Source organism: Onychostoma macrolepis, chromosome 03, assembly GCF_012432095.1.
Source record: "Onychostoma macrolepis isolate SWU-2019 chromosome 03, ASM1243209v1, whole genome shotgun sequence".
NCBI classification, from domain to species: domain Eukaryota; kingdom Metazoa; phylum Chordata; class Actinopteri; order Cypriniformes; family Cyprinidae; genus Onychostoma; species Onychostoma macrolepis.
Window position 1 is genome coordinate 9,290,878 of NC_081157.1, and position 144,179 is coordinate 9,435,056.

General features: G+C 38.8%; 2 protein-coding genes, 2 long non-coding RNA genes and 1 pseudogene across 4 annotated transcripts; all 5 read left to right on the top strand.

Moving 5' to 3' along the window:
• Positions 1 to 9,962: 9,962 nt before the first annotated feature.
• On the top strand, positions 9,963 to 21,013 carry LOC131534317 (uncharacterized; annotated as a pseudogene).
• A 35,122-nt stretch (positions 21,014 to 56,135) lies between these two features.
• LOC131537610 (fucolectin-1-like) lies at positions 56,136 to 57,523 on the top strand. The gene is made up of 3 exons (XM_058771192.1): positions 56,136 to 56,168; positions 56,692 to 56,944; positions 57,032 to 57,523. The coding sequence occupies exons 1-3, from the start codon at positions 56,150 to 56,152 to the stop codon at positions 57,192 to 57,194; spliced, it is 435 nt and encodes a 144-aa protein (XP_058627175.1). The 5' UTR covers positions 56,136 to 56,149; the 3' UTR covers positions 57,195 to 57,523.
• An 818-nt stretch (positions 57,524 to 58,341) lies between these two features.
• Positions 58,342 to 108,117, top strand: LOC131534346 (uncharacterized; the record flags this gene model as incomplete). Its single annotated transcript, XM_058767181.1, has 9 exons — positions 58,342 to 58,637; positions 58,746 to 58,891; positions 59,153 to 59,426; positions 59,536 to 59,672; positions 97,220 to 97,481; positions 97,569 to 97,714; positions 104,554 to 104,833; positions 107,220 to 107,359; positions 107,544 to 108,117. Coding segments are annotated over 9 exons (1,791 nt in total), but the record flags the coding sequence as incomplete, so codon positions are not given.
• LOC131537626 (uncharacterized) lies at positions 63,626 to 65,654 on the top strand. The gene is made up of 5 exons (XR_009270349.1): positions 63,626 to 64,116; positions 64,201 to 64,343; positions 64,440 to 64,568; positions 64,666 to 65,107; positions 65,212 to 65,654. It is a non-coding gene; the product is annotated as an uncharacterized LOC131537626 (long non-coding RNA).
• Positions 65,658 to 67,068, top strand: LOC131537622 (uncharacterized). The gene is made up of 4 exons (XR_009270344.1): positions 65,658 to 65,829; positions 66,090 to 66,261; positions 66,487 to 66,594; positions 66,820 to 67,068. It is a non-coding gene; the product is annotated as an uncharacterized LOC131537622 (long non-coding RNA).
• Positions 108,118 to 144,179: the final 36,062 nt, after the last annotated feature.

Here is a 144,179-nt window from a genome sequence, read left to right on the forward strand (position 1 = left end):
TAAAAAATTTGCATCAAAAATGAGCTTTCTTAATACGAGGTGACATTTGACTCAAAGTGATTTACAGGGGCATTTTCTTTTTACCTTTGTAAATGCATTTTTCTAATTTTATTAAATGTATGCAGTTCCGTGTAGGATTTTTTCCAGCTGTGGTGGCAGGACTATTTCCCATGGAACACACCCCCTCCCCACTCAAGAATGACCTGCACTCAGAATTGAATTTATTTTAGCTAAATAAGACAAGTAAATAATAATAAAATAAGAACAAATAAATTAATGACAATCAATAGTACAAACAAAAACAATAAGATATAAATTAAATTATCAGTACTTAATATTTTTTCAGTTAGGTATAACTATAATCTATTCAACTGTAAAATAACACTGAATAGTCTTCACTGTATAATGAAAGACAGCAGCAGGTTTATTTAGGCTGCTGTCTCTTTAAGACCTCATGCACAGATCTAATGTTACACATGGCTCTACGCTTACTTTTCTTTTTAGGAGCGCTTGTCCTCCTAATTAAAAACATTTAGGAGCACCTTCTGATCAATAATCAAAAATTAGCCTTCCTAATACGAGGTGACATTTGACTCCTTAAAGTGACTTACAAGGCTATTTTCTTTTTACCCTTGCAATGGCATCATTTTCATCTGTCAAATTCATGTTTATAAGCTTTTAAAAATTTCTATTTAAAACAATATAAGTAGTAAAATAAGACAAATAAGTTATCATTCATATGAAATTAGTATTAATAAAAAATTAATTCGTACTACAGAGGTGGCACAGAAGAACACAAAAGTGGCTTGTAGGTACATTTTCAGACATTTAATGAGGCTCAGAGGTGGCATGAGTACAATTAAATTCATAGATTCATGTGGAGATTAATGTTTTAAATATAAAATTTTGAATACAGAAATATTAAATCATTTAAATAACTGAAATTATACGCTAAAAGTGAAACTGAAACCGCCAGCAGGTGGCGGCAAGTCAATGATTTCTTCACTGAATCATTCAGTCAATTGATTCGTTCGAATTCTGCGCTGTTCTCTGATAATAACCCGACTGTGAATGATGCGAGCGGCGTTACTGTTATCAGTGAGAAGCTGCAGCCGTGGCGGGGATGATTTTTGGTGTGCCAGCAGAACAACAACAACATTGCGCTACATGTTTCTTTTCCCCTCATTTTTCCCCTGTTATCCCTAATAACTAAAGGAGTGAACACGGAGCAGTTTTTCCGTGAGCGGGAACAGAAAACCCGCAGTGGATGCACAGCGGAGTGAATACAGGTGCTGGTCATATAATTAGAAAAGTTGATTTATTTATTTAAAAGTTGATTTATTTCACTAATTCCATTCAAAAAGTGAAACTTGTATATTATATTCATTCATTACACACAGACTGATATATTTCAAATGTTTATTTCTTTTAATTTTGATGATTAGAGCTTACAGCTCATGAAAGTCAAAAATCAGTATCTCAAAATATTAGAATATTTACATTTGAGTTTCAATAAATGACCATCCCTACAGTATAAATTCTGGGTACCTCTTGTTCTTTGAAACCACAATAATGGAGAAGACTGCTGCCTTGGCAATGATCCAGAAGACGAACATTGACGCCCTCCACAAAGAGGGTAAGTCACAGAGGGTCATTACTGAAAGGTGTGGCTGTTTACAGAGTGCTGTATCAAAGCATATTAAATGCAAAGTTGACTGGAAGGAAGAATTTGGGTAGGAAAAGGTGCACAAGCAACAGGGATGACCGCAAGCTTGAGAATACAGTCAAGCAAAGCCGATTCGAACACTTGTGAGAGCTTCACAAGGAGAGAACTTAAGCTGGATTCAGTGCATCAAGAGTCACCACGCTCAGACGTCTTCAGGAAAAGGGCTACCAAGCCACTTCTGAAGCAGAGACAACGTCAGAAGCGACTTACCTGGGCTGTGGAGAAAAAGAACTGGGCTGTTGCTCAGTGGTCCAAAGTCCTCTTTTCAGATGAAAGTAAATTTTACTGTAGTAATTGAAAGTAATTTATTTTACACTGCCAAAGGTACCAAAAGTTGGTTCAATGACCATAGTGTCACTGTGCTTGATTGGCCAGCAAACTCGCCTGACCTGAACCCCATAGAGAATCTGATGACTGTTCACCTTTCAGGTATGTGTATTTAAGAGCTCGTTGTATTGGGGTAGTATGTTTGTTTATGTGGGGTAACATTTTGTTGTATGCTAAATAGGCATGATTTCCTGTATCCCATTGTGCTATCGGTGGACATGACTGATTTAAACTGGTGCCTGTAGAGTGTTCTAGCTACGTGATATCCTAACGTTAAGTGTTTTAAACGTAATTATAATAGGTTGTTTGCACATGACGTCACTGATGACGCGCGAAATGCAGCTGGAGGGCAGGAAGTAATTTTTCTCCATAGGAATCAGTAGCAGAAACTTAAAATTCCTGTGTTTTGCATTGTTTATGGATGCTCAAATCGGCCAAACCGAGAAACCAAAAGGAGCTTTTATTGTGTACGACAATTTGTTGTTCATAAGAGGGGGAAAGTCAAGAAACTTACTGAAAAACACGAAAAAGTGGCTTGTAAAGCTGCGTCTGCGGTCGGGAGGAGCAAGTCGGATAATGCTCGTGTGTGCAAATGGTTAATATAATATAAGATATAATAATATATCAAAATATTAATAAAGATATAAACAGATTGGACCGCCAGATTGGACACATTCAGCGTGAGACAGTCAGAATTCACTCAATGCTAAACGGCCACGTCCGGCGCGCTGTGCACTTCAGTGTCGGGCCGATTCCAGCTCGCTAACAGCCGCCACATCTGGCCAGAGTGCGGCATACAGAGTCAGGCCGAGGGGTAGGATAAGTCTCCAGCAGGTGAAAATCTGACCGGAGCTGGCCCGGGTGTATTTTGCTATCTGGGATGTGGCTGTTGGTCCTATTAGCAGCACTTAAAACAACTTATTTAAATTCTGAATCGATCGTAGCCTAGAAAGCGAGCAAATAGCGCTTTCATAACGTTAATCACTAAAAAGCTGTCACTCACTTCAATTTATCGCAGTCTCACGATGTTCCGTGATATGAAGCTCTTACAACTGCAAATGATATCTTATTTACATCGTGTCTGCATGTGACGTTTAGAGTGAATTCTGACCATCTCACACTGAATGCACGAGAGGTGACAGCCCAATCTATTAATATCTTTATTAATATTTTAATATATTATTATATCTTATTATATTAACCATTTGCACACACGAGCATTATCCGACTCGCTCCTCCCGACCGCAGACGCAGCTTTACAAGCCACTTTTTCGTGTTTTTCAGTCAATTTCTTGACTTTTCCCCCTTACAAATACCACATTTTCATACACGATAAAAGCTCCTTGTGTTTTCTCGGTTTGGCCGATTTAAGCATCCTTAAACAACGCAAAACACAGGTATTTTGAGTTTTTGCTACTGATTCCTATGGAGAAAAATCACTTCCTGCCCTCCAGCTGCATTTCGCGCGTTATCAGAATCACGTGATTGCAAACAACCTATTGGGAGCGGGGGACAACATGATGATTAGTAATGTCTCCTTTTGTATTCGCTGCAGAATTCTCCCTCTCATTCTGTGCCGTGATTGTTTGCTTTTGTCTTCGCGCTGCTAAAGTACTGCTGTTTATACTGCCGCGCAGACGCTGTTGTCGACATTATTTAATGCAGAGTTCACACTGCACAATTTTCAAAGTCGTCGGATTACCGTTGTTTTTACACTGCACGACTTAGCACAGTTGCGTTTCGAGGGGGGTCCCCCGGTAAAAATCGCATTCGGGGGTAAAATACACGTGTTTTGGAGGGGTTCTCCTGGTACAATTCAAGAAGGTATAACTGCAGACCAGAGATCTCCAAAATGGGGCGTGAACTCCAAAAGTGGGCAGAACCTCCAAAATGGGGCGGGGTCTCTTCGCGCAAAGACTTTCACCATTGGCTCTGGCTTCAGCCAATTGTTATTGACTTACATTTCAAAATAACACTTCATAAATTAAACATTGTTTCTAGTTTTATCTAAAATAAAATATTATATGTAAATCAATATTCTCCGTGAGAGCAGAGCCCAAAGCTCTTGGCCAGTGGTGTTCGGACCAGAGTTTGAACCTCTGTTTTATGATATAAACGAGAATCACCCACGAGCTCTCCCACGAGCCGTCCCAGCGCAGCGCAGGGGAAAGATTTTATTCTATCGCTTTGTTTTAAGCAACGGGGGGCATCCTGGGGCTTGAAATTCACAGGGTAGGATGGGCTAGTGAAGCTGGGTGTAACTAAAAAGGTGCCATTGTCCGGTGAGGTCCGGTTGGGGAGTTATGAACGGCCCGGCTTGGAGATCTCATATCGCATAATCATATTAACTGCTTATCTTTTGAACTGCAACTTTCTTTTCAGCGCCAATACCACCGTGCAGCCAATTTCACTGGTTAAGGTTAGGGTCAGGTGTGGGGTAGGTTTAAGGGTTAGCATTTTTTGTAGCATAGTGTAGGAAATTAAATTAACACTGTGATTGACACAACCAATAAAATCTTTAGAATCAGCTGTGGGGCGGAGTCTGCGCTGAAGTTGATTGGGAGAAAAAATTGCGCATGTGTGTCATGTGCCTGTCTGTAAATGGGAGGAAGCCACGCCCTATTTTGGAGCTCCCACCCCGTTTTGTTCCCGCCCCCATTTGGAGATCTCCAGGCTGCAGTTATACCCTTCTCGTACAATTTGCATTGGGGTCTGTAGAACCTTGTCGAAAAGGACACACAAATATAATCTCAACTCAGCACATTCCGAGGAGTTTCCCCCTCCAACATCTGCAAGTCATAAAATTAATAAATGATCAGCACCGCGCCTAAGTGTCCGACCAGCTTCCTGCCATGCTCTCCTTATCATTTCAGGAGACTCATAAACAATGATAGGTTTGAGAAAAAAAAGACTGCTTTACATCTGCACGGATTTAAGAACAAAGAACTGCTTATTTGGAGAGGTTCCAGAAACAGAGCACTCGCGATACTGCGACCCCGTTTACCATAAACTACGCATCTGATAATAAACACAAATGATTGACTTATAGCTCCGTCTGAGCTAAGAAAATCACCAGATCTACACAACGTGACACTCTCCTGACCCCCTCGGACATCTCCCCTTTCTTTACTGCATTCCAAAGGAAACGTGTCTTGTCTCTTCTAAGTGCAGACCAAGAACACACAAACTTTTAGTGACTCGGCCAAAGACCATCAAGAGACAATATATATTAATGTTGTATTTTAAGTCTTTTATAAGCTTGCTGTGGTTATTAGGATTTAGGATATTTTAATCTATGCCTTAACCCATTTAGTAGATCAAATTAGTATATGTACCTTTTTGCATGCCAAATACTCGATGTCTGATGTTGAACAAAAGCTAATTTTGGTAGCAAGAATTTGGTGTGGATAAAAAGTTTACCTTTAGCATCATATGCAGAAATCTGCTAGGATATTCTCTTCATGTGACAGATTTACTAGCATCTAATATATGCACGGACAAGGAATCATATGGGGCGTGGCTCCGCCTGCCAGCAACAAGCCGATTGGGACAATCGCTCCAGGGGCGGACTTAGTAGTCCCACTTAAAACTCAATGTCCGGCTTTTGCTTGCTGCTCGCTGCTTGAAAACTTTGGCTTCGCGCTGCGAAGCACTCGCAGACTTAACATCAAGCTGATCATCCAAACTCAACCACTTCGTGGAAACTTCTTACTGAAGAAACTATCAGAAGCAACCGAAGCCGTAAGAACTCTAAAGAACTTCAAAGCGTCGCCACTAGTAAACAAACAAACAAACAATCTCCATGTCTTGCTGAGCTGATTTGAATTAATCTTTAAAAGGTAAAGACAGTAAAGTTCTCTGTTTGTGACTTCCTCAGGTCAAATTTACAGAACTCTTGGAAAAGAGCATTAGAACCTTAAACTTTCTTCAAATTGCAAACCTCTTGCCAGAACGTGTGTATGTGTGTGTGTATGTGTTTTGTTAGTATTGTCTCTAATGGGAAAGATTATGACATGAGGCCCTTATATAAGAAAGTTAATACACTTTTTGAAGACGTTGGCCTGATCGATATATGGAGAGATTTCTTTCCTAATAGAAGAGATTATACTCATTATTCTGTCCCCCATTCTTTATATACCTGAATAGACTATTTCATAACATTTGGAAAAGATAAAGATAAAATACACACTTGTGGAATCGGAACAATAGATATAAGTGACCATGTACCTATATACAGGTGCATCTCAATAAATTAGAATGTCGTGGAAAAGTTCATTTATTTCAGTAATTGTGAAATTTTCTCAAATTGTGAAATAAATAAATTCAATGCACACAGATTGAAGTAGTTTAAGTCTTTGTTTTTTTTTAATTGTGATGATTTTGGCTCACATTTAACAGAAACCCACGAATTCACTATCTCAACGAATTAGAATACTTCATAAGACCAATAAAAATGAATTGTTGGCCTTCTGGAAAGTATGTTCATTTACTGTATATGTACTCAATACTTGGTAGCGGCTCTTTTGCTTTAATTACTGCCTCAATTCGGCGTGGCATGGAGGTGATCAGTTTGTGGCACTGCTGAGGTGGTATGGAAGCCCAGGTTTCTTTGACAGTGGCCTTCAGCTCATCTGCATTTTTTTGGTCTCTTGTTTCTCATTTTCCTCTTGACAATACCCCATAAATTCTCTATGGGGTTCAGGTCTGGTGAGTTTGCTGGCCAGTCAAGCACACCAACACCATGATCATTTAACCAACTTTTGGTGCTTTTGGCAGTGTGGGCAGGTGCCAAATCTTGCTGGAAAATGAAATCAGCATCTTTAAAAAGCTGGTCAGCAGAAGGAAGCATGAAGTGCTCCAAAATTTCTTGGTAAACGGGTGCAGTGGAAAAACACAATGGACCAACACCAGCAGATGACATTGCACCCCAAATCATCACAGACTGTGGAAACTTAACACTGGACTTCAAGCAACTTGGGCTATGAGCTTCTCCACCCTTCCTCCAGACTCTAGGACCTTGGTTTCCAAATGAAATACAAAACTTGCTCTCATCTGAAAAGAGGACTTTGGACCACTGGGCAACAGTCCAGTTCTTCTTCTCCTTAGCCCAGGTAAGACGCCTCTGACATTGTCTGTGGTTCAGGAGTGGCTTAACAAGAGGAATACGACAACTGTAGCCAAATTCCTTGACACGTCTGTGTGTGGTGGCTCTTGATGCCTTGACCCCAGCCTCAGTCCATTCCTTGTGAAGTTCACCCAAATTCTTGAATTGATTTTGCTTGACAATTCTCATAAGGCTGTGGTTCTCTCGGTTGGTTGTGCATCTTTTTCTTCCACTCAACTTTCTGTTAACATGCTTGGATACAGCACTCTGTGAACAGCCAGCTTCTTTGTGCAATGAATGTTTGTGGCTTACCCTCCTTGTGAAGGGTGTCAATGATTGTCTTCTGGACAACTGTCAGATCAGCAGTCTTCCCCATGATTGTGTAGCCTAGTGAACCAAACTCAGAGACCATTTTAAAGGCTCAGGAAAACTTTGCAGGTGTTTTGAATTGATTAGCTGATTGGCATGTCACCATATTCTAATTTGTTGAGATAGTGAATTTGTGGGTTTTTGTTAAATGTGAGCCAAAATCATCACAATTAAAAGAACCAAAGACTTAAACTACTTCAGTCTGTGTGCATTGAATTTATTTAATACACAACTTTCACAATTTGAGTTGAATTACTGAAATAAATGAACTTTTCCACGACATTCTAATTTATTGAGATGCACCTGTATCTATCCATTGATTTTGAACTGCAACCAAAGAACACTACATGGAAATTAAACTCAAGTTTATTTAATGATCCTGGTTTCAAGGAACAAATTAAAGAAGAAATCAGTGCCTATTTAGAATTTAACGATAATGGTGAGGTCTCACCTCCTATCGTATGGGATACTCTTAAGGCTGTCTTGAGAGGTAAAATTATAGCAATATCTTCATACAAGAAAAAAATTAGAAATAAAACATTAGATGACTTGCATATCAAGCCAAGGGAATTAGAAAAGAATCATAAATCGAGGTTAGTACAAGATACATTAAATGAAATTAAGAAAGTTAGGGACAGAATTAATGACTTGACTACGCAAGAAGTAAAGAAAAATTTTATGTTCTTAAAAGGTATTATGAAGGTGGATCTAATGCTGTGAAAATATTGGCATGGAAATTGAGGAAGAAAACTGCAGAAAATACAATTCACAGAGTTAAAAAATTACAAAAAATAAGCAAAATGAAATTCAGGAAGCTTTTGAAGTGTTCTATAAAACTTTATATTCTAGAGTTCCAGGGGGCGATGTGACTCAAATTGACACTTAAATTCTTTAGAATTACCCACTTTAAATGAAGAGCAAAATAAAAGGATGACCACAGATATAACTGAAGAGGAATTAAAAACTGCAATTAGTAGACTCAAATTAGGTAAGTCACCTGGATCAGATGGTTATACAGCAAATTCCTGTCATACTCCCTACATTGAATTGGGTTTTATGTTGGAAGGAGGCGATAATATCAGCTATACCAAAAGAAGGCAAGGATAAAATGGAATGTGGATCCTTTAGACCAATATCTGTTCTTAACGTGGACTATAGATTATTTACTTCTATTATGGCAAAACAAATGGAAGAAATAATGCCTATACTGATACATAATGATCAGACAGGTTTTTATAAGACAACGTCGAACACAAGATAACATACGAAGGACATTACACATCATGAATCATATACAAAAAAACAACATTGAAGCTATTTTGATAAGCATAGATGCTGAAAAAGCATTTGATTCGGTTAATTGGTTATTTCTTTACAGAGTTTTACACAGATTTGGTTTAAATGATACAATTATAAAAACTATCAATGGATACTTATCAAATTGCTTTACTCTAGAAAGGGGTTCACGACAGGGTTGTGCATGGTCACCATTACTTTTCGCACTATATTTGGAACCATTAGCTCAATATATCAGACAGAATGAGGATATTAGGGGAGTTAATTTTAAAGGAACAGAACACAAATTGGCTTGCTATGCAGATGATATTATCATATACCTGGGGCAACCAACATACTCCTTACCGAAATTGATGCAGTCGCTTGAAATATTTGGCCAGATATCAGGATATAAGACTAATATAGGTAAAACTCAGCTACTTTCGTATAATTACAAAATACCAAGAGAAATTAAAAACAGATACCCTTTGGTATGGCAAACAGAATCTTTCAAATACCTTGGCATTAACATGCCAAAAGATCTTACAAAATTATTTGAATGAAACTATTTGCCTGTCTATAAAAAAAATTAAGGAAGATATAGGAAGATGGAATTTAATTCCTTTCTTTTGTCTTAGTTCACGTATTGCATCTATCAAAATGAACATTGTGCCTAGACTATTATACTTATTTCAGACCCTACCTATAATGATTAATCAAAATCAGTTTAACGAGTGGGACAAGATGTTATCAAGATATATGTGACCCTGGACCACAAAACCAGTCTTAAGTCGCTGGGGTATATTTGTAGCAATAGCCAAAAACACATTGTATGGGTCAAAAGTATCCATTTTTATTTTATGCCAAAAATCATTATTATATTAAGTAAAGATCATGTTCCATGAAGATATTTTGTGAATTTCCTACCGTAAATATATCAAAACTTAATTTTTGATCAGTAATATGCATTGCTAAGAACTTCATTTAGACAACTTTAAAGGTGATTTTCTCAGTATTTTGATTTCTTTGCACCCTCAGATTCCAGATTTTCGAATAGTCGTATCTCCGCCAAATATTGTCCGATCCTAACAAACCATACATCAATGGAAAGCTTATTTATTCAGCTTTCAGATGGTGTAGGGTCAAAATCGTCCAGGGTCACATATATGGCAAGGTAAAAAAAAACTAGAGTTCGCTTTAAAACATTACTGCTAGCTAAAGAAAAGGGGGGGTGGGGATTACCTTCCCTTAGAGATAATTACTTTGCAGCACAGATAGGAGTCATAATATGCTGGTGTAATCCATTTTACGAGGCTCAGTGGAAAAACATGGAGCAGAAAATATCATTGATCCCCATACAGGCAACCCTGGCCGATAGTAATATACAAGAATACATTAAGACTATTGATAACCCATGGGTAAATTGCACTCTAACTGTATGGCAATCTATTATAACAGAATATAAACTAAAAGAAGAAATTGTGCCTCTTAAATGGTGTGCATACGACTCCGAGTTTACACCAAACAGACTAGACACTCGATTTAAGGATTGGATAGATAAGGGGATAACAGTTTTATGTAATATAATAAAAGATAATATACTAGCCTGCTTTGAAGTACTTAAAGAGAAACCTTCATTAGAAACACAAGATTTTTAATAGATACTTGCAGATGCAATATTTTGTTAATATAAAGATGAAGAATGTGGCTGAGACAAGGACAGGCTTAATAGAATTGTTTAGAAAAGCATATAAATCAGATTTTCATAGTAAAATTGTTTCATGCATATACAAATGTTTGCTAAACCTTAAAACACACTCAACTTCTTTTATTAAAACAAAATGGGAGAAGGAAGGAGGGAAATGTTGGAAATGTTCTAAGGCACAAAAATGGAGGGAGTTTGGTTGGAAAAGCTTGATAAGATATTTTATTACGCCTGCTCAGAAATCACACCATGATAATAATCTGTCGATATGTTGGAGAAAATGTGGAAAGCAAAACGCGAATCATTACCATATTTTCTGGGTGTCACAAATTCAGCCTCTGTGGCTCCCTCCAATCACCACCAGAGGGAACTATCACCAGAGTATTAACCGGTTCATTAAGACTTCATTTCCCACGTACCCCGTGCCAGAGACTGATCACCTGCACAGGTGTTCCTCATTGCTTGGTCTATTTAAACTGTGCCGCCCTTGCTCTCCTTGCGAAGTCTTGTTTCGCTATGCAGTCATTTCTGAGCATTTTCCCTGTGTATGCTTACCTGTTGATGACCTGGATTGTTTACCCGTTTCCGAAGGATTGCTGCCTGCCTCTTCTGACTCTGCCTGCCTTGCTGAGTATCTCTATTGTCTGTTTGCCGCCTGCCCTGACCCTCAGCCCGAACTCTGTTTCTGATTCTGCCCTGCCTCTGCTATATCTGACACCAGTTACTGATTTATGCCTGTCTGACTTCTCTTGTGTTTCAATAAAACTGCACATGGATCCTGACGCCACTGCCTCCTCATTACACTGGGACTGCTCTATTGGAGAGGAATACATACTGCCTTGCAAGATGTCTTTAAATGCAGAGGTGTAAAAAGTACTCAAAAATTTTACTCAAGTGAAAGTACAGATACTTTGTGAAAATTTTACTCAATTAAAAGTACAAATATCTGGCCAAAAACATACTTGAGTAAAAGTAGAAAAGTACAATGTTAAATTGTAACATGATTTTGATGTACCATTTCCATGGTAATGAAATGTCTGATTTTAAAATGGGTTTCAAAGGATAAATTTTGAGATTTTAAGTTTTCAACTGATATATAATTTCTTACGATTTCTAAAGCGTGATAGAGAAAAAGGCAACTAAGAAGACTTTCTGTGACAAAGGTCAGAACTCCTGTTATGATGTAGATTTTTCAGGTCCACTCTTGTCATAAATTAATCTATTACTTTTCCTACATCATTTTTTAACAAAGAAAGTGGTAAAATACCTATTTAGGAGTCTTAGACCTTTCCAACAATATATAGTTTGATTAGTATAATTTGATCGAATAGTTTCATGATTAGATTAGGATTTAATTGTAAAATAGTGAAGTAAACATAGGCGTCCCACAGAGGGGACGGTGACAGTTAAGAGGTTAAATGAAGCAAGTCTTATCAAAAACAAACATTCTGTGATGAAGTAATCCGTATGAAACCAACACGATGTTCAGTCTTTCTCGTCTGACTCATTATCTCTAATGAAATCCTGCCCCCTCACGGCTCGCACCGTTCATATGTAAATATCCACATGGGACGTGCGCACGTGCAAACGCCCAACACAAACAAAGAGTGAGGAGATCATTCATTGCAGCTACTGTTCGTTTCTGGAAGAAGACTCGCTGAGTAAAGGCAGGATTTCCCTCAAAAAAGAAGAATAAGATTTCATCCAGAAAAGGAGATCAATCTGATGAGTAATTAATGTTTCTTTTTTGCATTAGTTACCGTGTTATTGTGACATAAACTTGAACAGATTTACTAACAGTTAGTTGTGTTTTTCCCAAACTACAACATGATGAATGCTACGTGTCTAAGAATGTTTAGACCATGTTTATTATTAATACTCTATTCACAAATATATTTTAATAGTGTACTAAACAATAACGATTAGTTTCTCAGATATAAAATATCATTTTTTTTATAGTACAAAGTAGGCTACATCCTTTTATAGTGCAAAACATGCATGAGTCTATGGCTGCAGAATCATATCATAGGCTACTATAAAATCATACATACTAGGCTATCATAGTTGGGTTTTTCCCAAACTATAATTCCTGACTACAGTGTTTGAAATCGTGTAAAACATTTTCATGCTCTATATAAAACAATAAAAGTAATATGAGTGTACACTGTAAGATGATGAATGCTACAAGTCTAAGTATGTTTAGAACATGTTTATTGTTAATAGCCTACTCTGTTCAAAAATAGATTCTAATAACGTGCTAAACAATAATGATTAGTTTCTCAGATATAAAATGTATTTTCTTTATATTATATATATATATATATATATATACATACATATATACATACACACATATATATATATATATATATATACAGATGCTCCTGATATTAACATGCTCTCAAATGTTTTTTTGGGGGGTTGTTTGTATTTTATTGATACCTGCACCACAGATGAATCCTGATGACTTTCTTCAAACTGTTGAACTCTGAGAGTGCTGCACCAACATCAGATGTTCAACTACGCTGATATTCTATGGTAAAACAAACTCCTTGACTAATGATTATGTTTTTTTCTTCTTGAATCCATGGAAAGAAGCAGAAACACTTAAATAAAACACGTAAATATCAGGTATGATTTACTTGTTTCACTTATTGGACGGCATCTGTTGCAGGAATGACACACTACCAGTCCAAACTTTTTGAACAGTAAGATGTTTAATGTTTTTGTAAAGAATTATCTTCTGTTCACCAAGCCTTTATGTCCAAAATACATAAAGTTGTATTGTGAAATATTTTTACTATTTAAAATAACTGCTTTCTATTTGAATATATTTTAAAATGTAATTTATTCCTGTGATCAAAGCTACGTTTTCAGCATCATTACTCCAGTCTTACTCCAAGTGTAACAATATACACTATAACATTCAAAAGCTTGGAGTCAGTATATATAGAAATTAAAACTTTTATTTAGCACACAAGGGATGATAAAGACATTTATCATGTTACAAATTATGCTGTTCTTCTGAACTTTCTATTCATCCAAAAAACCTGCAAAACCTCAGCTCTTTTCAAAATAATAATAATTATATTAGCAAATCAGAATATTAAAATGATTTCTGAAGGATCATGTGACTGTGTCACGAATCCTTTCCCTGCACTTCCGTTCATTCACCACCAGAGGTCACTCGCTCACCACATTGACTCTCACACCATACTTCACACTGGACAGCATTTCCCATCATTCATTGCACTGATTGCACACATGGCTGATTGCACTAATCACACGCACACCTGATCCTACGCACACACTGATTACATGCCTTATTTAAACTCTGGACTTTCGTTCCCTCACTGCCGAGTATTGTATGTGCTTATCGCTCCCCTAGCCTTAGCTACTCTACAGAGCCCCTGATAGTTTTCCTAGTCTTTCCCTGCATGTTTTGGATTGTGTTTTCCCCTGCCTGGACTTTTGCTTCGTTTTCAGATTACCTCTCTCATCAAGCCCCTTTGGATACTGTTCACTGTCGACCGACCCAGGCCCATTTTGGATGTCTCTTTGCCTTGCCTATGATATACCTGTTTGCCACTGTTCGACCCTGCCTGTTATGACCACGTCTCTTCTTAACCCTCTGGGGTCTGAGGGTGTTTTGGGGCCCCAGAGAAGTTTTGACATGCCCTGACATTTGTGCTTTTTTCAGTTGCTTATAAACATTTTAATGGCTAAAGTCCAAAAACACTGTATTCAGCACAAACTGGGCTACAATAATATGTGAGCAGCATGTACGTACATGATTGTGTTTTTGAGAAAACAACGTTTATGCGTGGTTTGAAAAAAACTAAAATTATTTAAAGTAACTAAAATAAGGCCATAAAACACACACAGAACATTTGTTCACAAGACTTTTGAGAACTGGATCTTGTAGCCTAGAATATTTGCTTCTCACTCATTCAGAGAAAACAATATATTGATTTAAATTTTCTAAGTCACTTTTTGAGTGGAAAGGCTCTATGCGAGAGGGTGTGACTCACACCTGAGAAGACAAAGGCCCGCATAATGAGCTGCATAATGAGCCATTCAGTCAGGTGTGTGACTGAGAGAGAAGAGTTACAAGAAAGAATGTGAGGAAAAAAGAAATGTGTATACGTATAACTATCACATAAAATAACTTGAGATTCACTTGCGAGTGCAGTTAAACAGTTTATTAGAAACAAACAAACAAATAAACAACAAAAGAGTCAAGACATCGTGGGTGCAATATCCAAAATATCCAAAACAGTGGCAGGAAACTGGAACCCAGGAAAACAGGAGACAGCAGAAACTGCATGAGAAAACCCAAAACAGACGTGAGCAACACAATGAATGGACAAAGACAAAGCAAACATGGTGACAATACATACACTACCAGTAAAATTATTTAAACAGTAAGATTTGTAATGTTTTTTTTTTAAGAAGTGTCTTCAGCTCATTTATTTGATCCAAAGTACAGCAAAAACAGTACATTATATTTATTATAATATATAGGCCTACATATTACTATTCAAAATAAATAAAGCACCCCCCCCCCCCCCTAAAATGAATAAATAAATTAGTGAGCATGTTGATAGTCTTATCAGGAGCAACTATATTATTACATTAGCAATCACCAACATTGCCCACGTGATTTTATAACATAGATGCACACATGCTTTGCATGTATTATCATACAATACAAAAACAACATTGTATAACTGAGAAACTAAATTATTATTAAGCTTATTATAAACATGTTTGAGCAGGTATTTGCAAACAGAGTAGGCTACTTCACAGTAAAGATTGGTCTAAACTTTCTTAGATATTACTTTTATATCATTGTTTATAGAACATATAACTATCCTCACGTCGTGCAACATTTAAATGCAATGAAAGGTTGCCTATCATATTTCAAAATTTTACACTCGATTTCACACATTTTATTCTGGAGTTATAAATGCTTTCAACTTTGTCACAACAACACATTATCGAATGCCAATAAGAAACATTACTTACTCGGTATAAAGTATCTCCTCCTCCGCCGGCTCCAGCCGCGCTCGTGTTCTGTTTGTGAGGTTAACAAAGCTTTTTCCTCTCAGCGCGTCTTCTGAGGTAAATATAACTCTTTTTCCTCAGCGTGTTCTTCCAAAACTGAAAAGTATCCGAGATGAACGCATTGCTGCTTTGTTTACGGTGGTGTGGGCGTTTACACGCCGCGTGGCGGTTTGTAATAACAATAGCGTGAGCAGCGTGTGGGCGTGACCTAATTAAAGATAATGAGACCAGACGGAAAAACTGGACATGTCCTTGGTTTCATACGGATTACTTTATCACAGAATATTTGTTTTCGGTAAGACTTACTTCATTTGAGAGTAGACATGTCAAGCTTTCTATAGATATATTTCTCATGTCTCTATGTGAAGTATTTGCTGAGTTACAGTTCATTTTAGTGATGTGTTTCAAAAAGCAGTTCGCGGAGACGGAGAAGAAAGAGAGCGCACCCTGTTTGTTTTCTTTATTATTCAAAAGCACAAAGTTTAGTTGTTATTATGAGTGTATACAAATAAAAGTAGACCCCTTACAGATTCGAATGGTGTATTGCTTTTATCTGTACGATCAAAAATGGCAGAGTAATTCAAGCTCATTTCGGCCTTATCAGGAAAATCTGCCTCAAAACGCATATACGCGTTTGTCGACCCCAGAGGGTTAATAAAACCTTGCAAATGGATCCGCACGCCTCTCATCTCGTTGGTCCCGTTACAGACTGGAGTAATGCTAAAATGATGCTAAAAAGTCAGCTTTGATTGTTCCTAATAAACTGTTTAACTGCACTTGCAAGTGAATCTCAAGTTATTTTATGTGATAGCTAAATATATTCTTAATAAACTACTAACAAAAAAATATATAAATTTATTTTGTCCTCATATTCTTTCTTGTAACTCTTTCCTCGCAGTCACAAACCTGACGGAATGGCTCATTATGCGGGCCTTTGTCTTCTCAGGTGTGAATGTGAAGGTTGACGCCTTCTCGCATGGACCCTTTTTACTCAAAAAGTGACTTAGAAACTTTAAATCAATATATTTTTCTGTGAGCAAGCAAACAAGATGATTTTCATATCATTTTGAAGCAAAAACTCTAAGCTATATGATCCAAAAGTCTTGTGAACAAATGTTTTGTATGTGTTTTATGGCCTTATTTCAGTGACTTCAAAATTTTAGTTTTTCACTAACCACGCATAAACATTTCTTTCTCAAAAACAGATATTTATCTGATGAAAGTCACAACTGAAGTAGAAATGTGTGTGCTTGATGCGTGAAAACAATGATCATTGATTGGTTCTCACGCACACACATTTGAACTTCTGTTTACCATATGTATTGTGCATGAGATAAAATAAAAATGTAATGTACTTTTTAAGATGAAATAAAATTGTAAGGAGTAAAAAGTACTGTTTTTTTCTCCAGAAATGTAATCAAGTAAAAGTACAAGTAACCAGTTTAAACTGTACTTGAATAAAGTACAAATCCCCCAAAATAATACTTAAGTAAACTAATCAAGTAAAATCACTTAAGTATTTTACACCTCTGTTTAAATGTGCGATTAACAGTGAAACCTTATTTTTTGGATATATACCCCTGAATGGTTAAAAAGAGAGAAATATCTAATTAATATATTGTTGGTGGCTGTTAAAAAGTGTTTCACGAAAAAATGGTTGTCACAGGAGAGTCCTACCCTAAATGCATAGATGAAAATCACAATGGACATTTATAAAGTGGAGCAAATAACAGCATTTGTAAATCACAAAATGAAACAATGTGCTTCGCACTGGGAAAAATGGATTGAATATGCAACATCTCATGTTGCATATTCTAATATGCATAACTGCATAACTAATAAGGAATTATTGAAGAACTAACAGGTAATTATTCATTAACACTTGAATAATAACTCACTACTGTTAACTACTAAGGAAGATGTGTTAACTGATCAGTATGTAATACAATTTTATGACTGTGTAACAGTTAGCTAACCAATAACTAATGTATTCTGTCATACCTCCTGAAGAACTATTAATTATCTACTACTTAAGGTTCAAGAAAAATAACTACAACTGAACAGTTATACGCAAATAGTCACTTTAATAATCAGGCTGTGGCCCTCAAATCAAGTACTTGAGTAAAAGTACAGATACCCCAATAAAATATTACTCCAGTAAAATTATAAGTAGGCCTATTCATTTTCAAAATTGCTTGAGAAAAAGGACAAGTACAAAGTACTACTACAGTAGCAACTCTGTTACAGTCCACTACTTCTATTATTAGCCTATAATGGAAATTAAATATGCATTTTGTTTGCTGCACACCTAAAATAACTCATTACTATAATTGTACATAAGTTTCTGCCTGTATGATAAATAATTGCTTTGTGCGCATGTTCTGTAGGAAATCTGCTTCGGAAAGGAACCCCAACTCCACTGTCTTGTCTTGACTATGCAGAATTATTTGATAATTATGGATTAATTACTAATGGGTTCCTTATATTTTCACTTTAGAATAGGCCTACTGTTTCAGATTCGAAATAAGTCCTGCAGAATTATTCGATAATTCTTTATTAATTACTAATTGGTTACTAGGGGTGGCACGGTACATGTATTCGTACCGAACCGTCACGGTACAGGCGTCTTGGTTCGGTGCATGAGGCCTTACGACGAATACAGGCAATTCACCCCCAATCCAGAAGGGGGCGCTCACAGTAATGCAGCACTGTTTGATAACCGCCAGCGGAAGAACAGCGAGTACCATGAGTTGCGCACTTGAAAACAAAGCCCCCAGACAGTGACCATGTGCTGATTCTGAACGGTCTCTCATATAGACTGACAAGGGAGTATACTTTAAAGGCTTGCGCACTCAACTGTTTGCGAAATGGAGCTTTGTGCTGGTGTATCCTACCTCTCTCATTCAGCACAAATCCAAATATTCCATAATATTTCCATATTTGCAATGTAACATATCTGAATGCGAAACTATTATTTATTATGCAAATGACAGACTTTGTACTTTAGTCGCGTTCCAACGGTGACAGAGGCGCATGCTGATGTTTGGCTCACTGTATTTTATTTTGATAAAGTACCAACTGTGCTGTCAAGTTAGCAATGCTGGAATTGATGTGTGCGTGCGTGTGTGTGTGCGCGTTCCGGCGCGATCACTTGAACTGTCTCCTTATACCAGCAGAATCAACTTTAAACACTTATTTTCTTATTAACCCTTTCGCACGTGAGTTTAAAATATTCTAGCTGAGCCCCAGGCGTGAGTTTTTTTAGGCAACCGTTATTTTAGAACTTATAGCCTTATTGTTTCCATGGCGACGCGTCATGCTTGTCATGTGACACACCGCAGCCGTAATAGCGCTGTATGACACATGAATTGCTTTTATTTCGTTTTTCCTTTTTTTATTATTAATATTCACAAACATACTCGCTATATTATTAAATATCTGATATTCCGATTCTGAAATATGTGCAAGTAAATGTGTTTGGTTGTTTAAACACGTTTATAATGATCGTGTTAGTTGATCTATACCGGGTGATGGGCGCCGCCATGTTTGCTCGCGCTGAATCCAGCTGTGGGATTTACAACACGTAAATTCATCCTCTCCTCCCGAAACACGTTAAAATAAGTCTCCAGTAAACTGGGAGAAGAGCAGAGTAAACTTTATTGTTACCTACACTGTGTATATGATATCAATAAAACATGTCGTCAGATTATATTTGTAAGGATCATTATTGCTGCTTCCATAGACATCAGCGCATATTTTACAAACTATAAATGTATGGCTTTGCTAGTACTTATGTGTATTTAAATGTCTGAAATCTTAAATAAGCATTATATGGTTGAAAACACTGAATAAGTGATAATATTACAAGCGATCGCGCGTCTGATCTGGCTCCGCGCCAGAAAGCAGATTTGAATTTCAGCAGTTGATGACGTGACTCACTGAAAGTTCTAATCACACCAGTGTGATCGTACGCTCCAGGGACCAGCCAAGACTGATCACACCGGTGTGATCGTATGCGTTAAAGGGTTAATAATGCATCACTGTATAAAGGTCTGCTTTTATTTGTGAACACTCACAATGAAAACAAAACAAATTATATATATATATATATATATGTAATAATATTTAGTATTTTCACATCTAAATGGAAAAAATTGTAATTTGCACTACTGTTTGTTCAAAATAAATGAAAAGAAACTGAGCATAGTAGATAGCATAGCATAGTTCCTATCGGAAGCTGATTTCTTACAAAACACACTCACAAAACAATTCACTACACAGGCAAAACCTCTATAAAATGTATTGCATTTATTAATATTGCATTTTCATACTACTACTACTGCTAATAACATTTATATGAAAGGGTCACAACTCAATGTAATTGTGTATGACTCTTCATTAGTAGTTATTTTTCTTGAACCTTAACTAGTAATTAATAGTAGTTCTTCAGGAGGTATGACAGAATACATTGGTTATTGATTAGCTAACTGTTACTTAATACAATCATAAAATTGTATTACATAATGATTAGTTAACACATCTGTCAGAGAGTCACCGTCAACGTCATCACAAGCAATCACGAGATCACAGTCACCTGAGTTTTGATCACCTGCACCTGCTCACCCTCACCCTCATCAGCACTGCCATAAAGCACCCACACTCTCTGACATTCATCGTCCGGTCTACGGTTCACATACGGAACGGTAACCTGGCTCCTTTCTACTAACTTCTCCCATTGTTACTCCTCAGATTCTCTCCAGCGATACTCCACCGAATGCTCCCACGATCTCCTGTGATTACCCTCATTGCTCTCCGGACTCACACCATCCAGTACTCTGCGATCTCCCCCTCAGAAAGACTCACTTCCACGTGCATGAACTCTCATCTCACTATTATTGAATAAAGTCACATTCACCTCTAACCCTTGGCTCTTGGCTCTGTTGTGTGACAGAAGACCGGAACAACACCGACACCGTCACCAGCATGGATCCCCGGCCATCATCACCATCGGAGATCTTGGAGGAGCTGGTGAACACTCTGCGGGCCTCGCTGCTTCCTCCTCCAGCTCCTCCATCTGCCTCGGCCAGTCCCATGGCGCTGCCTGCCACCTATGCGGGTGATTCGGCTGAGTGTGGCGGCTTTTTGCTACAACTATCCCTCTATTTGGAGATGCAACCGCAGAAATTCCCTACCGAGCGCTCCAAGGTAGCTTTTTTGATTTCCCTCCTTACCGGAAGGGGCGTTGAATTGGGCTAAGGCCATTTGGGATGCCAATACTGCCATAATCAATTCCTAGGAGGCTTTTACTCGTCATTTCAAGGAAGTATTTGGAACAGCTACAGGAGCACTCTCGGTATCGGATTCACTCCTAACTTACGTCAAGGCACTTCTTCCACCCAAGAGTACACGTTACAATTCCGCACTCTGGCGGCTGGAATGAAGCGGCGTTTCTTAGCGCCTATCGTCAGGGGTTGGAGCCTTCGATCCGCCGGCAAATGGTAATATACGATGATACATTGGGATTGGAAGGATTCATGCAGCGAGCCAACAGAATCTCCCAGCGTCTCACTGCATGTGACCTCTCAGAAGCCGCTCACCAGCCCGTTTCACCCGCTGCCACCCCTCCAGTACCAGAGCCTATGCTCATAGACACGGCCCGTCTCACTAACCGTGAGCGTACCAGACGATTAACATCTGGCCTGTGTCTTTATTGTGCCTCCACGGAGCACTACATCAAGGCTTGCCCCATCAAACCCCCACGTCCTGCGGTGAGTACACTTCAAATGAATCCTCTGATCTCGAAACTGTCAGTCATTTCCGTACAACTCCTCACCCCCTTTCAATCTGTTCCAGCCACTGCCCTAGTCGACTCGGGCTCCTCGGGAAATTTTATCTCCCAGGACTTCGCCAAGCGTCTCCACCTGTCTCTCCAAAGACGTTCCCAGGAGCTCCGAGTCGAAACAATCAATGGAAAGCCGCTAGGACATGGGCGCGTCCTGTACGAGGTTCCTACTATGCCACTCAAAATTGGAATTCTGCATGAGCAATAAAATTTCTGGTACTGGAGGGCTCCACCGTGGACATCATCCTGGGACGCCCCTGGCTCATCCTCCACTCACCGGTAATCAGATGGGAAACGAGTGAGATTCTTCGCCGGAGTGAGGAGTGTTATCAACGGTGTCTCAAGGGAATTCCACAACCTTTGCACAAACCCCCACAACTCCAAGTGGCCTCCACGAAGATCGAGAACCCTGATTCCGACAAAGTCCTTGAAATCCCATCTGATTACAGGGCGTTCCTGGATGTTTTTTGTAAGCAGGCAGCCACACAACTACCACCACATCGGCCATGGGACTGTGCCATAGATCTGCTGCCTGGGTACAAACTCCCCAAGGGTAGAGTATACCCACTGTCCATCCCGGAGCGCAGGGCTATGGAGGCTCTCAAACAGGGGTATATCCGGCCATCCAATTCTCCAGCGGCTTCAAGCTTCTTCTTCGTGGGTAAGAAGGACGGGGGCTTACGACCGTGCATCGACTACAGAACCCTCAACTCCCAAACTGTCAAGCCCCCCTATCCACTTCCCCTGGTCCCGGCCGCCTGGACCTGCGCAGCGCTTATAACCTCGTTCGGATCAGGAAGGGGGACGAGTGGAAGACTGCCTTCATTACCCCATCAGGCCACTACGAATACTTGGTTATGCCCTATGGACTTGCCAACGCCCCTTCCGTGTTCCAAGGTTTCATGAACGAGGTGTTCCGGGAGTTCCTCCATCGATTCGTTGTGGTCTACATAGATGACATCTTGATCTACTCCCGGAACCTGGCCGACCATCGCCAACACGTTGCGCAGGTCCTAGAGAGACTTCGACAACACCAACTCTATCTAAAACTGGAGAAATGCGATTTCCATCGCCCCACGGTACAGTTCCTCGGATACATAATAGGCAAGGAGGGAATACTAATGGACCAGGGGAAAGTCACTGCTGTCTCCACCTGGCCTGTTCCACAAACTATCAAAGAACTCCAAAGATTCCTAGGATTTGCTAATTTCTACCGTCGTTTCATAAAGAACTTCAGTATGATCACCGCTCCACTCACCACCATTCTCCGGGGAAAGCCCAAGTCCCTGTCCTTCGACCCCAGTGCCCACGAAGCCTTCGATGCTTTGAAGAATGCTTTCAGTACGGCCCCTATCCTCCGTCATCCCAACCCAGATCAACCCTTCATCGTCGAGGTGGACGCCTCCACCACCGGCGTCGGGGCCGTACTGTCCCAGCATTATGGCGAGCCTCCCAGCCTTCAACCCTGCGCCTATTACTCGAAGAAACTGACCCCCGCGGAGCAGAATTATGACATCGGTAACAGGGAACTCCTAGCTATTAAACTGGCCCTTGAGGAGTGGCGGCATTGGCTGGAGGGAGCCAAACACCCATTCACAGTAATCACCGATCACAAGAACCTCCAATACCTCCGTGAAGCCCGAAGACTCAACCCTCGCCAAGCCCGCTGTCCCTGTTCTTCACCCGTTTTCAATTCACCATCACCTACCGTCCCGGAAACCGTAACGGTAAAGCAGATGCCTTTTCTCGCCTTCATTCCCCAGAAGTTCCCTCGGATCCTGAACCCATTCTCCCTCCAGCCCTCATCGTAACCCCTATCATCTGGAACATCGACGACGACATCCGAGCCGCCACCCTCACTGAACCTGCTCCGCCGGGAGGCCCAGAAGGGAAGATTTACATTCCCACGGATCTTCGACTACCCCTTCTGGGCTCAGTTCATTCCGTACCGGGCTCTGGACACCCAGGCAGACAACGGACCTTCTCGCTCTTCCAAGCTCGGTACTGGTGGCCCAGTATGTCCCGTGATGTCATCAGGTTCGTCCAGAGCTGCTCAGTCTGCGCCATGTCATCCACTCCCCGACAGTTACCGGTGGGCAAGCTCATTCCACTCCCTGTACCTCGCAGACCATGGTCTCATATAGGGATCGATTTTGTGATGGACTTGCCTAACTCAGATGGGAACACCTGTGTACTGGTGATAGTGGACCGCTTCTCCAAAGGGTGCAAACTGGTTTCTCTCCCCGGCTTGCCCACCGCACTGGACACTGCAGAACACCTCTTCCACAACATCTTTAGGCATTATGGTATCCCCGAAGATATAGTGTCCGACCGCGGACCTCAATTTATTTCCCACGTCTGGAAAGCCTTCTTCCGCCTCTTGGGGGTCACCGTGAGCTTATCTTCGGGGTACCATCCTCAGACTAACGGCCAGACTGAGCGGAAGATCCAGGAGCTCGGACGATACCTCCGGGCATACTGTCATCAAGATCAGCACAGCTGGAGCCGTTTCCTCCCGTGGGCCGAGTATGCCCAGAATTCCCTCCGGCAAGACACCACAGGCCTTACTCCATTTCAATGCATACTTGGCTACCAACCACCGCTCTTCCCGTGGACGGGAGAGCCTTCGGAGGTTCCAGCTGTGGACCACTGGTTCCGGGTGAGCGAGAGAGTGTGGGACTCAGCGCACGTCTACCTGCAACGGGCAGTGCGGAGACATAAAGCCTTCGCTGATGTCTGCCGAAAGCCCACTCCCCTTTACCATCCAGGAGATCGAGTGTGGCTTTCTACCAGAGACCTGCGACTCCGCCTGCCTTGTAAGAAACTGAGTCCCCGCTACATCGGTCCGTTTCATATCTTGAGGCAGATCAATGAGGTCTCCTATCAGCTCCAACTTCCTCCCAGGTACCGTATCCCCCCCACTTTCCACGTGTCCCTACTGAAACCTTGTTCCTCTCTCACCCCAGATTCACCAGAACCTGACGAGCCTCCTCCAGAAATCCTGGACCAACCCTCCATCTACCAAGTCCACGAGATTCTGGATTCACGGCGGCGGGGAGGTCGACTGGAATACCTGGTCGACTGGGAAGGCTATGGGCCGGAAGAGAGATCCTGGGTGGCCCGGGACGACATCCTTGACCCACTATTACTCCTGGAGTTCCACCGTAACCATCCAAACCGTCCCGCACCCAGAGGCCGAGGTCGCCCCCGCCGCCATGTAAGGGCGTCTGGAGCCGCCCCTGGAGGGGGGGGTAGTGTCAGAGAGTCAACGTCATCACAAGCAATCACGAGATCACAGTCACCTGAGTTTTGATCACCTGCACCTGCTCACCCTCATCAGCACTGCCATAAAGCACCCACACTCTCTGACATTCATCGTCGCTCACCACATTGACTCTTGCACTACACTACTGTTGCACGTCACCCATGGACTACAATACCCATCGTTCATTGTACTGACGACACACACACACACACACACACACAGCTGATTGCACTGATCACACAGCTTACTTAAGCCATGGACTTCCTTAGACAGATCGCCAAGTATTGTTCTGCGTTTTTCACTCCCCTAGTGTTAGCTGCGATACGGAACCTGTTTCTTGTTTTCTAGTCTGTGTTCCCTGTATTTACCCCTGTCTCACCGTTCGGACTCTGTTTATGCCTCACCTGGACTATTGCTCTTGTACCTGGATTATCTCTCTGCCTTACCCTGTTGGATACTGTTTGCAGATCATCGACCCACGCTTGCCCCCTAGGATTGCTCTGTGTCTTGCCCATGCCATACCTGTTTGCCGTTGTTTGACCCTGCCTGTGTTTTGACCACGTCACTGTATAATAAAAGCTTTGCACATGGAACCGCACGTCTCATTGGCTCCGTTACAGAGCTTTACATAAATTTACAGAAGCTTTAGTCTGGATCCAACCCTTAAATGATCTGAGATAATAAAAATAATAATAATAAGCACAATAAACACAAGGAAATTATATAAAAATTGATTTAAAATGAAATTAAAACAGTTAAGAATAGAAAATGATTATACATAAAATACAGTGCAATGAGTTCAGACGTAGCACAGTGCTCATTTAACAAATGCACAGCTAAACAGATGAGTTTTGAGTCTGGATTTAAATGTGGCTAATGTTTTAGCACATCTGATCTCTTCTGGAAGCTGGTTCCAACTGCGGGCGGCATACTAGCTAAAAGCGTACTCCCCTTGTTTTGTGTGAACCCTTGGTATTTCTAACTGACTCGATCCTAATGATCTGAGTGGTCTGTTAGGTTTATATTCGGTGAGCATATCTGCAATGTATTTAGGTCCTAGGCCACTGAGTGATTTATAAACGAGTAAAAGTACTTTAAAATCAATCCTAAATGTAACTGGAAGCCAGTGTAAGGACCTGAGGACTGGTGTGATATGCTCAGATTTTCTGGTTCTAGTCAGAATCCTGGAAGCAGCGTTCTGGAAGAGCTGCAGCTGTCTAATGGTCTTCTTTGGAAGGCCGGTGAGGAGACCATTGCAATATTCCACCCTGCTGGTGATAAAGGCATGAACAAGTTTCTCCAAGTCTTGACTGGAAACAAAACATCTAATTCTTGCAATGTTTTTGAGATGATAGTATGCTGATTTAGTTACTGCTTTGACATGACTACTAAAACTAAGGTCTGTCTCCAGAAGATTTTTGACTTGATTTTTAGTTGTTTGACCCCTAGAGTCAAGGTATGCATTCACCTTGAGAACTTCATCTTTGTTTCCAAATGCAATGACTTCAGTTTAACTGAAGAAAGTTCTGGCACATCCAACTGTTAATTTCATCAATGCATTGGCAGAGGGAGACAATGGGGCTATAGTCATTTGGAGATAAGGCTAGGTAAATCTGGGTATCATCAGCATAGCTGTGATAGGCAATTTGGTTCTTTCTCATTATTTGACTTAGCATACCTAAGCATATACAGGCTAAACAAGAGCAGTGCAAGAATTGAGCCTTGTGGGACTCCGCATGTCGTGGATGTCCACTTAGACTTATGCTCTCCTATACTCGCATAATAACCTCTCCCTTCTAAGTATGACCTGAACCATTTGAGTACCATCCCAGAAAGCCAGACCCAGTTTACCAGTCTCTCTAGAAGTATGTTATGATCGACAGTGTCAAACGCAGCACTAAGATCTGGTAGTACCAGACCTGATGTTTTGCCAGAATCAGAATTAAAGCGAATATCATTTATTATTTTAATGGGTGCTGTGATGCGCTCGGAAACCAGATTGAAAATCCAAGGTATCCAAGTAGTTGTTCAGCTGATTAAAAACTACCTTTTCAATAATCTTACCTATGAAAGGAAGATTTGATATTGATCTATAGTTGCTCAACATGGTGTTATCAAGATTGCTTTTTTTCAGAAGGGGCTAAAATTAATGAGCGACGAGCGAATCAAATAATAGGATAAAAACGGGCTGATAAGGTCAGAGCAGTGTGATGGCTAGCTTGTACCTAGACACGGTTCTAATAACTTTTACCTGAGAAGATATTGCTGCTTTATTTTAGAAGATTAACTTTTCCCTTCTTTATTCTTCATAAACTGACATCGTGTCTACACCGGAGGCAAGCGGCACGACAAAATACTATAGAACCCATTATAATCAGTGATGCTGTCTACACTGGATGCGGTGCGGTGCGATACGACAAATCCCCGACAGTAAACTGATGCCTCGTTCTGTTTATGACATACTGACACAAAGTTAAAATGATTTTTAATGGTCGCTTTGGCACATCCAGTGTAGACAGACTTTAGCTGTTGCGGTACGACATGACAACTGTCGCGTCTGGAGTAAACACGGTGTAAGAATGTGGCGACACATACCTGGGGTTATGTCGGAACAGAACGGAAACATGAAAAGCAAACATCAGAACGTCATGACGGTTCTAGGTGTTTTAGCGAGAGATGGTGTTTCAGTGACGATGGATCAAAGAGAGACTGGCTTGTATTTGATACTGTGACTAACACGATGGCCTGATCCGTTTGCCAAAAACATGCAAAGGACAAAAATCTCAACAATTCCTTTTTTCTAGGGACTAAATAAAAAAAACTCGAAAATGTTCGAAAACATTGATTAATAAATCAATAGATCTGTTTGTTGTTGTTTTTTCTTGAAAGTAAAGTAAAGGACAAATTAAAAACATTGTTTAGTCATAGTAGTAGTAATAACTGCCTGTTTTTGCAAAAAGAGTTTCATGGCCGGTAAAAAAATGTTTTGCCTGGTAAATTTTCTAACGTCACAGGCCATTGGCAGGTGTGGCAAAAAATTAGTTTTAGGCCCTGGAACTAACGATTGGAGGGGCGTGGTTAAGCATATTCTGCCCAACTCGTCAAACTGAGGTAATCAGAGAAAGAATGCCCTTCCAGAGCAGAAGCAACTGTTCAGATTTTGATTAAAGATTACCAAGACTAACTATTTTTTTTTTTAAGTGGATTAACTTGCACTGATTAATTTTTCACCTTAAGACCGGCAATGTACGCTAACAAAATAAATATTGTAAATTATGATTTCATGCGGACTTCATGCAGTGTTTTCAAACATAATTAAATACATAATTACTAAGTAATATTTTGTATTTGGTTATAATTGGCAAACCTAATTGTATAATTCAAATTCACTAATTTAGTTCATTTTATTTCAGGTGTTGAAGGCCACTTCTTTCTCACACATATCATTTTTATGGAGATCTGCAACTACACAACATTTTCCCAGGCAATACTGGGGACCCTCCACAGAAACAATCTGGACCTCAGTGATGTGTGGGCACTAGTCACAGATAATGCATCATATTTCCTTAAAGGGTTACTCCACCCCAAAATGAAAATTTTGTCATTAATTACTCACCCTCATGTCGTTCCAAACCCGTAAGACCTTCGTTCATCTTCGGAACACAAATTAGGATATTGTTAATGCATTCTGAGAGCTCTCTGACCCTCCCATAGACAGCAATGTAATTAACACGATCAACATCCAGAAACGTAGCAAGGAGATCGGTAAAATAATCCACGTGACATCAGGTGTTCAACCGTAATTTGACAAAGCTTCGAGAATATTTTTGTACGAAAAGAAAACAAAAATAACAACTTTATTCAACAATTTGTCTCTTCCTTGTCACCGTAGCGCCATTTTGGAGAGTATCCACTGAACGCAAAGAGCGTATGCATTTTCTATGTTTATTTACACTTTGATTTGAATGAAAACAATGTATCCGTGTGGTGCAGCTGACACAGAACAGCATTTGAATTGCATTCACAAATATATATATTATATATATATATATATATATATATATATACATACTGTATATACCAGTGGCGTTCTGTCCATATAAGCTGCGAATGCGCCGCATACCCAGGCCGTCTGAGAGAATGAGTTCACGGGCTAATGAATATAAACATGATTATAAGATGATCTCTTGTCATTTGAGATGTGACTTAAAGCTTAATAAAGTGTTGGGAATAAATATGTAAAATTATTTATTTGAAAAAAAAATTAATTTTCTGTAAATCTATGTCAGTGAGACAGTGACGGAAGCTTCCGGGTAAGCAGATTCTCCGCAGCTTTGGCGCCTCCGCTCTGTGGCTATGACTCGTCAGGATTGTAGCGCGTTCTCAGTGTTTAGCTGGTAGACGACTGATTTCCTGACCGGGGTAAGCTGTCCGCGAAGCGCTCGCCCAGGTGAAAAAATGCACTTTTGCTGCCAGATCTCGATTGCCGAAAATTACATTGTGTTTGATGCAAAACTAACCCAACGAAATCATATGAAAAAAATAAAAAAAATAAAAATCATAACTGTATATTTTCATGCTTTCTCAAGCAAAGCAAATTTTGAAAGTCCACTAAAAACATATCTGGTCATAGACAATGTTGATGGCGTTATTGTCAACATGCCTAAGTAGTAAATAAACAAAAAAAAGTTTATAAAAATGTATACAAAATTTGAAATAATAACAAACATCATTTCCGTATACTTGTGTCGCTTACAGTTAAAGTCCTTCTGTGATTTTATTGTTGTTTGCAATGTTACTTGGCAATATTTTAAAGATATTATTATTATTATTTATTTTTATTTTTTGTATTTTGCATGGTCTATTATTGTCATCCGGGTGGGAGTTTTAACTCCTATTCACTGGGAATAAAAAAATTAATGGGGAAAAAAAAAAAGATTCATTCAGTTGATGCAGAGACGTAGACCGGGGAAATCCCCCATCTCCCCACGCTCTGAATATTACGTATCATAACATAACTACGTACTCAGCTGTTTTCTAGCATTCCAATAACTATGGATAAACCTGAAATGATAGAAGAAGGATTGGAGATGAATTTCATTTACAAATAACCTAAGGAAGGAATGTGCATACTTTTAAATCGACACCTGCCACGGTGTTTTCCTCTTTGAGTGTGTCCTAAAAGCGATTGGGGGTTCCTCAATCTTAGCACTCAGCATACCCGGTTAAAAAAGTGACCGCTCGCCGTATATACGTACATATACAGTCACAATAAATATATATATACAGTCATGGCCAAAAATATCGGCACCCTTGGTAAATATGATCAAAGAAGGCTGTCAAAATTAATCTGCATTGTTAATCCTTTTGATCTTTTATTTAAAATATTCACAAAAATCTAACCTTTCATTGGATAATAAGAATTTAAAATGGGGGAAAATATCATTATGAAATAAATGTTTTTCTCAGATGTCGCTCCCCGTATTAATTACAACGTAGTAGGACGTGCACTCTAATGTAAACATTCACTATCATTAGCAAATAGGCCTAATAAATGAAAAACTGACCATGAAACCCGTATTTTACAGTCAAGGTGGTAAACAGATTATCTTTTTACCAAGATCAATGGGATACCCATTGTTTGGAAATCTGTATTTTAAATCGCCATCACACCACTGCTCACAAACAACGGGGACGCCAGAGTTGCACTTGCCTCAAATTTCAAAGGTAAAATGCAGTCAACAAAACCTTTTTGCCAAATGCATGACAGAAATGTTTGCACTCAACTGTTGAATGTTCTTAGTGTTTCCGCGGGTCTTCAGTTTAATTGTTTAAATTTAAGGCCATGAAAACTCTTGGTACAAAAAGTGTTAATTATAAGAGGTCTTAAAATTCTGCAGATACCCAGTTATTTTATGGTATCATTTGGAATAACTTTTTTTTAATAAGCCCTTTTTACCTGTCCTCTTAGGTTGTTTTGAGAATGTTCTGTAGGCCACTAAAATAGGACCTCTGTACATTTGTTTGTTGCAAATTTACAGACAATGCAAATGAGATGTTTACATTGGTTTGTTGAGGTAATATTGCTGTCAACTGACATATATACGTGTGTGTGTGTGTGTGTGTGTAACCCTGAACCACAAAAGTCTTAAGTCGCTGGGGGATATTTGTAGCAATAGCCCAAAATACACTGTATGGGTCAAAATTATAGATTTTACTTTTATGCCTTCATGTTCCATTAAGATATTTTGTAAATTTTCTACCATAAATATATCAAAACTTAATTTCCGATTGGTAATATGCATTGCTAATAACATCATTTGGACAACTTTAAAGGTTTCTCAATATTTAGATTATTTTTTGTGCACCCTCAGATTCCAGATTACATCTCGGGCAAATATTGTCCTATCATAACAAACCATACATCAATGGAAAGCTTTCAGATGATGTATAAATATCAATTTTGAAAAACTGACACTTAAAACTGGTTTTGTGGTCCAGGGTTATATATACTGTATATATATACATATATTTACATTTACATTTAGTCATTTAGCAGACGCTTTTATCCAAAGTGACTTGCAAATGAGGACAATAGAAGCAATCAAAATCAACAAAAGAGCAATGATATGCAAGTGCTATAACAAGTCTCGGTTAACTTAACGCAGTACATGTAGCAAGTTTTTTTTTTAAATTATATAATAAATAAACAGAAAACAGAGAAAAGAAAAAGAATAGAGCAAGCTAGTGTTAGAGGCCTTTTTTTGCTTTTGTGAATTGTATAATAATTTTTTTTTTTTAAATAGAATACAAAAATATTAGAAAAGCTAGTGTAATATTTATTTATTTTTAAGAAAACAAGCAGTAAATGAATAGAGTGCAAGTCTAAAGGGAAAAAGTTTTTACACGTATTTTATACAGTACGTATATATTGAAATTCAGTGTTTTGTTTTTGATGGAATTCTGTATTGAAGCAGTTTAAAACAATACCAAAATGTATTTTTCAATGTACACTTTTAGTAAATTGCTGTTTATTTGTATAAGCTTTATGATTTCAATTGATTAGGCATGCTTTTTGATTATTAAAATTTAATTTCAACCATTAAAATGGAATTCAGAAAAATTAATGTATAAAACGCCAGCTGATTTAGATTATTTAGGTTTGTTTGGCCAGAATATTTAACACTTTAAATCCACATTAGAGGACAAGATGAGTGTTGGCATCTCTGAACAAAGAAAAACATTACAGAAAACTCAACGTTAATATCAGTGTAAAATAGCAGATACATGAATGTTGTACGTTACCCAGTAAGATCCACAGACACTTGTAGAGCTTCTTCATGGCTGATTAAAGGATGAAGTCTTTCTTTAGGATGAAGAGTATGAGTGATATGTTTTATGGAGGATGATCTGTTTATATGTGCATCACATGACCGACCTGGTCTCTCCTCCCTTCAGTCACACTCGCATGTCTCTCAGGTTTCAAACAAACACACTGTATTTGTTTACCCTGTCCTAATGTCTATTGGATCAATGTGTATTTTGTGCACAGTTATTATTGTTTACATCTTTATTGTCATGTATACTGTGCAAGAACCTGCAAGAATTGCAGAACTGCGCAAAACATATTATGTTCAGCACAGATTTTCAGGGAGTTTGTGCTGAAACTCCATCAGTTTACACAGGCCTGCCAAATCAGGTGCAAACACGCAGACAAACAGATGTCAGTAACAACCCAAGTAATCCATACATACAAAGAAAAAATACAAATAAGTTCTGTGTAATAAAATGGAATGACCCAGGGAAAAAGTATTGAACACGTTTACTGAAATTTATTTAATACTTCGTACAAAAGCCTTTGTTGGTAATGACAGCTTCAAGACGCCTCCTGTATGGAGAAACTAGGCATGCATTGCTCAGGTGTGATTTTGGCCCATTCTTCCACACAAACAGTCTTCAAACCTTGAAGGTTCCATGGGCCTCTTCTATGAACTCTGATCTTTAGTTCTTTCCATAGATTTTCTATTGGATTCAAGTCAGGTGATTGGCTGGCCATTCTAGCAGCTTTACTTTCTTTCTCTGAAACCAATTGAGAGTTTCCTTGGCTGTGTGTTTGGGATCATTGTCTCACTGAAATGTCCACCCTCATTTCATCTTCATCATCCGCACATCATCAGAATGTCTCGGTACATTTTTCCATTCATCCTTCCTTCAACTATATGAATTTTGCCAGCGCTACACCATGATCTTTTTGGGGTGATGTGCAGTGTTTGACCTCCAAACATGGTGTGTATTATGGCATCCAAAGACTACAGTTTTTGTCTCATCTGACCAGACTATATTCTGCCAGTATTTCACAGGCTTGTCTAAATGCTTTTTCTTTAGCAGTAGAGCCTTGCGTGGTGAGCGTGCATACAGGCCACGGCGGTTGAGTGTATTACTTATTGTTTTCTTTGAAACAATTCTACATGCTAATTCCAGGTCTTTCTGAAGCTCTCCACAAGTGATCCTTGGCTCTTGGACAATTCTTCTGATCATTTTTTTCGCTCTTCTGTCAAAAATCATGCGAGAAGCACCTGGTCGTGGCCGGTTTATGGTGAAATTATGTTCTTTACACTTCCAGATTATGGCCCCAAAAGTGCTCACTAGAAAATTCAGAAGTATAGAAATCCTTCTGTAACCAATGCCATCAGTATGTTTTGCAACAATAAGGTTGCAAAGGTCTTGAGAAAGCTCTTTGCTTTTACCCATCATGAAATGTTTCTTGTGTGACATGTTGGTCATGAGACACCTAAGTGTAATAGGCCATCAGTTGGGACTGAACCAGCTAATATTAATTTTTCACTGACAAGGGGGAGGGTTGCTTTCTAATTACTGATAGATTTCAGCTGGTGTCTTGGCTTTCCATGCCTTTTTGCACCTCCCTTTCTTCAAGTTTTCAATACTTCTTCCCTGTTTCATTCCATTTTATTACACAGAACATAATTTCTGAACTTATTTGTTTTGTTTTCTTTGTATGTATGGATTACTTGGATTGTTACCAACATCTGGTAAAAAATTTCATGTCGACAGCATCTTTAGAAATATACAGTATTTACTGAGAAAAATGGTGACGTATTCAATACTTATTTTACCCGCTGTATGAAACACATTAGTGAAAGAAAACATCCTAATTCCTAACATCTATACATGTCACAAGCCAGGCCTCTGTGGCTCTCTCCGATCACCACCGGAGGGCACCCTCACCCGAGTACTAACACGCGTATGGACTCCATTTCCCACACACCCCGTACCTAGGACTAATCACCGCCAGGTGTTCTCCATCAATCCCATTATATAAGGCACACTCACACTCTCCACCAACGCGAAGTCTTGTTTAGCCTGTCTGACATTTCTGAGCGTTTTACTTTGACTGTTCTTCCGTGTTTGATCCTGTACTGCTTTGACCTTTGGAATTCTCTGCCGCCTGCCCCTTTGATTGTTTGCTCGGACTCTGACCTGATTCTTGCCTGCCGCCTGCCCCGACCCAAGCCTGGTAAACGTTTATGATCCTGGTTCACTGTGTTATCCTAGACGCTGTTGATTGACCTCTGTCTGCTTGTTATACTGATCTTAAATAAACACTGCAAATGGATCCGATTGCCTCTGACTCCGTGTTACAGAAGACTTCGCCACACCAGGACCCAGCAGTGTTAGATCAGCTCTCCACTGAGGTATCAGCCCAAGCCTCGATGCTAGCCGCACATCATCAACAGCTGCAGAAGCTCACCTCACTCACAGAGGAGTTAGTGAGGACACTGCAAACCCCCCATGTGGCGAGTCCGCCACTGAACACTACTCCGCCCGCACCAGCTAGACACTCCTCACAACCCGCGACTTTCGCTTCCCGACAAATACAACGGGTCCCCGGAGAAATGTAAGGGCTTTCTTATGCAATGTTACCTCTACATCAACCAACAACCCCTCACTTTCTCCACAGATGACAGCCAAGTCTCATTTATTTGCTCGCTGCTTACTGGCAGAGCATTGGAGTGGGCCACTGCGACGTGGGAGGGAAACTGCATGTCTTTTCCCTCTTATAACAACTTCCTTCGTCAGTTCCGGGAGGTTTTTGAACACTCTGCTAGTGGAAAGGAGGTGGGTGAGGAGCTGCTCGCTTTACGCCAGGGCAGCATTTTCCAGGCAAATGGACCAGTTTTTCTCCCCGTGGGCACTCCGATCTGGCACACTCAACCCGTTGGCACAGCACCTGACCCCGTTCACACATGCAGAACTCACAACCCGTGCCATTCCACATATCACCATGGTAACGGACAATGCTCTCATAGAGGCAGCTGCCTTTTGACGAGACACAATCTTCACAGCACTGCGGCAGATTACACCCTCGCTTTCCGTACACTCGCTGCTCAGACTGGTTGGGAGGATGGTCCCCTTAAACTGCTCTACCGAAAAGGACTTAAGGAGGAGCTTCAGTCTGAACTGGCCTGCCGTGACGAGGGGAGAACCATAGAACAATTCATGGAGCTGACCATCCGCATTGATAATTTGATGCGCTCACGACGCACTCGTCGTCCAGCCCTACCTCAGCCCAGCACACAGAGACTTCCAGAACCAGAACCCATGCAGATTGGTGTCACCCGCCTCCGCCGAGGAGCGGGAGAGACGATCCGTCAACATCTGTGTCTGTACTGCGGGAGTCGGGGCATCTGAGGGCTGCCTGTCCCGCTCGCCCATCCCGGCGAGATTCAACTACGGTGAGTGCTGATCACGATCACCGCACTTCTTTTGGAATCCCCATCACTATTAACAGGGAGGAGGGGGGAATCGAGACCCTAGCCATGATCGATTCGGGGGCAGCGGGGAATTTCATTGATATTTCATTTGCCAAGTCTCATAACCTCCCTCTCATTTCATGTGAATCCCGGGTAGCAGTGGCAGCACTAGACGGACGGCCGCTGGGCTCTGGGAGGATCAAATACCTGACCCCCGAATTACAACTTCAAACCGGAGCCCTGCACACCGAATCCATTAGGCTATTCGCCATTGAATCTCCTCAGAATCCTGTCATCCTGGGCTTGCCATGGCTGGAGAAACACAATCCCCGCATCTCCTGGTCGACACAGCAAATTCTTCAATGGTCAGAGTTCTGTCAACACCACTGTCTGACTTCAAGCCCCAAATCAACTGCTCTTCCCATTAAGGAGAGGCTCAAAGATCTCCTCGAATTACCCATCGAATACCAGGACCTGTCAGAGGCCTTCAGTAAGGCCAAAGCCTCCAAACTCCCTCCGCATCGACCTAGTGACTAGTGGGCATCGACCCTGGGATAAGGTCTATGGCACAGAGGCAGAATTTTCCCTCTCTCACAACCCGAGTCAGAGACTATGAAGCAGTATATAGAAGAGGAGTTGTCAAAGGGGTTTATTGTACCGTCCAAATCTCCAGCTTCAGCGGGGTTTTTCTTCGTCAAGAAGAAGGACGGAGGCCTCCGACCCTGCATTGATTATCGAGCACTCAACGACATCACCATCAAGTTTCGCTATCCATTACCCCTGGTCCCTGCCGCCCTCGAGCAGCTCCGCACCGCCACATACTTCACTAAACTAGATCTGCGCAGTGCATACAACCTGATTCGAATTAGAGAGGGAGACGAGTGGAAGACAGCTTTCGACCACATCCGGGCACTATGAATATCGGGTTATGCCGTTCGGGCTTGCCAACAGTCCTTCTGTGTTCCAGGCATTCATCAATGAGGTCTTCCGGGACATGCTGAACCAATTCGTCATCGTCTACATTGACGATATTCTGATATACTCTAACTCCCTTGAAACCCATGTCAAACACGTCAGGGCAGTGCTCCAGCGGCTCATCAAACACCAACTGTATGCCAAGGTACAGAAATGTGAGTTCCACCAGACACAGATCTCGTTCTTGGGCTATATCATCAACTCTGAGGGGGTCACCATGGACGACAGTAAGGTGCACGCAGTGCTCAATTGGCCTAAGCCCACAACAATAAAGGAACTTCAGCGTTTTCTGGGATTTGCAAATTTCTATCGACGCTTCATCAGGAACTTCAGTGTGGTCGCGGCTCCCCTCACATCTTTACTTCAAGGGGGTAAACAACGTCTAAATTGGACACTTACCAGCGAACAATCCTTCCAGCAGCTAAAGGAACGGTTTACTTCAGCTCCCATCTTACATCATCCCAATCCTAACCTGGAATTCACCGTGAGGTGGATGCCTCGAACACTGGAATCGGGGCAGTTCTTTCCCAGCGTCATGGTAATCCACCCAAACTATTCCCATGTGCGTTCTACTCCCGCAAACTCAACTCAGCAGAGAGGAATTATGATGTGGGTGATCGAGAATTATTGGCCATGAAGGCTGCCTTTGAGGAGTGGCGGCATTGGTTAGAGGGGGCAAAAGTACCATTCCTCGTGTTAACAGATCATCGTAACCTCGAGTACATCAGGTCCGCCAAACGACTCAACCCCAGACAGGCAAGATGGTCCCTGTTCTTCTCCCGTTTTGACTTTAAAGTAACTTATCGACCTGGATCTAAGAATGGCAAGGCAGACGCCCTATCAAGACAGTTCGACCATCTTCCCACATCCAACACGGCAGAACCCATTCTGCCTTCCACAATCATTCTAGCACCTGTACAGTGGGACATTATGACTGAGATTTCCGAAGCACTCATTAATGATCCAACTCCGGCCGAATGCCCACCTGATCGAACCTATGTTCCCTCCGCTCTACGTCTTCGAGTCATGCAGTGGGTCCACGAACTCCCCAGTGCAGGTCATCCGGGTATCAATGCCACCATTCAACTAGTCTCTAATCACTTCTGGTGGGCAACCCTACAAACAGATATAACACTGTTCGTGCAGAAATGTGACACGTGCAACATCTCCAAGTCATCCCATCATCGACCAGCAGGTCTTCTCCATCCCCTTCCTATTCCTCAACGACCTTGGTCCCATATTGCCATCGACTTTGTGACAGATCTACCCAACTCCAATCACTTCACCACCATACTCACCGTGATCGACCGTTTCTCAAAAGCCTGCCGTCTAATTCCCCTCACCAAACTACCCACAGCATTCGAGACAGCTGAAGCTTTAATGCAACAAGTATTCAGGTTTTATGGCCTCCCAGAGGACATCGTGTCCGATCGGGGCCCGCAGTTCACATCACGGGTCTGGAGAGCTTTCTGCCAACAACTAAATATCAATGTCAGTCTCAGCTCAGGATACCACCCTGAATCCAATGGCCAGGTCGAGACTTAATCAGGAACTCACCCGCTTCCTTCGCTCCTACTGTCACAACAACCAGAATGATTGGAGCCGATATCTGATCTGGGCAGAGTACGCACAAAACTCAGTCAGGAAACCAGCTACTGGACTTACCCCCTTTCAATGCATTCTCGGATTCCAACCCCCATTATTCCCCTGGTCAGGAGAACCCTCGGAGCTCCCCGCTGTCAATGACTGGCTAAGAAGGAGTGAGGAGACATGGAACGCAGCCCACGTACACCTACAACGGGCAGTTCGGAGAGTAAAGGAACAAGCTGACCGTCGCCGCAGAGCAGGACCAAACCTTACTCCTGGCCAGTGGGTGTGGCTCTCCACCAGAGACCTGCGGCTCCAGAGTCCCTGTAAGAAACTCAACCCTAGGTACGTGGGACCATTCAAAATCCTTAGACAGATTACCCCAGTTTCATATCGTTTGGCATTACCTGCAGATTACCGTATCTCACCCAACTTTCATATTTCTCTGCTCAAGCCCGCCGGTGGTCCGAGAGGAGAGAGGGACCAGGAGGAGGCCACCAGGGAGAGCACCCCTCCCATTGTCGTGGACGGCGAGGAGGCCTATCAAGTGCGAGAGATCCTGGACTCACGACGCCGAGGCAGGGTCCTCCAGTACCTCATAGACTGGGAGGGGTATGGTCCCGAGGAGCGTTCCTGGGTAAACTCCCAGGACATCTTGGATCCCAACCTTACAACCGAGTTTCATCGGGATCACCCTGACAGACCAGCACCAAGACCCGTGGAAGACCTCGGCGTCCAGATCGTTCTCGCTCAGGAGCCGCCGCAGGGGGCTCTGTCACAAGCCAGGCCTCTGTGGCTCTCTCCGATCACCACCGGAGGGCACCCTCACCCAGTACTAACACGCGTATGGACTCCATTTCCCACACACCCGTACCTAGGACTAATCACCGCCAGGTGTTCTCCATCAATCCCATTATATAAGGCACACTCACACTCTCCACCAACGCGAAGTCTTGTTTAGCCTGTCTGACATTTCTGAGCGTTTTACTTTGACTGTTCTTCCGTGTTTGATCCTGTACTGCTTTGACCTTTGGAATTCTCTGCCGCCTGCCCTTTGATTGTTTGCTCGGACTCTGACCTGATTCTTGCCTGCCGCCTGCCCGACCCAAGCCTGGTAGCGTTTATGATCCTGGTTCACTGTGTTATCCTAGACGCTGTTGATTGACCTCTGTCTGCTTGTTATACTGATCTTAAATAAACACTGCAAATGGATCCGATTGCCTCTGACTCCGTGTTACAATACAGCAGAGGAGCCAAAGGCATTAGTGGGAATCCATCTATACTGCATTTACATCCATTTTTATGCAAACTTTGCATTAACTTCAACATTGGCATAAAGGCTTAATTCACTATAGGCTGAGGTGGATTTTTGAGTCAACAGATTTTCATTGCAAAAGAAATGCTATTCGTAACAAGCATTTATTATTATTATTATTATTACTGTTTTTATTTTTCAGTAAAAAAAAATTAATCTAGATATCTAGAAGATATTAAGACTATTTTTTTAGAGTCTATATCTGTCAGTCAAGTCTTCCTGTGTCTTGTGTTTCCCCTCCTCTCGTGCCCATATTTGGTTTGTTCCTGTCCTTGTTTAGGTTCATTAGTTCATTAGTTCCAGGTGTGTGTCATTCATTATGTAGTTTACTCCTCTGTTTATAAGCCCTGTGTTCCCTGTGTCTAGTGTCAGCTGTTATTCGTCATTTCTGTGTCTCCTGTGTTCTAGCGTTTGGTTGAATAAAAGTCTATGTTTTGGAAAGATTCCCTTGTCTCCTTGTTCCCTTGCTCCAGAGGATCGTGACAGAACAGCTGACCACACAACAGTTGCCTCTGCGCCGTTTTCCCCCATTTTGGTAAGTGTTTTTTTTTTTTTGTTGATCCTGTTTTTGTCCCCGTGGCGATGGAAGTCGCCGCTTGCTTCATTGCCCTTTCCCGGACTGGTATCTTGGACTGGTCGACCTTTGGAGAGATTTTTTTTTTTCCCCCAAAAGGAGGGGATTATACTCCTTACTCCCACCTACATTCAAAATACTCAAGAATAGACTATTATATTAAAGATAGACATAAGGTAATTAAATGTAATGACATGGAGAAGTATCCCTGTCTGTACTGTACTAAAGCTGTCTTGAGAGGAAAAATAATTGCGGAAACCACACTAGCTAAAAAACTAAGACAGGAGAAATTTATGAATTACAAACAAAGTTAAAAGAGTTGGAAATGAAACGTAAAAACATAACAGTACAAAGACGTGGCTTAATACAGGAAATTGGAAAAATAAAAAAATTAATCAACGAGCTGCATAATGTGGAAATAGAGAATAATCTCATATTTCTAAAACAACGCTATTATGAAGCTGGGAGTAGGTCATTAAAACTCCTGTCATTTAATTAGAGAACTAGAATGAGCTTTATTGTCAAGTATGTTTACACATACAAGGAATTTGTTATAGTGACAGAAGCTCCACAGTGCAACAGAATGACAGTGACAGGACAGGACACAGAAAATAAAAAATAATATACAAATGTACAAAATAGCAAAAACACAATATATAATAGACAATTATGTATGTACAGGTATGATATGTGCAGGGGTGCACAAGTTTTTCAGCCTGGTTCTCATATGAGAACCTGGAGATTTGGTTTGGTCCTCACACGGGCTATGGCATGTAGTGTGACCCATAAAATATAACTATAAAATATTTTATTAATAATAGTGATAATAATATTGTTATTTAAATAAAATAACTAAAAATCAAACTAAATAATCAAGCATGATAATACTATTTTATTTTAAAATAAAAAGGGAGTATTACATACAAATGCAATTATTTTATAGTAAACTTAAACATAAAATGCTAATATTTTTATTATTATCATTATTTTAATTTTCATCATTTTCAAACGTAAAATCAGCAAGCCTTTATTTTGGCGGGTTGCCGGTAAGTAAGTATTATGCGCTTCCGGGTTTAGCGCTGCTGATGGAAGAGTGTCAGTGAATGAAATGTCACAGTTTTGCTTTGAAGCGGGTAGCACTAGATTATGCTTTCAGTTTGAATAGAAATCTTATACAATACAGTTTGTCGATCTAAAATGGTAATTGTGCATTAACAGCTGTCAACCATGTCGGTACGCAAATGCGCTGTCAGAACTTATTTACACAGCCCATTTTTAATTTTGGTCACGCATGCAGACCTGCGGACCACTTATGTGCACCCCTGGATATGTGCAAATTTGAAATGTAAATAAGTATGTTTGTTCAATAAATAAGTGTATAAATAGTGTTTGTGTGTTCAACGTTTATTGTAAAGTGTTCATGAGATTGTGTAGTGTGTGTGGGACTCGCATCACCTAAGACGTTGTGATTTTGGGTCACACGTCATTTAAGGTGCAGTTATGAGTATATCAGATGACCAATTCCCACCTCATTTAGTTTAGTGCACCAGTCAAAGACTGTGTGCAATTCAAATTATTGAACAGCTTGTGGGAAACATGCCCGCATTGCCAAATTACCATTGGAGGGAGATGGTCAACTGATTTATCTGAAAGATTGGTGATTTAGCTAGCTAGTAGAGCCTTGGATCATCAACACAAAGAAGACACAATTGTATTAAGATAAATGAAAGGTCACACTTTATATTAGGTGGCCTTAACTACTACGTATGTACTTGCATCAAAAAATAAGTACAATGTACTTATTGTGGTCATATTGTATTGCAAAACACTTTTGCTGCGTTGAGGTGGGATGCGGGTAAGGTTAGGGACAAGTTTGGTGGTATGGGTAGGTTTAAGGGTGAGTTAAGGTGTAAGGGATGGGTCAACAGTGTAATTATAAATGTAATTACAGAAATTAATTACAGATGTAACTACATATAGTTATTTTTTAAAATATAAGTAGAATGTAAAAACATGTATGTACACAATAATTGCATTGTACCAAATGATTAATTTAAATGTAAGTACACAGTAGTTAAGGCCACCTAATATAAAATGGGACCAAATGAAATTTACTAACAATAGATATGCAAGAGTAAATACAACAACTAGTGATGATACCAATAAGTGAATATGCACTGCTAATAGAGAATAATAGACAACTAAATATGAAGGAAGATACTGAGTAAATCGCAGAAACAAATAAATGGAATGAACACAGAACGGCTGAATGCAATGCTGTTGAGCTGAATGTAGCAATGGAAGAGATTTCTATGGAAATGTTGCTTATGGGAACCACTTAATGGCTCTGGTGGAATTAACGATAAATAACTGCTTATTTATCTCCGAACAAATAACATGGCTATTATTCGTAATGCTGACCCCAAGTAAATGTTATCTAAACAGGTTAGAGAAATATAGGCTGCAGGTATAAACTAAGCCAAGGTCTTTAGGAAAAAGGTTTGGTAAGTTTATAATTACGTTCCACAGGCGGGTGATCAGTCCGGCGGTAGAGACGTCTTCCACTGGTGATGCAGACTGCGTGCGGTGGGGAGGGCACAGAGTTGCGTTCCGGTAGCTGTCAATGCGCTGACCTGGAGGATGCTGAACTTCTGTTGTGCCACAAAGTGTCCTTAGAGCATGGACCGGGCAGCTGGGTCAGATGGGTCTTCACGGGGTCCTTTGCAGCCTGGCTGCGTCGTTGAGGAGCCGTGCGTTTCAGGCAGTGTCTGCCACTGCAGAGGTCCCTTGCGGACTGGGCTGTGCTGCTTTCGGAGCGGCAAGAGTCAGACTGGGTCCGTCACTGCTGGGTCCTTTGCAACTGAAGGGCAGCCAAATGCGATAAAGAAGGTTTGCTCAGGAGCTGAGTTAAACCTTAGCTGTCTTAAAATCTCTTTCCTCGTCAGGCCAGAGACTCAGAACGTCGTATCTGCTACTGTCTCTCTGGATGTATCAGAGACTCAGAACTTTGTTGTTTCTGTTAGTGTCTCTCTAGATGAAAGACTCAGAAACGGGGAGTGTTCCTGTTGCTGCTTTCCTGGTAACAGGACTCGGACTCAGAACAAGGAGTGTCTTTTGGGAAGGTACCTTTATCTCTTTTTGATGAGGAGGAGATTGGAATCTGGCGCCTCTCCGTTCCAGGAATGTGATTGGCCACTTGTGTCCAAGGTGGTCATGATGTTGCCCGCCCTAGTGTGGAACTCATTTGCATACAGTGGAGTACAAAGTTAAACAGCGTCTTTAACATTTCACCCATGCAATATTTCTTTACCAAACCTCTTTCAAACTATTATCAGCATCATGAGGAGCAAAAAGAGTCCAAACATGATAGGAAACTGTTGAACTATCACTTATTCATACCATAATATGTTAATAGGCCTGCTTCCGTGAACTGTTGTGTTAACAGTCAATGGCCATCAACATAAACTGTACTTCATCTGAGGATGAAGTGAATCCCTTGCAGTATCCAAACATGGGTATGAATGGAATTGGATAGATCTGTGTGGCCTTTCTTTGTTTCGGCCACTGCTGTTCCATCCAGAGATCTGGAGTCATTTTTATGGCAGTCATTTCCTAAACCTTAGGATTGGGTGTGATGGTGAGGGTCAACCCGTAGTCCAATGAGAAGTCCTCTCTTAGGTGGTCGTGGATGCTGAAGGTCTCCCTTTCTGTCCTGTTAGAGGTGTCTGGCAGTTATCTTGGCACCTTATTTGATGGTTCTGAACATCTTTTTATGTTCCTCCACCAAGATCCAATCACAGTGTGGCACATCTCCCTCCACACCAGCAGTTAGAGAGGGGCCCTGCCATAAACTGGTCCTTGGAATGCCAGTTTGATTGTTCACTACAATTGTCTGAGGGAAGAAACTATTTCTGTGCCTGGCCATTCTGGTGCACAGAGCTCTGTAGCGTCGACCAGACGGCAGCAGTTCAAAGAGGGAGTGTGCTGGATGTGAGGGGTCCAGAGTGATTTTGCCAGCCCTTTTGTTCACTCTGGATAAGTACAGTTCTTGGAGAGTAGGAAGGGTTGTACCAATGATTCGCTCAGCAGTCCTGACTACCCTCCGTAGTCTTCTGAGATCAGATTTGGTAACTTTCCTCCTGAAGTCCACGATCATCTCCACCGTTTTGAGCGTGTTAAGCTCCAGGATGTTAAGACTGCACCAGACAGCCAGCTCTTTAACCTCCTGTCTGTAAGCAGACTCGTCACCGTCCTGAATGAGGCCAATGAGTGTGGTGTCATCTGCAAACTTCAGGAGTTTGACAGAGGGGTCTATAGATGTGCAGTCGTTGGTGTAGAGCAGGGGTGCCCAACCCTGTTTCTGGAGATCTACCTTTCTGCAGAGTTCAGTTCCAACCCTGATCAAAGTTTCTCCTGTAAGAAGTTATCAGAAGCAACCGAAGCCATAAGAACTCTAAAGAACTTCAAAGCGTCGCCACTCTTGCATCACCAGGAAGCCAACCACTCACAGGAGGGCTTCCCCAGAACACGTCACACAAGCACCGCATCAGCAGCCAATCAGCAGGCTTGGGGTTCCCTCAAGCAACCATCCAGGGAACGAGCCAGTCTTCAACTTAACTTTAAGCAAGTAAACAAACAAACAATCTCCATGTCTTGCTGAGCTGATTTGAATTAATCTTTAAAAGATAAAGATAGTAAAGTTCTCTGTTTGTGACCTTCCTAAGGTCGAATTTAAAGAACTCTTGAAAAACAGCATTAGAACCTTAAACTTTCTTCAAATTGTAATCCTCTTGCAAGAACGTGTGTATGTGTCTTGTTTAGTATTGTATCATAGAATAGCAAATAAACTCTCGTTTCATTTATAAAGAATGGTCTGGTGCTGTGATTTTCAGGTTTGAAACTATTTGCCAAAGATCGTGTTACCTGTTGCTCAAAATTTTGTATAATTTCTGGCAATTCTGCCACATTATAATGAATGACAAACCTCAAAATAGTGTTATAAAAACAAGAGTTGCACTAAGGATTTAATAGCTATCATTTACCTTTACTGAATATATTTATCTACAACAAAATGTATTTGCAAGTCTCTAACCATGCTTACAGTGTATTAAGTATTATTCTGCAACACGTTCATTTCTGTACGTGTGTGTGTGTGTGTTTGTCTTGTAAGCATATTTTCCATCATAAAGTCATTATGATGTCAGTCCTGCATATTCAGTCAGCCTAGAATCCAACAACATATACATCTTAAAAATCAAACACAAAAAGTGCAAAAAACTATAAATAAATAAAAACTCAAAAAAAGGAAAAGAAAAAACTAATTCATTAGTAATGTCATTTCCTAAATATATTTCTATTACCTTTTTCCTTTATGTAGTATTTTCAATATTTATTTTTACATTTTTTATTCTTTTTAACTTCAGTGTATGTATTTAATTCATTTTCTGTTTTTATTTTATATAATATACTCTATTTTTTTATTCTATATAAATGCATCATTCATTCATTTTATTTTTTAGCCACAGTCAACCTACTCAAGGAAGTAGTCGAGCAACCTATTCGAGGAAGTAGTCATGTGGTTTTCAGGCGAATTAAGCTTCAGACATTATAGATTATGTGCTTTTGGCAAAACGAATCAAGCTACGATATAGTGCATCAATGTGAAATGTTGTTTTTTAATACAAGCTTTGGAGCTTACGTTTTGAATGTAACATCACTACTTTTTCAGTTCTTTGTCAGTTGTTGATTTAGCCTGTTGCTGATCTCTTGGTGTTCAGTGTTCCTAGTCCTTTGTTTTATTTTGTTTGGTATTAAATGGATTTGCATATGGATCCTTGCCTCTCCTGTCATCTTTATCTTTTTAAAGTTCTACTTTACCAAACAAATCTTATGTTAAATATTTGCTCGCTGGTGTATGTAAATGGTTTGATGGTCTTGATGACTGTGTTTGTCCAGAAAGTCTGGTAGTGATTCACCGGAACGTGTCCTTGTCCCACTTTAGACTTCAGTCTTCTGCTTGATAAATCTGTATTATTAATGTGCCTCTGGTTTCATCCAACATGGTCATTACACAGATCCGTGTTTTATGTTTCCAAGCTTATACAGGTGACCAAGCTTTTTCAGTGGCGGCACCTAATTTATCCAAATTTATCCTAAAGTATCCACACTTCTCCTCTCCAGCCTTCCTACAACATGTCCACTAGACCCAATCCCCTCACACCTTCTCCAAGCAATCTCCCCTACACTCTTACCAGCACTCACACACATCATCAACACATCCCTCCTGTAGTACCTCAACAAGCGGACACACAAAATTGTTGCGAAAACAGCACAGTCCTTAAAAGGAGTCCTCTTCCAGCCATCTGCGTTTATGAGACTAGTTAATGAGTAATCTCAGGCCACGGTTTGACCCATTTCCTGTCAGCATTTTCTCGTCCACTCAGTAGGGATGATAATGACTAACTTAATCAGGAAAAACAAAGCTCCTTTGTATCAAAGAACTGCAAGAGTCTTTCTTGCAGCCCGTGGAGGAACCTCGTGATCTAATCAAAATATATGGATCCATACATTCAAACAGGAAAAGGACCATTAAAGTAACTTACTGCCCTTAGGCCCCAAAACCACGAGATCTGTAACATGACCGTCTGATGACTCCTGCGTGCTCCTCTCAGTCTTCAACTTTTCTCTTGCAACAAAAGAAACACTAACTTGCATAAATGATCTCTAAAGACAATCATTTATTTCCATTGCCATTAAAGTGTATCAACAAATAACATGTTTGATGTCTTACATATATGCTTGGTGTTTTATATTATGCGTGGTGTGCTTTATTTTGATCTTTACCTTATAACTTTCGTTTGAATAGATAGCCGTGTGTAGTATTGTGTTAAAGCATATTTCAAATGCAAGAAGTTGAAGTTAATTTTATGTCGATGTTCAGTCTCGTATGAACGATGAATACTTTTATATAAAGTTATTAGAAATATTCCTCACATGATGGATGAAGCATTAAGATAATATATGCACGAAAAGAAGCTGTGCAGGGCGGGGCTCCGCCCTACAGAGACAATGTGATTGGATCAAACAGTGAATGGGATGGACTCAAATCAATCCGATAAAAACAGACACCCAGTTTGAAAACTTGCGCTCGCTGCTAAAACTTTGGTCTCGCCTCACTGATCGCGCTGTGAAGCGCCTACAGACTTAACATCAGGCTGGTCATCCAAGACTTCAACACTCTGTCAACTTCTGACCAAAGAAACTTGCAAAGCCTGAAACAGCGTAAGAACTTCAAAGCCTTGCCATTCGCGCACTGCCAGGAAGCCACCCAATCCAGAAGGGATTCCCCAAGTGACGTAATGCGACAAAGACACAGCAGCCGCAAAATCAGCTCCGGGATTCCCTCAAGCAACCATCCAGAGAGCAAGCCAGCCTTCAAGTCAACTTAAAGCAAGTAAACAAACAAACAATCTCTATTTGCTGAGCTGATTTGAATGAATCTTTAAAAGGTAACGATAGTCAAGTCTTCTGTTTGTGACTTCCTCGGGCCGAACTTACTCTCAGAAAAAAGTATTAGAACTTAAAACTTTCTTCAAATTGCTTTTACCTTGCCAGAACGTGTGTATGTGTGTGTATGTGTTTTGTTAGTATTGTATCAGAATAGCAAATAAACTCTCGTTTCATTTGTAAAAAGTGGGCTGGTGCTGTGTTTTTCAAGTTTGAAACTATTTGACAAAGATCTTGTTACCTGTTGCTCAGAATTTCCCAACGAATTCTGTATTATTATCGTGGCCACGAAATAAACAGAATTGCTAAAATATACTGGTTTAATGCTCGCTGGACGAGGAGTGCCCATTCAACTGGGACTGCGCTACTCTCAGTCACTGAAGCCTTGCGGATTGCAAAAGCCGATTCCAAATCATCAGTTCTCATTCTGCTGGATCTATCTGCTGCTTTTAGTCTACTTGACTTGACATTGTGACATTTTTACTGTATTGTTCTTGTGTGTGAGGTTTTCCGGACATTGTTAAGCACTTTGGTCAACCATGGTTGTTTTTAAATGTGCTATATAAATAAAATTGAACTGAATTATCATTCAGATGATGATCTGTTAGTGACAAAATCAAAGTAAATTAAATTAAAAATACAAATCCGAATGTGATTCAACAAAACCTAGTTCTGATACTTAAATCTCGTTTCCAAAGAGTTGTCAATGATTGAGCAAATGGCAAATGGACAAGAAGGTAAGAAACAGTCATTTTAATTAAACCTTTGGTCTGTTTTGTCTGAACTGACTAATATAAAAGTACTTAATGTACACTGAACAAAATTATAAACGCAACACTTTTGTTTTTGCCCCCATTTTTTATGAGCTGAACTCAAAGATCACACAAAAGGCCTATTTCTATCAAATATTGTTCACAAATCTGTCTAAATCTGTGTTAGTGGGCACTTCTCCTTTGCCGAGATAATCCATCCACCTCACGGGTGTGGCATATCAAAATGCTGGTTAGACAGCATGATTATTTCACAGGTGTGCCTCAGGCTGGCCACAATAAAAGGCCACTCTAAAATGTGCAGTTTTACTGTATTGGGGGGGGGGGGGTCAGTATCTGATGTGACTACCATTTGCCTCACGCAGTGCAACACATCTCCTTCGCATAGAGTTGATCAGGTTGTTGATTGTGGCCTGTGAATGTTGGTCCACTCCTCTTCAATGGCTGTGCGAAGTTGCTGGATATTGCCAGGAACTGGAACACGCTGTCATATAAGCCGATCCAGAGCATCCCAAACATGCTCAATGGGTGACATGTCCGGTGAGTATGCTGGCCATGCAAGAACTGGGATGTTTTCAGCTTCCAGGAATTGTGTACAGATCCTTGCAACATGGGGCCGTGCATTATCATGCTGCAACATGAGGTGATGGTCGTGGATGAATGGCACAACAATGGGCCTCAGGATCTCGTCACGGTATCTCTGTGCATTCAAAATGCCATCACTAAAATGCACCTGCCCATACCATAACCCCACCGCCACCATGGGCCACTAGATCCACAACGTTGACATCAGCAAACCGCTCACCCACACGATGCCATATATGCTGTCTGCCATCTGCCCTGTACAGTGAAAACCGGGATTCATCCGTGAAGAGAACACCTCTTCAAAGTGCCAGACGCCATCGAATGTGAGCATTTGCCCACTCAAGTCAGTTACGACGACGAACTGCAGTCAGGTCGAGACCCCAATGAGGACGACAAGCATGCAGATGAGCTTCCCTGAGACGGTTTCTGACAGTTTGTACAGAAATTGTGTGTTTCAGAAAATTTGACAGTACATCCAACCGGCCTCACAACCGCAGACCACGTGTAACCACACCAGCCCAGGACCTCCACATCCAGCATCTTCACCTCCAAGATCGTCTTAAACCAGCCACCCAGACAGCTGCTGCAACAATTGATTTGCATAACCAAAGAATTTCTGCACAAACTGTCAGAAACCGTCTCAGGGAAGCTCATCTGCATGCTCGTCGTCCTCATCGGGGTCTCAACCTGACTGCAGTTTGTCATCCTGGGTGTCAATGCCCACAGAAACAAGGAGGGAGAAACAAAACGCTAGAGAAATAAAACAGTTTGTCACATGAAAGTCAAGTTGCATTAATAAATGATTGACCATATGCAAATAAAACTGCAAACAAAAAACAAATTAACAAAAGGAATAAAGGGAAAAAACTAATCAACCAAACAAACTTTACTTCTGCAGAAGGCAAAAGAAAAGAAAAAGGAGAGAGCACAGTTTTTATCTCTTATAAAGATGAAAAGAGATGGTCATATCTCCCATAACAGGGCACAAATGTGAAGCGGGGCACTAAGACGGCATGACAAGACAAAAACTTGTATTTTACCCCCTGAATGCGATTTTTACCGGGGGACCCCCCTCGAAACGCGATTGTGCTATTTTTGAGTAGCAATTGGGCGGGTTTTGTTGCGAAAACCGAGTAGCCCCAGAGTGCACCCTGGACAATGGGGCGGGGCGACACGTGTCGCTCCGCCCACCCCCAATTTCATTGGTTTATAATACAGCAGATCTTATTGGTGTAGACGTTTGCGCATGAGCATTCTTTTATATACGTTTTTATGAATGATCTACGCTGTTTGTCTGTACTACAGAAATATTAAGTGCTAACAACAGCGATTTTAGTTAGAATCAATTAAAAATAATAACAGTAATAATAATAATAAAAATGCTTGTTACGAATAGCATTTCTTTTGCACTGAAAATCTGTTGACTCAAAAATCCATCTCAGCCTATAGTAAATTAAGCCTTTATTAAGGCATTGTTAAGTTGACAATGCAAAATTTGCTTTAAAATAGATGTAAATGCAGTATGGATGGATTCTCACTAATGCCTCGGACTCGTCTGGTGTATAAATGGACTAATTAGGATGTTTTCTTTCACTGTGTTTCATAGCATTTATTTGTTCATTTATCATTCATTCATTCATGCCTGCTAAGACTTTTAAACTACAATGAGGTTAGAGAACACAAATAAAACTTTACAAAGCCTTTAAAAACCATAAGAGATAGAGAAGCTCTGATGTCCAAAGGTAAGTTGTTCAGCAACGGAAAAAGCACGATCACCTTAAAGCGTCACATGTGTCGTTGGTAGAGTTTACAGCTGCTTATTTGTTTATCTGTGTTTTTGTTTATGTGCGTGTTTGCAGCTGATTTGGCAGGCCTGTGTAAACTGACGGAAGTTTCAGCACAAACTCCCTGAAAATCTGTGCTGAACATAATATGTTTTGCGCAGTTCTGCAATTGTTGCAGGTTCTTGCACAGTATACATGACAATAAAGATGTACACAATAACAACTGTGCACAAAATACACATTGATCCAATAGACATTAGGACAAGGTAAACAAATACAGTGTGTTTGTTTGAAACCTGAGAGACGGGCGAGTGTGACTGAAGGGAGGAGAGACCAGGTTGGTCATGTGATGCACATTTAAACAGATCATCCTCCATAAAACGTACATCAGTCACACTCTTCATCCTAAAGAAAGACAGACACCTTTAATCAGCCATGAAGAAGCTCTACAAGTGTCTGTGGATCTTACTGGGTAACGTACAACATTCATGTATCTGCTATTTTACACTGATATTAACGCTGAGTTTTCTGTAATGTTCTTTGTTCAGAGATGCCAACACTCATCTCGTCCTCTAATGTGGATTTACAGCATATTAAAGTGTTAAATATTCTGGCCAAACAAACCTAAATAATCTAGATCAGATGGTGTTAATTTTTCTGAATTCCATTTTAATGGTTGAATTTCAATTTTAGTGATCAAAAAGCATGCCTAATCAATTGAAATCATAAAGCTTATACAATTAAGCAGCTAAAAGTGTACATTGAAAAATACATTTTGGTATTGTTTTAAACTGCTTCAATACAGAATTCCATCAAAAACAAAACACTGAATTTCAAAATATACATATATACTGTATAAAATATGTGTAAAAACGTTTCCCTTTTAGACTTGCACTCTATTCATTTACTGCTTATTTTCTTAAAAAAATAAATAACACTAGCTTTTCTAATCTTTGTATTTTATCTATTTGTTTTCTTTTTATTTATTATACAATTAACAAAATAAAAAAAGGCCTCTAAAACTAGCTTGCTCTATTCTTTTTCAATTCTATCTGTTTTCTTTTTATTTATTATATAATTTAAAAAAATAAACTTGCTACGTGTACTGCGTTAAGCAAACTGAGACTTGTTATAGCACTTGCATAACTTTGGATAAAAGTGTCTGCTAAATGACTAAATGTAAATGTAAATATATACATACACACACACACACACATATATATATATATATATATATATATATACACACACACACACACACATGACCCTGGACCACAAAACCAGTCTTAACTGTCAATTTTTCGAAATTGATATTTATACATCATTGATGTATGGTTTGTTATGATAGGACAATATTTGCCCGAGATACAACTATTTGAAAATCTGGAATCTGAGGGTGCAAAAAAAAAAAAAAAAAATACTGTAAATACTGAGGAAATCACCTTTAAAGTTGTCCAAATGAAGTTCTTAGCAATGCATATTTTTATAAGTTTAGATATATTTATGGTAGGAAATGTACAAAATATCTTCATGGAACACGATCTTTACTTAATATCCCAATGATTTTTGGCATAAAAGAAAAATCTATAAGTTTGACCCATACAGTGTATTTTTGGCTATTACTACAAGTACAGCTTAAGACTGGTTTTGTGCTCCAGGGTCACACACATATAAATACATACACACACACACACACACACACATACACACACACATATATATATATATATATATATATATATATATATATATATATATATATATTAGGGCTGTTAAGCGATTAAAATGTTTAATTTTTATGGTGATTAATTAATCTAATTCAGGGATGGGCAACTTTGATAGTGACGAGGGCCAGCATTTTTTCTATTTTATACCAAGGGGCCAGATTACTAATCCACATCCACACACCTTTTACACCGTCTTACTCAATTTCCTTTTTATTGAAGGAAATAATTAATGTAATTTGTTTTTAAAGATTTTAAACTGTAAAACTTGTGCAGTTAAGCTAATTCAGAAGGAAAACTTTGTTGTCAGTTGACAGCAATATTACCTCAACAACATCTCATTTGCATCGTCTGTAAATTTGCAACAAACAAATGTACAGAGATCCTATTTTTTTTTTTATTAATGGCCTACAGATCATTCTCAAAACAGAGGACAGTTAAAAAGGGTTTATTAAAAATAGTTATCCCAAATGGTACCATAAAATAACTGGGTATCTGCAGGATTTTTAAAATCAAATTTAAGACCTTTTTAAGATCTGCACTTCACATTTCAGCCTTTAAACACGAGTCAAAAGTATCAATTATTATATTAATTTAAACAATTATTAGCAATCAGTTATTATATTAAATAACATATAAATATATCTTAGTGTCTTAATTGTTTAGGTTTTTATAATGCATCAGTTTTTTGTCGATCCACTGGTTCCCATTTAAAAATATGTAGAAAAAATAGCAGATGGGCTTATTGAAAATGGAAATTTGTTCTTTGCAAATTCGTTCGAAAGGTTTCAAGAAATATAGCGCTTTCCCCGGTAACGACAACAGTGACTTTGAAACGTGCAGACCTCAAGTTTATTCAGCGAAATTGTAGCTTTTTGAGTTTAATCGTCATATTAATCTATATTGCAATTCTTGTCTCTCCGCCCAAATTTAAGACCTCTTATAATTATGACTTTTTGTATCATTTAAGGTCCCATGAAATCAACATTGAAGTTTTTTGGGTGTTAGTATCAATATGTTAGTCTTAAGGTTATCTATATGCCAGTATGCTCCAAAACAGAGAAATAATTTGCATTTAGAAGATATAAGCATTCGAAGCTTCTGCCGAAATAATTTTTTTGGCCCCTACACTATAAATAGATGCTGAAGCCGCGGCTGAAATAGGTCACTTGTTCACAGAATTAGTATTTTCTGTACGGTAAATGGCACATAGTGCACTATATAGGGGACAGGGAACAGGGAATGATTCAGACAGTGTTAATATGAAAAAAAGAAGTTGTTTCGCGCTGTGTCATGCTAACCACTGCACAGCACACACGCTCTGCTCCGGTCCAGAGACACGATAGATGTCGTGATGTTTGTGAGCAGTGGTGTGATGGCGATTTAAAATACAAATTTCCAAACATATGTGACCATGGACCACAAAACCAGTCTTAAGTGTCAATTTTTCGAAACTGAGATTTATACATCATCTGAAAGCTGAAATAAATAAATAAGCTTTCCATTGATGTATGGTTTGTTAGGATCGGACAACATTGAGATACAACTATTTGAAAATCTGGAATATGAGGGTGCAAAAAATTCAAAATACTGAGAAAATCACCGTTTAAAGTTGTCCAAATGAAGTTCTTAGCAATGCACATTATGAAGTTTTTATACATTTACAGTAAGAAATTTACAAAATATCTTCATGGAACATGATCTTTACTTAATATCCTAATGATTTCTGGCATAAAAGAAAAATCAATCATTTTGACCCATACAATGTATTTTTGGCTATTGCTACAAATATAGAAATTGTAATTGCGATTATTAATTACGATTAAAACAACTTACATTGAATGATGTTTATACCATAGTTTGAAGCAACTGCATGTCATATTTTTATATGAAAATAAACAGGCTGAAAACATTTAAACAGAAAAACTTTTATTGCTTTTCTAAAGTATTAAGCCTCAAAAGTCAACTATTCATTGGATTGGTTTCTTCTTTAAATTATGAAATAAAATATGCATGGTATTATAAAGTTAAATTAAAACTATAATTAAAACAATGGAAGAACCCTTAAGATAACCTGTAGAAAGAAAAAAAACATCTTAAAAGGTGCTGTATGTAGGATTTTGACTCTACTAAAGCATAAAAATATCATAATATGTTTGCAGATATTTAAGAAACATGCTAAGTTAACATACTTGTTTATCTGAAAAACAATGCTACAGCCAGTTATTCTCCTTTGAAAATGTGCGTTCCGGCCCGGGATGTCTGTGTTTGTTTTGATTTGTGAAACCCGCCCACTGCCAGTTTACTCGAATGTATTTCAGGTTGCCAGTTGGCGGAAAACACAGCGTATTTAATTTCATTCATTGTCATGTGCGCTCGTTTCCGTTGGTGTCCTTAATCTGGCAACCTGCGTGTGTGTCAAGTCTGAGGAGGGGGGGCCGGGTGAAAAAAACCCATCTCCAATATTTTGAATTTGGACTGCAATACCTAGTTCAACCGCTAGGTGTCAATCCTACATACAGCACCTTTAAACACTCAGAATAACATAAGTGGACTTTGAACGATTATTGCCTTTTTGAACGATTACGTAATTGTGGCATCCATAATTGTAATTGCGATTAGAAATTTGATTAATTGTGCAGCCTTAGGATAAAGTATAAAAATACAAATGTTTATAAATGCAAAATGTTTTAAAACAGACACAAAAATCAACAGGAAAAACTGGAAACCCCACTTCAAACAAAAGAAAGCAAATTACAACAAAAATAATAATAATACAAACCAACTTTGTAAAACTTTAACAATTATACGTATAAAAAAAAAAAAAACAATACCAGCAGGGCTGAGGCTCCCAACAGCAGGAAACAGAATAGAGTTTGGTTTTAAAAGGGCACACTTCCACGCATTACACCACTGTGCACTCCGATCACACTACCATACACTCCATGTTACACAGCACACAATAAACAAGAACCACCACCACAAAGAGGAAGATCCATTCACCTGTGAATAAAACTATACTTTAGCAGCGTGAAGACAACAGCAAACAATCAAGGCACAGAACGAGAGGGAGAATCCTGCAGCGAATACAAAAGGAGACATTACTAATCATCATGTTGTCCCCCGCTCCCAATTATAACTGCGTTTCAAACACTTACTGTTAGGATATAACGTAGCTAGAACAAGTTTAAATCACAGTCATGTCCACCGATAGCACAATGGGATACAGGAAATCATGCCTATTTAGCATGTGACAAAATGTTAACCCCACATGAACAAACATACTAGCCCAATACAACGAGCTCTTAACTACACATACCTGAAAGATGAACAGTCATCAAATCCACTAAAGCTGCACCGAAAGGGCACCAGAGCAAAAAGACGCGCTATAATTCACAAAAACGTTTTAAAGTTATGCACACCCAAACAATTTTAAAATAACCGCCTGTTAAAGCATAGTGTGCTTACCTGCAACCACTGTCTACACAGACAAAAATAGGCAACAGCCAATCGGCCTTTAAATTGAAGATACTATTCGCTGATCAATCACCTCGTCCCGTTACATCCAGAAAGTCTGGTCCTGATTCACAGGAACGTGTCCTCATCCCACTTTAGATTTCAGTCTTCTGCTTGATGACCATGTTGGATGAAACCAATGACACATGAATAATTATCTGTATTATTAATATGTTAATGTTTTCATCCAACATGGTCATTATGTAGAACAATGTTTTATGTTTCCTTTATAATTCAGACTATTCTTTTCATTATTAGCAGCAATATCAAGGTGAATTAAATTGAAAATGCAAATTCGAATGTGATTCAACAAAACACGGTTGTTTGACTTGTTTCCACAGGGTTTTTATTGATTGAGGAAATGGCACATGGACAAAAAGGTGAGAATCCTTCAGTGTCTAAACACTTTTGTTCTGTTTTGTCTGTTAAATGGGCAGATATAAAAGTACTTAGAAATTTAGCTCTGTAATAAAGATCTGATGCAGTTTGATGCCCAGTTTATAGTTCCTGATACCAGACAGACCAAAGTCAGAAAATTAACTTATTAACAGACAATATTTCCCTCCAAAATTGATCTTTCAAGAACAGCCTTTACAAATGTTTAATGTTAGATTATACTGCTCTTTGTTTAATATAACATACCAAGCCCATCATGATATATAGGCCAAAATTAGAATTATACTAACAAATGTTGGGTATCCAAAATAATAATAAAAACATGTTCACTATCATTCTCTTACCCTTGTGTTTTAAATATCTGTTGCTGTTTTGCACCCTTAACCCTTAATTTCTGACCCTGTGGTGGACATGTAGCTGATGATGAGTAAGAAAGATTAGTTTGGTAAAGGTCTTCTGCAGTAGTAGATGATTTCTTATTGGCCTTTATTGATGATTTTTTCCCAGAGAATATAGCACTATGGGGCAAAACTAATCAGTCATCAGTTTACAAAACATCTAATCCTGATTGGGCTCTTGATGGATTGTTGAACACCTATACCCACACTAACCCTGAAACCAACCCATGGTGGAGAGTGGATCTACTGAAGGTATACAGAGTGAACAGAGTGACCATCATTAACAGACCGGACCTTGGTCATAGGATTAACGGAGCGGTGATTCGTATCGGGAACTTTCTTGACATTTACAGCAACACCATGTGAGGATTTCTTTCTTTTGATTTGATTTCTGTGGCTGAAGTGAAGAATGAACAGAAACAGATAACAGATGATCTTTCTGTCTGTAGATGTGGTGTGATTTCTACTCTTGCATCTGGTGCCACGGCCACTTTCTCATGCGGTGGGATGGTGGGACGTTATATGGTTGTTAATATTCCTGGAGATCAGAGGATTCTTAGTATTGCTGAAGCTGGAGTCTACGGGTATTTGGCAGGTAATTTGTTTTTGTAGAGCACTTTATTGAATGTAATAAATACTTTTTTAGAAACTTACTTTAAACTCATAGTTCACCAGAAATCACGCTCATGTCTTTCCAAACCAGTATGACAGTATTCATGCTTTACTGACGTCTTATGTACAGATGATTCTGATAAACGTGGGGCTTGAGCATATAACAGAGATGCAAACTCATCATGGGTGAAAAAGGTGACAAAGACACCTTAAAATGAACTCATCTTTAAGTTGCTTTGTTTTATCTTTAATTGTAGAAGCTACTATTCAGCCAACACAGACTTGTTGCTGCTGTAGTTTTGTTACTCTGAATTTACTCAGCATCATTTAATGCACAGCTCTATTGTGACATCGGCTTGTCAGATAGTTCAATCACGGAAAAATTTTGTGGATTCACTCGTGTAATTTTTTACACTTGTGGTTGTTAATCCTGAAACAGTATACATGGACGTTTGGTCCTCTTAGACAAACAAAACTTTTCTTCAAATTGTGAACTGATTATAGAGAGAAACTCGCAACTGACCAAGATTACTCGCATGAAAACTACACAGTGAATCTCTTACTTGTATCGTGTATGCTTTCTTTTTCTTTTTTTATAATAGGAAGATCTGCGAATGTGTAGAACTAAATAAATTTGCGAAAACAAAAATGAGTTCAGAGAGGATTCTGACTTGCCTACAGTAAACACCTCTGATTGGCCATTGTTTTCAACAGAGATGCCTGTGATTGGCTAAAATTCTAAACGCTGCAGAAATATGTTGTAAATATAAAATTTTGGTTGTGAAATTTGAAACCAGAGTTGCGCGCACGCCACCACACAGGAGCGTTTGAAAGCAGGTGAGTTCGAGCAGGTACAGAATTCCCCCCCCCCAAAAAAAAAAACCGAACAAAAACAAACTAACAAACAAACAAAAAGAAAACTCTCCGGATCTACACGAATCACACAACTTCACACAACCTGAAAGGGCATCTGTTAATTTTGTATATAGTTGTGAAGGACATTGTTAGACAAAAAGTCATTGTGTTTGTCATTTCGTTTGGTGACAGAAGGCTAGTTGATGTAGAAATGACATGCTTCACCATCATCTCCTCCACTGTTGCTCTCAAATTTTATTTGAATTGTGCATAAACATGGGTTACGACGGTTTTTATTAATTTTCCAGGAAATCGGGCAATAGGAGGAGCCACTATACAGTCGTCAACATCTGTGGACTGGGTTGCTGAAAGGGCCGTTGATGGTAATCGAGGTCTCCAGCAGTTGTATACGGGATGCTCCTCAACCCTTAATGAGGCAGACCCATGGTGGAGGCTGGATCTGCATGATGTCTACCGAGTTAGTAAAGTGGTCGTCACTAATAGAAATGACTGCTGTGCAGAACAAATAAACGGAGCAGAGATTCGCATCGGAAACTCTTTGGAGAACAACGGCATCAACAATCCCATGTGAGAAACTTGAGGTTGAAAGAGCGTGAGACATCAAGGACGAATGTGAAGGATTAATGCAGATATGACAGTATTTTTTATATCCTTCATGTGTTTCTCTGTCTGTAGATGTGCTGTTATTCCTGCTATTCCAGCAGGTGAGTCCTACAGCTACTCATGTGATGGACTGGATGGACGTTACGTGATTATTTATGTTCCTGGAGACCGGAAGATTCTTGCGCTTTGTGAGGTTGAAGTCTACGGGTATTTGGCAGGTAATTCATTGTTGTAGAGCGTTATATTCAATATTATAAATTAATATATAATTCATGTAATATCATGCCATACTTGAAACGTATTATAAAGGAACACAAAATCATAATTTTCACAATTTGGTTTGGTGAGAGTAGTTGATGCAGTAATAACTCACCTCACCTCCAGTCGTTGTTCCTCAGTAATCTTGCCCTCTGCTGCAAACTTTGTGCATCAAGATGAGTCGTGACATTTTTTTCATAAATCTTTTTTTTATTTTATAGACAATCTGGCAGTAGCTGGAGCTGCTATACAGTCGTCAACATCTGTGGACAGGTTTGCTGAAAAGGCCATTGATCGAGGTCTCCAGCAGTTGTATACGGGATGCTCCTCAACCCTTAATGAGGCAGACCCGTGGTGGAGGCTGGATCTGCATGATGTCTACCGAGTTAATAAAGTGGTCGTCACTAATAGAAAAGACTGCTGTGCAGAACAAATAAATGGAGCGGAGATTCGAATCGGAAACTCTTTGGAGAACAACGGCATCAACAATCCCATGTGAGAAACTTGAGGTTGAAAGAGCGTGAGACATCAAGCACAAATGTGAAGGATTAATGCAGATATGACAGTATTTTTTTATATCCTTCATGTGTTTCTCTGTCTGTAGATGTGCTGTTATTCCTGCTATTCCAGCAGGTGAGTCCTACAGCTACTCATGTGATGGGATGGAGGGACGTTACGTGATTATTCATATCTCTGGAGACATGAAGATACTCACTCTGTGTGAGGTGAAGGTCTATGGAGAAGGTATACATCAGTAATATTGGTTTATAATATATCAGATAATAATGTCTTCACATCATACATTTTTAAACATGGACGCGCATGTGGTTGCTGTACTGTATTAAATCTTTAATCATGATAAAACCGTATATTAAAAGCTAACATAAGCAGTAGCATAATAACAGCATATCTAAAAGTATGAGACAACAACAAACAAAAAACATAGGCCTACCATTAAAAGCCATGCTCTGCGCGATCCTCTTCACTAATATCCTCTGCGTCTCAATCGGGCTCAAATTGATAAGCAATATAGTCGACGCCATTGTTTACAATACAACCAGAGCACATGCCGCTGAGCTGAGGGGCGGGACGTTTAGACGCACACTAGAGGCGTTTTAGCCAATCACAACACACTGGGCCAGCTAACCAATCAGAGCCCATCATGTATTTCTGAGAGAGGGCCTTCACAGAACCAGGAAATCAACCGGCAGTTTTTATGCTAGCTGAAAAGTAGTGTACAATACAGGTAAAATATTTGAAAAATGTGTTTTTTTTTTTTTTTTAAATGAAGCATGAACACATGTTGCTGTGCACCCCATAAACACAAGCAAGCCTTTCAAAAAATCCATTAGGCCACCCCTTTAAATATTATGAAATGAATTTGTTAAAAACTAAATCAGCTGTTGTTCTCCTGCAGTTGCATCTGCTAAGAGAGAACTGGTTTATATTATGATACAAAGGTTCACCGACTGGAGTGCCGATCACCTATTGATTATTCAGTCAAACTATTTACAGCATGAACAAATTTACAATATTCTCACATTTTAAAGAGACATGATTTTACAAAAGTACTGTTTGGGACATGACACGAGAATATATTCATATTCTGATCTAATCAGTTTAGTATGAATGTTATTTCCAGTTGGGATCTGCTCTGACTGATAGACGTGACACTGAGTTGGTCTCAAACCCCTAAACAGGAAGTGACGCGGAAAGTGAACGCTGACAAACGTGAGTGTGTTCTCACAACTGTACAATAACTTATGACATATGCTGCACAAATAGGAATGATTATATAATTATGATATGTAATAGCAAAAATGTTTCATTTACAGGTCGCTGTGATACAAGACAATAATTCCCTGGAAATCAGTGTCTTTGACTCACTAAATTCACATTCATTCAATTTCTTCATAATTTATGAAAGCCCGTTTCCACCACTGAATAAAAAATAAAACAAGGTAATTGTGACTTTATCTCACAATTCTGACATAAAGTCCATTCTGAGGGGGAAAAATATTGACTATTTTCTTACAATTGCGAGATTATATCTTTATTGATCTTTATTATATCATTATATGACTTTATTACTCAGAATTACGACTTTATTTCTCAGAACTGTGAGAGTAGTAACTGTGCTGGGCAGCATATAAGTCTTGAGCTTTTTCAGCTGAAAAAAAACTTGCACTGACTGATCTTAAAATATATCAGTGCCTTTGTTTGGTCTCAAAAAGAACATCAGTAAGGTTTTTTCTAAGCATGTTTATAAAAATTACTTAAATGTCCTAATTGAACTATGATCTAATCCAGGTTTAGGCTAAGCCCCGTCTGTGAAACCGTGCCATTATGTATTTTTTAAGTTATGACTTTGGATAATTGATTTTTAGAATAGAGATCACGATTAGAGATTAGCCTATATATGATTTAGTTTGGTTGTCTAATTTCCTTTCAGGTTCTGACAAAATGTTTTTTAGCCTATTTAAAAATATGTATAACTTCCTATTCCAAAACCTACCATGTTACTTAAATACAAGCTTTTTTAAAAGGATTAATTCTTCCATTTCAAGGTATATCTGGAACCACAAGAAACCCAGACTTAAACATTTCAAGCTTCAAAAGAGACGTATCTCTATTTTAAAGAATATGGTAATAAATAAAATATAGAATTATATATGACAGCATAGTAACAAACATGTTACTAAAGCCAAGAAAATTATTTATCATACATTTTAAACATGTATTCAACATTTATTTAAAGCTTATTGAACTTAAAAAAAACACATCATTCTCGTCTTTTAAAGAAGATGGTAATAAATAAAATGTGATTATATAAATAACATACTGTACAAAAAAAACCCATTTATTATAGTTTTAGGTGACGATAAGAGATACTTTAGGTGGAGTTACAGATGAGGGGTGCGTTTCCAAAAAGCAGCTATGGTCGCAAGTTCTGTCTTCACCAATATAGCTCAATGGAGCTTACCACCATAGTTAGCTAATGATGCTTTTGGGAAACACACCCCAGATGAGCCTCTGCTGTCCATTACAGTGCATTTGTCAAGTTAGTCTGATAACCCCTTTCCAGAGCGAATGTCTTGATCGTATTAAATTTATGTTTAAAGCATAATCAAAGAGTTTAAATAAGATCTTTCAAAAAAGAATGTTTAGATGAAAATATCTTGCAAAATAAGCCTAAATTATTATTTTTATTCAACAGTAGGGTACAATGGTGCTAAAGACGCCCCGGGGTAAAAGAAAAAAAAACATTAATTTTTCAAGATGCACATGCAAATTTGGCTGATCCTTTACGCTATCGCGGGCAGTAGCGCAAAGTTAATTTTGTGCTTTCTTGATCTAATATGTGATGTTTTTTAAAATGTTGTAGATTTAAGTAGCAAATGAGAATCGCTAAAATTATTGAATATATTTTGAGACAAAGGTCTTCTTAATGATTTTCAGTTTTGTTTAAATTTAATTTCTATTTATTTTTAAATAGATGAACACTCAACTTTAAAAAAAATTGTATGCAAACAAGTAAGTTAAGCAAATAATGCAGTTTTTAAATTAACTTATAAATAATAAAATTTATAAGCTATTTGTTAAAATATATTCAATTACACACTGGCTGTCATAGCATGTTTCATAACAGATTAATTTAAACATACATTAAATAATTAAGACTAATAGGTTTATCAAAATATAATGAGTATATGGTGTAGTATTTCACGCAATGCTCCTCTCTAGACTTCATTTCTCCAGTGAACTAACGAGCTGTGGACACTGATGACTTGCCGAGGAAAATTAAATCCTACATGACATTTTATTTCCACGCTGTTTTGTTGTCTTTCCGCGGTTGAAGCACTGATTGAGCAATTACATGAGGCATGAGATGTTCAGTCATGTTTATTCGCGTTAAAACTAGTAGTACAGATGAAGGAATGATCGCGTTCACTCACGCTCAGCTCTGCACAAGTCTGCGGCGGCTCATGGCTCACAGTGCGTTTCCACTACAGCGTCAAATCTGCGCTCAGTGCCGCTGGCAACGCTACAACGCCACTGCTTTGGGGCGTGTCAAATTTAGGGCAGAGCACGCCTCTGAAAACAATGTTTACACCCTGTGTGCATTTCATCTTCTTTTCACAGCGATTGGTTGTCACCTGGCGTTTTTCGCTCGATATTTGCATGAAGCCGAGGAATGCCGAACCTTCTGCGCCGCTTTCAATCCCATAATGCACCACGCGGGCGTTTAAGCTTAACCTCCATAGGAATGAATTGAAAACGCTCGCTCCGCTGCGAAAAAGTGCCTAATATGTGGTCTATAAACAATTTATCTTACGGGGGAGGGGTCAAGCAACTCAAGTAAGCAAATCGCAAACTTTGCGCATAGAGAAAGTGAAAGGAAAAAAACTGACGGCTAACACTGCATTAACAGCGCATATTCTCTCTGAGACAACGAGAGACAAATCTACTCTAACATATGCTTATAAGTTATAACGCTCAGTGATAACGGTATATAACTATCTTAAATTATTCCCTTAATATTTTTCTATTGGCTCCTATAGTGAAAAACATGAGAAGAAGCGTATTTCGCGTTAAACAGGTTGTTTTTGAAAATCAGTGCCTGAAATAAAGCTGCTCTGAATTTTCATTGATGACTGCAGTGTTAATAATTTTAATTGTAGGCCTATGATTCATTGTATAAATTAATAGAAAAAAAACTTTTAAAAAACATTTTAAATGATGAGTAAGCTAATAGCCTAATCTTTTATTACCCTCACAGTGCATCATGCGGTGATGCGCTATTAAATTATTGCGGGGCAATAATTTTGTGTAATTTAATAGTAAAAGTAATCTAATAACAATAATAATAATAGGACAAATAATAAGAAGAATGAATCAGGCCTGCATTAATTGGACATGTTAAATCCTCTTAATATTGCCAATTTTTTTATGCTTATTTCTGGCTATCATGGACACATGATACCATGCAAATCAGCACGGGGAGGTTATCACCCACAATGTGTGCTCGTGTGGAAATAGTTTTATGAATTTTATACATATTTGGTAGTTGGCATTAGTATATAATAACAGGGGCATATGAGAACACATCGTCGGGTATCATAAAGGAGTCAACAATGTTGGATTCCACATACCAGCCTGATATCACTCAAGAGGACAGTCAAAAGTAAGTCTGCATCTTGGTGTTATGCTGTGTGTGACTTACTGTAGTTTACTGTACTAATGTGTATGTGTCCTGCTTTGTGTACAGGGTTTGCCAACCCCTCTACAGTGCAGCAAAAATACATAGTGTATGAGGACAACTTGTTGGCCCTATTTAGAAAGTGTCCGACATGTATGCACACCTGCACTGTAAACAAATTTGTGATTGTAACATTTATGTCAATCACACAGGTAAGCACAACACAATTTTAACACGAACATATATACACATATATTTATATGTATATGTAAACACAACAGATGACAATTTGTAATGTTATTGCACAGATATGTTCTCACTGTGTCCACAAAACCCAGTGGAACAGCCAGCCGTACGTCAGTAATATCCCAGCTGGCAATCTGCACTTGTCAGCGGCAGTAGCTTTCACTGGGGCATCATACATACAAGTTCACAAGGTCTGTTTTTAATTTTGCTATGTATGTGTCTTATCGGCCACAGTTCTGAAATGCTATTTGTGCAGTCAGTAATGTTGTTGTTGTTGTTGTTTTTAAGGTTCTCTCAGCTCTGCGCCTTGTCCAAGGACATTTTTCAACCATCAAAAGGCTTTCCTCATACCAAACATTTTGTGGCACTGGAGGTCAGAGCAAAAAACACTTGTGGAACAGGCAAAGCTATCTGGAAAGGCCATGGTTTTGGGAGGTGATATGAGAGCTGATTCACCAGGGTTTTTTTTATTTTTAATTTAACTCAAACATGAAGCACTATTCTTATTTTCAATAATAAGACCCTAAAATGGCAAATTACAAAATAAGATTTTAGATCCAAAGGTGATATCTTGCCACTTATTTAATTCATAAAAATTTTAACTAGAAACACATCAACACAACATTTATTTTTTACCATTCTCTGCTAAAGGACATTGTGCAAAGTACGGTAGCTACACAATGATGAGCTTGGATGACAACGGGGTGGTAGAGACATTCAGTTAGTGCAGGTAAATAACAAAAAAAAAAAACCTAATGTTTTATTGTACCCTTCCACTCTCCAGCGTGACAGATCAAATGCTGAAGGACTAACAAAATTATTTTATTCTTTCAGAGTAACGAGGTAGGTGCAAGCTCTCGGATGGAACTGGAAGGTTTTTTGAGGAGCATCAACTTCTTAGAATCTGAAGGTATGAAGATCGGTGCACTTGTCACTGATCGCCATCCTTCGATTCAGAAGTTCCTCAGGGAGCAGCGACCTGACATCCAACATTATTTTGACACGTGGCATGTCTCAAAATGTTTGTACTTTTCAACGTGAATTAGAAATTGACAATTACGGCTATCGCAATGAAGGAATTTCCCTTGCAGTAATTCTGAGAGGATCAATATCAAAGTTTGCAATATTAACATCATCTGTTACATAAATAAGGTGGTAAATTTGCAATATGATGTAAGAGCGGAGAATTGAGTCAGGACAACCTATAAATGTTGCATGAAGGGGAGAGTTGAATTAAATAATTTTACATGTTCTCTGTGTTAATTGTCCAATATCTCGCCAAGAAAATAGATGCTCTTGGGAAAGAAAAAGCTTGTGGAGAAGTTCTTTCCTGGAGAAAGAGTGTCGTGAATCACCTCTACTGGTGCAGAGGGTCTTCAAAGACCGGAGAAGAAGCTGTGGCAAAGTGGAGGTCAATAACAAATCGTGTGCAAAATGTGCATCATCACAAAAGTGAGATATTCCCTGTTTGTGCCCATCTACCTCTTGAGGTGCGAGCATGGCTGAAACCTAGTAAGTAGCTTAATGTAGCAGTAACGGGTTATGTGTTTTAAGCTACATAACAAGAGCGAAACATACACTACATTATAAATTAGTACTGTGTGTGTGAATATTATGGGGTGTAAAGGTGCACAAAAATGGTTCAGTATGTACCTCTGTCAGGGTTTGTTGTGTTATTTTCTCGAGTCCTTTTCTGTTGATCTCTCATTCAGGCACAAAAGCTTGTGAAAAATTCTGTGACCTCATGCTCCAAGGTCGTCTCTTGAAGGACATCGCAAAATTGAGCCCTCACCACCAGACGTCTTCAATTGAAGGCTTTCATAGCCTGATTTTGAAATTAGCACCAAAGAATGTGGCATTTCCATTTTTAGGAATGTTGAGCAGGTAATAACACTTCCATTTTAGTTTTTTCATGCAATAAAAAAAAAATTCTACCCCAAGTAGTTTACCTGTAACATTCAAATTAAAATTACACAATTTTTCACTATCAACTTATGTAAGCACAGAGAATGGGGAAATATTTCCAATGTTGATATTGCATCTTTTCATTTGAAATGTCAGCTGACAACATATAAAATACACCTATACACTTGTTTTTGTATCATGTAGATTAAATCCTTGCTGCTCTTCACTACAATGAGAATGCTGATCTGGAACCAGCATGCAACGAGAATGGTGATGTTTCGGTTCAAGTCAGATGGCCAAAGTTCAAAAAGGGTGAATACAGCATTTTCAGCAGGAAAACAGCACCTACATACAAGTTCTTACACTCCACAGCTATTTCTTATTAAAAGACACGTACTAAATTTCTAGCGATTTATTGTATCAGAGGTTTTGTTAATTCATCAACTGAAAACAGCATAGAGTAAAAGATTGTTTTACCAGGAAGTGATTGTAAAATAATTTTGCACTGTTACATCGAAATTAATTTTACCATTTTAGACTATGTGGACACCCTGCTGAAGATGCTGTTTGAAGACGTCATTCCCAACCCTGGCCCATACCAGAAACACATGAGTGGAGTGGAGGTCCCTGATGATTTGTGTGCTGCTTCGAAAGGCCGGATTTGCAGGAAGCTGCTGCAAGACATTGGTCCCGCTTTTCACAGTGTCCTTTGGTTGTTTCACATGAACATTTAATGTGTCAGATAGAATGTGAGAGTCTGTGAAAGTGGGAAAATGTGTATGTTGTTTTGATTGTACAGTGTGTGTGAAAATAAGCATGCTGTCTTGTGTAAATAGTTAATAGCAAACAAAGCAATAACTCAGAACTACATGGTTCTGCCAAAAATTAAAATGAGAATGAAATGGTACAAATCAAGTCTTGGCATCATTTATTAAAAAAAGATTTAAACACTGTATTAAGAATGTAACCGAGGCAGTTGGAATCCTTGGTATTGTTTAGAAGGAAATGTATTGTGACGGTATCGTCTGAAAGTGAAATTGTAGGAAACTTAACCAGTTACGATTAACAAAAGAATTTAACAATTGAGATGTGAAGCCTACATTAGAGCATATAAAACACTGATTTGTGAAGAATAGTAGTATTAGCTCTGGTATTTAATATTACTTACTCCTCCTTTGTGAAGTCGTCTCGGTCATAATCACCATAATACTGAAGCATGCATGCATACTCAACTTGAAGAACCCATGGATTGAGACATACTGCTTCGAACCCAGGGTGTTGAGTCATGCATTCAGGTTGGGGATGAGCTTCAGAACATTTGTCAATGACCTTTAAAACAGTAAAGAAAAGGTTTGTTTCAGTGATAAATATATAAAAATAATAACAATTATGTTTTGAGTTTTTCCTCTTTCTGATGTTTAGCAAGTTGAGTATCTATATTCACACTTTATCTACTGCTTACGTCTGTGTGTGCGTATGTATGCATGTATATATATATATATATACACACACACATATATACAGTCAGTAAGTGATCCTGCACTTCTGTAACAAACCTGCCTAACCTCCCTACCATACAGTTTTTCTGAACCAGTGGCCATATTCTTGCAGAAGCTACAGGAACACCTGAAGGACAGTATAAGTGGTAAAACTCCTTCAACAATATTGCAAACAAATAAGAAATCAATTTTGTGGTAACTTAAGTCGATGAATGCCAGGTATTATATGACCGTTAAGGTCAATAACTAGATTTAGAAAAGAAGTGTTACCATTCGTCCAGATGCTCTCGAGGGTAAACTTGAACATCAGCTTCCTCATCTCGGTCCCTCTCTTGGTTTGTGGGAGGCAGTGGTTTGAATAAATATGGGGTGATTCCTTCTGTAAAATTTAGCTCGTCGTTGTCGTCGGGCTCCTCAATAAAAAATCCTGCATGTGAGAGTGCCGGCGGTGAGTCCGGTGGAGAGTAATCTTCCACAGTTGAGTGCAAACTGGCATTCAAATCTGCCTCCATTTTGTTGGCAACGCCAAACTTCCAACGATCCAATCAATTACCGAAGGACGAAATCAAGCCCCACCCTACATTTTTTCTAATTTCAGAAGCCATTTCACTCGGATATACGTCACAATAAGGAAAAAAGGACAATCTCAACTCATGCCGACTTTAAGCTCTTCCACATTGAACGTCTATGTAAATACTTCATAAACAGACTTTAAGTATTAACTGATGATTGTCACTTTAAGTTAAGTTAATCGATTTTCTATGGATTCTGTCGACTCAAATCTGCAGACTGGCTCTGACATTTGGCAACTAGCATCAACTTCTCCAGACTGTAAATCGGTGGAAAATCGGGGCAAAAATCATATAGTGTATTCCAGCCATAAGAGAATATAGATAAGTTGACATCCATTTAAAAAGAGGTTTCATAATGAGGCTAGTTTCTTCATTATGAATATATAAATAATCGACTTGAATGCCTTGTTGCTTGATTTTAGTGTTGTTGTTTTTTTGTTTTTTTTTTGTGATTGATTTTGTACCTTCAAAAATATATATTTTTACAATTATTCTTTAAAAATTGTCCTTAAAATAAACAAGAATTTTTAATGAAACATGATGTGAGCTTAATGGGAACAGGGGTGTGCTTAAAGGGTACCAAAAATATACCCATTAAGCACAACCAGACTTTTTGAATTTAATGATGTATATCTTAATTGAAATGCTTTAGTCATTTAAAATAAAATTTAATGTTTTTGTGTGAGAGATTAATATTTTATTTTAACATAACCTTTTGTATTAAAACCAATATCTTGTGCACTAAAAATGTCTCAATGTAGATTTAGTGAGATTAATAGGTACGTTTACCCTATATATATATATATATATATATATATATATATATATATATATTCAATTCAGTTCAATTCAAGATTGCTTTATTGGCATGAATGTAAAAAATACAATATTGCCAAAGCTTTGAATATATGTGGAGGAACATAATAATAACAATGAGAAGATCTAAATAATAGAAGAGAGAGAAAAAAAACATAATTTAAACTAAAGTAAACAGTGTAATAAAATAGAACGTGAACATTTGATACCACAGTGTTTAACATATAAACATACATGCTGAGGATTACTGTGATAGACAGTAGGAAACACACTGAGGTCAGACATATTACACACATTCAATTGCTGTCTCTCAGGCTGTGGCACATCCACACATATCTCGCAGCCAGTGCTGCTGTCTGTCCCTCACCTAGTATTATCTTTATTTGTTCCTCTTAAGTCATGGTTGTAAAGTTCTTTATAATATTTGTGCATTTGTTGATGTACATGTCTCTGATTGATTTAAATTGGTAACAGTGAAGGAGAAAGTGCGTCTCTGTCTCGATCTCTCCTGTCTCACAGTGAGCACACACTCTTTGCTCTCTGGGTAACCAGCTCTTTCTGTGTCTGCCGGTCTCGATGGCTAGTTTGTGCTCACTGAGCCTGTACTTGGTCAGGATCCGTCTCTGCTTTGTGTCTCGGACAATCTGGAGATATTCTTCTGATTCATAATTTGAGTTTATAGTTCGATATACTGTAGTTGCAATTTACTTTGTGTTTTAGTTTTTTGATCCCAATGTTCAAGATATATATTTTTAGATTGTTTGATAATTTGATTTATTTTGATGTTTGGGTGAGAAGCAGTGTTGGTCTGAGACTGGTTAGTGTTAGTACAGTTAGTCAGGTTAGTAAGTCTCAGAACCAGCTGACTTTTTTCAGGGTTCAGTTCTTGGGTTTGTAGTGCATAATGCAATAATGCAAGTGTACTTGTTTTTCACCTGGGCAGGTTTCAGTGAGAATGATAATGTCAGCATCTTTGTTATTTTTGTATTATTTTTCTGAAAAACTGGGTCTGTGCTTTTAGGACCAAAAGTCGAAGAATGAAGACCCTGAATATTCCAACAACTTATATAAAATGAACGCATTAGTATTTTAGTAATATTAAAGATAAACCTATTTAGTAAGACAGAGAGAAAATAACCTGTGAGAATGTATATGGTAAACAATTTACATTAGTGCACTATTTAAATTTTTTTTTGTCAATCTTAGTGCAATGTGTTTGTGAATATTGTCCTTATCTGTTCATCTCTATGCAGCATCTCTACATATATATGTATAGACAATTTATGAGATTAATAGTACACTTTTACTCAGAACTCACTTCAAACCACCATCGAGTGTTTGTAATAGCTTCCTTTTGCGATCACATGTGGAATTTGGTCGTTTACTGTTGTTAAAATATGCTATTTATAACCTTTTATATCGCTGCACAAATTAGCATTTCAGATGTACACATTCAACTAAAAAAAAATCACATATAGACCATATCTTGTCACACTTCAGCTGGGGCAAGGAGAGAGGAGATGAGGAGAATATTCAATAATCCTTTTATTGAACACAACACCAGGAACATGGAACTCGGGGGTAGACAAACAGAATGACGTTTAAGACTGGACACTGAGGCAGGGAAACACAGGGCTTATAAACACTGGTGAAAACTAGATAATTAAAGACAAATGGCTGGGGACTAATCAACTGATGATAAATTCAAACAAGGACAGGAACAGGAATACCAAATAAGGGCATGAGAGGAGGGGAAACACAAGACACAGAGACAAAGTCTGACATATCTATCGTAATCGTGTGTTTATTATCTTATATAATCTATAGTGGCTGTTGTCATGTTTATTTATGCTGTGTAAAAGCCTTAACATGAATGCTGTGGCTGGAACTCACGTTGTTTGTGATGTTACGACCGCCTCTCTGTTCTTAAATTGCCAGGAATACATTCCAAGTATAATACACATTAGTAAAAGTATCTATTTTATTTTTTATTTGTCTATATACACTTTGGAGTGGCTGCGGTACATTATAAAAGTAGCCCCAATAACCGCAACCCATGGCTCTGTAATTTTTTCCCGCGACTGCATTTTCAAAATAGCCCACTTGTGCCATAACACTGGTGCTGTACCCTCATCACACAATGATAGATGATGTTCCACGCTGTGATGACGGCAAGAAGTTGGGGTCATACCTTATCAAACGATTAATTTGCGTAAAAAAAAATATTAACACGTTAATTTTTTTTTATTAATCGCATGCGTTAACGCATTAACGTTGACACCCCTAATATATATACTGTATATATGTGTGTGTGTGTTTTCACGTTTTGCTTTTCAATTCATATTTAAACATTATAAAATCACTATTATAAAATCTACAATCACTTTTTAACAAAGTGCATCACTTCATTTGTATAATTTCTGACAATTCTGCCACATTATAAGGAATGACAAACCTCAAAATAGTGTTATAAAAACAAGAGTTGCACTAAGGATTTAATAGCTATCATTTAAAATATATTTATCTACAACAAAATGTGTTTGCAAGTCTCTAACCATGCTTACATTGTATTAAGTATTATTCATATTGTACTTTCATACTGTACTGTATACTGTATTATTCATAGTTCATACTGTACCCAAAGGTGATGTGGCCTCTGAAGATGAGCGAAGTCCCATCCTCGGTGGCAGACAAGATGGATGGGCTGGCAAACTCATTCATCAGGAAGTGGCTGGGTCTGCCGAGATGCCTATCAGATGTAGACCTCTTCGGCAGGAACATGCTACAGCTGCCGCTGCGATCCATTGGCCTGGGATACAAGCAGGAGAAGGCTCGGATGGTGCTGGAGCTAGGGAATCCACTGACCAACTGGTGAGAGCAGTTGGCCCCAACATAAAAACAGGGAGGAAGTGCAAAGCCCAGGAAGAGGTCGACATGGCAATTAGCAGGCTGAAGCATTGTGAAATAGTCGGCAGAGTCCAGGAGGGTCGAGCAGGCCTTGGGAGCAGCGAGACCCCACTCTTCTGGTCAAAGGCTTCCAAGGAAGAGCGGAGAGCCATGGTGGTGGCAGAAGTGACAAGGACCGAGCAGGAGCGCCTTAACATCAAGGCAGTGTCTCAGAGCCGGCAGGGAGGTTGGATGTCATGGGAAAGTGTCACAGACAGGCATTTGTCATGGTCCGATCTGTGGAAGATCCCCTAAGCCAGGCTCAGCTTCCTGATCAGATCTACCTATGACACCTTATCTTGTCCCAGAAACCTCCACCAGTGGTTCGGCACTGAAGAACTCTGCCCCCTTTGCAGTACCAACAATGCAAGCCTCCAGCATATCCTGTCGGACTGCAAGACAGCATTGTCCCAAGGCCGCTATAGGTGGCGACACGATCTGGTGTTGAGGAAGCTAGCAGAGGTGGCAGAGTCATGTAGACAGGAGGCTAATAGTAGACCTTTCATGCCAACGAGACGTCCTATCCTGTTTGCAAGGGCCGGAGAAAACATCAACCACCCTCACCAGAGAACAACAGCTAGAGTCCTCTCATCTGGCAGCGAGTGGAGCATGAGGGTCGACCTGGGGAGGCAGCTCCTATTTCCCAGGGAGATCGTAGAAACTTCGCTCTGGCCAGACCTGATCATGTGGTCAGAGTCATGCAAGACTATCTTGTTGGTGGAGCTCACTGTCCCATGGGAGGAGGGCATGGAGGCTGCCAACGAGCGGAAGCGTGCCAAGTATGCAGACCTGGCAGAAGACTGCAGGGATGCTGGCTGGAAAGCCATCACATGTCCCGTCTAAGTGGGATGCAGGGGCTTAGTTGGGTCCTCAACGGTTCGCCTGCTCCGCGATATGGGATGTATAGGAGCAGGGTGTCGAAAAGCCATTAAAGAACTGGCAGAGGAGGCAGAGAAGGGCAGCTTTTGGCTGTGGCTAAGGAGGAAGCATAGGGGGTGGGGGCCAAATAGCACCTAGGGCATCAGCAGGGGGTGGCAGGGAGTGATCCCTGCCATCGCTCCGCCACCAGGAGATGTACTGGGGTTAAAGGAGCAAAACATCCATGACTGGTGGTCCCCAGCTGATGATCCATTTATGCCCGGAGAGGTGTTCAGAGGAGCACACCTGCATAAACGGCACCGGTGGAGGTGCGTCAGGCAGCAATGCCCAGCAGGTTGACCATCAGCCTGTATTTCCATAAATTCTGCAACACGTTCATTTCCGTATGTGTCTATATGTGTTTGCATATGTATGTGTGTGTGTGTTTGTCTTGTAAACATATTTTCCATCATAAACGCATTATGATGTCAGTCCTGCATATTCAGTCAGCCTAGAATCCAACAACATATATGTCTTACAAATCAAACACAAAAAGTGCAAAAAATTACACATAAATAATAACTAAAAAAAAAACAAGGAAAAGAACAAACACGTTCATTAGTAATGTCATTTCCTCCTAAATTTATTTCTGTTACCTTTTTCCTTTATGTAGTATTTTCAGTATTTATTATTACATGATTTTTTATTCTTTTTAACTTCAATATATGTATCTCATTTAATTTCTCTTTTATTTTATTTTATATAATATAATTATATATTATTTTATTTTATAGAAATGCATCATTCATTCATTTTATTTTTTAGCCAGAGTAAACCTACTCAAGGAAGTAGTCGAGCAACCTATTCGAGGAAGTAGTCATGTGGTCTGCAGGCGAACAAAGCTTCAGACGTCATAGATCATGTGCTTTTGGCCAAATGAATCAAGCTACGATATAGTGCATCAATGTGAAATGTTTTGTTTTTTAATACAAGCTTCGGAGCTTCCGTGTTGAACGTAACATCACTACTTCTTCAGTTCTTTGTCAGTTGTTGATTTAGCCTGTTGCTGGATGGTCTCCGGTCTCTTGGTGTTCAGTGTTCCTAGTCCTTTGTTGTATTTTGTTTGTTCATTAAATGGATTTGAATTTGAATCCTTGCCTCTCCTGTCATCTTTATCTACCGTACCTAACAATGGTTTTGTTTGTAATTTAATCTCTAGGATTGTTTTTCTGTTTATTTTCTTAAAGATCTACTTTACCAAACAAATCTTATGTTAAATATTTGCTCGCTGGTGTATGTAAATGGTTTGATGGTCTTGATGACTGTGTTTGTCCAGAAAGTCTGGTAGTGATTCACAGGAATGTGTCCTTGTCCCACTTTAGATTTCAGTCTTCTGCTTGATGAATCTGTATTATTGATGCGCCTCTGGTTTCATCCAACATGGTCATTACACAGATCCATGTTTAATGTTTCCGAGCTTATATAGGTGACCGAGCTTTTTCAGTGGTGGCACCTAATTTGTGGAATAGTTTACCTGTACACATAAGAACTGCTCAGACTGTTGGAATTTTTAAGTCATTACTTAAGACACACCTGTATTCCTTGGCTTTTGTTTCAAGCTGAGCTGAGACATTGTGACATTGTGACATTTTTACTGTATTTGTCTTGTTTGTGTGTGAGTTTTTCCGGACATAGTTAAGCACTTTGGTCAACCATGGTTATTTTTAAATGTGCTATATGAATAAAATTGAACTGAATTGAACTGAACGAGTATTCAGACGATGATCTGTTAGTGACAAAACATTTTTGAGAGTGTTTAGCTCCAGGTTGTTGTGACTGCACCAGACAGCCAGCTGCTCAACCTCTTGTCTGTAAGCAGACTCGTCGCCGTCCTGGATGAGGCCGATGACTGTAGTGTCATCTGCAAACTTCAGGAGTTTGACAGAGGGGTCTTTAGATGTGCAGTCATTTGTGTAGAGGGAGAATAGCAGTGGGGAGAGAACACAGCCCTGAGGAGCTCCAGTGCTGATGGTGCGGGTGTTGGATGTGAGTTTTCCCAGCCTCACTAGCTGCTGCCTGTCTGTCAGAAAGCTGATAATCCACTGACAGATGGAGGTGGGGACGGAGAGCTGTGTCAGTTTGTTCTGAAGGGTGTCTGGGATGATGGTGTTGAAAGCGGAGCTGAAGTCCACAAAAAAGATCCTTGCATAAGTCCCTGGTTTGTCCAGATGTTGCAGGATGTAGTGCAGTCCCATATTAACTGCATCATCCACAGATCTGTTTGCTCGGTAAGCAAACTGCAGGGGGTCCAGCAAGGGTCCAGAAATGTCCTTCAGGTGGGCCAACACCAGTCTCTCAAATGACTTCATGACCACAGATGTTAAAGCAACAGGTCTGTAGTCATTAAGTCCTGTGATTTTTGGTCCTTGCAGGTTCTTGCACAGTATACATGACATTAAAGATGTACACAATAACAACTGTGCACAAAATTCACATTGATTCAATAGACATTAGGACAAGGTAAACAAATACAGTGTGTTTGTTTGAAACCTGAGAGACCGGCGAGTGTGACTGAAGGGAGGAGAGACCAGGTTGGTCATGTGATGCACATTTAAACAGATCATCCTCCATAAAACGTACATCACTCACACTCTTCATCCTAAAGAAAGACAGACACCTTTAATCAGCCATGAAGAAGCTCTACAAGTGCCTGTGGATCTTACTGGGTAACGTACAACATTCATGTATCTGCTATTTTACTGGCTTTACACTGATATTAACGCTGAGTTTTCTGTAATGTTCTTTGTTCAGAGATGCCAACACTCATCTCGTCCTCTAATGTGGATTTACAGCATATTATAAAGTGTTCAATATTCTGGCCAAACAAACCTAAATAATCTAAATCAGATGGTGTTTCATACATTAATTAGGGCTCTATGAAATCCATTTTATTTTTTCTGAATTTCCATTTCCATTTAATTTTTTCTGGATTCCTTTTTTTTCCCTGTTTTAATTTTTCTGAATTCCATTTTAATGGTTGAAATAAAATTTTAGTAATCAAAAAGCATGCCTAATCAATTGAAATCATAAAGCTTATACATTTAAACAGCAATTTACTAATAGCAATTGAAAAATACATTTTGGTATTGTTTTAAACTGCTTCAAACCAGAATTTCAATATATACTGTACATACTGTATAAACTATGTGTAAAAACTTTTCCCTTTTAGACTTGCACTCTATTCATTTACTGCTTGTTTTCTTAAAAATAAATAAATAAATAAATAATACTAGCTTTTCTAATCTTTTTGTATTCTATCTATTTTTTTATTATACAATTAACAAAAGCAAAAAAAGGCCTCTAACACTAGCTTGCTCTATTCTTTTTCTATTCTCTGTTTTCTGTTTATTATAGAATTTAAAAAAACAACAACCTTGCTACATGTACTGCGTTAAGCTAACTGAGACTTGTTGTACCATTTGCATATTATTGCTCTTTTGTTGATTTTGATTGCTTCCATTGTCCTCATTTGCAAGTCACTTTGGATAAAAGCGTCTGCTAAATGACTAAATGTAAATGTAAATATATATATATATATATATATATATATATATATATATATATATAACCCTGGACCACAAAACCAGTCTTAAGTGTCAGTTTTTCAAAATTAATATTTATACATCATCTGAAAGCTTTCCATTGATGTATGGTTTGTTATGATAGGACAATATTTGGCCGAGATACAACTATTTGAAAATCTGGAATCTGAGGGTGCACAAAAAATAATCTAAATATTGAGAAAATCACCTTTAAAGTTGTCCAAATGATGTTATTAGCAATGCATATTACCAATCGAAAATTAAGTTTTGATATATTTATGGTAGAAAATTTACAAAATATCTTCATGGAACATGATCTTTACTTAATATCCTAATGATTTTTGGCATAAAAGAAAAATCTATAATTTTGACCCATACAATGTATTTTTGGCTATTGCTACAAATATACCCCAGCGACTTAAGACTTTTGTGGTCCAGGGTCACACACACACACACACACACACACGCATACAGGTGCTGGTCATATAATTAGAATATCATCAAAAAGTTGATTTATTTCACTAATTCCATTCAAAAAGTGAAACTTGTATATTATATTCATTCATTACACACAGACTGATATATTTCAAATGTTTATTTCTTTTAATTTTGATGATTAGAGCTTACAGCTCATGAAAGTCAAAAATCAGTATCTCAAAATATTAGAATATTTACATTTGAGTTTGAATAAATGACCATCCCTACAGTATAAATTCTGGGTATCTCTTGTTCTTTGAAACCACAATAATGGGGAAGACTGATGACTTGGCAATGATCCAGAAGACGAACATTGACACCCTCCACAAAGAGGGTAAGTCACAGAAGGTCATTACTGAAAGGTATGGCTGTTTACAGAGTGCTGTATCAAAGCATATTAAATGCAAAGTTGACTGGAAGGAAGAATTTGGGTAGGAAAATGTGCACAAGCAACATGGATGACCGCAAGCTTGACAATACAGTCAAGCAAAGCCGATTCAAACACTTGGGAGAGCTTCACAAGGAGAGAACTGAAGCTGGAGTCAGTGCATCAAGAGTCACCACGCTCAGACGTCTTCAGGAAAAGGGCTACCAAGCCACTTCTGAACCAGAGACAACGTCAGAAGCATCTTACCTGGCTGTGGAGAAAAAGAACTGGACTGTTGCTCAGTGGTCCAAAGTCCTCTTGAAAATGAAAGTAAATGAAAAGTACAATTTTACATTTCATTTGGAAATCAAGGTCCCAGAGTCTGGAGGAAGAGTGGAGAGGCACAGAATCCATGTTGCTTGAAGTCCAGTGTGAAGTTTCCACAGTCAGTGATGATTTGGGCTGCCATGTCATCTGCTGGTATTGGTCCACTGTTTTCTGAAGTCCACAGTCAACGCAGCCATCTACCAGGAAATTTTAGAGCACTTCCTGCTTCCTTATGTTGACAAGCTTTATGGAGATGCTGATTTCATTTTCCAGCAGGACTTGGCACCTGCCCACACTGCCAAAGGTACCAAAAGCTGGTTCAATGACCATAGTGTTACTGTGCTTGATTGACCAGCAAACTCGCCTGACCTGAACCCCATAGATTCTATTGTCAAGAGGAAGATGAGAGACACCAGACCCAACAATGCAGATGAGCTGAAGGCCACTATCAGAGCAACCTGGGCTCTCATAACACCTGAGCAGTGCCACAGACTGATCGACTCCATGCCACGCCGCATTGCTGCAGTAATTCAGGCAAAAGGAGCCCCAACTAAGTATTGAGTGCTGTACATGCTCATACTTTTCATGTTCATACTTTTCAGTTGGCCAAGATTTCTAAAAATCCTTTCTTTGTATTGGTCTTAAGTAATATTCTAATATTTTGAGATACTGATTTTTGACTTTCATGAGCTGTAAGCTCTAATCATCAAAATTAAAAGAAATAAACATTTGAAATATATCAGTCTGTGTGTAATGAATGAATATAATATACAAGTTTCACTTTTTGAATGGAATTAGTGAAATAAATCAACTTTTTGATGATATTCTAATTATATGACCAGCACCTGTATATGACAGCAATATTACCTCAACAAGCATCACATTTGCATTGTCTGTAAATTTGCAACAAACAAATATACAGAGGTCCTATTTTATTTTTTTATTTTTTTAATAGTGGCCTACAGAACATTCTCAAAACAACCTAAGAGGAAGGTTAAAAAGGGCTTATTAAAAAAAAATAGTTATTCCAAATGATACCATAAAATAACTGGGTATCTGCAGAATTTTTAAAATCAACACATTTTAAAATATGTAGCAAAAATAGCAGATGGGCTTATTGAAAATGCAAATTCATTCTTTGCCGTAAGGACAGCAGCACTGCGCCTGACATTGAAACGTGCAGACCTCAAGTTTATTCAGCGAAATTGTAGCTTTTTTCAGTTTAATTGTCATATTAATCTATATTGCAATTCTTGTCTTTCCGTCCCCAAATTAAAGACCTCTTATAATTAAGACTTTTTGTACCAAGAGTTTTCGTGGCCTTAAATTTAAACAATTAAACTGAAGACTTTTTAAGGACCCGCGGAAACCCTAAGAACATTCAACAGTTCAGTGCAAACATTTCTGTCATGCATTTGGCAAAAAGGTTTTGTTGACTGCATTTTACCTTTGAAATTTGAGGCAAATGCAACTCTGGCGTCCCCGTTGTTTGTGAGCAGTGGTGTGATGGCGATTTAAAATACAGATTTCCAAACAATGAGTATCCCATTGAACTTGGTAAAAAGATAATCTGTTTACCATCTCGACTGTAAAATACGGTTTTCATGGTCAGTTTTTCATTTATTAGGCCTATTTGCTAATGATAGTGAATGTTTACATTAGAGTACATGTCCTACTACGCTGTAATTAATACAGGGAGCGACATCTATTAGAGAAAAACATTTATTTCATAATTATATTTTCCCCCATTTTAAATTCTTATTATCCAATGAAAGGTTAGATTTTTGTGAATTTTTTAAATAAAAGATCAAAAGGATTCACAATGCAGATTAATTTTCACAGCCTTCTTTGATCATATTTACCAAGGGTGCCAATATTTTTGGCCATGACTGTATATATATATATTGGGTATTAAAGAGTTGTGCTATAATAACCCCTACAGATACAACTCATTATATACATTACAAACACTTTAAAAGAGACAGGCATGTAGATGTTTGTGAAAGATATTTTCTCTGTTTTGGAGGGATGATCATTTTTAAATCATACTCTATTTATTGCATCAGAATCTGTTAATACTTTACTGTGGGGTGGATCATTTTATCAGTTGCTTATTCATGCAACAATACTTGCTGTTATAGTTTTTATTAATAATCATTGCGGTATAGATGATAACTTTGTCTAGTGCTCTTATGAATGTTTTTTAGCATGACTTTGTGAAAATTTAACTACAATAGTGAATAGGGATGTAACGATCACTCAACTCACGATTTGTTTTGATTCACGATTTTGATTTAACGATTTGATTCGATTCATGTTTTTTTTTTTTTTTTAACAAAATGAGTTTTAAGACAAATTATAAATGAAATGTGTCCTTTTATTATTGCTTGGACAAAATGCTGCACGTTTCTTTGTGAGATTGAACTATAACACTATAATAATATACTAATATAGCACTTGCATATTATTGCTCTTTTGTTGGTTTTGATTGCTTCTATTGTCCTCATTTGTAAGTCGCTTTGGATAAAAGTCTCTGCTAAATAACAAAATGTAAATATAATGTAAATGTAAATAACAAAATTAAATTGAAATTTTAAAACAAACCCCAAATCAAATAAATAAGTAACACAAATAAAAGAAATCTCTTCATATAAACAAAATAAGGCTTTGTCTGTGCTCTTTCCATTTAAAATGAGAGGAAACGAGAGGATCCAAACAAAGATGGTGCATACATGCAACATGAGCAGTTTTTAATCTACATTATATTGTATAATTAACAAATTTAAAGCAAAAACAGAATGGTCTGACTTCAGTTTTGTTAAACTATACATAAAAAATATCTGCATGAAACAGAAACAGCAGACAAGCTGAAAGAGACGCAGATTCACGCTCTGCCAGCAGGTGGCGCTTCCTTGGTTTCTGCTGTAAACAAAGCAGCACTGCACTTAAGAAGTTTAATATGCATTATACAGAGGCAAGATGAAAAGAAAAAATATCATATAAACTCTTCTAAAGACAGTAAGTTCCCAACAGACATACATTCATATAAACTCCTACCCCTAATTGTATCGCGATCTGTTTGGCATCTCAACCGATTTGAATCGTCACATATTTGAATAGATTTTCAACCGGCTCGTGGTTAATCGTTACATCCCTAATAGTGAATGACATAGCATAGACTTATTTATGGCTAGTGTTTGCATAGGCTATTTCATTTCATTCTGTAACCTACCTGTTCTACAGATCTGTATATAGTGTTAAATGCTACAGTTTTTGACAGTGCTGATAAAGTTTCTGACAGATAATATCATGATTTTTTTTTTGTTTGCCTTAATGAATGTGCTATACTTTCAGCAATAACCTGCCCATGGGCTTTTTTGATTACTGTCAGTTTAAAGCTGCAGTCTGTAAGTTTTGCCTCTTTGTCGCCATCTCTGTTTGAAAACCTGGAATTGCAGCTTTTTGTGGAATTATCTTCCTTGCGTGGGGTTGTGAGTTGGCACGGCTGCAGCGTGGATTAATCTAATGGTTTGAAGTGAATGTGTACCTGTTAGTCACCGCACCGGTCTGAACATTTACTGTACTTCGCAATCACAGATTGTAGCCTACGTCTTGGAATATATGACCCAAATAAGAATTTTCACCGTAGATTGTCATCTGAACAAGTAAGTAACAAGCCTGCCATATTTGTTCTGACCAGCTGAGGAAAAAAATATTACAATAAATCGCGCTACCAATGGTGATTTAATCTAACGATCGGTTAGCTCATATCACATTAAACCATGCAAATTATTATTATTGTTTTACTTTATTCTCAAATTAATAATGTCGACAAACATCAGCATTGCGTGACTGAGTATAGTGTGTATTTGCATGTAGATTTTAGTTTCTGTACAGTCTAATCTAATTGTCATGCCATTCGAATTTCATATTTAGAAATTCTTTTAACCCAAAAAGCAAACTGTGCTCCCTTCAAACTGGTTTTCTTTAAAATACAATTACCTGTAATCAGAAGCATATTTAAAACTGTAATGTAATTTAATTTCATTCACATGTGTTTCATAAACACAATATTTCTGTATCACAATCCGAATACACATTTAATAATTCCAGCTGCTGTGAGAAAAGACTATAAACAATGTGCCACCTGCAGGGTCCTCACATGCGATAGCCTAGTAGCCCGGGACAACTTCTTTATGTTTACAGACGTGACGTAATGACACAGTGCCATGCTCGAATTTCCTGCGAAAACCTACCCGTTCCACTCAAATCAGAAAACATTATTATAAGCTAACCGTTGTAAATCGGGCTGGTTATGTACTTGCTCAAATATTGATTTCAGATTATTTTTAACCAGAAAAAGTTACGGACTGCAGCTTTAAGTGCCGACAATGCAGTGTTGCCAGATATTGCTATAAAAACAAATAAAAACTGAAAAATAAATAAAAAATAAACCAGAATTATTTCAAATCTTTTGCAAATAAGATAAGATAAAGATATCGCTGTCCCAAAACTGCAGCTTCCCACTTTATTAACTTTCTAAAGTGTCAAATTAAGTGGAAAAGACAAGTCCAAAAACGCTTAAAATAGGGCACTCTCACTTACATCTCTCTCAAGCCTTGTTAATTTCGGCAGCGTCTCGCGGCGATTATTTTCATACCATGGACGAAGCTATGAGAATGCTTTTTGTATGCAAAGAAAACAAAAATAACAATTTGATTCAACAATTCGTCTCCTCCGCGTCACCACAGTGCCATTTTGGAGAGTATCCACTGAACGCAATTCAAATGCTGTTCTGTGTCAGCCGCACCGCACGGATACATTGTTTTCATTCAAATCAAAGCGTAAATAAACGTAGAAAACGCATACGCTGCTTGCGTTCAGTGGATACTCTCCAAAATGGTGCTATGGTGACAAGGAAGAGACCAATTGTTGAATAATGTTGTTATTTTTTTATAGTTGTTTTTGTTTTCTTTGCGTACAAAAATATTCTCGAAGCTTTGTAACATTATGGTTGAACCCCTGATGTCACATGGATTATTTTACCGATCTCCTTGCTACGTTTCTGGATGTTGATCGTGTTAATTACATTGCTGTCTATGGGAGGGTCAGAGATGCATTAACAATATCCTAATTTGTGTGCCGAAGATGAACGAAGGTATTGCGGGTTTGGACCAACATGAGGGTGAGTAATTAATGACAGAATTTTCATTTTGGGGTGGAGTAACCCTTTAAGGAAATATGATGCATTATCTGTGATTATACTACGGGTCCGTTGAATGCTTGAATCTGATTGGCTGCCGAACGTTCTAACGTGTGCAATTATTTTCAGGGAAACGCACGGCGAAAGTAGTTCCAGGCAGCTCTTGACCGCATTACATGACCATATCACTTCGCCAAATGATTTCTGTTATTTCAAAGGTCTTACAACAGCAAAATAACCAACACCCACAACGACACTGGCCAAATAAATAAATATAGTAAACTAAAGGATAAAAATGACAGATCATGTCCATGTTTTTGCCACAAAATTACGCTTTATTATGAACGGAAAGCATACACTATCTCTCCCGCTCTGCCTCACAGCCGCACACACATAACAGTTACAGTTGGCGCACACTAGCATACATCGCGCTAATGTTGTTAGTGCTACTCTGATGAATTTATCAGTAAACAACTTAAAAACTACATGATTTCTCACAAGCGAGGTAACAACAACGGTGCTGTTCGTGAAGGAAAGGAACTAAGTTTCACTATAACTAGAGACATTGCTGCCGAACACTATTGAGAGACGCACAGAGGTAATCTCTCTCTCTCTCTCTCTCTCTCTCATAACTTAGTTATTAACTGTATTAACTGCATTAATCTGTTATCAACGGCTCAAGCCTCCGTTACTACGTTTAAAATGACGTTTTGGAATTAGCAACGGAGGCACTGGATGAGATGCGGAAGAAATAATCCTACTCACAATAGCGATTTAAGTAGAAGTACCGGTCGAATGCCTTGAAATATATCATCTGATCGATGTCTTGAGGTGTGGCAACCATAGTATAAGGGGAATAATTGACTTCGGGTCATTGGATTATTAGATAAAGAGCTGCAACTCGCACATCATTGAGGTCCAGATTGTTTCTGTGGAGGGTCCCCAGTATTGCCTGGAAAAATGTGGTGTAGTTGCAGATCTCCATAAAAATGAGATGTGTAAGAAATAGTGTTGCTTTCATCAATAAAAATTATGACTAAATATTGTCGTCAACGAACCTTTATCACGTGACGAAAACGAGACAAGACGCAACGTAAATGCTGGTCATGTGACGATGACTATTGTCACGGGTGACGAATCTCGTACAGGCAGGAACTGGAAATGGAGCCCGAGTTTCCGCAGGGGGCACTTCCGGTGGGGGACCGAGGAGGCTGCCGGTTCTGGGTGTATGGGCAAATGACGGGATTGACGACTGGAATTGCGATCAGGTGCGGGAGCGAGAGGAATACAGTGGCGATTGGGGCGTGTGCTGCAGTAGGGGAATATAAGAGGGCCTTGTGATTGAGTTCAGGAGGCGTTCGGAGGCGGTTGAGTATTCGTGTGGAAGAAGAAGAGAGAGATTTGAACCCGGGCAAGGAGAAGGACGGGCTGAAGGAGAAAGCGAGAAACTGAAGTGAGGTCAGCATCTGGGGTGAGATAGACTGTGTCGTACTCTAGTCGGATTATGGAACAATGGACATCCTTGTGAATCGTATGGAATCGTATGATGATATATATATATATATATATATATATATATATATATATATATATATATATATATATATATATATATATATATATATATATATATATTCATGTGTGATTACTTGTGTGGGTTGAAGTGAAACACGAGTGTGGGATCGAATTGTGGAAGGCATTGTTGGTTCTAGCGAACGCACTCGTCTTTCTCTTTGTTTACATTCAGTAACCGAAGACGTTAAAAGCTGTGTGAGCCCACTGAAGTGGTTGAAAATACTCATCTCTCTCTCTGTTTGAATCCAGTTGCAGAAGACGTTGAAAGCTGTGAAAGCCCGCTGATGTGGTTGAAAATACTCCCCCTCCTCTCCGTCAGAGTCCAGTGAAGAGCCTGTTAAAGCTGTGAAGTATACGTACCCTCCGCTCCGTCTGGGTCCAGTGAAGAGCCTGTTAAAGTTGTGAGGTATACGTAACCTTCTCTCCGTCTGGGTCCAGTGAAGAGCCTGTTAAAGCTGTGAAGTATACGTACCCTCCGCTCCGTCTGGGTCCAGTGAAGAGCCTGTTAAAGCTGTGAAGTATACGTACCCTCCGCTCCGTCTGGGTCCAGTGAAGAGCCTGTTAAAGCTGTGAAGTATACGTACCCTTCTCTCCGTCTGAGTCCAGTGAAGAGCTTGTTAAAGCTGTGAAGTATACATACCCTCCGCTCCGTCTGGGTCCAGTGAAGAGCCTGTTAAAGTTGTGAGGTATACGTACCCTTCTCTCCGTCTGGGTCCAGTGAAGAGCCTGTTAAAGTTGTGAGGTATACGTACCCTTCTCTCCGTCTGGGTCCAGTGAAGAGCCTGTTAAAGTTGTGAGGTATACGTCACCTTCTCTCCGTCTGGGTCCAGTGAAGAGCCTGTTAAAGCTGTGAAGTATACATACCCTCCGCTCCGTCTGGGTCCAGTGAAGAGCCTGTTAAAGGTGTGAAGTATACGTACCCTTCTCTCCGTCTGGGTCCAGTGAAGAGCCTGTTAAAGCTGTGAAGTATACGTACCCTCCGCTCCGTCTGGGTCCAGTGAAGAGCCTGTTAAAGCTGTGAAGTATACGTACCCTTCTCTCCATCTGAGTCCAGTGAAGAGCCTGTTAAAGCTGTGAAGTATACGTACCCTCCGCTCCGTCTGGGTCCAGTGAAGAGCCTGTTAAAGCAGTGAAGTATACGCACCCTCCTCTCCGTCTGAGTTCAGTAAAGAGCCTGTTAAAGCTGTGAAGTATACGTATCCTTCTCTCCGTCAGAGTCCAACAAAGAGTCCGCTAAAGCTGTGAAGCATATTCCCTTCTTCCTCCCTCCGGATCCTGTTGAAGAGAACATTGAAGCCACTACAGTAATCGTTTTAAAGTGAATAAAGAGATTTTTATACTTACCTTTGTTGTCCTGCCTGTTGTGTCCTGTGGTGCAGCTCCTCACGGTGGTGTGCAAGTCAGGTGTGACGGTTTTCTTTCTTAAAGTAACGACCAAGCGGTCAGCGGCAGACCAGCAGACTGATCATAGCCATGTTTGATCAGTTTAACCTTCTCAAATCATCATGAATTGCCTAAAATAAAATCTATAGATATACTAAAATAGTTCAAGCATGTAACAATGTTTAAACGTTAAACCTAGATAAATGTGCGCTGGATCAGTAGTTTGTGCGGAGAGCGGATGCTATGGAGGCACCAGCGCAATCAATTGCATTTTTTTTTTTTTTGTAAACAATCTGCACTGTAATTAATTATTGCTCATAAAAGTAAGAGTAATACATCATTCATAACTGTAAAGGGTCTACTTTTATTTGTGTGCACTCACAATATCAACAAAACGTTTTATAAAATATAGAAAATAATTTTATAAGATAAAGAAAACGATACGCCGTCTAGTCTTGAACAGGAGCGCTTCACAAAAATGAACCGAAAGTCAGCGAATACATGCCTCACAGACATGATAAATATATCTATAGAAAGCTTTAAATTACTACTTATTGAAATTAATCAAATCGAAAACAAAAGCTCTTTCATTATAATCCATGAAGATGCACTTCTCTCTAAAGGCGCGTCTAATGAGGAGATGTCGAGTCAGGATCATCATCTTCATCTTTGCGACACTGACACAGAAAACACTAGTTTATTAGTAAATAATTCAAATATCTCCTTACTATTTCCCCTGGACACATTCATGGTAATTAATTTTGCTGGGGCTTTACGGTGTAGGGTTTGATACATAAATATAATTAAATTTAGCTCAAAGGGAATCATTTATGATTTTATAGGGAATTTGAACAGAATCGCTGTTTTGCGGCTGATCACTGAGTCGGCAGCGATTCACTGAACGAGCCGTATAACATTAATTCTGCACTGGATATTAAAATCCAAAATATAGGGAAAACACTATTAATAAGCACAGTAACAAGATCGGCAGATTAAGACATTAACTTGTAAGCACAAAACACAAGATACTTCTCTTTTAAATATAAATATGACTTTATTTATATAAACCTAAGACATAAACTAATCTAACATGAACACACGCATTCACACATTCAAACGTTGTAGAAAGAGAGAAAGGAGGAGTTTAGAGAATGAGAAAGTGAAATCCCAAGTTTATAGCAATATGTGCTATTGCATCGACCTGAACAACCATCAATCACTTAATTAACCCTCGCATTGAGTTTCTCAATGAGGCTAACATTTATATTAAATGCGCCAGTTCAGTTAGACCTGGAGGTACTTGCTTGCGTTGCCTTTGTGTTACAGGGATTCCCTTTTGTCGTCGTCGTTGCAGGAAAAGGGGTTTCCCGAGTTGGTGATTGGAAGTTCAGTAGTCGTTGAAGGGATGTCTTGGGCGTTGGCTGAGGATGCAGAGTTGGTCTGGTTGAAGTTTTGAGGCGGTCACAGGCTCGAGTTGAACTTGGAGACAAGGCGTGGCGGCAAATCTTAAACTGAGAACACGAAACTCGCAACGGAAAATAAACTAAAATAAAAGAAAGAAAGAATGTAATGAGACTAGGTGGTTTTTCTTCTCATCGTGGTGTTAAGTAGCAACTGGCCTGTAGGCCAGAGCACGCTCAAAGAGTGCTAAAACAGCGTCAAAACGCGGTGGCGAGAAGAAGAGAAGGGCGAGAAGGGAAGAAGGAAGATTTGATGGTGTCCTGAGTTTTTAAACTCGGCTTTTGGACACATCCCATTTGGTGTCTTGACCAATTAGATAGGCTATTATCTTAGCTAGGGTTGTTCCTTCCATCATAAATCAGCATGTTATCAGTCACATGGTCCGAATTTTACACACTCTGGCAAAGTACACTTTTGGATGTGATTTCTATAACCAGAATATGATACATTAGACAAAGAAACAATTGGAAGAAACGTTTCAAGCTAGAATTGTCAAGCTCATACACACCAAACACGAATAAACCTTAAAGTCATTCAATAGTTATTAAAAAGACATACATAACGTGCTTAAAACATGACAGTCTAATGTGTGGGTTACATAAATAATATATTATGTTATGCCTAGCAATGTCCTTTTAGGATGATTTTATATGCATATGAAAAAGAAAGTCTCTGTATAGTTCTGTGGAGACCAAAAGACATGTTCTTTGGACAGAGGAATTTCAGTCTGGTTCTTTGTCTTCTATGGGTGGGGGAAAAGTCAATCTAAAGAAGCTCGTGATTTCTCTCGTGGAAGACATGTGATGGTCATCTCTTTGACCATTAATCTTGATTATTTACCCCAAATTTGACGATCTTCTTCCTGCGTTGGACTTATCAATAAGTGTTCTTTTGTCTTAATGTTGCAAGCTGTTCTGGAAGAGACTTTTTGGTTAGGCTTCCTTCAGAGGTCGGAGCTTGGAATTTGATTTACGACATTGTCCTGTTTTCTTGGGGCCTCTCAGGAATTTCGGCTCCTCATGTTTCGATGTTCTGATCGAATCTTAGTTTTGTCCGACTCGTTCTGATCCTACAATGGCAAGCTTTATTGCGTGTACAGGTGCTGGTCATATAATTAGAATATCATCAAAAAGTTGATTTATTTCACTAATTCCATTCAAAAAGTGAAACTTGTATATTATATTCATTCATTACACACAGACTGATATATTTCAAATGTTTATTTCTTTTAATTTTGATGATTATAACTGACAACTAAGGAAAATCCCAAATTCAGTATCTCAGAAAATTTGAATATTGTGAAAAGGTTCAATATTGAAGAAACCTGGTGCCACACTCTGATCATCTAATTAACTCAAAACACCTGCAAAGGCCTTTAAATGGTCTCTCAGTCTAGTTCTGTAGGCTACACAATCATGGGGAACACTGCTGACTTGACAGTTGTCCAAAAGACGACCATTGACATGTTGCACAAGGAGGGCAAGACATTGCAAAAGAGGCTGGCTGTTCACAGAGCTCTGTGTCCAAGCACATTAATAGAGAGGCGAAGGGAAGGAAAAGATGTGGTATAAAAAAGTGTACAAGCAACAGGGATAACCGCACCCTAGAGAGGATTGTGAAACAAAAGACATTCAAAAATGTGGGGGATGATTCACAAAGAGTGGACTGCATCTGGAGTCAGTGCTTCAAGAACCACTACGCACAGACGTATGCAAGACATGGGTTTCAGCTGTCGCATTCCTTGTGTCAAGCCACTCTTGAACAACAGACAGTGTCAGAAGCGTCTCGCCTGGGCTAAAGACAAAAAGGACTGGACTGCTGCTGAGTGGTCCAAAGTTATGTTCTCTGATGAAAGTAAATTTTGCATTTCCTTTGGAAATCAGGGTCCCAGAGTCTGGAGGAAGAGAGGAGAGGCACACAATCCACGTTGCTTGAGGTCCAGTGTAAAGTTTCCACAGTCAGTGATGGTTTGGGGTGCCATGTCATCTGCTGGTGTTGGTCCACTGTGTTTTCTGAGGTCCAAGGTCAACGCAGCCGTATACCAGGAAGTTTTAGAGCACTTCATGCTTCCTGCTGCTGACCAACTTTATGGAGATGCAGATTTCATTTTCCAACAGGACTTGGCACCTGCACACAGTGCCAAAGCAACCAGTATCTGGTTTAAGGACCATGGTATCCCTGTTCTTAATTGGCCAGCAAACTCGCCTGACCTTAACCACATAGAAAATCTATGGAGTATTGTGAAGAGGAAGATGCGATATGCCAGACCTAACAATGCAGAAGAGCTGAAGGCCACTATCAGAGCAACCTGGGCTCTCATAACACCTGAGCAGTGCCACAGACTGATCAATACTGCATTGCTGCAGTAATTCAGGCAAAAGGAGCCCCAACTAAGTATTGAGTGCTGTTCATGCTCATACTTTTCATGTTCATACTTTTCAGTTGGCCAAGATTTCTAAAAATCCTTTCTTTGTATTGGTCTTAAGTAATATTCTAATTTTCTGAGATACTGAATTTGGGATTTTCCTTAGTTGTCAGTTATAATCATCAAAATTAAAATAAATAAACATTTGAAATATATCAGTCTGTGTGTAATGAATGAATATAATATACAAGTTTCACTTTTTGAATGGAATTAGTGAAATAAATCAACTTTTTGATGATATTCTAATTATTTGAGCGCAGAACTCTTCAGCTGCGCTGACAGGTCTCTGCTGCCGCGGGACACTAAACACTGTTGAGCCACTCTTCACAGTCGCGGCACGGTCTTGTGTTGTTTCCACCATGCAGCAATTTTTTCCATTACTAATTGATGGATGTCTAAAATCTAAAAATAAGGAGAAGCCTAAAACAGGCCCGAGGCCCGGCCCGCATCTGAACTATTATGTGAAAATTGGCCCTAAAATGGGCTGAAATGCAGGGCTCTAGCGTTCCTCTCGGTAGAAATCACGTTTCCCCCTCGGGCTTATACTATATTGACTGGGTTAAATAAAATTGCATTACTAAAAAGAGACTAAAATACAATTTTCATTGACTAAAACTAGACGAAAATAGTCATGGATAATTCTGACTAAAATAAGACTAAATTGCTCAGACTTTTAGTTGACTGAAACTTGACTAGACTAAAAAGAGTATGAACGTGACTAAAACTAATAAAAACTAAAATGACAGCTTCACACAAAGACTAGACTAAAACTAAAAATTAAAACAGGCCGCCAAAAAAAACACTAGTGAGAAAGAAAATAAAATGAACTAAATGAACTAATTTAGTGAATTTGAATTATACAATTAGGTTTGTCAATTATAACCAAACACAAAATATTACTTAGTAATTATGTATTTAATTATGTTTGAAAACACTAGTCAGTCTCTCTTTGATCCATCATCACTGAAACACCATCTCTCGCTAAAACACCTAGAACTGTCATGACATTCTGATGTTTGCTTTTCATGTTTCTGTTCTGTTCCGACGTAACCCCAGGTATGTGTCGCCACATTCTTACACTGTGTTTACTCCATACGCGACAGTTGTCGTGTCATACTGCAACAGCTAAAGTCTGTCTACACTGGATGTGCCAAAGCGAGTGTTAAAAATCATTTTAACTTTGTGTCAGTACGTCATAAACAGAACGAGGCATCAGTTTACTGTCGGGGATTTGTCGTGTCACACAGCGCCGCATCACTGATTATAATGGGTTCTATAGTATTTTGTCGCGCCGTGCCACTCGCCTCCGGTGTAGACACGATGTCAATTTATGAAGAATAAAGAAGAGAAAAGTTAATCTTCTTAAATATAGCAGCAATATCTTCTCAGGTAAAAGTTATTAGAACCGTGTCTAGGTACAAGCTAGACATCACACTGCTCTGACCTTATCAGCCCATTTTTATCCTATTATTTGATTCGCTCATCGATTATTAATTTTAGCCCCTTCTGAAAAAGAGCAATCTTGATGATACCATGTTGAGCAACTATAGATCAATATCAGATCTTCCTTTCATAGGTAAGATTATTGAAAAGGTAGTTTTTAATCAGCTGAACAACTACTTAAACTCAAATGGATACCTGGACAATTTTCAATCTGGTTTCCGAGCGCATCACAGCACAGAGACAGCACCCATTAAGATAATAAATGATATTCGCTTTAATTCTGATCCTGGCAAAATATCAAGATCAAGATATACTAGATCTTAGTGCTGCGTTTGACACTGTCGATCATAACATACTTCTAGAGAGACTGGTAAACTGGGTCTGGCTTTCTGGGGTGGTACTCAAATGGTTCAGGTCATTATGTGAGTATAGGAAAGCATAAGTCTAAGTGGACGTCAATGACATGTGGAGTCCCACAAGGCTCAATTCTTGCACCGCTCTTGTTTAGCCTGTATATGCTCCCACTTAGTCAAATAATGAGAAAGAACCAAATTGCCTATCACAGCTATGCTGATGATACCCAGATTTACCTAGCCTTATCTCCGAACGACTATAGCCCCATTGACTCCCTCTTCCAAAGCATTGATGAAATAAACTGTTGGATGTGCCAGAACTTTCTTCAGTTAAACAAGGAGAAAACTGAAGTCACTGTATTTGGAAACAAAGATGAAGTTCTCAAGGTGAATGCATACCTTGACTCTAGGGGTCAAACAACTAAAAATCAAGTCAAAAATCTTGGGGTGATTCTGGAGACAGACCTAAGTTTTAGTAGTCATGTCAAAGCAGTAACTAAATCAGCATACCATCATCTCAAAAACATTGCAAGAATGAGATGTTTTGTTTCCAAAAACTTGGAGAAACTTGTTCATGCCTTTATCACAAGCAGGGTGGATTATTGTAATGGTCTCCTTCCAAAGAAGACCATTAGACAGCTGCAGCTCATCCAGAACGCTGCTGCCAGGATTCTGAATAGAACCAGAAAATCTGAGCATATCACACCAGTCCTCAGGTCCTTACACTGGCTTCCAGTTACATTTAGGATTGATTTTAAAGTACTTTTACTCATTTATAAATCACTCAGTGGCCTAGGACCTAAATACATTGCAGATATGCTCACTGAATATAAACCTAACAGACCACTCGGATCATTAGGATCGAGTCAGTTAGAAATACCAAGATTTCACACAAAACAAGGGGAGTCCACTTTTAGCTATTATGCCGCCCGCAGTTGGAACCAGCTTCCAGAAGAGATCAGATGTGCTAAAACATTAGCCACTTTTAAATCCAGACTCAAAACTCATCTGTTTAGCTGTGCATTTGTTGAATGAGCACTGTGCTACGTCTGAACTAATTGCACTGTATTTGATGTATAATCATTTTCTATTCTTAACCGTTTTAAGTTCATTTTAAATAAATTTTTATATAATTTCCTTGTTTTTATTGTTGTGCTTATTATTATTATTATTTTTTTAATTCCTAGTTTTTATTGTTGTGATTATTATTTTTTAACGACTATTTCACTTCCTTTTTATTCAATTCAATTCAGGTTTATTTGTATAGCGCTTTTTACGATACATATCGTAAATATTTATATATTGTAGAAACTTATTATATTTATCTTATGGCAAAATTTGGTAATTCTGTATATTGTCTGAGGGTCGGCATCCTCTGAGGTCCTCTGAGGGGTTGGCATCATCTCTTCGCAGGTGTTTGGTCATCTCAGATCATTTAAGTGTTGGATCCAGACTGAAGCTTCTGTAAATTTATGTAAAGCTAACCATACTGAAATAAAGCCGGCAGCAACTTCCGGTTCATGCAGACTTTAAGCAACTAGAGAGTATACAGTTTAAGTTTTTTGATTCGTTTCAGTCTTTTTGAATGAAAGTTCCCCAAACCGGAAGTGCCACCCATAATGTAAAACAGGTAACACTTTAGAATACTGTTTCTTACTTACTGCATAACTAATAAGTAATTATTGAAGAACTAACAGGTAATTATTCACTAACTTCATTCACTAATGTTAACTACTAAGGAAGATGTGTTAACTAATCATTATGTAATACAATTTTATGATTGTTTTAAGTAACAGTTAGCTAATCAATAACTAATGTATTCTGTCATACCTCCTGCAGAACTACTATTAATTATCTACTAGTTAAGGTTCAAGAAAAATAACTACTAATGAACAGTCATACACAATTACATTGAGTTGTGACCCTTTCATATAAATGTTATTAGCAGTAGTAGTAGTATGAAAATGCAATATTAATAAATGCAATAAATTTTCTAGAGGTTTTGCCTGTGTAGTGAATTGTTTTGTGAGTGTGTTTTGTAAGAAATCAGCTTCCGATAGGAACCCCACCACCACTCCAGTGCCATGCGATAACTTACCTTAGTTTTTATATTTTATATACAGTACTGTATGCCTCCTCAGCATATACCACATTACCATTAATTCAATTCCTGTATGTAAGGCAAGGACTGAGGGAAAGTGAAAATACAGGTAACCAATTAATTAATAAATAATTATCAAATAATTCTGCAGGACTTATTTCCAACCTGAAACAGTAGGCCTATTCTAAAGTGAAAATATTGGGAACCCATTAGTAATTAATCCATAATTATCAAATAATTCTGCATAGTTAAGACAAGACAGTGGAGTTGGAGTTCCTTTCCGAAGCAGATTTTCTACAGAACATGCGCACAAAGCAATTATTTACCATACAGGCAAAAACTTATGTACAATTATAGTAATGAGTCCTTTTGGGTGTACAGCAAACAAAATGCATATTTCATTTCCATTATAGGCTAATAATAGAAGTAGTGGACTGTAACAGAGTTGCTACTGTAGTAGTACTTTGTACTTGTCCTTTTACTCAAGCAATTTTGAAAATGAATAGGCCTACTTATAATTTTACTGGAGTAATATTTTAATGGGGTATCTGTACTTTTACTCAATTACTTGATTTGTGGGCCACAGCCTGATCATTAAAGTGACTATTTGTGTATAACTGTTCAGTAGTAGTTATTTCATAGTTATTTTTCTTGAACCTTAACTAGTAGATAATTAATAGTAGTTCTTCAGGAGGTATGACAGAATATTGGTTAGCTAACTGTTACTTAACACAATCATAAAATTGTATTACATACTGATTAGTTAACACATCTTCCTTAGTAGTTAACAGTAGTGGGTTTAAGTGTTAATGAATAATTACCTGTTAGTTCTTATTTAAAATTACCAATAATTCCTTATTAGTTATGCAGTAAGTAAGAAACGGTATTCTAAAGTGTTACTGTAAAGCGCAGTAGGCTCGTCAGGAATAAGGTGGATAATGAAGCCTATTTTTTTTTAACCACACGTGTGAATATCTGCAATTGCTGTGATCAAATTGCAGCATCATTACTCCAGTCTTCAGTGTCACATGATCCTTCAGAAATCATTCTAATATGCTGATTTGCTGCTTAAGAAACATTTCTGATTATTATCAATGTTTAAAACTGATGTACTGTTAAATATTTTTGTGGAAACCATGATTCATTCTATTTTTCAGGATTCATAGATTAATAGAAAGTTCAAAAGAACAGCATTTATTTGAAAAAGAAATACTCAAACAACCCAAAAATCAGCTGATACAGGTTCAGCTCCCTCAAAGAATTAGTTAGGCAAGAGACGTGGGTAAAGTATAAAAATACAAAATGTTTTAAAATAGACACTAAAATCAACAGGAAAAACTGGAAACTCCACTTCAAACAAAAGAAAGCAAATTACAACAGAAAAAATTATAATACAAACCAACTTAGTATAACGGTAGCAATTATATGTAAAAAATAAAAAAAACAATACCAGCAGGGCTGAGGCTCCCAACAGCAGGAAACAGAATAGAGTTTGGTTTTAAAAGGGCACACTTCCACGCATTACACCACTGTGCACTCCGATCACACTACCATACACTCCATGTTACACAGCACACAATAAACAAGAACCACCACCACAAAGAGGAAGATCCATTCACCTGTGAATAAAACTATAACAACTGACTTAAGGCAACACGCAATATGGACATCAATTAACTGATAAAGCAACTCCTCACAAAAGTGGGTATCAATGCCAAACAGAAACGAGAAACAAAACACTAGAGAAATAAAACAGTTTGTCACATGAGACTATTACAAAGCAACTTGGTATCAGCTCGGCTTTCTTGTAGCTCAAATAGTAGAGCATGGCGCTAGCAACGCCAAGATCATGGGTTCGATTCCCAGGGAAAGCAAGAACTGATAAAATGTAAAAAAAAACTGTAACTTGAATGCAATGTAAGTCGCTTTGGATAAAAGCGTCTGCTAAATGCATAAATGTAAATGTAAAAAACATGTATTATACCCCCAAATGCGATTTTTACCGGGGGACCCCCCTCGAAATGCAACTGTACTAAGTTGTGCAGTGTGAAAACAACGGTAATCCGATGACTTTGAAAATTGTGCAGTGTGAACTCTGCATTAAATAATGTCGACGACAGCGTCTGCGCGGCAGTATAAACAGCAGCACTTTAGCAGCGCGAAAACAACAGCAAACAATCACAGCATAGAACGAGAGGGAGAATCCTGCAGCGAATACAAAAGGAGACATTACTAATCATCATGTTGTCCCCCGCTCCCAATTATAACTGCGTTTCAAACACTTACTGTTAGGATATCACGTAGCTAGAACAAGTTTAAATCACAGTCATGTCCACCGATAGCACAATGGGATACAGGAAATCATGTCTATTTAGCATGTGACAAAATGTTAACCCCACATGAACAAACATACTAGCCCAATACAACGAGCTCTTAACTACACATACCTGAAAGATGAACAGTCATCAAATCCACTAAAGCTGCACCGAAAGGGCACCAGAGCAAAAAGACGTGCTATAATTCACAAAAATTAACTTTAAAATTATGCACACCCAAAATAACCACCTGTTAAAGCATAGTGCGCTTATCTGCAACCACTGTCTATGTACACAGACAAAAATAGGCAACAGCCAATCAGCCTTTAAATTGAAGATACTACTTGCTGATCAATCACCTCGTCCCGTTACATCCAGAAAGTCTGGTCCTGATTCACAAGAAACGTGTCCTCATCCCACTTTAGATTTCAGTCTTCTGCTTGATGACCATGTTGGATGAAACCAATGACATATGAATAATTATCTGTATTATTAATATGTCAATGTTTTCATCCAACATGGTCATTATGTAGAACAATGTTTTATGTTTCCTTTATAATTCAGATTTTAATTATTAGCAGCAATATCAAGGTGAATTAAATTGAAAATGCAAATTTGAATGTGATTCAACAAAACACGGTTGTTTGACTTGTTTCCACAGGGTTTTTATTGATTGAGGAAATGGCACATGGACAAAAAGGTGAGAATCCTTCAGTGTCTAAACACTTTTGTTCTGTTTTGTCTGTTAAATGGGCAGATATAAAAGTACTTAGAAATCTAGCTCTGTAATGAAGATCTGATGCAGTTTGATGCCCAGTTTATAGTTCCTGATACCAGATAGACCAAAGTAAAATACACTTATTAACAGACAATTTTTCCTTCCAAAATTGATCTTTCAGGAACAGCTTTTACAAATTTTTAATGTTAGATTATACTGCTCTTTGTTTAATATAACATACCAAGCCCATCATGATATATAGGCCAAGATTAGAAATATACTGAGTAACAAATGTTGGATATCCAAAATAACTTAAAAATATGTTCACTGTCCTTATTTTACCCTTACGTTTTAAATATCTGTCGCTGTTTTGCACCCTTAACCCTTAATTTCTGACCCTGTGGTGGACATGAAGCTGATGATGAGTAAGAAAGATTAGTTTGGTAAAGGTCTTCTGCAGTGGTAAATGATTTCTTATTGGCCTTTATTGATGATTTTTTTCCAGAGAATGTAGCACTATGGGGCAAAACTACTCAGTCATCAACTTACGGAGGATCTGATCCTGAATGGGCTCTTGATGGATTGTTGCACACCTGGACCCACACTAACTCTGAAACCAACCCATGGTGGAGAGTGGATCTACTGAAAGTGTACAAAGTGAACAGAGTGACCATCATTAATAGACCGAACCTTGGTTATAGGATTAACGGAGCGGTGATTCGTATCGGGAACTTTCTTGACATTTACAGCAACAACATGTGAGGATTTCTTTCTTTTGATTTGATTTCTGTGGCTGAAGTGAAGAATGAACAGAAACAGATAACAGATGATCTTTCTGTCTGTAGATGTGGTGTGATTTCTACTCTTGCATCTGGTGCCACGGCCACTTTCTCATGCGGTGGGATGGAGGGTCGTTATATGGTTGTTCATATTCCTGGAGATCAGAAGATGCTTAGTATTGTTGAAGCTGGAGTCTACGGGTATTTGGCAGGTAATTTGTTTTTTTTTAGAGCACTTTATTGAATGTAATAAATACTTTTTTATTAACTTACTTTAAACTCATAGTTCACCAGAAATCACGCTCATGTCTTTCCAAACCAGTATGACAGTATTCATGCTTTACTGACGTCTTATGTACAGATGATTCTGATAAACGTGGGGCTTGAGCATATAACAGGGATGCAAACTCATCATGGGTGAAAAAGGTGACAAAGACGTGCCACCAACAGCCTAGAAGGGTTAATCATTTAAATACTTAACTACAAATTAAGTTACTTTTTAATGGTATACACATTAAATTATAATGCATTAAATATTTAGACACTTTTTAGATTTAATGTAAAAACTAAAGTTTTCAAACATTGCCTTTAAAGGAACTCATCTTTAAGTTGCTTTAAGCTTTATATTTAACTGCCCTGCTGAAAAAATCAATAGAACCCTGCCCAAAACACAATAGAAAATGTAATGGTTTTAGTGGTTATAATGGGAATTGTATTGGTTTTAATGGAAACTATAATGGTGTCTACTGGTATGTGATGGACTCTGGTGGGATGTTAAATCCTATTGGACAAATGCCCAAAACACACTACAAAAAGGAATTTTGTAATGGTTTTACTGGAAAAAGCTAATGGTTTATAATGGTATTTTAATGGAAACCATTGGATGGGTTCTATTGGGCTTCTATTGTTTTTTTTTTTTAGCAGGGTGTAGAAGCTGCTATTCAGCCAACACAGACTTGCTGCTGCTGTGGTTACTCTGAATTTACTCAGCATCACTTAATGCACAGCTCTATTTTGACATTGGCTTGTCAGATAGTTCATTCCCAGCTAACATAAGATCAGCGGTTCACTGGCGTTTTGTTCATCGTTATTCCAGCGGCAGCCGCCACTTGTCCACTGACAAGCCGCTGGTTTATAATTACTGTTTTCTGGCAGTCCACAGTCGGTCCGTGGTTCATAATCAGTTCGATTATGATAACAAAAATGTCCTTGCACACAATAATGGATCAAAAACAATGTACAATCATAAATGCAAATTTATTTTCAGTGAACAGATTAAACATACAACTGCATTTAAAGTATATTTATCAGATGGTTTTATCCAATGTGACTTTCAAATAGAAGCATTCACATTTATCCATACAAAAGTCAAACACAAAATTAACCATGGTTTAACTATGGCTGCATTTACACTGCAGGTTTTGATGACCATTTCCAATTTTATGACTATATCCGATTTTTTGGACGATGTGCTTACATTTCTTTTAAAAGTGACCTGTGTATGATGTGTGCACTTGGTGAAACAAGCCAAAAATAGCATATATGTCATCACAAATCAATTTGAATAGTACATTGAGTTTAATTTATTGACATGGAATTCATATAGAAAGGTTTTTAATGCAATAGTTACACCTATACATCAAAATAATTATATATCCGTACAAATTCTTCAGGACAGTGATGTACGCAGCTCTGCTGAAAGCTTGCAAGTGGAATAATACTCAGGTGGTAGATATTAAGCATGTCACATCATCTGTGTTTTTTTTTATTGTTGTTTTTACGATCATTCAAACTATTTCATTTAAGAACATGCTTGCAGTATTTTTATACTAAACTTTTGTTAATAATTACAACTTTCACTATTTTTATTCAGTGCTTCATATTCATTTTAACTGTAAAACTGTAATGTAAAACAAATGTAAAATATATATATATATACAGGTGCATCTCAATGAATTAGAATGTCATGGAAAAGTTCATTTATTTCAGTAATTCAACTCAAATTGTGAAACTTGTGTGTTAAATAAATTCAATGCACACAGACTGAAGTAGTTTAAGTCTTTGGTTCTTTTAATTGTGATGATTTTGGCTCACATTTAACAAAAACCCACCAATTCACTATCTCAGCAAATTAGAATATGGTGACATGCCAATCAGCTAATCAGCTCAAAACACCTGCAAAGGTTTCCTGAGCCTTCAAAATGGTCTCTCAGTTTGGTTCACTAGGCTACACAATCATGAGGAAGACTGCTGATCTGACAGTTGTCCAGAAGACAATCATTGACACCCTTCACAAGGAGGGTAAGCCACAAACATTTATTGCCAAAGAAGCTGGCTGTTCACAGAGTGCTGTATCCAAGCATGTTAACAGAAAGTTGAGTGGAAGGAAAAAGTGCGGAAGCACTGGAGGATTGTCAAGCAAAATCGATTCAAGAATTTGGTTGAACTTCACAAGGAATGGACTGAGGCTGGGGTCAAGGCATCAAGAGCCACCACACAGACATGTCAAGGAATTTGGCTACAGTTGTCGTGTTCCTCTTGTTAAGCCACTCCTGAACCACAGACAACGTCAGAGGCCTCTTACCTGTGCTAAGGAGAAGAACTGGACTGTTGCCCAGTGGTCCAAAGTTTTCTTTTCAGATGAGAGCAAGTTTTGTATTTCATTTGGAAACCAAGGTCCTAGAGTCTGGAGGAAGGGTGGAGAAGCTCATAGCCCAAGTTGCTTGAAGTCCATTGTTAATTTTCCACAGTCTGTGATGATTTGGGGTGCAGTGTCATCTGCTGGTGTTGGTCCATTGTGTTTTTTGAAAACCAAAGTCACTGCACCCATTTACCAAGACATTTTGGAGCACTTCATGCTTCCTTCTGCTGACCAGCTTTTTAAAGATGCTGATTTCATTTTCCAGCAGGATTTGGCACCTGCCCACTGTAGAACCTGGTCGAAAAGAACACACACATATAATCTTAACCCAGAACATTCCAAGGAGCTTACCCTCCATCGCAGAGTCATAAAATTTACAAATGACCAACACAACACCCAAGTATCTGACTAGCTTCCTGCCTGTTCTCCTTATCATCTCATGAGACCCATGAAGCTGGGAGGAGAATATCTGGCCACCCTTTTGAAGAACAGAATCTTCAATGTTGTTCCTGACCGGTTTACTATAAATAAAGTCGAATAAACAGACAGTACAAAGCACGTGGGATCTGGACATGCTCCAGCACAGACCCTCCCTGAATCCCCTGTCTGCTTTTGACCATAAGTCAATGATGGTATCAACAAGAAAATACAGATATACGTTGACCAGACCTCAACAAACCTACACCACGGACATCCCCATGACCCCATAACAACTCCCTTTTCTTTACTGCATTCCAAGAGAATGCGCGCCTCTTTTCTTTTACAACCAAAAGAAACTCTAGTTACACAGAGGATCTTTAAAGACAATCATTCACTTTCATTGCTATTAGAGAAAGTGTATCAACAAATTACATGTTTGATGTCTTATATATATCTATATATATGCTTGGTGTTTTACATTATGCATGGTGTGTTTTAGTTTGATCATTGCCTTAATAACTTTCTTTTGAATAGATAGCCGTGTGTAGTATTGGGTTAAAGCTTATTTCAGATGCAGGAAGTTGCTATGAATTATATGTCGATTTTCAGTCTCGTATGAATGATGAATACTTATATAAGAAGTTATTAAGAAATATTCCCCACATGATGGATGAAACATTAAGATAATGTATGCACGAAGAGAAGCAGTGCTGGGCGGGGCTCCGCCCTACAGAGACAATGTGATTGGATCAAACAGTGAATGGGATGGACTCAAATCAATCCGATAAAAACAGACACCCAGCTTTGCAAATGCTGCGGAAGAAAAAAACTGAGCTGGAAAAACTTTGGTCTCGCCTCACCCACCTACAGCCTTAACATCAGTTTGACCATCCAAGACTTCAACACTCTGTCAACTTCTGACCAACGAAACCTGCAAGGCCTGCAGCGTAAGAACTTCAAAGCCTTGCCATTCGCGTGCTGCCAGGAAGCCAGTCCAAAAGAGATTTCCTGAGTGACGTCACGCGACAACGACACAGCAGCCGCAAAATCCGCTCCGGGATTCCCTCAAGCAACCCTCCAGAGAGCCAGCCGGCCTTCAAGTCAACTAACCATCTCTATTTGCTGAGCTGATTTGAATTAATTTTTAAGAGTAAGGTCAAAGCCTCTGTTTGTGAAGTCTTCAGGTCGTCTTTATTCTCAGGAAAGAGTATAACCTTAAACAGTATTCAAACCGCTTTCATCTGGCCAAAACGTGTGTATGTGTTTTGTTAGTATAGTATCATAGAATAGCAAATAAACTCTCGTTTCATTTATAAAGAATGGTCTGGTGCCGTGATTTTCAAATTTGAAATAATTTTCCAAAGATTTTGTTACCTGTGCTCTTTAATTTACCCGACCAATTCTGTATTATTATCGTTGCCACGAAATAAACCGAATTGCTAAGATATACTGGCTTAATACTCGCTGGTCGAGTCGTTAATAAGGTATAAATTATACATTTTGATTAATATCAATTAGTCACATCAACATCGAATCCCTACTATTTGATTCCCTAAAGCAAAATAATTTTTCATAATAATTCATAATAAAAGCTTAAATACGAGTTAATTCTATTACACCACACTGCCAAAAGCACCAAAAGTTGGTTAAATGACCATGGTGTTGGTGTGCTTGACTGGCCAGCAAACTCACCAGACCTAAACCCCATAGAGAATCTATGGGGTATTGTCAAGAGGAAGATGAGAAACAAGAGACCAAAAAAGGCAGATGAGCTGAAGGCCACTGTCAAAGAAACCTGGGCTTCCATACCACCTCAGCAGTGTCACAAACTGATCACCTCCATGCCATGCCGAATTGAGGCAGTAATTAATATCAGGAACATCTGTATATATATATATATATATATATATATATATATATATATATATATGTTTTGTAGCCATGTTTTGTAGCCATAGACTCACACATGCTTTGTACTATCATAAAAAAAAGAGAAAGAAATCTTATATCTGAGAAACTAATTATTATTGTTTAGCACGTTATTAATATCTATTTCTGAACAGAGTAGGCTATTAACAATAAACAAGTTCTAAACATACCTAGACTCGTAGCATTCATCATGTTACAGTGTACACTCATATTACTTTTATTGTTTTATATAGAGCATGAAAACATCATCGCGCCGTAAGAAATTTAAATACAATGAATTGCCTATCATATTCAACATGTTTTACACTATTTCAAACACTGTAGTCAGGAATTATAGTTTGGAATAAACCGAACTATGATTTTGTAGTCATACAGTCTAGTATGTATGATTTTATAGTAGCCTATGATATGATTCTGTAGCCACAGACTCAAACATGCTTTGTACAATAAAACTATGTACTTTGTACTATAAAAAATGATATTTTATATCTGAGAAACTAATTATTATTGTTTAGCACACTATTAAAATATATTTGTGAACAGAGTATTAATAATAAACATAGTCTAAACATTCTTAGACGCGTAGCATTCATCATGTTGTCGTTTGGGAAAAACCCAACTGCTACTAAATCTGTTCAAGTTTATGTCACAATAAAACGGTAACAAAGATGCAAAAAAGAAACATTACTTACTCATCAGATTGCTCTCCTCTACTTAGTCAATAAGACTTGCTTCATTTCAAAGTAGACACTTCAAGCTTTCTATAGATATATTTCCATGTCTCTGTGTTGAGTATTTGCTTAGTTACAGTTCATTTTAGTGACGCGTTTCTAAAAACAGTTCGCAGAGACGGAGAAGACAGAGAGCGCACCCTGTTTGTTTTATTTTTCCAAAAGCACAAAGTTGTGTTGTTATTGTGAGTGTACACAAAAAAAAAGTAGACACTTAACAGTTTCGATTGATGTATAACACTTATTTGTGTGACCAAAATCAACAGAGTATTTTTAGTGTACTGTATTTTGCACTGATCTTAAAAAAAACCTATCTGGTATCGCTGGCGATACCGTCGACCCCAGAGAGTTAAAGCAAAAGGAGCCCCTACCAAGTATTGAGTACATATACAGTAAATGAACATACTTTCCAGAAGGCCAACAATTCACTAAAAATGTTTTTTTTATTGGTCTTATGAAGTATTCTAATTTGTTGAGATAGTGAATTGGTGGGTTTTTGTTAAATGTGAGCCAAAATCATCACAATTAAAAGAACCAAAGACTTAAACTACTTCAGTCTCAGTTTCACAATTTGAGTTGAATTAATGAAATAAATGAAATTTTCCACGACATTCTAATTTATTGAGATGCACCTGTATATTTATAAAACATAGATGTCATGTAAGAGCTCAGTAGAAACACAGGACAGACCCTCGCTTGCCACTGGTGTACCAACGGAGGCCCAACCACGGCAAACCGCTGGTTGCGTGCCACCCAAAAAACGCCGGCTGACAGACAGCATTTTTAGATTGGACGGCTCGCCAATGGTGTGCCGATGGTGGTCTGACCATATTAAGCCACTGAATTTGTGCCACCCAAAAAACGCTGGTGGACTGCCAGGTCATTGTTTGCTGGGTTCTGTCCATTGCTACAGTTATCACCGTTACAGTTATGACAAGTTTGCATCCCTGACATAATGCTACAAAATGGGGAAAATATTAATGTGGGAATTTTATCATGTTAAACAGTCCACATTTGTCAGACAAATCAACAGACAACTTTCTTTTTATTGCAAATAGGTGTTATTGAAGATATTGGTTATATTTACTCCAGGTTGCTGGTACTAATGATGTAATGAATTACTAGGGGCGTCTAATTATTATTTATATACAGTAGTTGTGAAGGATGTTATTAGACAAAAAGTCATTCTGTTTGTAAATCCGTTCGGTGACAGAAGGCTAGTTGGTGCAGAAATGACATGCTTCACCATCATCTCCTCCACTGTTGTTCTCAAATTTTATTTGAATTGTGCATAAACATGGGTCACGATGGGTTTTTATTAATTTTCCAGGAAATCGGGCAATAGGAGGAGCCACTATACAGTCGTCAACATCCGCAGACTGGGTTGCTGAAAAGGCCGTTGATGGTAATCGAGGTCTCCAGCAGTTGTATACGGGATGCTCCTCAACCCTTAATGAGGCAGACCCGTGGTGGAGGCTGGATCTGCATGATGTCTACCGAGTTAATGAAGTGGTCGTCAGTAATAGAAAAGACTGCTGTGCAGAACAAATAAACGGAGCAGAGATTCGCATCGGAAACTCTTTGGAGAACAACGGCATCAACAATCCCATGTGAGAAACTTGAGGTTGAAAGAGCGTGAGACATCAAGGACGAATGTGAAGGATTAATGCAGATATGACAGTATTTTTTATATCCTTCATGTGTTTCTCTGTCTGTAGATGTGCTGTTATTCCTGCTATTCCAGCAGGTGAGTCCTACAGCTACTCATGTGATGGACTGGATGGACGTTACGTGATTATTCATATTCCTGGAGACTGGAAGATTCTTGCGCTTTGTGAGGTTGAAGTTTATGGGTATTTGGCAGGTAATTCATTGTTGTAGAGCGTTATATTCAATATTGTACATTAATATATAATTCATGTAATATCATGCCATACTGGAAACGTACTGTAAAGGAACACAAAATCATCGTTTTCACAATTCGGTTTGGTGAGGGTAGTTGATGCAGTAATAACTCACTTCACCTCCAGTCGTTGTTCCTCAGTAATCTTCCCCTCTGCTGCAAACTTTGTGCATCAAGACGAGTCGTGACATTTTTTTCATACATTTTTTTTTTTTTAGAAAATCTGGCAGTAGCTGGAGCTGCTATACAGTCGTCAACATCTGTGGACTGGTTTGCTGAAAAGGCCATTGATCGAGGTCTCCAGCAGTTGTATACGGGATGCTCCTCAACCCTCAATGAGGCAGACCCGTGGTGGAGGCTGGATCTGAGTCATATTTACCGAGTTAGTAAAGCGGTCGTAACTAATAGAAAAGACTGCTGTGCAGAACAAATAAATGGAGCGGAAATTCGAATCGGAAACTCTTTGGAGAAAAACGGCATCAGCAATCCAATGTGAGAAACTTAAGGTTGAAAGAGTGTGAGACGTCAAGCACAAATGTGAAGGATTTAGTCATTTTGTAGATGCTTTTATCCACAGCGACTTACAATTGGGGAATACATGAAAGTGATTCATCTTAAAGAGGCAAACAGATAGAGGAAGTGCTCGCAATACCAAGTCTCAGGCATTGTTCAAATAAGTACAAGCTAGAAAAGGAGGAAATAAATAAAGAGAAAGACAAAGTTTTTTTTTTCTTTAGGATGAAGTCAGGTAGTGTTGAAAGAGATGAGTTTTCAGATATTGCTTGAAGATTGACAGGGATCCAGCACTCCGGATAGGGGTGGGAAAATCATTCCACCAGCCAGGAACGGTGAACGAGAATGTTCTGGAGGGTGATTTTGAGCCTCTCTGTGATGGTACCACGAGGCGTCGCTCACTAACAGATCTCAGACTTCTGGAGGGGATGTAGATTCATAATAGTGAGTGGAAGTAGGTGGGTGCTGAGCCTGTGGCTGTTCTATATGCAAGCATCAATGTCTTGAACTTGATGCGAGCTGCAACCAGTAGCCAGTGCAAGGAATCATTTGCATTCTGAATCATTTTTAGAGGTTTGATATGCTTGATGGAAGTCCAGCCAGAAGAGCATTGCAGTAGTGCAGCCTAAAAATGACAAGGGCCTGGACAAGAAGTTGTGCAGCATTCTCTGTTAAAAAAGGCCTGATCTTTCTGATGTTGTATAATGTAAACCTGCAAGATCGAGCAGTCTTTGCAATGTTGTCATTGAAGGTCAGCTGGTCATCAAAGATTACACCAAGATTTCTGATATCCTGAAGGTTCTGAGATCACCAAGATTCTGAGCCTGAGATCCGTGCAGCTACCGTTGAAACTATCTAGTTGAAAAGAGAGATAGAGATGTGTGTCATCAGTGTAGTAATGATAGGACAAGCCATGTGCCTGTGTGATGGGTCCCAGTGATGTAGCGTATGTGGAGAAGGGGTCCAATAACTGATCCCTGAGGAACCCCTGTGACCAGTTGATGTGCTGTGGATACCTCCCCTCCCCAGGCCACCCTGAATGACCTACCAGTTAGAAAGGATTCAAACCAGCGAAGTGGAATCCCAGTGATGCCTAGTGATGAGAGGGTAGACAGCGGGATCTGGTGATTGACAGTGTTAAAGGCTTCAGTGACTGAGAGTAGCGCAGTCACAGTTGAATGGCCACTCCTGAAACCTGACTGGTTAGCATCCAGTTTGTTGTTGTGTGAAAGAAACAATGATACCTGGTTGAAAACAACTCGTTCGAGTGTTTTCGCTATGAATGGAAGGAGAGAGACAGGTCTGTAGTTTTCTATAAGAGAAGTGTTTGATGTAGGTTTTTTTTAGCAGTGGGTTTACCCGAGTCTGATTGAATGCAGTGGGGAAAGTGCCTGTGAGGAGGGATGTGTTGATAATGTGTGTGAGTGCTGGTAAGAGTGTAGGGGAGATTGCTTGGAGAAGGTGTGAGGGGATTGGGTCTAGAGGACATGTTGTAGGATGGCTGGAGATTGGATACCTCTTTTGGATTAATGCAGATATGACAGAATTTTTATATCCCTCATCTGTTTCTCTGTCTGTAGATGTGCTGTTATTCCTGCTATTCCAGCAGGTGAGTCCTACAGCTACTCATGTGATGGGATGGAGGGACGTTACGTGAATCTGATCATTCCTGGAGACATGAAGATACTCACTCTGTGTGAGGTGAAGGTCTATGGAGAAGGTATACATCAGTAATATTGGTTTATAATATTAGATAATAATGTCTTCACATCATAAATTTTTGTCAATATGACGCAGTGAGGAGTGTGGATAAGTTTTAATAAATGCAAGCTCATTTGTAGGGTGCAAACCATATTTCTTAGGATTTTTTATGAATTTACATATATATGAATATATTTTTCTAGGTCCCTGTTTAAAAAGATCATTTGTAAAACTGCTGTTTCGCTCCAGCAAAGATTTGACCGACTCTACAATGAGAGAAAACGTTCTGAAACAGGTGAGAAAAAAAAAGTAACAAGTGATGAGAAAACAAACACTTGTTGCATTGTTAAATATTATGACCTGAATTTGTTAAAAACAAAATCAGCTGTTGTTGTCCTGCAGTGCAGTTGCATTTGCTAAGAGAGGACTGGTTTATATTATGATACAAAGGTTCACTGACTGGAGTGCCGATCACCTATTGATTATTCAGTCAAACTATTTACAGCATGAACAAATTTACAATATTCTCTCATTTTAAAGAGACATGATTTTACAAAAGTACTGTTTGGGACATGACACGAGAAAAGAGGAGAGGAAGATTTGAATATCTTGTCATATTCTGATCTAATCAGTTTAGTATGAATATTATTTCCAGTTGGGATCTGCTCTGGCTGATAGAGGAATCACAGACGTGACACTGAGATGGTCTCAAACCCCTAAACAGGAAGTGAAGCAGAACACTGACAAACGTTAGTGTGTTCTCACAACTGTACAATAACTTACATATGCTGCACAAATAGCAAAAATGTTTTTTTTTATAGGTCACTGTGATACAAGACAACAATGCCCTGGAAATCAACAGTGTCTCTGACTCACTAAATTCACATTCATTCAATTTCTTCATAATTTTTGAAAGCCCGTTTCCACCACTGAATAAAAAATAAAATGAGGGACTTGTGACTTTTTATCTCACAATTCTGACATAAAGTCCATTCCGAAGGGAAAAAAGAGAGACTATTTTCTTAAAATTGCAAGTTTATATTTCACACTTTATTACTCAGAATTACGACTTTATTTCTCAGAATTGTGATAGTAGTAACTATGATAGCCGGACAACTTTTTTTGCGATTGGTGCGAGAGGGTTTTGGCTTGCAGCACTTCGCACACTGGCACACTAGATGGGAAACGGCATTATAATGCATTATAATTGTACCAAATCCTTGTTAATGTACTACAGTCTAGTGTAGTCCTAGTCTTTATATTTTAATATTAGAAACAGCACTAATAGCATTAGTTAGATGCCAGATATATTATGTATTTTTTAAGCTATGACTTTGGATAATTGATTTTTAGAATAGAGATCACGGGTCTCCCACGATTCTGAAAACAAAACATTAGACAACATATTATTTTGTTTGGTTGTCTAATTTCCTTTCAGGTTCTGACAAAATGTTTGTCCCACTTTACATTAGGTGGCCTTAACTACTATGTACTTACATTTAAATTAATCATTTGGTACAATGCACTTATTGTGTACATACATGCTTTTAGATTGTACTTATATTTTTAAAAACTACATGTAACTACATGTAATTACATCTGTAAATACATTGTTGACCCATCCCTTAAACCTTAACCCACCCTTAAACCTACCCATACCACTTAACCTGTCCCTAACCTTACCCATATCTCACCTCACTAGCAACAATAGTGTTTTGCAATACAGTATGAACACAATAAGTACATTGTACTTCTTTTTTGATGCAAGTACATAGTAGTTAAGGCCACCTAATATAAAGTGTGACCAAATGTTTTAATTAATGTTATAAATTAGTCTATTTAAAAATATGTATAACTTCCAATTCCATACAAACTTTTTAAAGAGAATTAATTCTTCAATTTCAAGGTATATCTGGAACCACAAGAAACCCAGGTTTTGATGAAACCAAAGGAATTGGGTGGGGTTTCCTTACCCAATTTTCAATTATATTTTTGGTCTGCACATATTAAGTTGGTTTATTTACAGATTTGATTCACGATTCAAAAGATTTTTATAAATTCCTTCAAATCCGACACTTTTTAGAATTACAGTTAAAAGAAGGTAATATACAACTTGATCTATACAACAGATTTTTTCTTCATTTACTCATAAAAAGAAGATCTCTGAATTATATACAATGTTGTTTAATGTTGGTCCTTCATCCTTTGACTCTTTAAGGGTGATGTGGGAAAAGGACATATTCTAGACTGCAGTCTAGTTTTAGCAGTGAGGAGTGGCTATCTGTCTATTCAAATATCTTCCCCAAAAGTGCTTCAATTTCAGTTCACGAACAATATTATATATTTTGTTTTCACAGGACTTATCTAACCCCAGTTCGCCTCCATAGAATATTTCTCAATTGTTTTCAGTTATGCTTTAAATGTAAGGTAGACATTGGCACAGTGATGCATGTATTTTTGGGTTGTGACAAAATCAAAATGTACTGGAAAGAGATTCACGAAATTATTCAAAAGATCATTGGAAAAACTTTTGTATTGTCCCCAAAGGTATACCGTATGAATTGTACAGCAGATTATTATGATCAACTGCTCAGATACCTTCAATCAATATGTGGATGAGTCAGGCGACCACTCTTTTACCATTGGAAAAATTCACTTATGATTTACATCAAAGATCTGAGGTGTTTTGGCGCATTTGGTCCTCTCTCGGGAACTTTCTTGAGGATACTCAGTGACTGTCTTTATATTTTGGTTTCTAATTTTCTTTTATTTGAATGTCTAATATGTACTAGCTGTATATGTCGTTATGAGATACCAGTACCACTGTTGTTTTATTGGAAAATTAAATTATTTTCTTGGGAAATTAAAGTTTTTGAACGAATCTTTTGAATGAATGAATCAGACATCAAATACATTTTAACAATCACTGGTCACCACCTACTATCATAATGTAACATATACAGTCTTTATTTGAACCGTAACATTAGTTCTATATTACATTAGACTATAAACTTTTATCCTAATACTTTCGTTATTATTTAATGTTTGCAACACAGAAATGTAGCCTACTGTGTGTACTGTTTGCAAATCTGTTTCAACATAAAGCTTACATGATGAGCGCTGCTCTCTCTGGATCAGCAGCTGCATGAAAACAGGTTTAAATATTCCAATCCGATGTGATTTCAAAGGTTCAATAGACATAATAGAATCATCGTCATGAAGAAATAAGATAACGTGTTTGAATCGAGATCGCAATATTTTAATGATCGATCATGCATACATATGAGCCTATAGCATATGTATTTTTGTATGTCATATTTGTACCAGACTTCAAAAGTGACCTCTGCTTCCACGATCCATGGTCCACTTTATCCAGCACAGTTTGGTCTCTGTGATCTTGTTTGTTTCACCTACTCAGAAACAACTTCATATGATTCAGCAAAAAGTAAAAGTAGCCTAATGTTAGTGTAATCTATTAACTACGCACATCATAAACCCGTCTTTTTAAGCAAGTACCAGATATGGGTGTCATGTCATAAAATATATTAATACGACTGAATTTATCTTTAATGTGATCACAGTTTAAGAAAAACATTGTAAGCTACTAATTATTTTATTTAATTTCCACAGTTATTCAAACAGCGAATAAATTATATACCTAAAGTGAGCAAAGAACATTTACATGATCACATTGTCACTGACTATAGTCTAGCGTGAGATTAAGCACTCTCAAAAAACTCCCGTTATTATCAATGAAGCTGTCTACACTGTCAAATGAATCTTACTTCATATGTACATCTGCACTTTGTTATGATGAGAGAATTCGCGAGAGTGCAGAGTTCAGTCGGTGAGTGCACGCACTGAACAAAAGTGATGACTCCTCTGAACACTTCTGATTGACCATTGATTGGTTAAAATGTGCAACACAGTAAAACACGTAAAAAGAAATATGATGCGATATGATCAGATCTAAATGTAATGCTGCAATCAACACTTTTAATTTCAATTTCACTTTATTGACGACAGTCCCAATTTGGTGGCATTTTGCCTCAAGTCCCCGTTAATTTCAGACCCGTTGCCAGGGGAAGGCTATGAGATGCGTCAGATCACTGAAAAGAGAGAAATGACACAAAAGAATGATTAAATCACAAATGACTGACATTGCTGGTTCATTTGACAGAAATACAGGACACAAATAATAATTGCTGAAATATTAGTGGGGAACAGTGGCGTGCACAAGGGGGGCCAGGGGGGCTCGAGCCCCTGCCCCTTTGAGGTCCGACGGTGAAGTGCCCTTGCGGTCCGGTGACCCTAGTTTGCGATTTGTGCCGAGAGTAGGGGTGTTCCATATGACGATTTTTGATCGTGGACTATAAAAATGTCTCCACGATTTGCTTTTTTGAAGAAATATCGTAGTATCGTACTTCAGCGCGCATTCTATCAGTTGCAGTTCTGGCGCCGCCGTCTCTATATACTGTACAACGCCACATACACTCACATCAGTGTTAACTCAGCGTTAGAGTTACTCTCACGGGACACTGCACTTATTTGCAGTCACCAAAAGTACATTATCTGCATCTGCTTCAAAGACTTACTGGTTAAACGTTTCACTCGTGTGCTGTTCTGACGAGCGCCTTTTCTGAGCACATACACCCAAAGCGCATGCTCTAAAAAGCTCGTCAAAAAGCGCCTGATTACTGAACTAAGTTATGCTTTGTGCTAATACTGTCAAAACACACCAGGTTTATGTATAGACTCAGTTGGTTATGTCTAAAATGAAGGTAAACAGCTGAGAGAAATGCATGCGTGCCTGTATATTAGATGCGTGCAGCTCTTAAAGGGACAGTACTAAACATGCTGCCGACTGTAATTAAAGGGATAGTTCACTCTAAAATTGTAATTCATTATTTACTCACTCACATGTTGTCCCAAACTTGTATTAATTTCTTTGTTGTGCTGAACACAAAAGAAGATATTTTGAAGAATGTGGGTAACCAAACAGTTGCTGGTTCACATTGACTTTAACAGTAGGAAAAAAAAAAATACTATGGAAGTCACTGTAGACCAGCAACTGTTTGGTTTTCCACATTCTTCAAAATAGCATTTGTTTTCAGCAGAAGAAACTCGTTCAGGTTTAAAACAACTTTTGAGTGAGTAAATGAAGGTATAAAAATCAAACACTAGCCTATTTTAATTTTGGGGTTAATTATTCCTTTAATGTTAATAAAACACCAAACACAAAGAGAAAAATCACTCACTACTCTTGACTGAAAAACTTTAATACAGTTGCTTTAATAGGAATCAATCTATATAGTGTTTTATTTTTATATTTGTTCATTCAATTTCTTGAATGCTCCTGCTAAATACACCTATTGTAGACTACCTGAAAATAAAACACTGTTTATTTTATTTGTATATTATGTTTATTTGTAATGTGTATCTTTGCTCTCATTTTTTTATAACAAAGATAAAATAATAACAACGATTTTTATCTTCACCCACTTTGGCCTAAATATCCGCCATATTTTTTTAGATTTTGTTACCTCGAAAGGCTTTGTCTTTATAATAGGGAAATTAGTTTGGCTGTACTGCTCAAACAGCTTGCAAAATAGAAAATCCAACATGACAAAGAATTGTGATAATATTGTGAATCGTGATATTTCTAAAAAAAAAAATCGTGCTATTTTTGCCATATCGCCCACCCCTAGCTGAGGGGGACCAAACCCATACAACACCCCCACATTTTGCCCCTGCCCCTCCGGAGGTCTGTGCACGACACTGGTGGGGAAAATGTTTCTCAGGTCAGTCAGAGCGCTCATGGTACGCACAGTGCATACAGCCGTACACCTGCAGCCGCCACTGCACACACACACACACACTCAATCATCAGTAAAAGGGTCTTACTTTCTTCTATTAAATGAAATGAATATACATAAATTATGTGATCACACACAATATAAAACAAAGCAAAACATTTACACTAGTTTTAGGCATCACTAAAAATATAAAAAGTCTTACATTTTTTCAGGAGCGGGAAAAAGAGTTTGTCATGTAAGAAAAAGTTATCGTCAACTGTAATGAGAAACCAGCGACGTCAAAATAAGTAAAGGGGAAAATATTATTTTAACAGGCCAAACCATAAGGGATATTGTGGACCCAGACATGTCAGGACATGTCAAATTTCCATGTTTTATGGAGGCTTTCCATAGAATCGAGATCGCAATTTTCACATTTACTATAGTTTTAGATGACGATAAGAGAGAGGCGGAGTTACAGATGAGGGGTGCGTCTTTACCAATATAGCTCAATGGAACTTACCACCATGCTAAAGACGCCCCGGGGGTTAAAGGTCTTCTTAATGATTTTCAGTTTTGTTTAAATTTAATTTCTATTTATTTTTAAATAGATGATCAACACTCAACTTTGAAAAAAAAAAATTGTATGCAAATAAGTAAGTTGCAAATAATGCAGTTTTTAAATTAACTTATAAATAATACAATTTCAAAGCTATTTGTTAAAATATATTCAATTACACACTGGCTGTCATAGCATGTTTCATTACAGATTAATTTAAACATACATTAAATAATTAAAGGTGCTGTATGTAGGATTTTGACTCTACTAAAGCATAAAAATACCATAATATGTTAAAGCCATAAAAGAAACATGCTAAGTTAACATACTTGTTTATCTGAAAAACAATGCTACAGTCAGTTATTCTCCTTTGAAAATGTGCATTCCGGCCCGGGATGTCTGTGTTTGTTATGGTTTGTGAAACCCGCCCACTGCCAGTTTACCCAATTGTATTTCGGCACCACGGGTTGCCAGTTGGCGGAAAACACAGCGTATTTTCATTCACCGTCATGTGTACTCGTTTCTGCGACTTGGCGAGGAAAATTAAATCCTACGTGACATTTTATTTCCACACTGTTTTGTTGTCTTTCCGCGGTTGAAACACTGATTGAGCAATTACATGAGGCATGAGATGTTCAGTCATGTTTATTCGCGTTAAAACTAGTAGTGCAGATGAAGGAATGATCGCGTTCACTCACGCTCAGCTCTGCACAAGTCTGCGGCGGGTCACGGCTCACAGTGCGCTCAGTGCCGCTGGCAACGCTACAATGCCACTGCTTTGGGGCGTGTCAAATTTAGGGCAGAGCACTCCTCTGAAAACAACGTTTACACCCTGTTTGCATTTCATCTTCTTCTTTTCACAGCGATTGGTTGTCACCTGGCGTTATCACCTGGGGGGGGTGTGGCCCGATTCGCGGCTTGTCGCAAACGTTGCAAAAATCCTCTATTGTGTGGTGTCATTACGATTATTTATCTGCTCCCGATCGAGACGGAGCGTCACCGAACTCAAATCGTAATTATCAAACATGTTTGGTATTTATGAATTCTTGATCGGGCTGCCTCTGACGTGATACCCGAGATAGCCAATGAGAGCGAGCAAGCGTCACTCACCGGATGTTGCGTGCTTCTACAGCTGAAACCTGGCAGCCACAAACATGCCGTGAAAGCAGAGAACATCATCCATATTAGAGAGATCCCACGGCACGTAATGTCAAAAAATGTGATTTATTACACCTCATAAAGATAAGACCCCCACCCCTCCCTCCCACCCAAACTGGACACCTGTTTTGTCCACCCCCACCCATCTAAATGAGCATCTGTTTTTACTGTCCAGTGATCCTAAGGTATTTCTGAATGTTTTGGGAACTGTGTTTTTGTGTGGGCCATTGAAGACTATTATGTGTTTAAACTTTAAATTGTGAAACTGTGTTAAACGGGACAAAGGGAAGTTTTTATTAGAGTTTTTCACGCACACATAACAACAAAAAACATACGTAAAATGAGTAATGACTTGCTAGCGTTGTTGTAACGAACTCTAACTAGTTTAAAAACGTTTTAAGTTAAATAAAAAGAAGTAGAAGTGTACGTGTTTGTTTATTTAAAACAAACAAAGCATCGGACACCTTAGTTAAAACAATAGCATAACATTACAAGCTAAATAATATAGAGTTGACTCATCTTACCATCTTCTAAAACAAAAAAGCATCAGAAGCGAACGTTAAGGTACTTTACAACGTTCTAACATTACAGATTAAAAGGTAGCTTTTCTCACAAGTTACAGCAAATAGAGCTGACTCATCTTACTGTCTTCTAAAACAAAAAACAAAAAACAAAAAAAAAATCAGAAGCGAACGTTAAGTAAAAAGTCAAAATCTTGTTACAAGTTAGGAAATAAAAGAAAGAGAAAAAATAACTGTGATGTAAAATAAATAAAGAAAAAGTGCAGACTATCTTAGGCAGCCTCCGGCAGATAACCGCACACTAGCGCGTCAAAACTCAGAATGAGTTTACGCCGCTGAGTCCAGACCACGCCTTCAGCCACCCCCCCTAACAGCGTGAGGAGAGACCGATGCAAAGATTTAAAAGAATTAAAGTAATGTTTTAACATTAGAACAAACGTTATTTTTAATAAATCTTTAGCATTTCTTAATTAATGAAACAATTCGGCACTCATCCTAAAGCTTTTCATTTTAAAATTAGGTTAGTCTAGTTTTTACCTTTTAAACAAACAGTAGGCCTACCTACCAGGGAAATGTTTCTTATTTTATTTTATTTACTTTAGTTTAGTTATTCGCACTTAATTTAGTAATACCTTTATTTACTCTTTGATTTTTGTCAATCTTTAAACTTTCTAGCCTGCTATAACGATTCAAACGCATACGCATGTATGTGAGCGGAAACCGGAATGAAAGCAAATGTTTCGGACGTCTTTGGAGTTTTCAGCCATAATTAGACGCCTAAACTTTTTACATTATAGCACGAAATGCAAATACTTCGTCTCATGCAGGGAGCAACGAAATGAGAACGACACTGTGTGTGTCTGGACGAATGATTAACGACGCGTCCGTATCAGATCAAGAGAATTGCTGTAAAACATCTAAAGGTGTTTCTGGAGACGCAACTCATTTGCAATCTAACGAGTTTTTGGGGATCTGGCATCGTAAACTTTGGTGTAGCTGTTCATTTATCAAAGGATGCGACCCCTTTTGAAGTTTTTATATGACACATAGCTGGTTAAGTTAAAAGTTTAGGTATAGTTGAGAAATTAGTATTTATAACGAATTAATCTATTCGAATACGTCTTCAAACCAATGTTCAGGATGTAATGAGGTAGATAAAGAAGGTGATAAAGTTTAAATAAATAGAGGATCTCCAAAGATGATTGTTTTAATAAGACTGTCTATCGCGTAGGAAAAAGACGTTTAATTTACTTAGTTTCACATAATTTGTTATTTCTTTATACGATCTTTGATCATTGTTGCGCTTAAGACCTACTTCAAACGGTCGTTTGAACAGATGGTTCACATCGCGCGAGGTCAATAAACAGATATCCCGAACTTTGACTTTTCGACTGTTAAAATCACCCGCGACGTTCAAACGCGTATAGATAAGGGTCAATATGCGTCTACATGTTAGGGATATGCTAACATCGTAGCAATTAAGTTGTAAAAGAAAAAAAGAAAATCTAAAAGATGTTTCATCCCGTTGGTGAAACATCTCCAACTGTGTTAAGTAATGTGATGAAGATGCAGCCGACTAACTAACATGCATCTGATGATTTGCGCGGGGGTGGATTTGATGATAATAAGGAAAGCCAGAATCCGAATAAATATATGGTGGCCGGGAGCGATAAGTAAGAGTCTAAATATAAAATGTATCCAGAGTTTCTGTTTTAAATAATGTGGCGTAAATCTATATCATACCGTCAGGTAAATTATGTAAACAGATGCGAAACCTGCGTTTAAATGTAAATAATAAAACCGCTCCTTTATGCATGCATGTACGAATAAGCGCAATATTTATAGAATACTAGTCATTATGTTTAAACACGAATTTCGTAATATTTGACCATACTATTTCACAAATTAACGTTGCGTCATGTACCTTACTAAAGATTTGTGGTATTAGGTCACTCCTGCCGGTTGTTATCGGATTCTGACGCATTTTCAAGAGACGCCCCCTCAAAGTGATGCGTTAAAAGCACAAGTTATAACATCCTCATTAACTGTAAAACTCTAACTTCTCGCACGCCGTTGTTACACCTCAACAAACGTCGGAACGATGGCTGACAATTACGATGGTGAGTACGTTTTGCTCATAGGAGATGTTTAAATATTTTAACGTGAATATTTGTTTAACATGATGTTATTATTTCAGCTACTTTCGATAATCTTGTGTTTGACGAAGATTTAGAACACATCCTTGAAGAGATATGTAAGTCTTTACTCTTTTTCTATCGTGCGGTTTAATAATGTTATTATTAATAATAATGACGGTTATCATTTTATTCAGTTGATGAAGCCCAACTAACTGTTTGCGAGGACGACAATGGCCTTAACGGTAAGTTGACATTAGTTTTGTTTTGTTTTTCTTAACGTGTTAAAACCACCGACCCCTCATAAACAGTATTTACTAAATTTGACAGGTGGGCATAATGATGACAACAATCTTGTAATAATAACTGCAGAGGATGTGCAGCGGGGGGTTGCGGAGGGAACCGAGTTACGTAATGAACCAGCCAACGTCACAACGGCCGCCCCCTCCCACACGGAGTGTTCCGATGAACAACTTCACACGCCTACCGTCCGTGCAAACGCTCGCACGGACGTAATCGAACCCCCCACGCAGCGAATGTATGGTTGCGGACAGGCCGTAAAACGCGTGAGGCTGCCCGAACAGGAAACGAACGACTCGCCGTCCGCCAGCCGTTTAAGGACTTCAGAGAACAACGGTGAGTATTGAAACAGAAAATCGCATTATTATGTTTTATGTTCGACTTTTATTTAATAAAATTAATAAAGTGGTTATTGTTATTCCTTTTACAGAACAAGCTCATGACCAATGAGGGCTAACAGCTTGGTCTGATTCGCTGGTCCACGCATGGGATCAGGTATCCTTCACTGATACGGAGAGTGAGGAAGAAGAAGAGGAGGAGGTGGAGGAGGTTGCGGAATTACTACATGAAATACCTCGGGAGCTGTTTAGCGATCGCGATTTAAATAGAAGGCTTGATCGCGGCGTTGAACCGTGTTAATCGTTACTTGAAAGACTTTTGATCTGGCGGACAACCGTTGACTTACCGGCAAGTTGAAGAAATTGCAGCTAACGCGCAAGGTGACGTTATTTCGATTTTAAGAAATGTCATATCCTGTCAACAACAACACACCGAAGCCTTACGACACGCAGCGGAGTTTTGGAGAAATTGTCACGAAGAGTTATATAACGAATTCACGCAATTTCGCCAGAGTATGATCGGACTACCGAAGGAAATCCGGGAAAACCGGACCGAGCAGAGATTGGCGGTAAATGCATTATCTTTGATGTCCGAGCGTTTGAATCTGCTACAGAGAATGTTGGTAGATTTGCATGAACGTATGATATCCAGGAGATAATGTACAATGAATTGAATAGCTTTTTTTTTTTTCCTTACATTATTTTCCTTATTTTTCCTTTCATTATTTTCCTTACATTATTTTGTATGTTACCTATATTGAATTTTTTTCATACTGTTATTAATGTTTATCATTGACAACTGTGTATTATTGATTATTCATGTTATTAGTAAATCATATACGTGTTGATATGTAACTTCTCATCGTCGATTGTATCTCCTATTAGTTTCTGGTTCAATTTATACCGTAAGTGTTTGTTTTTGTTATATCTGGACACGTTACGTTGTGAACCGTTGTGGTGTTTTCAAGGCGCTACATCCGTTTGTCTTTAAGGTTGAACTATTTTGTATTTCTGATTTTCAAAATAAATTTTCAAAATGAGTGGTAAAAGATGTCACGACGATTTGCATGACCATGTACCAGAAGATGTTCAGAGATCATTAAGACCTAGACACGATTCTCAAAATAACGCTGATCTGTTACGCGATCTTATTAATAATCAATTACAGATGTTACAACCAGATTAAGCTTAACATGACCGAAAGATTGCACGAACTGGTAGATGAACAGTATGAATGGCTGGATGTAACTATAAATGATGATCAGATTGGTATGGGATCGTCTAACGATGATGCCTCAAGCTACGAACCTTCAGCACCAAACATGGGTCTCAGCCAAAATTTTATAGATAGACTAATAAATGAAGGTGGTCGTGTGAGCGATTTTACAATTACCCCAAGATCGAGATTTAACGGTTTAGAAATTTCCAGACGATTGTCGCAGACGATTATGCAGCGTATAATATCTTTTTGCAAGATATTTTGAATGAGATCGTAGATTTTTCACGTTTGTTGGCAGGCGAATCCGGTTTTATGAATGTGTCGCTGCAAGGCGAGAGTCTCCCAACAGACATTAACGCGGTTCTAACGCCAGATAATAATCATGACATTAATACGTTTATCGATCAAATCGAACGTACGGTTCAAAGCAACGCGGATGTGGGGGCCGATTCTGCTTTACAGTTACGCGTGTCTGTGGTACGGAATAGGCAAGGTGGAGGGCGTAGAAAGCTAACCGACCTAGCCCACAATATGATAATCCAAAAAAATAAGATGAATCTTTTCGTCGCAAAAAATATAACAGACAATATGTGCTTCAGCATATGCCTGGCACATTTTTTAAACCCTCATTGTCCCGATCAGGAATTGCTCAGAATAGCCAACGACATACACACAGAACAGGGTTATAAACCGCAAGATAAAATTGCATTTCACGACGTTTCTAAATTCGAAAAAGCCCTAGACCTGAAAATAGTCATCTTTCACAGAACGTGTTCAGGTAAATTGGAAGTGTATAAAAATACGGATGAAACACACCCGAACACTGTACATTTATATCTGCATGATGAACATTACTATGTGATAAAAAATCTGAAGGGTTTCTTAGGGTACAGCTACGTTTGTGAGTACTGCTATCAAGGCTTTAACGATCGTAGTTTACATTATTGCAAATTTACATGCAACGTGTGTAATACACCTCAGTGCACCACACATCCTAAGAAATGGATGCAATGTGAGGACTGCGCTAGATATTGCAGATCTGACTTCTGTTATGAAATGCATAAACAGCCGCAAAGTGAAGGGGTGAGGTCGCGCTGCGATCTCGTAAAATTTTGCGGGAGATGTTGCAGACAGTATAGAGCGAAATGGACGGATGATAAACTATCACTGCACAAGTGCGCCCCGTCCAAATGTCCGCATTGCAACGACATACTGGTAGATGAAGGACATCACGGCTGTTATATTCAACCTGCAAAACCTGACGTGCATAGTGAAAAATATTTTTATTTCGATTTTGAGACGATGTACGAAGATTCAAGACATACTGCAAATTACGTGTGTGCCATTTCGCAAGACGGTGAAGAGTTTACAGCCGAGGGGGTTGATTGCGTAGACAAAATGGTCAAACATTTCAGACGTCCAAAATTTACAGACTTTACATTTATAGCACACAATGCTTCAGGTTTTGTTCTCGCTCTTATATATTGCTCGAATATTTCACAAGTCAGGGTTTGGCACCAAAAATGATACTCCAAGGATGTAGACTCGTATATATGTACGATCATGTATTTAAACAGCGATACATAGACAGTTACAGTTTCTTACCTATGAAATTGTCAAAAATGCCCTCCGTTTTAAACCTAAACACCGATGAAAAAGGATTCTTTCCCCATCATTTTAATCGTTTGCAAAATGCAAATTACGTCGGACCGTATCCATCTAAAGAAGATTATGGATACAACACAATGTCCGAACCTGATCAGGTCAAATTTGATAGGTGGTACGAGAGTGTAGCAGGACAGGTGTTTAATTTCAAAACACAACTGGCGATGTATTGCAAGAACGACGTTGTTTTGTTACGTGACGGGTGTATGAAATACAGAAACAAGTTTATAGCGTGTACAAACGTGGACCCCTTCGGATGTGTAACGCTCGCGGGGTGCGCTATGAAGGTGTTTAAAACACTTTTTTTAACCAAAGACACAATAGCCCTGGCGCATAAAAACGCCTATCTTAATCAGTACAAAGCTTATTCTACACCGTCCATCCAGTGGTTGGAATATATTAAAGCGACCAAAAACGTTGACGTGCATCATGCATTAAATCACGGAGAAGTCAAATTCGGATCTTATCACGTGGATGGATATTATGAGTTTAACGGTGATAGAATGGCTTTGGAATTCCTGGGGTGTTTCTGGCACGGACATTGCTGTCGTTTTAATCCTAACGAATTAAATCCCATGTCAAAAACACCTTTCGGTATGCTCAGAAGACAGTCTGATAATAAACTGGAAGTTTTGCGTAAAACTTACAACCTCAAAGTAATTACTATTTGGGAATGTCAGTGGGAGAATGCCAAACAAAACGATCCTGATGTTAGGACTTTTATGAGTAATTACGCTGCACCTGAACGTCTGAATCCTAGGGCGTCGCTTTTCGGTGGTCGAACGAATGCGCTGAAGCTTTACCATAAAGTTACAGAGGGCGAACGTGTATCATACCTTGACTTTACGTCTCTGTATCCTTTCGTACAGTCGCGTAAAACTTACCCAATCGGACACCCTGAAATAATTTTAAAAGATTTTGAACCGATCGAGTCTTATTTTGGACTTATTAAATGCACAGTGCTGCCCCCGCGTAAACTGCTTCATCCGCTTATCCCTTTCAAATCGCCGCAGGGAAAGCTATTGTTCGCTCTGTGTCGCACCTGCGCAGAGCAGCAACTACAAACGGGTTGTCAGCATAGCGATGAAGAAAGAGCTATTTCAGGGGTTTGGACGTCTGTGGAACTCTCACACGCCCTAGTTAAAGGTTACACAGTTGTCAGTATCGTGGAAGTCTGGCACTTTCCGCAGACGTCAGACACATTATTCACCGAATATTTTAAGACGTTTCTCAAATTCAAGCAAGAGGCTTCAGGTTTCCCCCCGCACGTAGTGACAGATGCCGAAAAACAGTCTTACGTTGAAGATTATTTTGAGAAGGAGGGCGTTCAGCTTGACATAGGCAAAATAACACTCAATCCTGCGCGTAGATCTATAAATAAGTTTTTATTGAACGCCCTTTGGGGGAGATTCGGACTTAGATGTAATTTACCTAAGACCGAACTTTTGACAGATCCTGAAGATTTCGCCCGACACATTTTTGGAAACTACCATGTAATTAAACACTTCTCATTCGTATCAGATTCTGTAGCCCTAGTGCAGTGGTGCTACGCTGAAGACGACCCCGCCCCCGCATGCAATGTTAATGTGTTTATAGCCTCATTCACCACGGCTTATGGACAATTGGAATTATACGATCTTATGGACAGATTAGGCCCGCGTTTTTACGTAGATACAGACAGTCTTATCTTTTCGTCGAAGAAGGCGAATGGATGCCTCAAACAGGCTCGTACCTAGGCGAACTGACGAACGAACTCGACATAGACGATAACATCACGGAATTCGCATCAACCGGTCCTAAATCGTATGGTTTTAAAACTGCAAAAAATAAAGTCACCCTTAAAGCGAAAGGGATCACGCTCCATTCTTCGAATGCGCAAATCGTTACCTTAGAAAGTATGATATGTCTGGTACACGGTTATGTAGCATCACGTGACACGTCCCATCTGCTCACCCGTACAGAGACCATCGTACGGAATAAAAAGAAGTTCACACTACATAATAGATCACTTTTGAAAAGATTCAAAGTGGTTTATGACAAACGGATTCTTTTGCCTGACTGCTCCACTTTACCTTATGGTTTTTAACAATATGTCCAGACCAGAAGATACGTATGTTGAAGAAGGTTTTGACTTTCGTTTTAATTTCCCGTTCTCCGCCGTGGTCTCCGGACCTTCCGGCAGCGGGAAGACTGTCTTTGTGAAAAATCTGTTGTGTAACGCAGATAAACTGATCAATGTAAAAATTGACAATATTGTTTTTTTATACAGTTGTTGGCAACCATTGTATGATGAACTCTTGTCATTGTTTGATATTAAATTTATTGAAGGCATACCAAAATCTTTAACGGATGAAAATTTATTGCCTCCTAATAAGAAATCTATTTTGATTTGTGATGATTTAATGGAATTAGCATATTCGAACGATGAACTCTCACGCGCTTTCACGAAATATGTTCATCATAAATCATTTTCCATTATATTGATAACTCAGAATCTGTTTTTTCAAGGTAAAACCAGCAGAACTATTACACTGAATACTCATTACATTATTTTGTACAAGAGCCCCAGAGAATCTATGCAAATAATGGTTTTAGGCGACAAATTTTTCCAGGAAACGCTAAATATTTCATGGAATGTTACCAGGATGCAACCAATAAGGCTTTCGGATTTCTCCTGATCGACTTTAAAGCTAAAACGCCCGGCGTTTTCGTCTCAGATCGGATCTGTTTTCAGATCATCAAGTGGTGTACATACAGAAAAGAACGCGGTAAACTTTGATGAAAATAAGAAAAATGAGCGATAGGCTTTGTAAAACCTACCTCTTTTAAAACTGTTATATAAGGCTACACGAAGCAGCGACGTGTCATTTTACAGTCGGCATCGGATCAACTGATTCTAACCTTATGCGAAATAGCTCTTAACGTCCTCCGCGGTACCATACCTCTAAACAGCACACAGTTCGAAGATTAAAAAGAAAAAGAAGAAATCAAATACGCTGCTAGTAAAAAGATCACCGTCGAGAGAAAAAACGTCTGATTAATCAAAGAGGTGGTTTCTCATACCTCTGTTAAGTGTCGCCATACCTTTTATCACTAGTTTAATAACGTCCAGACAACATTAGGAATGGAATATGCTGAAAAGCATTATGTAATTCCGCAGAATCAGCTGAATAAATTAAGAGCCGGGAACGTTCGCGAGACAATTCAACAAGTTGTGGAGAACGATTTGGATGGTGCTATAAGAAATATATTACAGAGGTCTGATTTAGATTCGCACGGGAAAGCTAAACTTTATTCCAATGTCTTACAGAGGTTTTTAACTATAGTAAAACAGGGCGATTTGGAGAGCGGTACTTTAACTCTGACGCTCCCGAAACAGGATAACGTTCACACCGACGCACCTGGTAGTACATCTGCTAACGCACCTGACCCACCGTCTAATAAAGGTGATGAAGAGGATCACATCGTCAACGAGATCTTAAACAATGTACCGCAAAGGCAATTAAAAAACATCAAATTCATTTTGAATAAAATGTCTAATGCTAAGCAGCTGTCTTCATGGACAGATTCTGGAGAGTTTGATCAACTAACGCCATTGTTGTTTACGTAGATGGCTACCCAGTGTTGACCCGGTTCTGTGGAAGGGTCGGTATTAAAAATAAGCATGGCCGGTAAATTCTTTAACGGGGTTTTGGGTAGGTAATCGCACGGAAGCACTCCTAAAAAATACGTGTTGTGTGCAATTTTATCCATAACGGCCGTTAGTTGAACGGTATTCATTTCACTCCCCCCAGTCAGTAATAATCGACCAGCACCTGTCTTCGATTGGATATTTCAACGATGGAATCAAAAATCGCATATACGATGATGGTTACGGATTGCGTGAGAGGTTGTCTGAATCGCGCTTCCAGTCTAATGTTTCCCGATCTAATTAATGATACGTGATTCGAACAATCTTCATCGGGCGATAAATTAAATCCGTAGAGGGTGTATCCGTTGAGAAAATCCTGGCGATCTATTGCCAGGGGGTGATTTTTAAGATGTCTTCCGGTAGATAATACGAGTTGATAAAAGTCCCTCACGGCAGATCCGTTATCATATTCCGGCTGAAGGGGTTTGGACGGGATCTGTACGCCGTCTCGATATAAAGCCAGAGATTCCAGGTTAAAATGTTTAAAAGCAAAGGGGTTTTTATCGTACGCGCCTGAAAAAGCCGTATTTTCTGTCATTGCTAAAATCCCCAAAAAAAGATTTTCTTGATTAGACACGCGAGATCCTACCGGTATAGAGAAATTCTTCAGACACACACGTTCTATGGGGTATTTAGCTGTGGTGGATAGAAGCGCTTGCGCATGTCCTAACCGTACGCCCGGTGAAACCGAAACTTTTTTCACAAAAAGAGACGCTGATACAATGTTGAGTTTATAAGCGGTAAGGTCATCTCGCATCAAACAAAACTCGTCTTTACCTCTTGTCATCCGTATTCGAACGTCAGTACCGTTCAACATGAGCTTCTCCTGAAAGAATATATCGCTGTGGATAGGTGCTAATAATTCTACGACATTACTAGCGTTGGTAAACGCCGCGCGCTTCATTAATCCTGTATTTTCTCCTGCGGGATCTGTGGCGTCCATGTGACCCAGCGTGTCTTTGTAAAACAATCCGGCTGAAAAGACACTTTCGAGGGTGTCTTTTCCAAAATTGATCAGAGCCTCGATCAAGCACCTATAAGGGTACGTACTAGAACTCTGTGTTATTAAGCGATCGCCTAGAGAAACATCCACCTGCGAGAATATACACGCTCCGGGATAATTTATTAAACCGACAGGCGCACCGTCTGCTATATCGGTACCGTCCGGTCTGGTTATTTTGACCCGCGTGTATAACAGAGTGTTATTAAGGTCGATGTAATCTTCGCCCGTCCCTGCAATAAAAAATTCTAACGGCGATGAATCCGTTATTGCAGATAAAGGTGGTATTTCCACGTAGGTATTTTTTTCAATAGACGTCTGGGTCATAGGAACGGTAAATAAATCTAACTCGGATTTAATGCACTCCTCTGACATGTTGTGAAACAGAGACATGTTTAGAAAATAGTGTTCAGCGGTCTTTTGACACAGACAGTTTTCTTTACACGTTTCGCGCGGGAGCGTCGTGAGCGTTTTGCGACTGTACGCTTCTTGCTAGTGCGTTTAGCTTTCTTCACGCGGCCACTCCCCCTACGCACTCGCACTCCGGGCGGTTTAAAAGACCCTCGCGACATAACCATTAACCCGTTACCGTTTTGACCATTGTAGTTATTATTATCGTTATACGATCTCGATAGGGCTGTGGTTACAACGTCGCTAGCTATATTTCTCGCAGCTGCTTTTAGATGCGGTTTTGCTATACTAAAACCTCTTTTCAACAGAGGTAGAGCGGTTCTGAAAAGCGCTTTGAAAATTCCCCCTATACCTGCCCCGTACATAACAGGTCCGCCGGCATAGCCGGGTAACCCGTTACCCGCCTGGTTTCGGTAGTAAGCGACGTAGCGTTCGGGGTCCATACTCGTGTGATAGGTTTGTTAAAAAAAAAAAAAAAAAAAAACTACTTCACTGGTCTGAAGTGTAGTTTAACCACAACATTACCGTAAGTGAAACGTACGTGTTTGTTCTGATCGTCTTTGATTTCGATGCATATGTCTGTAATATCAGATTTATTCACAGGTGCGTAATGCGGCTTATCGAATCTAACACTGACTATGTCGTTAGACGTTCCCTCTATATGTACAGTTCTCAGTAGCGGTACATGCGAGTCTCCGACTGATTGATATTCAATCATGTCCGTGTATATGTACATGCTATAAAAACCCCCTCTTATGTCGGCCTGATGTGGGGTGCGCATCACGACAGGTGCATCATCAGGATGATCTTTGCGAGGCTGATTTACAGATCCTAGAGGCATGCCCGGTTTTAAACCTAAAATAATGGCCAACTTCCCGTAAAATATCAAAGACGTGTTCGTCGGTGCTTTTAGAAATATCCTGTTTTTGACATGATCGTAACCGAGGGTCACTCTAGGAGGTAGATTCGCATTTATTTCTCTAACCAGAAACAGTACATCCTCGTAATATCCCGTTTTTAACGTATTGCATACTTTAGATACGTTTTGAAGATTTTTTTCTTTAATATAGATAATCACACCCGCATCCTCTTCGTAACGTTTCTCATCATAACTCAGTATGTCGGGGGTCGTGTTAATAATAAACGCAGCGTCCTCCTCGTTAAATGTATACCAGGAAATTGGATAATAAAACTCGATCAGGCCTACCTCCCACTGGCCTTTGAGGTTCATACTTCTGGCAAGTCTTGTTTTGTAATTAGAAATACAGTTGTCAGGATACACATTCATAGACGCGTTGCAAGGAAGCGTAATGTAAAAACCTCCCTCGGTCATGATTTTTTGTAATTCTTTTTCATAAAAACAACCTTCGATAATATCCCGTAGTCTTGTAACCTGTACACCGGCGGGGTCCGTGGTATACAGGCCGCTATAGTGAAAAACTCTTCTGTGTAATTCTGCTCGTACCCCTTAGAAAACACATTTCTGACTTTAGACACCCTAACCACATCGCCAATTTTATACCTAAAAACAGGTGCACCTTTATGCATTCTTCCATACAGATTATTAAACACGTCCGCTTCGTTTTCTTTATGAACATCCAGGGGTCGCATTTGAATGCTTTTGTGATAGCTGGCATTATACCCGTCTATAAGGTCTTGTAAGATATCAAATCAAATCATTTCAAATCATTTACGCATTTGGCAGACGCTTTTATCCAAAGCGACTTACATTGCATTCAAGTTATAGTTTTTTACATTTTATCAGCTCTTGCTTTCCCTGGGAATCGAACCCATGATCTTGGCGTTGCTAGCACCATGCTCTACTATTTGAGCTACAGGAAAGCTGATATCGTAATAACGCTTTGAATTGATGGCTGTTAAAAATCGCGCCATTCTGTCCCGAAGCGTGCGATTAAACCGTTCCACCACCGACGCTTTTACATCACTTGCCGTAGCAAAATGATGTATGTTATACTTTTTCATCAGTTGCTGGAAATGTTTGTTAAAAAATTCAGTACCTTTATCAGTCTGTAATTTTTTAGGCACACGGTTTTCTTTGAGTATAGATTCGAACGCTTTTGTAACCTCCTTCCCCGTCTTATTCTTCAGCGGGCGTGCCCATGCGTACTTGCTGAAAACGTCTATACAAGTCAGTAAAAATTGTATATTATCATTTTCTTTCGAGTAAGCAGACATGTCGACCAGATCTGCTTGAAACTGTACGTCTTTCCCAAACACCACGACTCTATTACGCTTGTATTTGACAGGTGCAGTTCTGTGTAAGGTATATGCGTCTTGAGCTGCTAGCCAGTCCGTAACTTCTTTATCATTCAGAGTTACGCCGTATTCCTGTAACACTGCACGTTTTAACCGTTTTTTACCCCCCAAAGATCCGGGGTTTGACGGATTGTAGTATGTTTTTTTCATTAATTCAGACATCTTTTTTTTCATTAATTCAGACATCTTACTCCACTGTTTTTTCAAAAATAATGACAGACCGATTAGTGTCAAGTAGGTTTTATTTACAATCATTGTAGAAGGAGGGGTCAAACATTTAATATGATTGGTTATACGTTATCTATATATTGAAGGAACTTCATACACGTTACAATATTTTTCTCTGTCATATGTTCAACTAATGTATCAATAATTTTACACACATCCGTCGGTTCATTTCTTGACAACAAGATCGTACACACATCGGTTACATAAGTACAAAGACATAAAATGTTACCTATTTTAAGACTTTCTTCAGATTCATGCATGATTTCGAGAATGTTTTTAACGGTCATACAGGGATCATACCCCTTTGCGATGCATTGATTTGTCATGACATTCCACTCATTCGACATACCTCGTATAACAGTCATTTGATTTTTTATTTTCATTAAACGTTTATTATTATTCATATAACAATCATTATTATCATCAATGGTCTTATACAATAAATGTATTATTTCCCTCTTAATTCGTTGTTTAAATAAGAGTTTTGCCAGACAGGATGTGTTGCAGAGGTTTCCCATCTTCCTCAGATTAGTCAGAATCCGCAGGTGCGCTTTTCTTCCAGCTGTCAACGGCGTCAAAAACAGCCTGTTCACAGTTTTCATCCACAAGTTTCGTCCTGAGTTCTGCCAATCCTCCTACTATGTACATCTCGTCTCTGAGTTCGCACAGAACAGATTCGACAACACCCTGAATCCTCTGGAGGTGTGGTGATAAACCGAACAGTTTCAAGGTTCTGGCCAGAATGAATTTTAGATCGGATTTACACACTTTACCCCTCAGTTCTTCAAAACAGCCGAGAAAATAGTACGCCGGTGCCTCATAGAGACACGAATGTTGTGTTTGGGAAGGATGGTCGACCGAACAACCATAGCAATTTTTTTAAAGCTGTCTGTCAACCAGATGCTCCAGAATAATCCCGACAACGGCTTTAATAATTTTATGGGCTGTCACACCGATGCGTCCGTCGACCGAATCCGCGACGGAATCGGAGTTTGCGGCGTCAGGTGCTGCAGGTTGAGACGGTGCGTGCTTTGCCAGGAAGGCGAGGTTATGGTATCCGAACTCTGTACAAAATTTGTTCAGCCAAGTAATGTTATCCGTAGACGACCCCTCTACGGATGCGATCTCATCGCATACGATGTTAGGAGACGTTGAAGTATTTTCTTGGGTCATGTTGCTGACGTTAGCGTTTTGAAAGTCTATTTCCTCTGAGAACCCTGTCGCTCTGTATTTAATGATAATAGAATGTAGGCGGAACTACGTGAACGCCTCTCCGACTGGTCACACACCATTCTGGGTGAAACAATTTCACTTTTATGTTGTTGTATCTGTCAAATGCCTCGCACCATTTAAACATTTTGTCAATCTTCTCAAATATGTCTTCTAACGCAGGGACATCTTTCCATTGAAATAAGAATTTAATTCTATAGTATTTGAGATGATCCTCTTCAGATATCGGCCATGCGCGCTCAGGTAGGCCTTCAGTGTGATCGCTACAAAGTATATAAACGTAATCATCAGCGTACTTGTTAACATGGTCCCCCAGCACTCTGTATCTCATTCCAGGTGTAACGCCGTTCCACTCCCCTATGAATAGTGGTTCGTCGCAACCGTCTTTTAGATCGCGCCAGACATAGTTGTAAAATAAACACCAGTCTTTTACAGTGAAAAACAATTCAGGATCTTCGCACGTGTCGTACGCAAACCTTTCATCATTATCCACGGTACGCAGTCTGACCTCTCTGTTGGTCTTGTCAAAGTTGTAACTGCATACACGATTACCGGATAAATGAAGATCGTACTTAACATTATCCATAGACTCGTGGAGGAAATTGATCAAACACGGTCCATGTTTCATCTTCCTAGGCGCTAGAGTAAGATCGCCCATAGCACCCTCAACGGTCTTCTCGGGTGTTTTAGGTAATGATGTTTCAGCCATTGTTGTAGAACAATTTTCTGTTTTTCCAATTCACAAAAACCTCGTCTGTATTTTGCGTCTAGGTGAAGATACGCTATCCTCAACACTCCTTTTTTAAACGCTGAAGCCGTCAGTACACATGCTGTTAGGGGGGGTGGCGGAAGGCGTGGTCTGGACTCAGCGGCGTAAACTCATTCTGAGTTTTGACGCGCTAGTGTGCGGTTATCTGCCGGAGGCTGCCTAAGATAGTCTGCACTTTTTCTTTATTTATTTTACATCACAGTTATTTTTTCTCTTTCTTTTATTTCCTGACTTGTAACAAGATTTTGACTTTTTACTTAACGTTCGCTTCTGATTTTTTTGTTTTGTTTTTTGTTTTAGAAGACGGTAAGATGAGTCAGCTCTATTTGCTGTAACTTGTGAGAAAAGCTACCTTTTAATCTGTAATGTTAGAACGTTGTAAAGTACCTTAACGTTCGCTTCTGATTTTTTGTTTTGTTTTGTTTTAGAAGATGGTAAGATGAGTCAACTCTATATTATTTAGCTTGTAATGTTATGCTATTGTTTTAACTAAGGTGTCCGATGCTTTGTTTGTTTTAAATAAACAAACACGTACACTTCTACTTCTTTTTATTTAACTTAAAACGTTTTTAAACTAGTTAGAGTTCGTTACAACAACGCTAGCAAGTCATTACTCATTTTACGTATGTTTTTTGTTGTTATGTGTGCGTGAAAAACTCTAATAAAAACTTCCCTTTGTCCCGTTTAACACAGTTTCACAATTTAAAGTTTAAACACATAATAGTTTTCAATGGCCCACACACAAAAACACAGTTCCCAAAACATTCATAAATACCTTAGGATCACTGGACAGTAAAAACAGATGCTCATTTAGATGGGTGGGGGCGGACAAACAGGTGTCCAGTTTGGGTGGGAGGTCTTATCTTTTATGAGGGGCAATAAATCAATTGTTTTGACATTACGTGCCCTGGGATCTCTCTCATATTCTTTTGTATACTTTATTTTTCACTGTGAAACAGAACCCGCACCAGGAGAGGCAGCTGACAATGTCGATTGTCCTCTATTTGTTTTTCTTCTCTAGTCACGTTTGATCTCGCGAGTCTCCGTGAGATCACGTGTCACTGTGAAATCGTTCCTACAGTCTTCAAGTGTGTGGTCTCGCGATCTGGTCGAATCATCTAGTGTGTTCGTTCAGAGGATTACAAGGCTAAAAATCGGTTGAGCTGTCTTCATGTCTGTGGTCTCCCATGGTTTTAAAATCGGTTAAGATTTGAAAATCGTCTAGTGTGCAGCCAGCTTTAAATGTGCATTTTTTTTTAGATGTTTAAGCCTTTATTTTGGGTAAGTTTCACTACTTATTGTAAAATTAAGAGATTAATGTTTAGACTTTTGCATATTATAACCTGGAACTTGGATGTGGGAAATAATTACATTAGATCCAAAAGATAGTTTTAGCAACATAACGCAGATGCTACAGAACACAGTTAGCTGACTAGCTGTATAAGATTGTGTGCTACGCTAACATATTACTTCACAGGCATTACTGGCTCGTACTTTTACATCCATACTATTATAAATTGACAGTTTATTGCTGGTCTGTGGTTTTATAGTGCTGTAATTGTTAAAGAGTTCATATTATTTTAAGGTGAGCTTAAATGGTGCACTAGCTACTATGAAAATCACACAGCTTCAGTTGTTACTGTTAATAATAGTTGTTCGTATTAAAATATGTATGAACTTAATACATGACCTAGACTATTTATTTAGCAAAATCCTGTCATTTTAATATTAACAATTAATAAATATTACATGAAATGTATAAAAAAATTGTTGCTGCTCTAATTAAGCTCAGTGTGCTCTCTTTAAGCTCTTCCACATTGAACGTCTATGTAAATACTTCATAAACAGACTTTAAATATTAACTGATGATTGTCACTTAAAGTTAAGTTAATCGATTTTCTATGGCTTCTGTCGACTCAAATCTGCAACTATTGCACATTTGGCAACTAGCATCAACTTCTCCAGACTGTAAATCAGGGGGAAATCATGTAGTGTATTCCATCCTTAAGAGACTATAGATAAGTTGACATCCATTTAAAAAGAGGTTTCATAATGAGGCTAGTTTCTGTGCTCATCCCCATGAATTAAATGTTTTATTGGTTTGTTTTATTTGATTTTTGAATGTGTTAATTAGCTGAACATGGACTATAGATGTTGCAATGTGCTTAGATGACACTTCATTACAAATATATAAATGATCAACTTGATTGCCTTTTAGCTTGATTTTAGTGTTCTGCTTTTTTTTTGTGATTGACTTGGACCTTCCAAAAAAAAAAAATTGAAGCCTTTTTCTGAGCCTAGGTATCAGAATCGGTATCGGGAAGGGAAAAAGGGTATCGGAACATCTCTAAAAAATATAACCATTAAGCACAGCCAGACTTTTCGAATTTAATGATGTATATCTGTAACGTGGTCAACAAGATGTGAGGCGTGCAGATTCAATTGCAAAGCTTTATTAGTCAGAGGCATGGTCATAACAGGCAGGGTCACACAAATGGCAAACAGGTATGTAGAGGGCAAGGCAGAAGAGTACTCAAGTGAACGGGCGTGGTCTCCGATCGGCAAACAATATCCAGAGGGCTAGATGAGAGGGGTAATCCAGGTACAAGAGCAATAATCCGGGCATGGGCGAACAGAGTCTGAGACAGCAGGCAAAGGGTTAATCCAAGATACAACGGCAGAATTCAGAACACGAGGAAACAGGCAAGGCAAGACTAAGACAACTAAGAAGACAAGACTAAACAAACACAGAAAGGCTCGGTAAAGCAGCTATCGCTAGGAGAGGGATATGTGCAGAACTAAACACAGAGCTAAACAGAAACACAGAATGGCTTGGTAAGGCAGCTAGCGCTAGAGGAGTCTAAACGCAGATCAATACTCGGCAGTGACTGAGAGGAAGTCCATGGTTTATATAGGGTGTGTGATTGTGTGATCAGAGCATTTAGCTGTGTAAATACAATCAGTGTAATCAGCTGTGTATGTATCAGTGCAATGGATGATGGGAAATGCAGTCCAGTCTGAGAGTCAATGTGGTGAGCGAGTGACCTCTGGTGGTGAGTGAACGGAAGTTCATAGATCTTAATTGAAATACTTTTGTCATATAAAATCAAATTAAATGTTTTTGTGTGAGAGATTAATATTTTATTTTAACATAACCTTTTGTATTGAAACCAATATCTTATGCACTAAAAATGTCTCAATGTATATTTAGTGAGCTTAATAGGTACGTTTACCCTGTACAGTATATATATATATATATATATATATATATATATATATATATATATATATGTGTGTGTGTGTGTATATATGTATGTATATGTATTCAATTCAATTCAAGATTGCTTTATTGGCATGAATGTAAAAAAAAAAAACAATATTGCCAAAGCTTTGAATATATGTGGAGGAACATAATAATAACAATGAGAAGATCTAAATAATAGAAGAGAGAGAGAAAAAAACATAACAATTTAAACTTAAATAAACAGTGTAATAAAACAGAATGTGAACATTTGATACCACAGTGTTTAACATAGATAGTAGGAAACACACTGAGGTCAGACATATTACACACATTCACCTGTTGTCTCTCAGAGGCTGTGGCACATCCACACATATCTCGCAGCCAGTGATGCTGTCTGTTCATCACCTAGTATTATCTTTATTTGTTCCTCTTCAGTCATGGTTGTAAACAGTGTTGGGGAAAGTTACTTTTAAAAGTAATGCATTACAATATAGCGTTACTCCCTAAAAAAGTAACTAATTATGTTATTAGTTACTTTTTATGGAAAGTAATGTGTTACGTTACTTTTGCGTTACTTTCGTGTTACTTTTTCAATATGAGCAGGGCTTGATTGTTTTTAACACAAGAAGTTCTATTTATAGCAAATGTAAAAGCCCTTTCACACCAAAAAGTGTAATGAATAAACCTCAGGATGAAGGAAAAGTAAATTCACGTCTGTACAGTAGAACACAGGAGAAGAAGGTTCAACACTCTTCAGCAATAAAAAAAACAAAACAATGAAGCACAATTGTTAGTTTATCTAAAGTCATTTTTGCTTATTAGTTTGGTTGTACGGGATCATCAAAGGTCAGCAGCAAAGGCATTGGTTAATAAAATGGGATTAGATACATTCGTGTTGTTTAACATATTTAATTATTGCAGGTTTGCGTCATATTCTGAGTTTGCATTTCACTGTTTTAATTCATTTTGATGAATACTAAATCAGTTTTTTTGCGAGTGGGATGAATTAATGCACAATCACATTTAGTCTAGAACTACAGTAACATGTTCACACAGCGCACTGTCAGTCAATAAATGGGAAAAAAGTACCCTGCGTTACTTTTTGAAAAAGTAACTCAGATATTTTCTTGTAAAATAAAAAGTAATGCGTTACTTTACTAGTTACTTGCAAAAAGTAATATTATTACATAACTCGCGTTACTTGTAATGCGTTACCCCCAACACTGGTTGTAAAGTTCTTTATAATGTTTGTGCATTTGTTGATGTACATGTCTATCATTGATTTAAATTGGTAACAGTGAAGGAGAAAGTGCGTCTCTGTCTCGATCTCTCCTGTCTCACAGTGAGCACACACTCTTTGCTCTCTGGATAACCAGCTCTTTCTGTGTCTGCCGGTCTCGATGGCTAGATTGTGCTCACTGAGCCTGTACTTGGTCAGGATTAGTCTCTGACACTCTGGAGATATTCTTCCAATTCACAATTTGAGTTTATAGTTCGATATAGTTGTAATTTACTTTGTGTTTTAGTCTCTTGATCGCAATGCTCCAGATATGTATTTTTAGATTGTTTGAAAATTTGATTTATTTTGATGTTTGGGCAAGAAGCAGTGCTGGTCTGATACTGGTTAGTGTTAGTAGTTTTTTTGTATATTAATGATCCATGGGAATAGGCCTAATTCTGCCCTATATGCATTATTGGGTGTTCTCCTTTGTAATTTTAGAATCATTGTGCAGAATTCTGTGTGTAGGGCCTCTGTTGGATGTCTGTCCCATCTAGTGTAGCTCTGATCGCTGAGTGGACCCCATACCTCACTACCATACAGCGCTATGGGCTGAATTACACTATCAAAGATTTTACGCCAAATTGGAATCGGTAATTCAATATTTTGGAATTTTCTCTTAATGGCATATAGAGCTCTATAAGCTTTATCTTTGAGAGCATTCACTACCATACTCAAACTCCCCGATGCAGTGATGACCAGGCCGAGGTAAGTGTACTGCATCGTGTGTTGTAGGGTGGTACTGCCTAGACTGAACTGGTATCTGTGTTCCTGACATCTGGGCTTTTTCTGAAAGACCATAATGTTGGTCTTTTTGAGGTTTGCTGCCAGGGCCCAGTTCTGGCAGTAGTTCTCCAGCAGGTCTAGGTGCTGCTGTAGTCCCTGTGGGGTGGATGACAGCAGCACCAGATCATCTGCATACAGCAAAAGCTTGATGTTTTTGTCTTGTAGAGTAAGTCCAGGGGCTGTAGACTGTTCCAACTGCACTGCTAATTCATTAATGTAGATGTTGAACAGTGTTGGACTCAAGATAGAGCCCTGCTGCACTCCTCTCTTCTGGGTGAAGAATTCTGTATGTTTATTGCCAATTCGTATTGCGCATTTATTGTTTGAATACATCGATTCAATAATGTCATAAACTTTACCCCCTACACCACTTTGTAAAAGTTTGATATATAATCTGTCGAGCCAAATAGAATCAAATACTTTTTTTAAATCGACAAAGTATGCAAATATTTTTCCATGTTTTATCTGTTTTACATGTTTATTGATTAGGGTGTGTAGGGTGTAAATGTGGTCAGTAGTTCTGTGATTTGGAAGGAAGCCAATCTGACTCTGGCTCAGGACATTGTGCTCGTTAAGGAAGTTTACTATTCTATTGTTTAAAATACTGCTAAATAACTTCCCCAGATTACTCCTCACACAAATGCCTCTGAAATTATTAGGGTCCAATTTGTCTCCACTCTTGTGAATTGGGGTAATAAGTCCTTGGCTCCAGATGTCAGGGAAACAGCCTGAACTAAGTGCAAGGTTGAATAAATTGAGCACAGCTGTCTGAAGCTCAGGTGTGCTGTGTTTCAGCATTTTCACCTAGAATGTTGTCAGGACCACAAGATTTTTTAAATTTTAGGCTTTTGAGTTTTTTCATAAATTCTTCAAGTGTAATTGGGAAGTCGAGTGGGTTTTGATTATTTTTCGTTGTGTTTTCATAAGTTTGTAGACTGTGTTTGATCTGATCAGAATTGTCAGTGAGTTGTTTTGGAGGGATTTCTTTATATAAATTTTCAAAATGTTTTGTCCAAATGTTTCCATCTTGTATTGGCAAGTCTTGTGGTTTTGCTGTACACAGATTATTCCACATATCCCAGAGCTGATTATGATTTATTGAATGTTCTGTTTCTTGTAGACTTTTGGTCAGATGGTGTTTCTTTTTTGCTCTGATTGTGTCTTTGTATTAATTGTTTTAATTTTGAACAGTATTCAGTTTTTATGTTAGCAAGCATTGTTTGGTTCTTTATGTTTCAGATTTGATCATTCTCTAAGTTGTTTTCTTAATGTTTTGCAGTCCGAGTCAAACCATTTTTCATCTTTTGATGTATTTTTATTATTATTTTTATTTTCTTTTTCAACTCCGTTTAACATGCTGCTTTTTATATATATTTCATTTATTTAATTTATGGCCAAATTAACATATTTAGTTGTTATTTTTTGTTTAATAAATGTAGTGCTTAGTTTTTTCATTTCTTCAGAATTGAATAAATTGGTCTGTGCTGTCTGAAGCCCATCTGTATATTGGCTGGACTTGTTACATTTTACAGGTTTTGGGTATGTTTTTTGTTAGTGTGTGATGCGTTTTAACCCTTAAATGCATACCTCGGGTCTTTAGCGACATCATTCTTTACCCTCTCCCTCCTTCATTTTTTAAAGTTAGACAAACTTTCTTAGTATTTCTCAGTCTATTCATTATAAACAATATAACAAGAAAAAAAGTAAAATATAAAACTGCACTGTATCATTTTTCCTCAAGGTGGCACTGTTTGATAAACATTGATTATGTGATGTTTCACTCATAATTACCGCAGGCATAAAACAAACAAATATCATCCGCAAAAACTGAATGGTGGTCAATTATGGTCAGAAAGCAAAGTTTGTTGAATGACAGTGAATGCACTGAAGGAGGAGGGGTCAGTGTCAGTGATGGGCTGATCTTTGTGTGGATGTTGTTCAGATATTCCTCATCATGGTAAGGGAATTCTGCTGGAGGAATGTAGATGGCACAAAGATAAGTGTTAGTGGTTGAAATGATTGGTGGTTGATTTAGTTTTACCCAACAATGAAATTTACTAAGTGTAATAATAGAAACGGAAGATGGCGTCCCTGAAAAGTAGCGTGGCAGGAGCTGCTCTCAGGACAAAATTAAAATGATCTGATTTTCATAACCCTAATGTATTTAATATGAATAATTATGCTGCAGCTCTCCTGAATCCCTACAAGATTAAATTCATGCAGAAAACTTTGTTTTATGGATATATGATTACCCTCCTATGTGTTTCGGTTCAGTGTTGTTGGATTACTCACGTACGCTGCAACGAGGTCCAATCGGCAGTTCATCTCAGTGAACTAGGTCAGTTCGCCTTGTATTCCGTTGTTTTAAACCATGGAAAGGCTTCAATACCAGCTGTACAAAGGAATTCAACATGTGAGATCTACACTGCCTCAGAGAAAAGTGCTGCTTTATTTCATGACAACACTTCTCCTGGCTGGTGATATTCAGCTTAATCCAGGCCCTGGTGTCATCGGTGGTGTTTGGCGTGTCGTTTTGCATTATGGTGCTACACCTGGAGGTGTTTTGCGGTCCATGCCGGATAATGGTGATCAAGCCAAGATTGATTGCAGCTTGGTTGTTTTGCCGGAGTTCGTTGGCAGTTCACCTGAGATTCCCACAATGGCCATTGGTGATCAAGCCGGGGGTTAACTGTGGGTTAGATGTGTTGCCGGAGTGTATTAGAGGAGTTGAATCAGCCGTAGAGAAGCATCGCAAGCTGCAATACTTTCAAATGGTGAACCATTCTAAAATTATTTGTGACCGTGGGGCTAAAATGAAGGGTATTTAAGGAGGACATTTAAATGTTCAAAGTATGTTATCAAAACATGAACAACTTGAAAAATTGCTTATGGATTCAAATTTAGACCTCTTGTGCTTGTCTGAAACGTGGTTAACTAAAACTTTTCCTAGTACATCTTTTAGCAATACCTGGGTATAAATATTTCAGACAAGATAGTAAAAATGGCAGAGGAGGAGGGCTTCTTATATATGTTAAAAAGTCCTTGATAATTCAGCTGTCATGATAAGCTAAATTTAACATCCTAATTTCATAACCTCGTACTTTAATCTGAACAAAAGCATTTATATAAAAGGCAGCACTGTCTATATGATTTAAAAATGTTTTACATAAATGTACATAAACAATTACTTGTACATGAAGATTCCTGTAAACTGACAGTTCAACTAAAAAGCATTTTATATTACTTTAATATGTAAATTGGCAAAAGCAGACTGTATTTAATCCTCAAGACAGTTTACTAGTATTGCTATAAATGTAAGAAACTGCAGTGCTCCAGTAATGGAAGTCCCGCCCTCTAAATAAAAGAGCCAATCAGCAGCTGGTAAAGTCACACATCACTGCAGCTGCCAGGAGAAGCTCAGGTTGACAAAGAAACCTGAGACTTGCGTTTAGTACTGCACTTGTGCATCAACAAATCTAGAATGAAATGTCCCGTTTTTAACTCTGTTTGAGCTCAAGAGACAAAATATTTGACAGTTCATTTCAGATTGTATTGCTAATTTTGAAATATGTTATTTAAATGTGAGTTTGGCAGCATCTTTCAGATTTCAGTACTTCCCCATTCAGCTAGATTGGAGTAGAAAATATGGCCACCACATGAACTTACTTTATTTGAAAGGAACTTTGGGAGAAGTCATGATGTGATGATTTTGAATTAAGATGTTGCATGGATTCATGGATGTGCGGCTTTACAAGAACTGGAAATAGCACACAAATTGTGTTTTTTGGCTCTTCTTGAAGGTTGACGGTCTGCACAGCCTTTAACAGTTTTTGTATGGAAAAGAACAGCCTGGACATTTAGCTAAATATCTCTATGTTTGTGTTCAAGCAAAAAAAGAGGTGTATTACTTTTGTAATTAATACATTTTGGATGGAAAATCGCAAAATTATTGGCCAAATTTTCCTCTTCTGCTTTTGGGGAAATGAAATGGACAGCAGGACATTATAACAAATTCGTCCATATACTAAGATACTAATAGACCGTTCGCAAAGACCCGCCCTTACTTACTGTTGCTATCCCCAACAAACAATACCGCTCTCACGCTACACGCCATGTTGTCACGCAGTGAAAAATACATCGCAGAGCAAAGAGAAAACTGACAACACACCGACAGACTCTCAGGACTCTCATCTTTCAAATTTTGTCATTTTTAAAGAAATTCAAACAATAAATACAGTTTTGTGGCTCTTTAATGTGTCGTGACAGATCACTGTATTGCCTCAGTTGAAACACGTGAACCGATCGTCTTTTCATATTTACGTAAAGCACGAAATGAACATGAATAAACATCAGAAAGTATTTTATGTCAACCGCAGAGCACACCATTTTTTAAGTGCAAGTCCACCAAAGTTAATCTACTCTGCTGTCTGATTTGTGGTTAAGGCTAGACGGGATACAGCTGCTACTACTGGATTTTCCGAGTCAACAATATAACGTGAAACCTATGAAAATGGTTTTAAAAAGCACATGGCGCCATAGTTTCATCAATTTTGAGTGTCACAGTGACCGTCTTTTTGCAGTAAAGGCCCTGTCACAGTTTAATGAGAGGGAAGGTGACATGAAGCGAACGCAAGGTTAGCTGCATTGAAAACGGATGTGCACACATGTGCATAAACAGCTCTCGATTGGGGTGAAGATCACGGGATTTTGTCCACAGAATGACGAGCACACTTTTTAACATATATTATTTAACACTCAGTATTTAACTTAAGCGCTGCAAGCCATGCATACAGCGCCAGACATGACAGATTTTCTGGTACGCAAAACAAGTACTTTAAAAGGAATTCCTTAGCTTATTACCGTTACCGTGGCAGCCAACAACAGCACAGCTTAACCCTCTGCACATATTTATATTGAAAAAGTTTCAATTCAGATGATCTTTTTTACCCCGTTTTAACACGGATTTCTATGGAGACCTGTCGTAGCTGTCGGACAAGATGGCGGATAGCAGCGGCGGCACATAATATCTGTGTTCTGATTGATCAGATCGCCTGTCAATCAAGCCCCTGCGAACAGTCAATTGGCCACAAACACTAAATGGCTCTTTCTTGGGTGTAATATACAGTGACGAAAAGGCCTCAGAACCCGTGACATGATGCTGAAGACAGCCCAATGACAGATCATTTATGTAGGTCTAGAAAGGCTTCTTTGTAGTTTGCACAGAAAGTACATATATTAGCTGAGGGAGAGAATAGTTTGCAGAATGATGTTCACAGGACTGGCCTGAAAGTAGAGGTCTGCGCGGGACTGTTTTTTAAGTCCCGCTCCCGTGAGGTTATATCCCGCACCCACCCACTCCCGCGATATATTTACTCTTTGTTCATCCGCATAATTTTTTGTAAAAATGTACAAAAATTGTATTCCTTATTTTTATTCGTCTTGTCAGGATACAATTCGTTTAACCTTTACAACACAATAGGAACAAGTGTCGCAGAGGGGGAAAAAATTTAGGTTGTACAAAAATTATAATTTTATTCGTCTTGTCAAAAAATACTAAATTTAACATCTTGCTTGCAAAGTAGCCTAGGAAAAGTGTTGCGGAAGAAAAAAAAATAATAATAAATTCGATATCTGTCATTTAAAATTATAGGCTAAGCAAAATATAAACAAAACCGAGTTGAGCTTTCTTCAAGGACAGCGCATCCACACTTTGCTCCTTCTTTATTCTGCTCTGTCACTCATCGACAACCTGCCTGTTCTGTCTGCGGGCCGTATATTCACTACTGGTAGGCTAAAACCTGCTCTGAGGACTGTTATGCACATGCTGCGCACAGACCTCGCAAATAAAATGAAGCACTGTTTCATGCATGCAGTGAGTGCATAACAGTCGAGTGCAGGCTGTACCGGTGCTTGAATAAAGTGCAGATATGCTGTTCTGAAAAGACGTCGGGAACGGGATATTGTTAGACCGCCCACTCCCGTTCAAATTGCACCAGAGTTACCGACCGCAACCGCGTTTTATTCGGGAATTTAATCCCGCGTCGCAAGAAATCTGGTCGGGTCCCACGGTTCCCGCGGGACAGCTGCGGGAATGCAGACCTCTACCTGAAAGGAGCTGAAATCAAGATGATGTAGGATGCCTTTTTGACTTTTGACTGCAACTACAATCTCACATGCCTTTCTGGACCAAAGGTGCTGGATCTGCAATTAATATTATCCCTGTTGAAAAAAAAAAGAAAAGGTTGAAAAAGTAGTATAAGTGTTTATGAATTAATACCTGAGCTGCTGTGTCCTGAGGCGTTTCAGTTCTACATGTCTATTGTTCTTCATTCACTTCCTGATTTTCCAAGTGCATGTTATTCCTATGTTTCTGTTTGTGTTTTGAATTTTTGGATAGGTCCAGTGCTGTATCTACTACTGTATCCGTGTCATCTTTTGGCTGGCATTCTTACCTTTTGTTCATACACTGGGCTCTTTGATGGTTCTGGAACTGAATGTGGAGGATCAAAATATTTGGTTCTTTGTTTATAATGTGCTGAGGATGTTGGTTTTGGCCCATTGTTCTTCTTGATCCATCATGGTTGGCTTGGAGCATGGATGACAGTGAGCCAGTGTGAGATTATTCGCCATTATGTGTTCTTTGTATCTGCCTTACAATGAGCTGTAGATTTTTTTGTATGAAGTCAGCTGGTCGCTAAAACTTCTTCTGTTGAAGAATGTTCTGCTTCACAATCTAAAACCACTCTTCGACCTGAGCATTTGTTTCCCGAGTTTTGGGTAGTTTGGAGCCTGTTGATGGATGTGCTGCATTCAAGAAATCTGCTCAGATCCCCTAGAAGTACTAAAAATTGCTGGACAGAAAAATATGTTTTTTACCCTCAAAGTTTAGACTTGCAGCTGTATTCAGAAGTGCTTGAAAGATTGAGGTAAATGGTGATCTGCCACATATTGCACTTCCAGTCTCAGGTATGTCCTGTGGTGTTATTTCATCCACTGTTGTGTTTGTTTTGTGTTGCATGATTTTCATGTCCAGGGTAGCTGTGGCACCTTTCACTGCATTAGTGTCATCAGCTGAGGTGAAAAGTATAGACATCTGTGGCCTCCTCCAGACTGGTGCTGTTTATCAGCAAGGCAAAGCAGAATGTGCCATACTCTTTCAATGCCTTGTTGTTGGTCTTTCTGGCAAAGCTCTGGCATACTGCCTTCAAAATATGTGAAGAGCACAGATGCAACACAGTAAAATTTCTAAAAGGTCTGCACTTCTGTTGTTTGAAACAGTGTGGTGGGCTCGTTCAAGATATGCTACAACAGTTTCCTTATTGAAAGCAAGAAGCACACTTCCAATTAGCGCCCAGCTATAATCAGTTTCCACCTGGCATGATGTAATTTTACCAAATTTCCTGAGAGTTTCCAGGAGCCAGAATGGCAAAGTCAGAACTGAATGCTAGTTTGTCAGCAGCTCAGTCTCAGGAAGTGGTGGTTTGTTCTTTCCTGTGCCTGGCAGTACAAGAACACAGCACTCTCTTGGGTTGACTGGGAATACGAGAATGAACACTACTGGTAGCATCCAGGTGAAGGGTTACTTTTGGTCTTGTTTTGAGATGTTGTTACAACATACAGTCAAACCAAAATTTATTCAGGCACCTTCAACATTTCTCACGTTATCACAGTTTATTTGATATAGTTTAGAAAATGGTAATAAAATATGACAAGAACTCAAAGTCTGACTCGGCGTCAGAACAAATTCATCTTGATAATGTCAGATAAATTTGATGGAAAGGAATGTAATGAATTCGGTTGAATAGCTGTCAGCTGTTAAATTTAAATATTCAATTAGATCAAAGCAATTTAGGTCAACCAATTACCAAGCAATGCTTAATTTAGTTTAGTCTGTGGTGTAAAAAGGTTGCATTAGCAATTAAAGAAAAACACTTAAGCAAAACTTGAGCTTGTGCCAATTCAAAGACCGCATCCTTTGAAGGACTCAAACACTCTGGAGCCCATTCCAGATGATGTCCCACTGGCAGAGGCCGCACTATTGTGGCAGCCCATCCAGGTACAGAAGCTCCAGCAGGGTCTCCCTGCTCAGCTGAATAAAGTGTACATAAAAATGCTTGTTTTTTCTTGGGGTACTTGTAACACTGATTCCAGGTATCCTGAGAGGATGGGCAATAGAATTTATTTTATTCCATTTCCTGAATCCGAACAAAACAGAGCGAAATGTCTGTAAGCCT

Bases quoted from the DNA above. Each gene is read 5' to 3' on its own strand.
- LOC131537610 (XM_058771192.1), top strand. The intron at 56,945-57,031 runs GTGAGGATTTCT...TTCTGTCTGTAG, and splicing joins GACATTTACAGCAACACCAT to ATGTGGTGTGATTTCTACTC.